The sequence below is a fragment of the Triturus cristatus genome, chromosome 4_1 (assembly GCF_964204655.1).
Source record: "Triturus cristatus chromosome 4_1, aTriCri1.1, whole genome shotgun sequence".
In the NCBI taxonomy this organism is placed as follows: Eukaryota; Metazoa; Chordata; class Amphibia; order Caudata; family Salamandridae; genus Triturus; species Triturus cristatus.
In genome coordinates this window covers 178471362-178615540 of record NC_140585.1, presented here as the reverse complement: position 1 = coordinate 178615540, position 144179 = coordinate 178471362, and the positions used below count along the sequence as shown (strand labels likewise).

Genomic DNA, 144179 nt, shown 5'->3' with positions numbered 1-144179 from the left:
TTATTTGCTGCAAATTTGCGCTGTTTTTTTTGTTGACATGTTATGAATGTGATGGTCTTTCGTGCACAACTATGGGGCAAAAGTATGCGTAGTGCATGACATCTGAGCATACATATGTAATTGATCTCAGCATACATCAACCTTTAATCTTTTAAAGTGTGGGTAATCACAGGAATCTGTTGGATGCAAATCTGCGCTGTGTTTCTATTAATATTTCTTTCTTTGATCAACTTTTAAAATGCATGTGATGGTCTTCATTGATTCTGCATATCTAACATATTGCCTCTGACCTCAAGATGGGATTACAGATTCCCCTCTTTCTTTAATTGTCTATTGGGTAAACTGAGTGATTGGCCAGATCCCATGGTAAGGAGTGGGGATTTCAACCTTGTCATGGATCCAGGGGTGGACTCAACAGCTCCTCCTTTTGCTACACGGGGAGGGTGACAAAGTCTCGGGGAGCTGGTCAGCAGATTAGAACAACACATGCTTTGTCAGAAGTTTGGTGCCCTCCTCAGGTCCATGAGTCACAATTTACATTGCATTCTACTTCTCATGGCACATCTTCTCGTTCCTTGTCAGTCATAGTCTTCTGCCTGAAGTGACCATTAAGCTGAACCCACGCATTGTGTCAGATCATAGCCCTCTATTAAGCTGTAAGTTGTATTGCACCCATTCTCACAATTACTTAACTCACCATCTTGTCTTTGAAAGCAGAGCTCATGTTGCAAAAAAGAAACCTCAAACACTTCAAGCATATGTTGGTCTTTCTGATGCATTGGAGTTGCCACGAGAGTGGCTTGACACATCTGGCTGGCATCATTACAGGTTCAGAGAGGATATCTTTATCAATGGCAGTTTTTGGTTACAGCGATCATACCTTATGGTTTTGTCATAAATCACAAGAAAAGGCTTGTTGTCTTGGAGATCCTTTTCTATGATTTGCAAATTGTAAGCCTGATTAATAGTAGGGCGGCCATCTCAGCACCTCCTGTGGAGGCACTGAAGGGTTTGTGCACAGCTGCTGTGTTTAGGTTGCTGAATATCAAAGCTTTTTGTTTATCACAAACAAAATTCCAAACCATACATTTATTTATTAAAAATACAAAAAACTAATGGCCCCACACCCTAAGATGTGCTGGGGTCTTCATTTATTTATGTATGTTCTGTTCTTGGGCACCGATCCTTGCCTGGCAGTGCCAGATAGAATAAATAGGACATCAGGCCATCCACTCTAAATAGGGCGCCTGGCCTGAGGCCCTTACTCCACTGGATCCTACTCCATTGAGATATCAAAATACTTTTTCCAATGATAGATGCAGCACAGTCGTACAACTGACATTTTTCCTGACTCATAATTGAGTAGGCAGGCTGAGTATTTGCCCAACATTGTACTCTGTCATGTTTGTGATGAAGTACCCTGTCCACCAAAATCCTAATTGGGGCTATAAATCTTTTTTTCACTCAAATGTCTCTTTCAAAATGACAGATTCCAAAGAATGGGCTAGATTTGTCACATTCTCTTTTGTCTACCTAACCCTGCAGCTCCTCCTCTGGCCACCCCACCACACTGCTGCACCAAGGCCTACCGTAGGAGGCTGTGCTATACTCCAAAAGGTCGAAGACTCAAGGCAGTCAACTCCTTCTACCCTGACATATTCTGCAGATTTTGTTCACCTCTCCTGACAGGATTTCTCATTTCTGGCACCGGTCTCCTGCTTCCCACTTCATGGGATGTTGTTTGGCTGCATACAGGCATGCCTCTACCTCTTTCACTGTGAACCTTATCTTCAATGGTGATTGTTTAATATCTAAAGCAAATAAACACAAGGGACAGAACAAAACGAAACTGAATAGAAAACAAAAAGGACGTTTCTTACAAACTGGAGCATGAAACAATCAACAGAATGCATTTTATGCTACTTCAATACTTGGTCATAATTATAAGCTAGGAAATGTATGCAGATGTGCTCCTTTTCAAATGTCAGGATGCCAGCTCTGGCCAGAATTAGACTAAGAGGGTGACCTTGTTCTCTGCAATTCAGGAAATTCAGGAAGAGGGGTTTGGCACAGACATGAAGTAGTCGAAAACGTCGAAGGAGAAGGAAAGAAGAGAAGCTGAAGACCGGAGTGTTTAAAATTGTCTGGTATCAAAACATGAACTGAGGAATGTCGGCAAAAGATAAGACCAGGCAGACACCACAAATACAATGATCAAGAGAAATGCAATAAAAAAATACAAGAAAAAAAAACAGTAGACAAACTACAATAAGTGATACTTGTATGCTCTGGGGAAAATTACGGAAAATGGCCTAACAATAATTCAAGGAGCACTTAATCTCACAGTGTCTTGAGAGCCACTGTTGAACCTGTCAGCCTTAGGGTGGCCTGCCCCCAAACTTGTTTGCTGAAATTATTTTGTTGACGATAGTACTCCGCACACTTTACCTCTGCTAACCAGTGCTAAGGTGCTTGTGCTCTCTCCTTCAAATGTGGTGAAATTAACTTTGAATCCAATTGGAGCAATTAATATACTTGCCATTCCCTAGTAAATTGGCACTCCATATATCCACAGCTTCTAAATTAAATGCTACCAGTGGCCCTGCAGCCCTTATTGTGCCACCCACTTAAGTGCCATTGTAGCCTGTATGCCGTTTTAAAATGCCATTTTGACATGACAAAATAAACCTTTTGCCAAGACTAAACCTTCCTTTTCAATACATATATATTACCCACAGGGTAGGCCCTAAACAGCCCATAAGGCTGGATGCATTATATTTAAAAAGTTGAACATGTACTTTAAAATTTACATGATTTGGTAGTGAAGAAATACTAAATTCATTTTTCCCTACTGTGAGGCCTATCTCTCCCATAACACTGGGTTACCTTATTACAATTAATAACTGATAACATTTGATTGGGAGTAGGTAGGAAAGTTATTTTTGGTGTCTGAGGAATTGTAATTTAAACCCCTCTTTAATGGTAAAGTCGGATTTTGAAACACAACTCTCAAAATTCCACTTTTAGAAAGTTTGAATTTTCTTGTCCCAACAATTTGGTGCCTGCATCCTGGGTCGCTTGACATGGGGTAGCTGACAGTTAGTCTTTGTGTATTGCTTCCAGTTAGTGAGACAAAGAGAGGATACGTTTTGGCCAGGATTGGCCATTTCTAACTTCATAGGGAGCAGAGCTGTCACCTACCACACTTGCACATCACAAAGCCCATGCCTTAGCGCACTCCCAAATGGTTTGACATTAGTCTTTTGTGCCCCCAGACACCTTGGGGCCAGGGCAGGGTGTCAGGAGATTACAAACACCTCTGGGGATGGAAACCTCCATGTTAGACCTCGTACCATTGGTGTGGGTTCCCCTAACTTTGTGCCTTTAGACCTCCTGTTTTTTCTGACTCTGGGCACTATACCAGTGCTAAAATACATGTGCTCTCTGCTTAAAACATGATAACATTGGCTTATCCAAAGTTGCATAATTAGGTACCTAGTAAAGAGCACTACATGTCCTCAGGGTCTGTAAAATATTTGCTACTAGTGGGCCTGTAGCACTGATTGTGCGACCCACTGCAGTAGCCCTTTAAACATGTCTCAGGCCTGCCATTGCAGATTCTGTGTGTGTAGTTTTAAATTGGTATGTGGGCATAGCAATTTAACCCACTTGACGGGCCCAAACCTTCCACTTTAATACATATGAGTGACCTCTAAGGTATTCCTGGACAGCCCAAGGACAGGGTGCAGTGTATTAAAAAAGTAGGATATGTACTTTTTAAGTTTGACATGTCCTATTAGTGAAAAACTCTTACATTTGTTTTTTACTCCTGCAAGGCCTATCTATCCAATGGGTTAACTTTGGGATTACCTTACTACATGTTATACGCATTATTTCCAATTGGAAAGAGATGGGTATCTCTGGAATCATAATTTAAAATGCTAACTTATGTTGACATTAGATTTTAAATTGCAATTATGAAAATGTCCCTTTTAGAAAGTTGTATAAATAACAGTGAAAAATGGCTGTGAATATTCAAAAACACTTATTCTAGTCAAAAACGAGTCTAATAAATATATTACCTTGGTCTATGTGTTAATTTTACATTCAATTCTGCACATTTTAACACATTCACTTGAAGCTTCTTTTCAATATGTCATACAAAACGACTATTCTCTTATTAAAAAGAGAACTTTAAAAAACAGGTGTGTTAACAAGATCTGGCGTGCACAACAAAAATACAAAACAGTAATGAGTAAAACATGAATCAACATAAAAGAAATCAATTATGACAATAGAGTATGTTTAATAGGTGGTTGCTTACATTCATAGCAATGTGGACATGATTTGAATCAACATTGTTCAGTGCATAAACAACCTTGTGAAGGTCATTTCTGACCTACCTAACATTACCAGCCTTGTAAGATTAAAAAACCAGAGGTGAGTATCATAGTTGATAAAAATGTTGTGTCCCTCTTGGAACAATCTTGAGGGAGGTTACAAATATAATTAGAAGTGGGATAAATGTTTAGATATATTTTCCACTAGCTGTTATAATTTATTGTAAACAAATCCCCTAGCATTTGTCGTCGAAGAGATTCGAACCTGTAAATATTTTGGGTTCTCATCAGATTCTAGACTGGACTTTTCCTCAACACTTCATTGGTGGAGATAACAGAGATGTATTTCTTCTATTCTTCTTTTTCTTTGTAGACAGCTATTAGCTTTATTTTGGGCAGGCATGCAATCTCTGTTCTTCATGATTCTCAATGTCTGCTGTTATCCTAATTACCTCTCTTCATATCAACCATTGTTGGGGTAGGTTTGTTTCTTTTTAGTTTTGACTTTCTCGTGTACTCAGGGCCTGTTTCTCAGCTGCAATTCCATCTTGAGTCAGCTTTGACTGACTCTGGTTGATTCCACCAATGAAGATTTGAGAAACTGTCCAGTCTAGGTCCTGATGAGAACCCAAAATCTTTTGTGATTCGAAATGTATCGGTGATAAATAAACACATAGACCAAGGTAATACATTGATCTTACTTGGTTTTGCTAGAATAAGTGTTTTTGAATAATCACGGCCATTTATCACGTTTATGTATACATTATGCAGAGGTGCAATTTGTCTTTTAGTAATAGGGTCCAACCCCTTTAGTATTTACTTTTTTACTTTTAGAAAGTTGGAATTTTTTTTTACTTTAACTATTTGGTGCCTGTTGCCTGTCTCGGAATACACGACTGGGGAGGGTGACAGAAGGGCTTTGTGCATTCCCTCTAGACAGCCCCACACAAAGGGAGCTTAGGTGTGACTGAAGACCCATCCACATCCTGATGGGCTATCCTGGGCAGGATTGGAGGGAAGAGCTGACACTTACACCTAAACAGGCTGTGCCTTGTCTACGCTCAAAGGTCTGCATACACCTCTGTAGTGAGCCTCGAGCCAGGGAAGGAGGGGCATGTATCTTGTCCAGAACTATGCATTGTCCATAGAAACAGTGCATCCCATAAATGGGCACAGGGAAACATTGATATACAAAATACATGATACTGTCTTATTATGCATAATGCACACAGGCTAGAGGGCAATGGCCCCAGCTACTTGTCAGGGTACTATGACCCCCTCATGTTAGACACCACCCTCATAACGCTGTAGCACTCATTAGTAGAATCAAGCTCCAGTTGGCGATCCAACTCCCAACTATTGAGTAATACATCCCTTGTACAGGTTCACCATAGGACATGTACACTGGACATCAAAGAAAAGATACAATACCATACTCATTGTGTGCGGAAAACATCTGCACCCTGTAATCTCATTAGATATATCTGGCCGTTTTCATTTCACACCCAGGTTCAGATGATATTACAGGAGAGCCTAGACACTGCAAAGTAAAGTAAAACAGCAAAAACATAATTAAAGACACTTAAAATTCAGCTGGCAAGCCTATTCATGCTAGGGAGCTAGGGACTGAGAAACATGTCTAAATATTTACATTACACAACCTAAGTTACAAACAAACTAAAATACAGAGGGACAAACCCTGGGACAAAAAAACAACAGGGGGGGGGTTCAACCTAAGTGAACCAGCAGCTCCTCATCAAGGTTCAGCCCACCCGCTTGATGGGAACCATAACCAGTAATGAGTTTTGATTCAAATCTCCTAAATTATTGAACTTTATTGACCCTGCACTCCCACACTGGTATTCTATATAATACACAGTACTGCAGAAGACAAACCTTTTTGTCATGTTCTAATTTGAAGTACCGGGCAATAGGATACTGTTAATCTTCATTCACAATTGCCTGTACATGTTCCTGTTCCCTCTTTTTTGCCTTGTGTATCCTGCTCCCAGTGTAAAACGTTTTGCATCTGAAGCACAGAGCATGGATAGTTCGAATTGCAAGGGAGGTGTTTGGTTATTCTGTAGGTTTAAAGGACTGATTGGATTTGAATCTGCTTCTAGTTTCCACTAAATTTACAGGCTTTGCACCTGCCACAGGTGAAAAAAACTTGTTTATCTGTCTAGGGTTTTGTGACTTAGTGTGTCTTGCAGGGAATACTTCTCCTAAAGGTAACCTAAGGGTGGTCGCCAATATATTTTGCTAGGTACTCTTCAGTCTCGAGAACCTGCCAGAACTTTAGCAAACTGCGTTTTACCTCCCAGGCAGTAGTGGGAATTGGGTAGTAAAAACCCTGAGAAGTTGAGGATCCGACGTGCTGATATTTTTAGGTGTCAACGGCTCATCTCCATTTACTTGGAAAGTCTTGGTCGAGGCCACTAAATTGTTGTCATGGACTAACCTCTTTCCAAAAATCTACTCGTCATGACTACCAATTTCCATTGAAAAGCCTGCTTGGAGCTGCATGTCCATTTGGTTCTTAGCAATTCTCCATACGGTATCCTCTGTATCAGATTTTTGTGATGGCAGCTAATGGCATTAAGCAAGCTATTTTCTGCTGTCCTCTTCTGGAATAGGCTACTCTCAAGCTTCTTATCCTGCACCACTAATTGCAGATCCTAAAACTTTATTTTACGATGATGATGATGTCACCAGCGAATTTCCAATTCAGAGAGTTATCATATAGGGCCTGATTACGAGTTTGGCGGTGCGGCGCCAGGTCAGCCCAGCCGCTGCACCGCCAAACCTGTAGTGAGGCCACCCACCACATTATGAGTTAAACTTGTGTCTGACAGGCCTTTTTTTGGTGCTCCCATGGTGGTACCTTTAAAAACAGGCACCGCATGGGAATGTCAAAAACAGTTCCTGCATGGAATGAACTCGAAAGTACATGCAGTGCAGGAACTGATGTGCATGTACCCAGGGGGGCACATGTTGTGGCTTCCGGTGTACATTCACATGGTGTGAGGCACAAGGGGGCCACTTTGTTTCCTCACCGCCAGGGTTTTCATGGAGGAGGAACAATCCATGTAAACCCTGGCAGAGAGGAGACGTGTACTATGCTTGGCGGGACCACAGCAGTCCTGCCAAGCATTTTGCGGCCCAGGACCGCTGCACCACCTCCAGGGAATAGAGGTTCCCTGGGGATGTTGGTGGCCCACTGCCTAAATCATGATCGAGCGGTCGAGAGCCTGCCACTGCCATGCCCATGCGAGTCTGGCAGTCCTCAGACCGCCAGACTCACAATCGGGCCCTAAGAGTGTTGACAAACTCATAGGTAGGCCTGGGCGGTAAATTCCGTTCCGCTCGCGAAATTTGCGGAATTTTGGTAATTTCGCATTCCGCGGAGAACGCGAAATTGCCCAAAATTCTGCTTTCCGCGACTTCGCAAAATTTTTTCTTGTTCGCGTTCTCAAAATGCGTGTTCGCGAGATATTTCTCCCCGAGCATGCAAACAGCAACTGTGAACAGGAAAAAAGCATCGCGAACAAGCAATTCCGCGTGTTCGCGGAATTTCTGCATGTTCCCGGAGATTTTTTACCGTTTCGCGGAGATTTGCGTAACGCGATTGCGCAAATTCCGCCCACCCCTACTCATAAGCCAGGTCCACACTGCCATTCCAGTTACAGAAGATGTCATAAATGTATATCCCCCAGATGACATCTTCATCAAACAGACGGATGTTCCTGACCACTTGGTCCTCCCACCAGCCCAGGTATAGACCTGCCTTGGTGGTGGCGAAGCTGGTGCCCATCACCGTTCCCCGGGTTTGTCTATAGATCTCCCTGTCAAAAAAGATTTTTTTTTTGATGAGGCACACCCACATCATGTTGTAATCTGCTTTTTAAGTAATGCATCTTCCCTGCCCTTGTTCTCTTCCTTGATGCTCAGACAATACGATGTCATTTGGAATGTTATGAATGGGACAGCAGGATACTGGTGGGATAGCAGTTGGAGACAATGGGCTGAGCAGCCAGGAGGCTGTTCCTGGTGGGGCTTACATTTAGACATATAATGGAAATTACTAAGATGTAACTTGGAGAATAAACCACTAAGTTCAAGAGCTGTCTACAAGACCTCTTTGATTGCTACATTGGCGACAATTAAAAAGCGAGAACCTGCGTGTGTTACTTAAAGAAAGCTGAATTTACCACTGATAATTCATTCAAAGAAAAGATAATGGAAATCATAGGAAATTCAAAGGTAAAAGACTTTTTATATAAATTAAAAGCATGCGTTTAAAGTTATCTGGCACTCCACCCCACCAGTGACCCCAATAACGGTCGCTCTAAATCTAAGAGTGCCAGATCCACCTGTGTTGATCAGGGCATTGTGCGAGCCCTATATAAACTGCTTAGGTGTGAGACTGTAGGGGCTATCTGCAGTCACGGGCACTCATCCTGCCCCGCTGTGAATGCAGCGTAAGCAGAAGAGGTCAGTGGCATACACCGAGCCCTGGTTTGGGACAGTCAACCCGATGTTGAAGGCTCTGACCCTTAAGATGTAACAGAGACTAACATCGAGCCTCGGAGTGAAGTGATTCATCTGCTGAGAAAATGTCGAGTGGGGACACAAGAGTAAATCTGTAACAACCTTCAGAGAATGTGCCAGCAAAAATCTATTGAGAACTGATTATGTTGTGTTTACCTACGTTAAATATGTAACAGATATTTTCAACCCCTGCACTGCTGTAGGCGATGTTCACTTAAGTAGGAAAAAGAACATATGTGGCAATTACTTGACCCGATGTGAAGTTGTTGAAAGTTTCAGCCAAAATGGATATTGGTTCGTGGCAACGATCGAGCCCCGGTGTTAACACGTTATTTGTGATGAGCGAAGGCAAACCCCTGAGGTGAAGTGCTTGTGCATAGTACTCTGGGCGAGAGAATGAGCCCTGAAGTGTTTTTGAGGCATGTAAAATTACAGAAGGTGAAGTGTCATTGAGGTGTATAAGATTACACAAGCCTACCCTTCAAGTGCCTTTCGAGCCCACATCACATGCAGACTCTCGTCGCGTACAGCTTACCCAACTTGAGATGCCTGCCTCCATGCTGTCCAGGCTTCAGGGTTTTGGTGCACGCTGTTGCTGCAAGCCACCCGGCGCGCCGTCACGGTGCATCCCGCCATCTTGTGAGTGTATGCAGTTTATGATGTTTGTCCTCGATACGTGAAGTACATGGAGTTTTGATAATCGACACACTGAAGTTTGTGGAGTACCTCAGAGTTGGATAAAGGCTAATGTCAATGAACATTTAGTGTGGTCCAGAACGGCGCGATAGAGCTCGTAGAGCTTAAATCTATGAGCTCACATCTTCATCGGTATTTTGATGATACAGTGACTGTAAAAGAGTAAAGGTACATTTTTCTAATTTTGAACGTTTACAGTTTTCACGAAGACTAACTTCACTACTTCTGGCACATATGTCCCCTCTCAGCGACATGTACGTTTCGCTTGCACGTCAAATTCCACGCATCTTCTGGGACAGCGATTATTGTGTTGAACTTAGTGATATGTCTGGCTCTACGACTTTTTAGTTATAGTAAAACCATAAAGGTCAATAGATCAATTGTTGCCTGTTTCGATGTTTGGGGCAGTGCTATGTACATCACCTGCTTTTAATTGGCAAGGTACTATTCGGGTGAGAATTCGCTCACCGGTGTCAAGGTCTAATTTGATATTTAATGTGTATCTTCATTATACAGTGCTTCAAGGAGAGGTGGTTTCCTCCATTACTATTCAGTATTATTGGGAGGAGGTTTCCCCCATAGAGAAGTGTTTTCTTCATTTATTGTTCAGTATTAGTGGCAGGAGGATTCCCCCATAAAGAAGTGCATTTTTCTATTATTATTATTCAGTATTATTGGGAGGAGGATTCCCCATAGAAAAGTGTTTTTCTTCTTTTACTGTTCAGTATTATTGGGAGGAGGATTCCCCCATAGAGAAGTGCATTCTTCTATTATTATTCAGTTTTATTGGGAGGAGGATTCCCCCATAGAGAAGTGCATTTTCCTATTTTTCTTCAGTATTATTGGGAGGAGGGTTGCACCATAGAGAAGTGTTTTCTTCTACTACTATTCAGTATTATTGGGAGGAGGATTCCCCCATAGAGAAGTGCCTTTTTCTATTACTTTTCAGTATTATTGGGAGAAGGGTTCCCCCATAGAGAAGTGTTTTCCTCCATTACGGATCAGTGTTATTGGGAAGAGGATCAGTGTTATTGGGAGGAGGATTTCTCCATAGAGAAGTGTTTCCGTTTTAGGTCCCTGGTAAGTGGACATATTATCACAATGTGTGCAGTAGAGGGCATGGATATTCCCTGGTACTGCCATTTTACTTTTACACTTTCTATCTTACTGTTTATTACTTACATCATTATTGTTACTTAATATTATTATTATTACTATATAAGGAAGGACATTTATTTCTTGCCTACTTTATTATTATTACACTATTATTATCATTATTACATAGGGAGGATTTTTCCCATATCGGTACTGTGTTCACTTATGTTTATTTTTGGAATGTTTATATCTTCTCTTCTTATGTTTATACATGTTGTATGCTGCTTGATTTTGTTTAATCATTATAAAGGGGAAGGTGTGTTGTAATCTGCTTGTTAAGTAATGCATCTTCCGTGCCCTTGTTCTCTGCCTTGATGCTCAGACAATATGATCAATCAATCAATCATTTGTAGAGCGCACTACAGACCCGCAAGGGTCTTAGGGTGCTGGGAGGGGGTGGGGCCCGCTACTGGTCAAACAGCATGGTCTTGAGTAGCCACCTGAAGGTCAGCAGGTCTTGGGTCTGTTGTAGGCTCAGTGGGAGGGTGTTCCAGGTCTTGGCGGTGAGGTGAGAGAAGGATCTTCCACCGGTGGTTGTTCTCCGGATGCGAGGGACGGTGGCGAGGTCGAGGTCGGCAGATCAGAGCTGGTGGTTGGAGATGTAGAAGGAAAGTCATCTGTTGAGGTAGGCTGGGCCGGTCTAGTGGAGTGCCTTGTGTGCGTGGATGAGGAGCTTGAAGTATATCCTCTTGTTGATGGGGAGCCAGTGCAGGTTTCTCAGGTAGGGAGTGATGTGGCTCTGGTGTGGTGTCATTTGGAATGTTATGAATGTTTGTACTGGTGGGATAGCAGATGGAGAAGATGGGCTGAACAGCCAGGAGGTTGCTCCTGGTGGGGCTTACATTCAGACATTTAATGGAAATTACTGAGATGTAACTTGGAGAATAAACCACTAATGTCAAGAGCTGTTTACAAGACTTCTTTGATTGCTACAATCTCCCAGTTCAAAATGAAGAAATTGTTGGTGAGGCACACCCACATCAAATTGGTGTGGAGAAGGTACAATAAGGATATATATATATTAATGTTTAGATTGTTGGATGAACGCTTATAGTTTCTGTAAATATTTTTAACTCATGTTGTTATGCATTAAGTTATAATTTTATTAGGGGTGATTTTTTAATATTGTGGTGATCTAATTTTTTTGGGGTTAAAAAATAAGTATATGTGTTAATGTTTATTTTAATGTTTAGTGTAGTTGTCTATATATTATTATTGGTAGTGTAATATTTTTTGCAATATCATTGTAGTCTGTATTGTGTGAGGTAATATTTTCAATTATTCCTATGTTTATTTAAAGGTAACAATATGTTTGTTTTCGATATTAAGTATTGAACAATATTTTAACAGCAATATTTGTGTTCTCAAAAATTGTGTCTTTATTAGTTAAGTATTGGAAGGATATAAGACCAAAGTCAAAGTATGGTGATCAGTAGTTCTCTCAAAAGGACAAGCAATTGAGACTAATTGTACAATGTTTGATTCATGGACCTGTCTTTTACAGTCTTGGTTGATCAATTATTTGTAAAGCTGTTAAACAAATAGATGTTCCATTAAGTTAATGCATCCCAGCTCTTGAAGATACTGTCAGGGGCCTTCATCAGGATGGATATGACATTCCCCATCACGGTGTTGAGTTTCAATGGAGTGGCCCACTAAAACTACACGACCTGGATCAATATTACAGTACAATAAAGTGATGGTCATGGTAGCAATTTCTTACGAACAAACAAAATAGAAAAGCGCAATCAACACTTTTTAGTTGCTTGATGCCTTAATCAAATTTAATATTATTTCCAAAGGCGTTCAAATGCGATTCAAATTCAAAGCATTTCAGTCATAGCAACACAGTTGATCCAGTAAGTTATGATGCAGAATATTTACAGTGCTCTTGATGATTTAGGAGAGAGGGAAGAGAAGTCGGTAGATGGTGGTGAATATGTGAGTGAAGGACAAGGAAAAGGTATTGAGACATATATACATCATTTGTACATAGTATAGGACCTTTCCGGCCTTACACAGGTCAATTGTTCCTGAATGGATACATAACTCTAATGAACATGTTTATTTTACAAATTTGTCTTTAGAGTTTGTGTTGAAGTTTGGGCTGTCTACGTTTCAACCCCTGTGGTAGAGGGTAGATTATTCCTCATGGTGGGGTCTTCATCAGGACAAGGTCGTGAAGAGCACCTGTGAATAATCGAAAAGTGTGAGTGAGAGAAAGAACTGTAAATATAAGGGTATTGGCGCTAAAAAAGTGTGGTAAATATTACCTACTTAAGGCAACAGCAGTGTGACTATGCTGCACGTTCAGGGACGCAGGTGGCTCATACGTAGCTGTTAAAAGTCAGAGGGAAAACACATGAGAGTACCATCAGTGATCCTAATCTCAAGCTTCAATAAGTCTGGAAGTGACACTCAATGTAACACTTACTCAGGAAGAATACTGCTGGGGACAACTCAATCGCAGTTATGGACTTAATCCACTTTTAATCTAGTGCACGAAGGAAATCCATAGAAAAGTGGGTCGTCAAACAAAGACTCAGCAAGGAACTTAATCCAATTTCAATCTAATACACGGAGGAAATACACAACAAAGGGGCTCTTCAAATAAAAGCTCAGCGAGGAAAGTGAAACAAATTGAGAAAGAGAGTGCTTCACTAGTGAGCCCTGACCTGCAGGAGATGTCATGAGTGCCCCTCCTGTTCAGGTAAAACCATACAATGGGGCCGGAGAGGGAACCTGGTGTCTAACTAAAGGTAATCCAAGTTTGTTGCCTACACACCCGTGTAACTATCTAATGTACAATAAAGAATTAGTCGCAGACTTAACAAAATACATCTGAGCGGCACGATCTATGCGTTAACGAAATAGGAAAAGAAATGGTGGCGATGATCATTTAGAGCGTTCACCCTGGCAAATCAAAAAATATACCAGTCACCACACACGAGGCCTCCGGGACAACCTACCATTTGGCCAATTCCTTCGGATATGGAGAAATTGAACATTGAAGGAAGATTTCTTACGAGAATCTGAGGATTTAATCTTACGCCTCATTGAATCTATCCCAAAAGACTTGTAAAAAGAGCACGAAAAAGAGCATGGTATAACAACAGAGAAACATTATTGATACCAAAGCAACGTTCCAGTGACAATAGTAGAATGATTTGTGTGACCACGTACTATACGAGGAGCAATGAAATAAAGAGAATAGTGAATGGATATTGGGACTTGATCTCAGACGTCCTGGAAGTTCAAGATCCGCTGATGCATGCTTTTAAGAAAGCCAAGAACGTCAGAGACCATGTCGTTCACTCACTTCTGGACATGCCACCTAAGCAAACCATCCAAAGGATGTGGAATCTACCTGAAGTGGTGGGCCACTATAAGTGCACCAAATGCAAGGCATGTAAAACAACCATGGAAACCAAAACCTTTAACTACAAACATCATACCATTGAACTCAAAGCACAAACCAATTGCAATTCCAGTGATGTAATCTATGCAATCCAGTGCCCATGCAATCAACTATATATTGGCCAAACAAAACAGAAAGTTAAAACTCGGATCTTACAGCACTGTAGCAGAATCCGATGCAACACAACAGGGGCACCCCTTGTGGAACATTTCAGGAACCAGACACACAGAGCTGACTCTATTAAGTGGGTTGTACTTCAGAGATTACCACTAGGCCAATGGGGTGGTGATCTGGGGCCCATCCTGAACCTAAGGGAATGTAAATGGATGCACCACTCGGACACTGTAAACAACGGACTGAATGAACTAGATGGCACCAATTCACAACAAGCTGGTCTGTCCATTGAATAACTCTTAGAGATGTGAGCTGTTGTATTTTTAGAACACACGGCTAGGAATTCTATCAGACGTTGTGTATTTTGACAACCCCTTGCGCCAGGGCTACAAATTTGGTACCACAGATATGACTCTTTAGCCAATCAGCCATAAGGAACTGATGCCCAACCTGTCCATTTGATTCTGCTATGTATTTCAAATCAATATGTATGTAATATGTTTCTCAAAGATCATTCCCTATTGTGATTGTAGACTTAATATACAACAACAATGTCACATGTAAGTGTCCCGACTGACATTTAAAACAGTCATGCCATGTGAAAAATTTCTCTTTTTGTACGGTATACCTCTCAAAAGGATTCCTTTTCATCTACAAACACTGTGACTCATTTTCATGTGAAAAATGTCTCTTTTTGTACTGTATACCTCTCAAAATGATTGCTTTTCAACTATAAACACTGTGACTAGTTTTGTTTCTGTATTTGGAACTACCAGTGCAGAGTCCCTCATGGACAAATGTATTATAGTGATATACTCGATTCAGCATCTTCTCAACAGCCAGGAACACGTAACAGCAACCTCCTTCATTTTTATACCCGATTTTACATGTTCCCATAAACAACCTCTTTTCCAATTACCCCTAAACAGTATACTTCCCGGATCTTTCGCATTACCCCTTGACGTTTGCCGACACCTCTATGATTGGACAGCCGCATGCAAGCCCCCGAGCAGCATCAAGCTGCTGTACACCACAATGCACGCGCGCCATGCTGTCATCACCTTTTAAGCGTGAGCTTTGGCAGCCACATTCATCTCTTTGTCCACTGGCCGTGTAGGAGGTAAGCTCTTCATATGCGATACATAACAACTGTCTTTGAAATGCTTGATGCTAGGTGACCTGTGTGGTATGCGCCGCTGTGAACGCACTAGATAAAGGAATGAATTGGATGCCCACAGCGACCGTGATGATTGCCAAGACACTTATAGTGCCCCTTGATGTTTCTTCAGGCCAGCGCTAATGAATTTATGACTCCCATTACGTAATCCTTGGCAGCCACCACCCGGAGCCTATTAGCGGCACGCGAGTTAAAATCTCTTACAGCGGCACGCAACAACTGCCGATTAATTGTATCATTAAGGGCCGTCTTTCACTAGACACCACTGTGATCTTATCCACAACGGGATTTTCTTTTTTGATTTGCCGGGGTGAACGCTCTTAAATGATCATCGCCACCATTACTTTCCCTATTTCGTTAACGCATAGATCGTGCCGCTCAGATGTATTTTGTTAAGTCTGCGACTAATTCTTTATTGTACATTAGATGGTTACAGGGGTCTGTAGGCAACAAACTTGGATTACCTTTAGTTAGGCACCAGGTTCCCCCTCTTACCCCATTGTGTGTTTTTACTTGAACACAATGGGGCACTCATGACATCTCCTGCAGGTCCGGGCTCACTAGTGAGGCACCCCCTTTCTCAATTTGTTTCACTTTCATCGCTGAGCTTTTATTTGACAAGCCCCTTTGTTGTGTATTCCCTCCGTGTATTAGATTGAAAGTGGATTAAGTTCCTTGCTGAGTCTTTGTTTGACGACCCCCTTTTCTGTATATTTCCTCTGTGCACTAAATTAAAAGTGGATTAAGTCCCTAATTGCGATTGAGTCGTCCTCAGCAGTATTCTTCCTGAGTAAATGTTACATTGAGTGTCACTTCCGGACTTAATGAAGCTTGAGATTAGGATTACTAATTGTACTCTCATGTGTTTTCCCTCTAACTTTTAATAGCTACGTATGAGCCACCTGCGTCCCTGAACGTGCAGCATAGTCACACTGCTGTTGCCTTAAGTAGGTAATATTTACCACACTTTTTTAGCGCCAGTACCCTTATTTACAGTTCTTTCTCTCACACACACTTTTCGATTATTCACAGGTGCTCTTCATGACCCTGTCTTGATGAAGACCCCACCGTGAGGACTAATCTACCCTCTACCACAGGGGTCGAAACGTAGACCGCCCAAACTTCAACACAAACTCTAAAGATAAATTTGTAAAATAAACATGTTCATTAGAGTTATGTATCTATTCAGGAACAATTGACCAGTGTTATGCTGGAAAGGTCCTATACTATGTACAAATGATGTATATATGTCACAATACCTTTTCCTTGTCCTTCACTCACATACTCACCACCATCTACCCACTTCTTTTCCCTCTCTCCTAAATAACCAAGAGCACTGTAAATATTCTGCATCATAACTTACTGGAGCAACTGTGTTGCCACGACTGAAATGCTTTGAATTTGAATCACATTTGAACACCTTTGGAAATAATATTAAATTTGATTAAGGCATCAAGCAACTAAAAAGTGTTGATTGTGCATTTCTATTTTGTTTGTTCGTAAGAAATTGCTACCACGACCATCGCTTATTGTACTATTCCCCATCAAGGGGCAGATTAGGTCAAAATGGAATAGCTAATTGGGACTAAATCAGGTGCAGTGGTTCCATGGATGTCCTTTGGGCAAAGATAGGAAGAGCACCAGATAGCTCTTGCTCGCAGTTTGCTACCCCCGGCCAGGCTCACCCTTAATTTCCTGGTCTCAGGGACCATGAAGTGAATTGTTAGGAATAAGGTGGAACAAGGTGCATAATGTGATTTCCTCATTGGTCATAGGCAGTGTAGCATAGTGTCACTTGCACAACCCCTGCCATTTTGGAGAATCAACATCCATAGTGGTCTTCCTGTGCAATATCTTTCATCCTGACAAGCTATGCCACCACCTTTGTGTTGGAGCAGAATGTATGCCTCAAACTCCCTCTATCAGCACAGCAGATTTTAATTCTTGGGAAGAAAGTAATTATGGGCCGAGTCATGCAGTGTAGAGTAGCAAGTTGGCCTGCTGCACAGCACTGCGTGATAGGGAAAGGGGAGGAATAAACCGTATTTAAGTCAATATGGTGCATTCCTTCCTTTTCCCCTTGATTGGTGCCCTTTTGGCTGCCTAGCTCCAATGCAGGCACCCTTGCACCATGGTGAAAGGGTGACTGCATTGTAAGGAAAATTGTTTTTGTGCAGGAAGGGGCACCCTCCTGATCAAAATGAATACACTGAGGCTTTCCCCTATTTCAATGTGTGCTGCAAAAAAGCTAGGAGAACATATTTCTCCTCATTATGCCTCACCTGTGGAGGTGTAGGTTTTTGGCATGTTCACTGGTAAATCTGGGATGGTGTCAAAATCCATGAATGTTGCATGGGAACACCCATGGAAACACCTCCCTGGCACAGGGTAATGCAATGTAGAGATTTGCACTGCGTTGCATTACTCAAGATTTATGAAGCCACTCACAGCCACAAAAGGTGGCCTTGTGTGGCTTCATAAATCTCATTTTTAATTTGTGTCACTTTTGCACCATGTTGTGTGGTGCAAGAATGATGCAAAGGGGCTCGTAAATATGCCCCTGTATGTTCAAAGCATCATCCTCTAGTGATCTGGCTGACCATTGGATTAGAGCCAAGCTCCCAAGATTCAGTAAATCTATAAAGGCATATTTCCCATCAAGTATTAACTTAGAAAGGTCTCCACCTACTTGACACTCATATATCTTACCCATATATCAAGTATGCATTAGCCAAATAGAGATCTAAGTCTGGCCCTTGCTGTTATGAAACAATTAAGATAAAGTCACTGGGCCTGATTCACAGAACTAACTTAAGAAAAAATTCTACACTTACTACTTTTGGTATTCACAGAAGGCATGTAGTAGTAGTTAAGTTAGGAATTTGTCTTAAGTCTGTCTTAAGTCTGTCCTAAGTTTGTCTTAAGTTTGTCCTAAGTCTGTCTTAAGTCTGTCTTAAATTTGTCTTAAGTCTGTATTAAGCCTGTCTTAAGTCTGTCTTAAGTCTGTCCTACTACTTTTGGTATTCACAGAAGGCATTTAGTAGTAGTAAAGTTAGGATTTTGTCTTAAGTTTGACTTAAGACAGACTTAGGACAGACTTAAGACAGACTTAAGACAGACTTAAGATAAACTTAGGACAGACTTAAGACAGACTTAAGACAGACTTAAGACAAAATCCTAACTTTACTACTACTAAATGCCTTCTGTGAATACCAAAAGTAGTACGTTTAGGATTTTGTCTTAAGTTAGTTCTGTGAATCGGGCCCATAGGCATTAGTAATTTTATTCTTCCACCATCTGAAGGCTTTGCCAACAAAAATATCTATACTGCTGAGGTCTCCGGAAAGACTCAGGATCCAGAACACACCATGATAATGATTGATTCCTGATCTGCATTCATATCTTCTGACAGCTTCCTCCTCATTCACTGAGCCTACAAACACATGGAAGTTTCCAAAGAATTACACTTTAAATGGTAATATAAATAGGAAGAGGTTTATTTTTCTCTAATATAACAGTTTGACTTAACCTAGAAACACAGCTTCATCTGTTGCATTTTGCCATCCTTGTATAAAGTGGTAAGTTCATGATTACCTTAAATTGACTAGAATAATTATTTAGTAAAGCAATTAGGCAACAGACCGTATACTATTTCCAACCTTTTGCCTTCCTGAGTAATACTGCTAGCTCTGGTTTTTTACTACAGCCTGTCTTTTTTCCAGATCTACTGTGTGTTAATCCTTTCGTTTTACTCAGCACAGGTGTCATAATCTGAATTTTGCTTGCATAGACTATTGCTTGAACCCACAGGATCTTGCCAGACCACTGCTTCTCTTTCATTAGGGTGCCTGTAGAAACACTTACGCTTCAGACCACTGGTGCACGTCACCCCTTTCCAGATATCACATCTCCTTTATTGTGAGTCTCTGTATACACATCGGTGCTATGGCTTTCACTTTTTTAGACTCACCCATTCCTTTCTGAAGACACAATTATGGAGTCATTCCTTACCAGAGTATTATTCACCTGCTCAATTATTTTACCTCGTTCTAGACTCTTAGAACATGTTTGAGCCACTCTCTAAGCCAAGGTGATACTTCTAACATTATGCACACACAAGGAGTTGATGGAGGGAGCACTGAAACTTTTCAGACAATCAGCTCCAGTCACAGATCTGTGTTGAATTCATCATTGTTCTTTAGCTCACTTCACCACCTCAGTTGAGACCCAGCTATACTCAAATCAGTCTTGACACTGTGCCTCATGCGAACAGTCCAGCCTTAACTGCCAAGCCAGGTCTTCCCTGAACCAGAAACAAGCATCCTGGGACCGGTTTCGAGGTAACACCCCTCATCAGCCAAGCTAGCTTGAATCCAGTTGCAAAGTGAGCAAGGGACCTACGTCTGGGCATACCCTACCAACTTGGGTTGAACGATGCAAACACAAGGAGATGATGGACAGAGCACTGAATCATTTCAGGCACTCACCCCGAGTCATAGATCTGTGTTGAATCCATCCTCATTCTTTGGACCACTTTGCCACCTCAGTTCAGACCCAGCTATATGCAAATGTGTCTCACCCTGTGCCTCATGGGAACAGTCCAGCCTGAGCTGCCAAACCAGCTCTTCCCTAAACCGGAAACAAGCATCCTGGGACCGGTTTAGGGGTAACACCCTCATCAGCTAGACTAGCTTGAATCCAGTTGCAAAGTGAGCAAGGGACCCACATCTGGGCATACCCTGCCAACTTAGGGAAAACAAAGCAAACACAAGGAGATGATGGACGGAGCGCTGAATCTTTTCAGACAATTAATTAAAACATGAATGTATTTATTTTATTTCCTACCCAATAACACCACACCAAGGCACTTCAATTTTTTTTATTACAATTATTTACTTAATTAACATAATTAATAATCAATGGAAATATGTTATTAATAAAAAAACTAATACACATTAATTGACTACACACACTTTAACACTATAATTTCCACAACACACACCTAAATTAAACTATAAAATAATAAAATACAATTAAAACGTATTTTAAAATTAATAAATATTACTATTAACAACTGATAATTAAATAATCAAGATTGATTTAATACCCATCCTTTACCCCTTTAAAAGTAAAACCAACACACAAAAAATAAACAATTACTTAAAATAAATATCAAATAGTTAACATTGATAAACAACTATATATTAATTATACATACATTTCTTCCCCCTTTATTCCTATAAACACCACAACACACACTCAAAATAAATTACACAATTACCATAATTAATTACCAATTAATTGATTGAATTTAATCAACAACCAATTATTAATTCATCAATTAAGAATAAAGTACTTCCCACCCTACAACTATAAACACCACAACACACACCTAAAATTACTTACACAATACCATTATTAATTACCAATTAATTAATTAAATTTAATTAACAATGATTAATTAATTATTAATACATTTCTTTACACATTTAACACTATAGCATCTCAATTAAACAAACATTTATAAATAAAAAGTAATCAATAGATGTAATATATTTGAAATACGTCCCACCCTTTTCCCCTATAAACCCCCAAACCGCTACAGAACTAAAAGCGCAAAATTAAAATTAAAAAATAATTAAATTAATATAATTAAATTACTTTCTACCCTATTCCCCTATAAACCCACAACCCGCTACAGAGCTAAAAGCGCAAAATTCAAATCATTTTCTTTTATAACTTCTAAAAATTTCACACATATATCAAAAATACAAACATACATCACATACATATAAAATATATACTAAAATACATAACAATAATAAAATATGATACTTTTAACAACTATATTTTTGCAAACGATAATAAACACTTAGATATTTTTAAAATTGATATTACTTACCATAAGTCAATATTCTTGACAACGATATTCTTGCTGTCGATTTTTCTGACACACAATATTAAAGAGTCAATATTTTCCAAACTCGATTTTATGTACTCAATATTCTGTCTCTGCACCCCCTATGCCAAAATGCCATAAATGAGGCCCTGAGTACTAGTCATACACTGTGATAGTACTGTAGGGGACCATTCTACTGTTGTACTGTGTTCCAACTCTAGGTCACCTGCCAGGTACTAACAATTGCTTCATCTCTAGGTGAACCTTCTAGAATTATAATGAATTGCAACTCTAGTTGATCTTCAGGTGCTATAACATGCTCTAAATCTAGGTATTCTCAGTGTCATACTGTGCTCCAACTCATGTATCCTCAATGCTACTTTGCCTCACTCTTTGACTGGTAATTAGCATTTTCCTTGACATAAATTAAGCATTGCTAGATAAAATACACCACCGGCCATACAAATTATACACATGTGTTGTACATAGTATGTTTATATTGTTAGACCAGGCATTAACAGATTTCATCTGAATAGTTAGTGGACACAAGCTCCAATGACTAATAAGGTGTAGTGTGCTTTATGATGTCATATTTATGGAATGCAGTTTTGATATTTATATGATGCCATAGAATGTTGACATCAGATAAACCTGCACTTTTGTGAGGAGCTGTACGTCTGCCCATAACCTGCTCGTGGGCCTCAATTATTCTAATATGTTAAATAAACATATTATCAACAGTTAAACCGTCTTCTGTCTTAACAATGTGGTATCAAATGTGTGCAAATTCTGACAAAACTATAAAATGAGTACCCCATAGAGAAACTAAACAGCTAGAGAAAATAGAGCAGCAATTGTGGCGATAAAGAGTGTAACAAATGATCCTGATTTACGGGATTCCCCGGGCAATTAAATGTTAATTTCCCCGAGAGGAAGAATGTGTTATCATTTGTGTCCCCAGTGCGATGACAAGTGATATATGCAGCATGACACAAACACCAGCACAGAACCAGCATCTTGCCTGAGATATATATATCTTTGTCACCTGAAAGAGGTTAGGATGCTTCTGAGGTCTGTAAGTGTTGACCTTAAGATGTGTCTGTGCTCCTCACTGACTGATTGACTTCCGGCTGCAGTGGTGTAAGTGTGAGACATCAGGATAACAAATATCATATGTGTTTATTGCATGTGAAATAACAGGTTTTCCATAGTCCTAATTGTGTTTTCTTAATGTGAGTACAGTGCATTCTCCATTTATTAACTTCTCTTTCCCTGCTGGGAGATTATTTTATGCACTTTAATCACTATGCATAATTTTACCTCAATGTAATCATGAGTACCAGCTCCCAACACAGCCAGTCTCATCTAAATTGTAGCCGCCAGGGAGAAATGCGGTTGAAATATGATTATTGCTTGCTCTGTGCTTATTCACAATATGGCTTTACATTTCTCTACCTTAGTCACTTCTTTTCTCTCTTTGTCAAACATGATGTTCCTTTACTTTACTTTAGAATATTTTGTTCAACCAGTAATATTGAATGCCACCAGCCCATTTTTAAATTGCCTCCTATCAGTATTTTCTCTGAAACTGACATGACCCAAAGGCAATCAGAATACCGGGTATGAGTGCTTACCAGCAACTTGTGTAGACGACACATAGCATTCAGTTTTCCTTGCTTTCCCCTCGGACTAAGAGCACCCGGAATACATGTTAATACCATATCTTTAAATATGATCCAGCTGGTGGTTGATGATGGTTCATCATTTCCTCCCATCCATCATTCCTCTTCAAGATGTGCTGTTTGTGATCCAAATGCATGGCCTTGTCTTTGATTGCATTGAACCCATGATACCAAATCATCGACCATTGTTCGATCTTACCTGATTCACATTTCCTTTTTTACAGCCCACACCTGTTGTGACTCACCTCATGAGAGCTAATCTGACTGTCCCTCAGTATGCATACTGGGGCAGATTTATATCGGACTTGCGCCACTTTTACGCCGCCGTTGCGCACTTTTGTGATGCAGCGGCGGCGTAAACCCTGCGCCATGTTGCGCCCCATTTACAACGTGACGCATCTAGGGAGATGCGTCACGTTGTAAAGCTTGCGCCACATGTGGGCGTACCTGCACAGGGGGGGGGCGTTCCGGCGCAGGAACGCCTCCTAAGAGTGGCTGAGTGAAATCTACAAGATTTCACTCAGTCACTTTTGAGCCCATGCTGCGTCAAAACCCTGCGCCTGCTTGAAGCGGGCGTAAGGATTGACGCAGCATTGTAACCATAGGGCCCCCCAGAGCATTGCTGGAGCTGCGTCGCGCTTGTGACGCAACTCCAGCAATGCGCCACTTTTACGGCACAGATGCGTCACGTTTTTGCCCCATGGTGCGCCGCATTGTAAATGCGGTGCATCCATGGTGGCGGAGCTGTGGCGCACAATAACTGGCGCATCCCTGCTGATATGCAGGGATGCGCCAGTCGTCATAAATCTGCCCCACTGTGTCTACCCGCCCGTCCGATATGCACATATCCATAGATTGCATTAGAGCAGGTACTTATGATTTTCATCTGCTTCGCCTCTTAATTAGTTCTATGTATCAGAATTCTTGTCCATTTGTAAAACAGATTGTCACTACATTTTCTGACCCATATGCCATCACAGGGCTGGTTTACAAGTCTTTCTGAAAGTTAAAATATCAAAAGGCTTATACACCTCTTTGACCTTTTGCCTGGTCATTCTATTTTTACTGATCAATGAACTGTCACTAATTGTATATGATTAGCATATTATTTGTCTATCCTCTTGCTTAACATGTGCTTCTGCAGAGAACCTTGTAGATGAGAAGGTTCAGTTGCTTAGCATGGCGGCCACCAATTGTGAGTGTCAACATATTCATTTTTATTTGTGCATGTTTCTCTATAAATACACCAAGTTTACAGAACTAGCATACAGGGACGTCTTAAGGATTTTGGGGGCCCGGGGCCAAACGTATTTTGGGGGCCATTGTTCGTAGCAGCTTTGAATTTATGATCTAATTACAGATCTGTTATGCCTTTTTTGGCCAGGTCACTGACACTGCACAAGCAGACTGGTCCACATTCTAAAAGTCTTTCCATCTAATGTTCAGGGATAGTGATGGGTGTTTTCAATCTTCTATGCAGCTGCTGATCACGAATGCTATTTCAAATAATCTCTGTTTTCTCTCTCAAATATGTGATTTCCTGGTTCGATCTAAAAGAAACTTATTTGTATGGATGTTGCATAGTGTTGAAAATATAAACATGACAATTCTCTTCAAAATGTTTGCGATAGACTCACCTTACCCGTATTAAAAATACATGAAAAGAAAACAGTATTTAAAAGCATCAATGTTTAGGAATCCTTCAAGTTTATCAGGGCAGGACAGCCGGCTGTGTCAGGGGCCCCTTGAAAGACTGGGGCCCAGGGCCAGCGCCCACTTGGCCCATGGCTCAAAACGTATCTGAGTGTATATGAACACTAAATTACAATTACATTATATCATAATGTAGTTAGAAAATGTAGCGATACAAACATTGAAATTACCTTCAGGTACATTGAAACATAAGGAAATCTATTTTGAAAGGTAAGTGGCTCTACACTGAACAATGCACACTGGACTGAAGCAAAAAAGATGAAAGTATGAAAAGGTTCCAGGGGGCCAGCTACGGATGGCTTCACTCTCAGGTGTAGTACCTGAAGAGAAAAGACAGGATATTGCGAAGGAGAGGCAGTGTTCGTTCAATAGGAATTGTTCGGGCTGTTTCTTCAAGAGTAGAAAGAGTGGAGAATGTGGAAGGGTGTAGGCAACGGATCCCAGATTAGGGGCCATCAACCAGGGAATTATTGATTCAGAGTCTGTCTCGGAAAAATAGGGGCCTCCGTCTCCTGGAGTACAGGCACCGGGCGGCGGGGAGAGTGCGGGCTTCCTGAAATGATCCTTTTCTTTTTTAGATGATGCGGGGATAAAGGGTGAGCAAATTGGTGATCAGAGCCTTCCGTGTGGGCATCAGATAGAAAGCCCCCACTAGAGAAATGAGTGTGTGGTGGTATGATCAAGTTGTTGGCTTGAAGATACTCATTTAGCTCTTACAGGCAAGTCCTCTTTCGGAGGAGGAAGGTGAGTCTTAAGAATCCCAGTTAGGATGAAGATGCCATTGCAGAGCAGAGAGGGTGACAACGCCTGGGCTCCTTTGAATCCAGTTCACTCCTAGATGATGTAGACTAGTTGCTGTAATATGTTTTATTTGTTTATGGATATTTATTCACCACAAATGAAACAGGATTATTCAGTGCATTACATAATGGTACGTCTGAAGTTAAGAATGCTGTTGGTGTGTAGATCAACTCGTATAGTAGAGTGAGGATGAGAGATTGGTAGAAACTCCCTTTTCAGAGAGATACACTTAAGGTACTGGAGCATCATCAGGACCGGAATTGGTTGTAAAAGATGCCAGAAAATCCGATAAGATTTTCAGTGGGCTTAAGCTGTATGTTAAAGAGACTTTGTGCCACAATAAATGCTTGGAAAACCATTTGGCAATGTGGAACTGGATTTGAGAAAGTGTGTTAAATCTGTTGCTAGTGGTTCAGTATGGGGCACATCTATCGAGGACATTGCCCTCAAAGGCGGTCCACTCTTTCATGATTAACCGGGTGGAATGCCACCAGCAGCATATGCAAGCATGATCTCATGTGTACTAGGCCTCAGCAGTCATAGAGTGCATGGCTCTCTCACTCTGCAACCCCTTCTAAATGGGGATGATAATTTCATGTATTATTTGAACCGATGAATTGCCTGAATACATATAAACACACCTCGTCAGCACCTCAGCAAGGTAAGGCAGCCCTGAGATGCAGCAGACATTGGTATGATGGCCTCAGTATGCTGAATGAACAGATAACATTGACCCAAGTGGAGATACGTGGGCGATGTTAACCCAACATGATGTCTAATAAATATGCAGGACATTGGCCATGATTATAATATTACTTAGCACATTTTATTTCGAGTTTTCTACTTTTCATCTAGTTTATTCTGACGGCTCCAAAGTGATTACTGCATTATATTGAGTAAAGACTCACAGCCTTATTATGACTTTGACGGTCCTCCTGTTGGCCCGCCACCGCCGTGCTGACAGATGGACCGCCAAGGCTATAATGCACCTGCCCGCCAGATTCAGACTTCAATCCAGGTCAGGCCGGGGTGCGGCGGCGGTCTCACAGAGGTGTTATATTAGGCTCATAGGAAAGCATAACATGCAGATTGCCGCCATGAGAGTGCCAACTGCACGTTCCGGCACAGTGCGGCATGCACCATGTCATGCATGCCACACAGTGCAGGAATGGGATTGCGATTCCAGGGGGGCACAACATGTGCACTCTTGTATGCCCCCCAGGACAGGAGCCACAGGGGTCACTTTTAGGGCCTCCTTAGTTGCCTCTCCGCCTCCCTTTTCATATCAGACTCACCACCATGAAATTGGCTGTAGACAGGCAACTTCAGATATGCTCGCCGGTGCCGCAGCAGCACCACCAGTGCTCCTGACTGCTGTGCCACTGCCACAAGATCCTGGAACCCAGCAGACATGGCGGTCATGTGACGGTCCAAACGGTAATGGTGGTCAGACCACCACTGCGAGTACGGCGGTCCCATGGACTGCCATACTCGTAATCTGACCCTCAATTGAATGCCATGGATATTCTATAATTATACTGAAACATTTGCTTAGAACTCAAATCCTTCACTGGTTTGTATTGAAAGAGCTTTTCTACCCTGTTTCTGTCATTTGAGCGTCATTAACCTCCAGTTCGCTACTTCGATCTTTGACCAGACCCTTTCTTCTCAGGATTACAAAATGCATACGTCCTTCTGCTCCATTGCATAACAGTAACTTAAATTCAACACCAATATTTAAGGAGATTCGTGTCAATCAGTGTCAGCTCACTGTACTCTTGTTCGCTCAGATCTTAAATGTCCTTTATCTGGCACACTGGCTGAAGGTGACCTCAGTCACCCGTTTTGATTGAAGCGTAAGCCAGGATCTGTTGACAACTTAGCTCAGAAGAGGGACACACATTATAGCTTAAAAGGTAAGAAAACTAGGGGCCATATTTATCAAAAATTCAATCAGTACAAAGCAGCATGCTATCTTGATGTGCTGCACTGCGTGGGAGGCCAGAAATGTGTGGTATTTTATGGTATACAGCGCATTCCTACACTTTTGGCTGCCTAGCACTAGCACAGGCACCCTTGCTTCATGTTGTGTTGCAGGCAGTATTGTTATTGTTTTTGTGCAGAAAAGAAAACCTTTCGGGACAAAAACTATGCTCAGAGGCACTTATCTTCTTCCTATGTGTTCTGCAGAACACACACGCATCCCCACCGTTGGCATGCCTCCCTGCTGCAGAGAAACGCACGGTAGCAAACATGCACTGTCTTGTGTCACGCTAGCATTATTAAGCCATCCAGAGTAATCAAGGTGTCCTTCGTGGCTTGGTAAATCTGACTTAGGTATTGACTTGATCTTGACTTTAGGGATTGATTTGCCCTCGTGACACTATGCATGATGCACGGCAGCCCAATACCTTGATACATCTGGCCCTAGATGTTAGCGATGATGAGACTAGCTTGCAAGTAAAACACAATTAAGCATTAGCATGAATTCAGTGATCGCTAACAATGCTCTAAGTGATCTCACTAGCTGTTTTAAAAAGGTGGGTTTTCAACTCCTGGAAGAATCTCATATGATTCCCCTCCAGTTTTAAGATGAGTGCAAGATTGTTTCAGGCATTGGCACCCAGCGCAGACAAAAACGTGGACCGTATCGAACTCTTGCCACTGTATCAATGCTGCATTCCTTCATCTCAAAACTGCTATTATATTTCATACTTGTAGGGGCTATCAGTGAATCCAGCGGTCTGTTTCTGTATCATTCACATTTTTCTTACGTCTGGGACTAAAACACGAAGAAGTTGGTCAGCCACTGGCTAATATCAATTTGAGTGAAAGCGCTCTGCTCTTTCACAATGACATCCACACAAAAGCATTTCCCTTCAATACAAGGGACTGATATGGAACTGTGTGCTTTCTGTATGCAAACACTTTTTCTCTATTGACAATGGTTTTGCAGCTTCCACAACAATAATGTTTTGCAAAATCAATGACAAAATAAAAAGAAATATTGACAAAACCAAAACTCTGGCAGCCAAAGACAGACCTAATGGCTTTGCCGTTGCTTGTTTAACTTGGATACAATGTGGTTATGCTAGTTTTGGTATGGTGCCACATTTTCAGGTTCATCACTCTCGATGCTACTGCATGCTCAAATGTTTGAATCTCTGTCTGCAGATAATGCCAGATGTACACGGACCTAGTAAGCCATACTAGACAGTTATCTATTTGTGAACACTAAAATCTGCAATGGAACTCTTTCTGATGGAGCAAGATACTCAGAGTATCATGATTTACAGGACTTCTGAGCCAGTGACCCTGCACCTGTAAATGTCCATGCCACAAGATATGGTCATTTTCAGGTGAGGTGCAATATTACTTTACTATCAAGAAGTTGCCACTTACAATCTGAGCATGAACATGGAAATCAATGTTTCTGCACCATTTACTAAATGTTTTTGTCTCAATTCTAATCTGTAGTCCCCATGTAGTTTTTCTAGTGAGTTGTTAATGAGGACAACATCAAGTGTGTGGTGCTCTTAAATGTTGCTGGTAATCCCTGTTTACACCTGATGTGGGATGTTTCTACTTCTCATAATGTTGGCCTTATAGATCTTGTCCAGAAAATATCTGGGGGATATTTCTCCCAGTTATGCCTCTGTCTGGTAAGCATGCCAATGCTCATTTCACCTGAAAAAATATAACACAAGGCAGCACTACATACTGTGTAGTCTGTTTACTAAACCATGAAACGCCATGCAAAGTTGCTTACCATGGCTAACTAAAGGGCAAACATTATTTTGCATAAGGGCTGTACAACAAAACTGATGCAAACCTGAGGCAACATCATAGTAAATCTTTACTCAGAGGTTTTACTATTTGCTCATATGAATAGCTAACATTGGTTGGAAAGAGATGCGATGATTGGGGATTGCATATAAAGCTTTTTCTAGGGCAGACATAGTGGTCAGCTCAGCAGAGTTTATGCTTCTTCCACTAAGACAAATATCTTCCCATTAAGTTCCATTAAGTTGGCCCTCCAATACTAGGCTGAGGTAATTTTGTCATGATTTCTCAGGTTTCTGAGGAGCTGTAGAATTTGTAAAGCTATTTGCAGAATCAACCTTTCTGTCTGTCCACCACATACATATACCTATATATGTTCACTGGGAAAAACAAAAACAAAGGTTAAAGTAATGGTATAGTTAGGTGAACATCTCTGTGACAACATTAATGTTTTGAACTGAAGAAAACACAGAAATTCACCAGTTATGGTTAGCCGAGCTAACTATAACTTGCTCCCCTGCCATGCACTGCTTAGACTTTACATATGACATCACGCATGACATTTCCTATGACATCATTTAGGACATCATTGAAGACATGTCAAATGACATAATTGATGACATCTGACTGTATGCGGTGGGGGTTGGCCATCAGTCCTAGCCTGCGACCAGGCTCTGTGCTTAAATCTCCAAAGGCAACCAACCCCACACTGCAAACGGCCCTTGGCTGTGCGTGGCAGGGGTTGGCCACAGGGTAGAGCCTTGGGGACCTAACCACCAGGGCCTTTCATTCAAAGGGGAGTGCAACATGTGACCCTCCCTACCTGAGACTCATAATGCCCTGGGGACCCCATCCACCAGGGCCTTATTTATTTTGAAGGGGAGGGGACCTTGCGGTCCCCCTGCCTGAGCCCCATTAGATCCTGGGGAACCCGTTCCCCAGGGCCTTTTTTTCTTTTAAGGGTTGGCAGCGTGGCCTCCCTCCCCGAACATTATTAGGCCCTGGGACCCTATCCCGTAGGGCTTTTGTTTTTTTAAGGGAGAAGAATGCATGCCCCTCCTCCCTGAGCCATGTTAGGACCTGGGGACCCCATCCCCAAATGGCATTTCTAAATATTAAGGGGAGGACGGCCATGTGGCCCCATCTCGGATCCTTTCAGGGCCATCACTAAAAATAAAGGGGAGGGGACATGTGGCTCACCCCCTGAGCCTCTTCAGGCTTTGCGAATCCCAACCCTCAGGGCTGGAGACATATATGAAAAAGGGGAGAGAGACATGCCGTCCTTCTCTCCATGCCTCTTTAGGCCCTGGGGACCACATACCCCAGAGCCTATTTAAAAAAGGGAGGGCTCCATACGCTCCCCCCATCTCCAACTGTTTTTGACTCTGGGACCACATCCCTGGTGCCCACATTTGTAAAAGGTGAGTGCCCTGGTGTCCGCCCAGGGCACCCACCAATCTCTGGGGGCCACATGGAAGGCCCCAAAGCCCCAGCTGCCCCAGCCGGCTCCCCGGATGCAGCGGGAGCTGGTATTGCTCCCACCAGCCAGGAGGAGCTAATAATGCTGCTCCTTGCGGGAAGGAGTAATATTTGATCAGTTTTTATGCCGGCTTTAGTGAGGGAAGGAACACAGATCAAAAGTCAGCTCCCAACGGACATAGATCCCACCTGCTGGATTCGGGCTTGGTGGTTGCTCCTGCTTGGCAGGAAATTCAAAAATACTTACGCCAATTGAGAGCAATCACAGGTTTCCCTGCCTTCACCTCAGTGGGCAGGGAAATCGCTATGTCCTGAGCTGGCCCCAGGGCAGATGGAGTACTTTGAGCCATTACTGGCTCAAGGTGGGGGGTTGTTCAGCCCTCCTCCCTTAAAATAATCAGCCCAGATGGGCTCTCCGAGGCCTTTAATGGCTCAGGGAGGGGGCCACACGGCCATCCTCCCCATTGTGTAAACATTTGGTCCCAGGGGTGGGTTCTCCAGAACCTTAAGAGGCTCACAGACCGGGGTAGTTCAACCCCTACCCCATTTTGTTAACTTTTTGCCCCAGAGGTGGGCTTCTTGGGGCATTGGGAGGGTCTGGAGTGGGGCTGCAAACCCCTCTCACCATATAAACACATTTTGTCCTTGGGCGCCCTGGGGCCTCTGGAGGCTTGGGGTGGGGGCCACACATACCCCCTCCCCTTTATGAATACAACCCTGGGGTAGGCTTATCGGGGCATGAGCTTTATAAATATGGCCCAGCTGCAATTTTTTCCCTACCCTTTGGGAGTCTCACAAGATCAACACATTTTCTACCAATGTTTTCCTTTATCCACCATGGAAGGGGCATAGGGGGTCAATGTATCCATACCCTGCCCATATATATATATATACATATATATATTATATTCACCAAATTTCCCCTCGGAAAGAAAACGCACTCCATGGACTTCATATTCTTCAGTCCTTTATTAAAAAGCGCTGGCAGACCGGTTTCGGCAACAAGCCTTCATCAAAGCCTCAAGCGTGTGTAGTCACAATGCCCCCATTTAAATATCTTGGCGCGCTTCCTCATTGTTATTAAAGTCAGTGTGAGTGATGACGGACCATGAAAGCGACAGTTCGCGTATCCAAAAAAGTCCGCCATGTCAGTATGGACAAAGTCAATTTGCCTCTCAATGAGTACCTTGTTTTTTAATAAAGGACTGAAGAATATGAAGTCCGTGGAGTGCGTTTTCTTTCCGAGGGGAAATTTGGTGAATTAAATATTCGTGATTAGCCACTATCACGAATCACGAAAGACGACACCCGCTCACAAGTTGTTCGGAAAAGCAAGTGGAAATTGGTGACAGAAATATATATATATATATATATATATATATATATATATATATATCTCGTACTCGAATCTCCAATAACACGCACACTCGAAGGATAATGCTTATGAAGAAGCTAATTTATTGCTCGTTACGAGCAATAAATTAGCTTCTTCATAAGCGTGTTATTGGAGATTCGAGTACGAGTAATATTACCGGTGAGGGCATACCGGCTAACGCACCACCTTACATCGGGCTCAATCCCGGAATGACCCGCTTTGAGAAGGAAATATATATATATATATATATATATATATATATTTAGACTCTGGCACCTTATGCCATGTTTCCCCTGTCTTTATGCTTTCTGATCTCCTGGTTTTGACTCTGGTTTTGTTGGTTTATTGTCTCTGAGCACTTTCTCACTGCTGTTCAGTGTTAAAGGTGCAGTGCTCCTATTGTAAAATATATTATGGATTGCTGTCTCCATGACTAGCATATTTGAATTTCTGGTAAGTCCTTAGTAATAGGCATTAGGACTGCCAGGGCCTGTAGATAAAATGCTACTAGGGGGCCTGAAGCACTGATTGTGCCACCCACAGAAGTAGCCCTGTAAATATTATCTCAGACCTGCCACTGCAGTGTCTGCACACAGGTTGTACTGTCATGTCGACTTGGCAAGTGCGCCCACTTATCAAGCTCTCACCTTCCCTTTGATTACATATGAGTCAACCCTAAGGTAGGCCTAGGTACCCCTTTGGTCACGGGACAATATATGTGAAAGGTAGGACATGTCCTAATGTGTGTGACATGTCCCGATGGTGAACTACAGTGGAATTCGTTTTTGAAAGGCTATCTGTCCCATAGGATAGAATGGGGAATACTTTGTAACATCTTACAAGTATATCTTCCCATCGGGACACGATAGAGAAATGGAGTTTAGTATGCCTGAACTCAGAATGTACAAATGCATCTTTTAGTAAACATGATTTGTTATATTCTGTGATTGAAAATACCACTTTTGGAAAGTAAGTATTTTCTTGCTTAGCCATCCTGTGCACCTCTGCTGGGTGGTGGATTGACTGTCTAGCTTTTGAGTGACAGGAGCTGGGGATGTGCATTCTCTTCAGACAGCCATTGGGGGGGTCAAGGTGTGTCCTGGCTTTCCTGGATGAGTCAGGGCCAGCCGCGTAGCTAGGGGGGTGCGGGGGGGGCGGTCCGCCCCAGGCGGCACTATTTTAGGGGTGGCCGGTATCGAAATCAACACGACACAAAATAATCATTGGCAGCCAAAGTGCATTGCGTAGCATAACTAAGCCTTGATTAGCCAGTGTGTGTAAATGCTACTGCCTTGCACGCACCACATTAGCTTATTTTAAAAGTGTACCTAAATGTTTGGGTCCGGGGCCGTCAATCTGGTAGCGCGCGAAAGCGCTACCAATGACGGCCCTGCAAACATTTATCATGCAGAGCCCACTCATGGCAGACTTGTAAACTGTCCTGTTGTTTAGCGCGCTGCACGCACCAACGCACGTGGTGACGTGCATGCATGCATCCAGTGACTGACACCTCACAAGCTGTTGACCCGAACCGACTCTCTCCCAGTCTCAGCCCACTGCCCAGAAGCCAGTGGTTCTCAATCTGTGCGCCGGGACGCTCCTCTGCGCCGTTAGGGGCGCCGCAAACAGATGCATATCAATTTGGGAACCACTGGACTAATCCCTTCCTTTTACATCGCTGCTACTTTGCTCTACGACCTAAGTTGAAACTCGTGCTTTCTGTTCTGCAGTTCAGTTCCAGCTGAAGTTTTCCTTTCGGTGTACCGATCTCTTTAGTAGGTCACAGCAAGACAATGCAGGGCGTGGAAGTAGGCAGTGCTCACGCTCCGATGTAGAAGTTGCGCCAACAGGAGAGCCACTGCCAGCATCAGCCAGAGGTAGCCCACAAAGGTCAGCTTAATGGCCATGCCAAGCGCGGATAGCATGGCCCAGGCAGCTGACTTGCAAAGGTAAGAAAGAGTGCGTGTGCTCAAAGGTGCCTCACTGTTTTATTAGAAAGGAGCAACATGGACGCGTGTTTGCTGTTACTAAGTGTGCGGAGCCTGCAGGCGGTGATTTTGTAAACACAGTGGCATCGTCTCATCCTGTGTTGTTAGCGATCAAATTGAATTAGAATATCAGTGACTTTCTGAACAGTTGTTCACACTTGCTCTGCAGTGTTAAAGCGAGGATATTCCATGTACAAGTTCTGAGGGATAGAATACAAAAACCACATTTCCCCAAGAGCAAGAATTAAGAGTTTCTTGCGTCAGTGGACTGCTTCAACTCAGCATATAACCAGTTTGTAAACTGTCCGTAATTTGTAGCCACACCTTGAAACCAACTACTTGTAGGAATCGAAATTTTTGATTTTCGTATGTAAAATGATTTTTCCCCCGTGGCTATTAGGTGTAGAATTTTAGCATTGTACAAGTGCACGCGCAGTTGGGGTCTTTCAGATTATCCTAGAGAAACACTGTGCTCCGAGATGTTAGACTTGCTCCCAGTTAGTGACACTCAACGTATCTTCATACGCTGTTCCCTTTAGGCTTTCTTTTTTATTGCACACAAACGCATTGCCCTGCTCAGAGCTAAGAGCATGCTTTGGATCTGCAATTATGAACGAACATATTCTAAGAAGCAAATAGGTCAGACTTTTTTTGTAATGCATGTTATGTAACACAGGTGGACATAATGATGATTATGGTTTGTGATTTATTTTTGTATGTCTGTGTTTGTATGGATTTTTGAGTGCATAACAGGTACATTGCTTTATCCATGTAATATATACATAGTTGAAATTTGGACTGATAGTGATACAGTTAAGATGGGTCAGTTAAATTAAAACATGATCACTTTATCAACATAAAAAAAGCTAGAATCGTAAAATCTGTTAAAAGAAAATTTGGATGGAATAATAGTAGAGGGGAGAGTGACAGCGGGACCAAGGTAAGTCCCCTCCTGCTGCGGCATTGACTAAGTGCTACTGGTACTTGAGGGGGATAGAGGTTCTATGGGTCAGCAAGTCCAAGATGACCAACTCCTTCCCTGGACAAACTGATGGGGCTTGAGGGGAGACGGTCAATCCCTCCACCCCGGGATGTAGAATGAGACTGCTGGCATAATGAGTGAGCTTCAGTGGAGAAGCAAGAGCAGGCCCAGGATGACCACTACTCCACGTGCACACTGTGTGCACACTGCGGACAGACAGAGGAGACAAAAAGTAAACACGTCATCTCTGAGACGCTGTAAGAGCACATCTGGCACACAGTGTCCAGCAAAGGCTGGATGGAAGACCCTCTAGCACCTGCATCCATGAATGTGCACACAGCTGCCACTGTGGGGTCTGCAGGCAAGAGAGAGGCTGTATGATATTTTACCTTCATCGGCTTCATCCCAATTATTTTCAGGGAGAAAAATGGAAGTACTTCCAAGGCCAGGGTTCCATCACCCCACCCGCAAAAAAAGAGTAACAAATGGGGAGCCACGGCCAACAGCCAATACGTCAAGGGAGCCGTGATTTGAAAAAGTTTAGGAACCACTGCCATTAGCGAGTGACTTGCTTCACGTGTCACTCTGACTGAGTGAGTCAGTTGAACCTCGGGCGCCTGGCTGGGGCAGGTCGTGTGAGAGTAATACTTTTACTTTCAACTCTCCTTGTGCTGTGTGCGGGTCGTTGGGAGATTCAAGCAACAGCAGGTTCGTTTCCCCCTAGTTTATACACTGTTTTTTGAGGTGGCACTTCTGAAAAGATAAAATACGCGTCACTCTGGGGGTGACGTTAGGGAAAGGAGGACAGCGCACCGAATAGAAGTGCTTTCTGTGTCATGTGTAGAGAGAGAGAGTGTGTTGCAGGCTCTGGCCTTGCCCTTGGACCCAGGGACAAACCTTCACAGTAACGGGAAAGTGTTTTAAATGGGCCTGCACATGTAATTATTTTTCTCTTCGGTAATGGAACATTATTTTGCAGCTTTGTAGCAGTGTAGCTGTGTTTAAAGCAGAAGAAAGTTCCTTGTATATTGAGCAGTTTTGGGCAACAAACAAAATGGCAAGTTAACTCTGGTGATTGATTTACCTGCTGGGGAGAGATGGGAGGTTCGTCTAGTGGCAGTTTTCACTTGTGTAAGGTAGCCCAGAGGGTTAATATCGTAGCGACCACGTATTTGCATTGCTGATGTGACATTCCATGTTTGCAGTGACTTCTGAATGACATTTCACAGCAAAACGTAACACTTCAAAAACACTTTAAACTGTGTTAAAATAATGAATTGTGCTTTAAGTCATAAGCTTGGACATCGTAGCACTATAAATACAGAAGTCGTTAACCACCACTCCTTACCTCCCTGCCAGCCAAAAATCTGTTCCTTTACTGTCTGGTTACATTAATCTGCAGTGACGGAATTAATCTATAAGATTTCATAATGCAAACAAATGCATTTCCTACTGACTACTTTAACTTGGATTTATCTTTAAACATACAGTGTGCCTTTATTTTGAATGCTGTTACCTGAAGGTGAAGACAATCAAAACTAGTGACTGAATAAACCTATTTAGTCCTCCAACCCTCATCCCCCTCGTCCGGCCTGGTACTGCCCCAGCTGCAGCTCTCAAGTTAGTCTAGTGATCAGGTGCGCTGGACTCACCTGTAGTATTCTGAAGGTGCTGCCGGGCAAAGCCTGCAGAGTGCGTGGTGGACCGGTCTGCAGACATTGCTGAGGTTACCTACAGGCCCAAGGCCTGCCAGGCAAGGCTACTCTTTGACCTTCTTAGTCACTGTCTCTTGCTGTTACACAAGGTGCTCCTAAGTACTAGTTAGCAGTGCCCCCTTTAAACTGCGCCCGCCACTGCCCACTGGACAGTCTACAGGGAACCCTTCGTGATTGAAGGCCAGGCGCTGGTGATGGCTAAGTTGCTTGCTATCTTTAGGCAAACTGTCCATAGGGCAGAATCTGGGATGTTCACAGCAGAAAAATTCCCCCACACTGTTCCAGTGCCAGCTGCCTGCCAGCAGCACAATCATAGAGAGCACGCTGTGAGTCTCACAAAGCTATTTGCGTGGTGAGCATGGTAACAGGAAAACAAACCAAAATTCAGCCACTGGCTGGGATTTTCGTTGCAGGCTTTCTGTTGATGGTACAGAAGTGCCGGATCCTGGCTGTGTTTATGTTCTGCAGTGACACCAGATCACCAGGTGGAGGGCCGGGCCTGGTACAAATGTATTTAAGCTGCAGGGCAGAAGTATATGTGTGTTTTTAGAGAAGTTTTGACACTATAGGTCACAACGCTACTCCCTAACAACCAAAGTGTAGTCGGTTATAAGCTCCTAATTGCGGCGCTGGACAACCAGTAGCGCAACAGGTGCTGGTAGTAGCTGCGTTTGTCATAATATGAAGCAACGTGTTGTGATTCTTCCAGGAGCTATAGTATGCGTGACTAACAAATTTTAGTGCGGTGATGTGGACATCAGTACTAAAATGCCTTAGTCCAACTCCTAATGTGTGGTACTTGGCAAGACTGTAATACGCCTGCTGCAAAGGACCTGTGCCATGCATATCAAAGAATAATATTTTATGGGCACAGCTCAGTGGGTTACTGCTTTTGTCACAGAGATTCTGTTGTTACTGTGTAGTTCATAAGCTACATTCGTAATCTAGAACAGTGAGCTATGAACTGCTATCTAAGAGCTGCATGGTACATGTTAGAAAATGATGTGTTTTTTCCCAGTCTTTCTATTTTGATGTTACTAAGAAAGGTTTGTTTGGGTAGAAATACATTTTTATTAAAGTCGATCCTAAATACTTGTGTTATGTTCTGAGTCTGTCCTTCTCCGGACCAAGCACTCTTAAAAAGTGCCTACCAGCATGGGTGGTATATGAATCTTACACCTTTTGGTGGTCTTTGCCTTGTATAACATTTTCTATGCACTAATTCACAAACGTATGATTCATTGTGTCTGGATGTGTAATTTTGAAAATGTGGAAAGGTTTTGCTTTAGGAGCAGGGATTAATGAAGTCCTTTTTAAATGCGGACTGTAACATCTGCAGTTGTAAAGCAAGCATCCAAGCCTTTGGGCATTCTTGCTGTTAGATAAGATGTTTGTTACTGATGAGGTATGTTTCACACAGGATTCCCTATTAGGCACACTATGTCATACCACCTTCAATTCTGACCTGCTCTGGAGGCACCATGTTTGTTGAGACTAAGTGTGGTGGGGCAGCACATGCAAAGAAGGTGGGGACTGTGTCTGACAAAGGGTAGGGTGTTGAAAATGCACTGGAGAAAGTTAATTATCATGAATTTCCAATGAATGCATGATGATGCATAAAGCACAATAATGCATGAGATTCCATACATACTAAATGGTACCTCTGCTGTGAGAGAACTCATGTAGAGGCGTGCACCATATGCTGTACACACACACACACACACATGACTCCCCTATGATGTCCCATTCTTTTTCCATCTTCTTTGTCTAAGGGTAGTAATAGTTAGGGACGTCTCTCAGCCTTGCCATTATCATTATCCCATACATACTTGATGGTACCTCTACCATGACACTCTTATTTAGAGGCATACTCCCATTCTGTGTGAACCGTCTTTCTCCAAGGGCAGCAGCAGGCAGGAGTGTCTCAGAGCTTAGCTAGTAGCATTTTTCCATACACACTAAATGGTACCCTTGTTTTGAGAGATCTCATGTAGAACATGCTCCATAAGTAGCATGCACACACAGTACTCCCTAGTGCTGACCCCAGTCTGTTTGCCCTATCTTTCACCCAGTACAGTAGTAGGCAGGGGTGTCTCTGAGCTTATCCAGTAGTATTCTTCCACATATACACAATGATAGAGATCTCATGTAAAACATGCACCATAAACAGTATGTAACTTTATACTCCCCAGAGCTGCCCCTATTCTGTTTACGTGTGAACAGGACATGGAGAACCCTATGCCAACGAGAAGTAGGGTAATTGTATTATATTCCATCAATAGTCCTGTGGGATTTATTTATGTTCTACTTCAATCTTATTTTTAAAAAATGTTTGTAGACTCAATTCTATTAGTCAGAAGAAAGGTTCAGGATGCCTTCTTATTTGAATAGAAGTTAATTTGTTGTCTAGGAACGATATAGCTCATAACTAGAAAAATAGAAAATACTCATGTAATGAAAGATGTAATGAAGATGAACTGTAAACATCTGCGTCGTGACACGGTGTACTGTGCTGTAAACAGGACCTGCATTGCTGACATGGATTATCTTTAGGGTTTTTTTATGGCCATTATTGAGAAAGGTGTATATATTTTCGTTCACACTTTGAGCATTTCTGAGATATTGATCCATGCTTTTGCCTTGAAATTTAAGGAGCTGATTATAGTGCCCATTAGTGATCCATTGCAAAGTCAGTTTTAGGAGCTGCTCTGCTTAAATCCACGAGTGGCTGATAGGTTTAAAGGAGCTGCACAGCCTGGGATGTCACTGATCAATGGTGATATGAGAACCCGACTGCGCGTATGATGAACTATTAGCGGCGATACTACGTTTCTCTCGGACCTCTTTCAAGTGCTCGCCGTCCTTTTTCCCCAGCACCCCTCCCCCCCCCCCCCCAGGGGCGGCAATCTGAGGTATAGCCCCGGGCGCCACAAGCTCTAGCTACGCCTCTGGTCAGGGCTTAGCTGAATAGACCTGGGCTGGATTTAACATAGTGGGAAGACAATTCATTGCACCCCAATGTACCTGGTCTGCCTTGGACAATGCTGTATCCACCTCCTGCTGGGAAACTGGTCCAGAGAGGACCAAACTGGTTTGGACTAAGCATAGATACTCTCTGTCCAAGAGAACAAAGAGAAATGCCATATAAATATTGGGGCCTAGACCCCTGATCTTTGGAACTCTCTTGGATCAAGGAACCTACAAAGAAGAAGAGCTGGAAGAGCTGCCAGGAGGAGTACTGCCCCTTTGCTGTGTTGTTGCTTTGCTGGGTTGGCCTGCAGTTGCGGCTTCTACCTTAGGCAGTAAACGGACTGGGCAGAACTTTCTTTACTTGTTGCTGAGCATCTCCAAGGACTTGAAATACAGCTTGCCTTCTGTTCACAAAGTCTCATGGACAGCAAAGATTTCACTTACCTCTGGGTACTGCCTCTGGAACCATGGGTTTCAGTTGCCAAAGAGGGAGAAAAAAGCTGACACCGTCACTGACACAGCTGAGGACTCCATGTCCTGAAGGCTGCACAGAGGGCACGCCACACTTCACCCTGGTCTCACCGATAACGATGACCAGTGTCGCCACAGAGCAGCGGCTTGCACTGCGACCTGTGGGTAGCGCACTCTGCACCACCTCGCTTCACTCTGCCACTCTGGCTTCACCAAAGATGTCGCTGCCCGCTGACCATAACATCAGTGACTGCACCGTGGTTTGGGGGCACCGCTCATAAATTACACAACGTACCGCAGTACGGCCGACCGATGGCAGCCCCCATCAACCGGCACTGTCACTTGCACCGTGACCTGTCAGGACCACCATGAGCACAGTCCCACTCTGCACCGCAGCCCCGGTCTCACTGACGCTGCTGGGCGAACGTCACCAAGCCGCTGCCTGCACTGTGACTTGAAGGCACCGCACGCTGTACCACTACGATTCACTTTGCAATGGCAACGGATGTCATGACCAGCCCGCACCAATCCAGTTGGCCGGAAGCAAAGGTACTGGTTATGAGTCTGCTGACACTAACACCGGTCCTCACCAATGCAGTAGGCCGGAAATGTTGGATTTTGTTGTTTTCAGTACTGCAGCAGCACGGGGCAGAGTTACCGACTCCAATGAACTTCATTTCTAAGTCATAATTTCAAAGTGCCTATTTTTGATTAGTGCATGTTGGTCTTTTTTCATTTTGGTATTGTTTGCACAGATACATATTGGCTATTTTTCTAAAACTAGTATGGTGTCCTTTTGTATTGTTTTCATTGTATTATTGCTGGTTATGTGCAAATGCTTTACACACTGCCTCTAAAATAAGCCTGACTGCTGTGTCGAGCTACCAAGGGGGTGAGAAGGGGTTGTTTTAGGTGTATATCCACCTTATCCCGACTAGAACGATGGGACCCTTTTTGGACAAAGGTACAAACCATTGCCAACTAGATACCCCCATTAAGTAGTTATAGTTAGGACCTTGTTTCTATTCAAAAAGAGTTTTTTTCTTTTGTCAATATCTTTGGCACTGTTTGACAAATCTTTGCGAAATTTTTCAAAACTAACGTCCCACTCACTACAGCTATTGTGTTGAAGGTTTCGGGTTGATTCGTGAAGCAGGGGCTGAGAAAAAGGTGAGGTCCCAAAACATCTTTCCTCCATGAACTCATAGAAAAATGTTTTGGAGTGGCAGTCGGAAGATTTACTAAAACTCGGATGAAAATTGGTACATCATCAGTTTAAGGTGTGCTTTTGCCTACAGAAAGCAAAGTATTCTTGTTAAAACACCAGCATATCATGTGTTGTTTTTATGTCTTTTTCTATTTCAGCAGTCCAAATATTAATGTTAAAATGCAGGTGGGAAATAAGACTTCAGTGAGAGAATTTATTCTTCTAGGATTGAGTGATGATCCATCTTTGCAGATCCAACTTTTCTTGGTCTTCCTCTTTATCTATATCCTCACCATTCTGGGAAATATCTTCATTATGGCATTAATCATAGTGGCTCCTCAACTTCACACGCCAATGTACTTTTTCCTTTGCAACCTCTCCTTTGTGGATCTCTGTTACTCTTCAACCATCGTGCCCAACATGCTGGTCAACTTCCTATCAACTACGAAGGAAATCTCCTATCATGGATGTGCAGTGCAATTGTTCTTCTTTGCAGGGTTTGCTGGATCAGATGCTCTTCTCCTGTCCGTGATGGCCTATGATAGATACAGTGCAATTTGTCCTCCTTTGCATTATCAAGTTCTTATGACCAAGAGAGTCTGCATCTACTTTGTATCTGGGACATATGCGGCTTGCTTCGTTGCTGCCATGGTGCACACTAGTGTCACATTTAGGCTGTTCTTCTGTGGTCCAAATAGGATCTCTCATTTTTACTGTGATCTGCCTCCATTGTTGAAACTCGCCTGCTCTGACACATCGCTTAATGAGTGGGTGATATTTGCAGTCGCTGGCAGTATGCAAGTGGGATCTCTGTTGATTGTCCTCATCTCTTATGTTTACATAGTCTCAGCCATCCTACGGATCCGCTCCTCACAAGGGAGGTTGAGGGCATTCTCCACTTGCACCTCCCACTTGGCATGTGTTATCTTGCTGTACACTCCCATGCTCTTCATGTATCTCCGGCCCAGATCCAGTTACTCGATGGACCAGGACAGGGTGGCCTCTGTGTTCTACACAGTGGTCATTCCAATGTTAAATCCACTGATATACAGCCTCAGGAACAAAGATGTCAAAGAGGCTCTGGGAAGGGTCATTGAGCGCTCATGTATAAAATAATTTGGTTAATCACGTGTTGTAATTAAAAGACATATTTATTGCCAAGACTAACTTTATTTTATGGTAGTGCAATGGTTTGGAGGTTCCATGTCAGGCATGTTTTAAATATAAGTGATGTATCACATACTTGTGTTCTCACCACGACCGGGGTGAGCAAGTGTCAGCTATGTACCTGTGCACAGATGCACTTAAGTGTGTGTCTTAGTCTGTGAGAGTGAGGGATGAAAAAGATGTAAGTAGAGGTCATTTTGAAGCCTCATTTAGAAATTGGGCTAACATTGTGTCTGCTGCAATGTATGCTTTACCATGCTTATTTTTCACATTGTGCTAAAAAACATCCTACAAATAGTTTAAAGTCCGCATCAGAAATTCTTCAACCCTGCAATATAAAGAGTATTGAAAAATCAGCAATGGGCAAAGCGTGACCTCCTAGTGTGTGACCTTCTCTTTGGATGTGTTTTTTTCTGTGATGTGTCCACACTTGTTTGAATGACGGAGACTTTTACAGCACAGAGGTTCCCACTGAGTAAATGTACTACTTTCGGCTATTTACAAAACCTGAGTATAAAGTTACTCAAAAGTGTAGACTTACATGTCTCCAACCTGTGAGAAAAACGGAGTAGACAAACTTGGAAGTGTAGGTTACTACTGCCAAAATGAAACAGTATGAAGTCCAGCACCACAATCGGCCAACTACTGCAACACCCACATATAGAAAATAACAGAGACACTGAGATGCAACATTCTTCGGTCTTTTTGGCAGCAGAGAGTGATGGATATTTCAAGACTCAGTCAGTGATGGTGGAGAACAAAAATGACAGAGGTGCATGATGAAGAGAGAAAGAGATGGAAGAGCGAAAGTGCAACTGGGTGACATAGAGAGAAAGGAGTAGGCCATGTACTCCCATTGAGAGTTAAATCTAAAATGGCAGAGAAGAAGAATAAAAAGAAAGATAGTTACCTGGTGTCATTGGTGGAAAGATACATTCAATCAGTCAAAAACAGTGTGAAATCTATATGCTGTAGGGCAAGACAAACAAAAGACTAGTTAGGAAAGCATTAAAGCAGGGGCAGGAAATTGAGAACATAGAAGAAACACATTTAATTGTGAGCAAGGAGCACAAACAAAACCCACCCTAAGTGTACATGTTATGATTAGTAACAGGCAGCCGCAGTAAGGCCACAAAAAAAGAATACACTAATTTCTGTTCATATTTAAGTGGGGGAGAAGTCTAGAATACATGGCTGTCATTTAAATGGGCAGATTTCTTGATTTAAAATAGATCACTCTAATTTGATGCTTGCAGTCAAAACAGAGTACTGAAAAAAGAGCTTGTTGTTACGTTTCTATCAAAGGTCTGGTTTTTTTTATGGGTTGAGTTACAAGCAAAATGTATTTCACAACTTGGCAGACACCAAATACGTTATAAGGATGCTAAAAGGGGAAATTCGCATTGCTGCTGCAGAGTATGGGACAGGAGCCGAGAATATGAGGACAATTTGCAAAGAAGAAGTTTACTGTGTGGCAGTCACTGGGGAGGCAGACCAAACACATTTGTCTTGGGTGGTGGAGTGTGGAGCAAGGACGAAATGAGCTGCCCACCGTCCTTTCTGCCCCTGGAGTTGAGTATTAGATAACCCTAGGCACAGCAGAAAGTTCCCTATCTGTCTCAAGCAGCAGTTATTGTCTTAGAGCAGCACAGAACAGATGATAAGGCAGACATCTTATATGAGGGGATTTCCATTACAATCCAAAAGAATAACATCACAATTTGGTGGGACCCTCATCATGCAACATGGCCATACATAAACATCATGGTGGTACTATCCTGACACACATGGATGTTTTTCAAAGAAGGAGAGTGGTCATGGCATGACATACTGGTAAAAGCCAGCAGAAAAATGCTACACGCAAGACAGCTAGCCAATGATGCTTGTAAGGGTGAAACACAAGCAGACCCCAAATTAGCTTGTGCTTAACTGTTGGAAATTGGACTACTGGTTGAGCGGGGTGAAACCCTACTCAAGCAATAACCAAAATGCATGCCATGGTGAAGTCAGAAGCAAACACCAAATGTACCTGTGTTTTACCCTCTAATAGCTTGGCACAAGCAGTAAGGCTTAACTTAGAGGCAATGTGTAAAGGATTTATGCAGCACTTCAAACAGAACAGTAATAAAGTGAAAACACCACACAAGAACAATCGCACACCAATTCAGAAAAATAGAGTACATTTTATTCAATTATTTGACATTAAAACACAAAAGTCAAACCAGTAGAGTTAATGATAAGCAATTTTAAAGGTTTACATAAAAATAATGCCTAAAACCACCAAGCATCAACTGTGTTTATCTGGTCAGACCGGAACGGGACAAAGTCACAAGTTCAGGCTAACCACAAAGGAGTGCAGGCCAGATATAAGGACCAAGTTAGGCCTGCTGAACAAGAGTACCTTAAATCCTGGTTTGCGTAGCATTACAAGATCGAACATCAAAGATGTGGTTCCGAGGAGCTGATCAGCTGCAATGCATAGTCCTGCAATGTCGTTGAGTATGCCGTCAATCAGAGGAATGCGCTGCAAAAGCCTGCATCAAGACTGCATTGTAGAGCGAGGGTTCCGAGGAAGCTGCAGGGCAGTGATTCGAAGTCCTGTGTTATCATTGAGAATACCGTTAATGAGGGAGTCGCGAAGCAAAGCGCTATCTTGAGGATGCGTTGCGCAGTGCAGTTTTGAGTAAGCTGCGGGCTGTGGTGTGTGGTCATGCATTAGAGATGCATAGTGCTGCAGTGGTTCTAAAGCAGAGCTGCAAAGAGACATCATACTGCATCGGTTCTGCTCACAGGACTACAGCTGAGCTGGCAGAGCACCTTCAGGCCCACTTTCAAGGGTCTAGGACAGGGGTAGCAATACTTGGAGTGCTCCCTGCAATCAAGAGTCTAGGTGCTGGTTTTCCAGATGATTAGAGCATTTTCTGTCCCTGAGACTCTTATCAAGAGGCCAGCCAACTAGACCTGGGAGTCCTAGGAGCAAGATGCAGATCTAGTCCTTTTCAGATGGGAAGCAGGGCAACAGAGTAGGAGAGTCTTTCACAGGTTCAGAAGTGTGCTTAGGAGTTGGGTCTGTGGATCCAATATTTATACCTGGTACCAACTTTCAAGTAGGAGAAGGTTCTGGAGGCATCCACACCAAGAGGCACTTGGAATGCCCTTCCTCCCTAACCTAGCCCCAGTTTGCCTAAGGACATATAATAATACTATCAAAACCCTTCATAAGTGTGATGGGCAGTGCCTCTGTGATGTGCAGAGGTGGCAGGTGAAAGCCCCTCCGCCTCATCAAGTTAGAGATGGCCCATCCTGGTAAAACCTATTCCCCCTTTGTCTCTCTGTTTGGTAGTAATACACAAAGACCAACTGCCAGCTACACCTAGTAATGTGACTCAGGAACAGGTTTCAGGCATGCAACTGGTTAGAACAAGATAATGACACATTTCTAAAAGAGGCAATTGCAACTTTAAATTCAACATTATCCTTAAAGAGAGTTTTAAAATACAATTATGTAGAAACCTAGCTCGACCTTCCAACTTGCTCCCAATTGAAAGTTGTCACTTAATAAATGTAAGAAGGAAACCCAATGTTATCCTCTTGGAAAGGTAGGCTTTGCATTAGTGAAAAACACATTGAAGAGCTTTTTGCTAACAGGACTTTTTAAACTATAATGTAAAAATACCCTGTACTCTGCCATCTGGGCTGTTTATGGTCTAAACTAGAGATGACCCATATATATTAAAAGGTAGGTTTCAACCTGGCAAAAGGTTTTGTTTGCCAAGTTGAAATAGTGGTTTAAAGCTGCTCAGACAGGCTGCAGTGGCAGGCCTGAGACATGTTTAATGAACTACGTATGTGATTAGCCGAATGAGTGCAGCAGGTTCACTTGTAGCGTTTAACCTGCTAGCCCTGGGTACATAAAGTACCTCTTTACTAGGGACTTGCAAGTAAATTTAATGTGGCATTTGAGTGTAAGCCAATTCTACCATGTTTAAAGGAGAGAACACAAGTACTTTAGTACCGGTTAGCAGTCTTAAAAGCCAACAAAATACATGTATAGAACTCAGGAGGGAGAAGGCAAACATTTGGGGGATGACCCAGCTGAAATGGTGAAGTCCAAATGCTGCCAATGTTTGCCTACACACAAAAATACAGCCATCTTGAAATTATTAAAAAAAAAAATCCAAAATAGATGGGCCCCACTAATTGCTTCACCAAAACTGGTGCAGTTCAAAAGGGGGTAAGATTCCACCACTTCAGGACAACTAATAGAATATCTTGACCTGTTAGGCTCCCAAAACCCAAACAGAAGTGAGGATTTACCTGGGTCTCACTGGGTACTATAAGAAGTTTGTTAAGGGGGATGACAACCTTGTTCTCACTTTATCTGAAATGATTTCCAAGAAACAGCCCAAGAAGGAAATCTGGACTGTCAGAAAGCTTTTGACACCCTCAAACAGGCTATGTGTACGGCTCCTGTATTCAAGCCCCCTGACTATTCCCAGGAAGTCACTTCTCAAACTGATGTCTCAGAACATGGCATTGGGCAGTCATATAAAAGCTAAATGAGGAGGGCCTATCCCAATCTGTAGCTTTCATCACTAGGATGCCATTTTCTAATTATTAGAAATATTTATAGAGTGCATAGCTACCCTAAGGCATCCCAGCGCTAGTACTAGCAATGGACTTGTCGCAGCAAATTAATGGTTGGGAGAAGCTTCCGAAAGGCCAGCCAATTAAGCTCTAAGTGTAAATGAGGAGGAAGGGCGTTCCACAGTTTGGCAACATTATAAGAAAACGAGCGCCCACCACTTCCCACCTTTTTAACTCTAGGGACTGAGGCTAGACAGAGGTTGTTCGAGTGAAGGCATCTAATAGGACGATAGAGAGAGATGATAGTTTGGTTTATTGATGGTCCTTTACCCCAGAAGGACTTGTGGGTGATGCATAGGGACTTAAATTTAATTCTCTCCATAACAGGCAGCCAATGTAGAGCGTTCAGCGCAGGCTTAGTGGATTGACTGTTGGGGATCTTAAGCAGTATATGTGCTGCACAGTTTTGAACAATGTGCAACTTTGTTGTGTTTGCCCGAGGGGGCCCCCAAGTAAAGGGCATTTCCATAGTCCAGGCGGGTGGGAATCAAAGCCTGGACCATGACTCTCCTGGCCAAAAAAGGAAGGAGAGGAAGAACTTTATGGAGCATTCGAAGGATGCCATTAAAGGTGGCAGCCAGTTTCACCAACTGATGCTGAAAATTAAGGATTCGGTGAAGCCACATGCCCAAGCTTTTCATCTGATTTTTAGTGGCAAGACCAAGACAGTTTGGTCATACTAATCCCAGGTTGAAGATGGGTGGAATTACCCAGAAGCATAAGCTCCGACATTTCTCCGTTAAGTTTCAGGCAGGAGAACTCCATCCACTTAGCAACTTCTCCAAGCATGGTCAGAAACAAGATGAAGAATTCTCCGGATGATTTAAGGCCACAACTAGTTGTGTGTCATCAGCGTAGGTGACTATCTGAATACCATATGGAATAACAATCTGAGCCAAAGGGCTCATGTATACATTAAACAATGAAGGACTCAGGGACGAATCCTGAGGAAAACCACAGCCGAGTGACATACACTTGGACATATCATCTCCTTCAAAGACCTGAAAAGTCCTGTCTTCCAGGAAGGACTGCAGCCAGGTGATAACACCACCAGACACTTCAAAATTCCTGAATCTGTTAATCAAGATGTCACAATGAATTGAGTCGAATGCAAAGCTGAGGTCAGGGAGGATGATAGCCTCTGTGTCTCCTTGGTCAAGAAGTTTCTTGGACTCTTCGACCACCGCAAGAAGAGCAGTTTCTGTGTCCTGCTGGAGCCAAAATCCAGTTCGAGAAGAGTGCAATAAGTAGCAGACGCGGCAGAACCCTGTGTATAGGTGACGCTGCTAGCTGTGTATGTTTCTAATCTACCCTCGGATTTTAACTTTTAGTTTTTAACCTTGATTTTAGAGTTGCACTGATTAGCTGTTCATGCTTATTTATGCTCATGTTCATGCTTTAATTGCACTTTGCACAGTTTACATTTTACTCGTACCTTGACACCACTTCCACGCCCCGGCCGGTCTGACTCGGTAAGTGCCGTTGAGCGGAGGGCATTCTTGGGAGTTGACAGCAAGGGCGGGAAAATTCCGGAGCGGTTAGCGGACTAGCTTCCCTGCTACATTGCTAATTAAACCGATGCCCAAGCGCACGCGCAGCCGGCACGCCAAGGGCAAGCCCTTCTGCGCCCGTCCGTGCATGGTCCGGGCCCAGAGCAACCCCCCCGACCATATTTCATCAGCCCTGGCCATTAAAAGGATATTCTACTCAAGCACTCAACTTAAAAACTACTGTCTGGCATTTAATACACACGCATGCCCTCATACTGAGATAGATTTACTAATGAAGCGTCCCCCCCATCTGTGCATTTAAACTGGATGCCCACTCAAATTTTTCCCTCCTCAGACTCCCCCCAGGCATTTCAATTGGGAAAATATTCATGCAGCGCTCATAAACGCACGATCACTAGCTAAGCATAAATATGAGATATCAGATCTCCTAAAAGACCACAATCTCAATATACTCTTCATCATGGAAACCTGGACTGACCCCTCATCTGGACCTGACCTTAGCTCTGCTACCCCCAATGGTTACCTAGCCCTCAGACAAGATAGACCCATCAAAAGAGGAGGTGGATTAACGATTATCTATCACAATAAATACGCAACCAGGATGGAGACCGTCCCCTATCTGGCCTGTGAAGCTCTTAACTTCTCCATCATGCTTACCCCTTCCCAACCCTTTAAGCGCATTCTACTTTATCGCCAAGCCGGGCCCCAGAGCAGACTTTCTCTCTACCTCGGGCAACATACTGGAGCCCTTAGCAGGCGAACCCTCTTTCACTATTTTAGGTGATTTTAATTTCCACCTTGTAAGCCGCTCAGATAATGACACCAACTCACTACTCTCAGAATTAGAGGCAGTAGGTCTCACGCAAAAGGTGACCAGCCCCATGCACTCTGCTGGTCACACATTAGATGGCCTTTTCTCCAATAATCACTCCATCTCTTTAAAGAATATCTTATCATTGGTTTGGACACACCATTGTGCTGTCCTATTTAATATTCAACCGAATAAAAAAGTTATTGTAAATTCCACCTCACACACACCCACTTTCTTTAAGGGGAATAGCATGGACTTGCAGCTCCTTAAATCGAACCTGCTCGCTACGCAACCAGTCCCTACATCAGATCCTGATCTTGCCTCATCAAACTACTCTGAACGGCTTCACCATGCATTGAATACCTTCGTCCCTTTAAAAAAGGCCTCCAAAAAGTGACACACCCCTTCTGCTCCTTGGTTTTCAGAGGCCCTCAGATTACAGAAACAACTATGTAGAATCTTTGAGAGACACTGGCGGAAAGACTGCAGTAATAATGACAAAACCCGCTACAAAGAGGCACTCACTAAATATAAATTGCTCATTGTGCGGGAGAAAAGTAAACACTACACTGAATAGATAGAATCAGCACAAGATTCTAATTAACAATTACATCAGGTAGTAGCCAAATTATCTGGGCAAGCATCGAATCCTACCACAACCCCTTCATAAGCCCTATGTGACTCCCTTGCCAGCTACTTCTTTGAAAAGGTCAATGACATCTATACCAACTTCGCCTCTCAACCCAAGATAGATGGTCAACTCTTGAATCATGGCACTCTTGAACCCTCGCATTCCCTCTCAGAATTTGATAGCATCTTACCGGACCAGATCATAAACTAATTCCCGTCGTCAAATCAGGATCTGCTACTGACCCCTGCCCACCTGCCATTTTAAAATCCATTTATGATCTCATAGCTCCCAGCCTTCCTAACATCTGTAACGCGATGTTTACGACCGGTATTTATCAGCAGATCTGGAAAAACAGCCATCATCAAACCTTTGTTAAAAAAACATAATCTTGACCTCGCCGACACTAAGAATTATAGACCTATAGCTAGCCTTCTATTCCCAGCTAAAATCTTCGAAAAGGTCATGAACTCCCAACTTTCCAAATACATCGAAGACCACAATCTCCTGAATGACACACAATTTGGTTTCCGCAAGGGCCATGGAACTGAGACTGTGCTTATCAAGGCATCAGAGGAGATTAGAATGATTCTGGATCAGGGAGGTGCTGCTGTTCTTATATTATTGGACCTCTCAGCAGCATTTGACACGGTCGACCATGCTACCTTGATCGACCATGTCACAAACATAGGTATAACACATACAGCCAGAGTCTTCCTCCTTCCTCACTAATTGCACCCAATCAGTGAGTCTCGGCACTTTCAATTCTCCACAATTCACCCTCCCGTGCGGCGTACCACAAGGATCCTCACTAAGCCCGACACTATTTAATATCTATGTGTCGGACTTGGCTAGAGTCATCAAAGCGCACGGGATGGGTCTTAGGTCCTTTGCTGAGGACACACAATTAGTGCTTGCAGTGTGCAATGATGGAGGGGCAGTAGCAACCAATTTCCAGGAAGGCATGTTGGCAATCAGTACTTGGATGGCCAACAATTGCCTAAAACGAAACTCTGAGAAAACAGAGGTAATGATTTTTGGCAAACTGCTGCCAAGCTGGTCCTCCTCCTGGTGGCCATTTTCATTGGGACCCCCTCCGCTCCCGGTATCTAAGGTAAGAAACTTAGGCGTCATATTTGATGACAAGCTGTCCTTCTTACCTCATGTTAACACTGTGGTCTCATCCTCATTCTATAAACTTAGAATGATAAAGAAGCTCTTACCTTTCTTACCACTCAATGCCGGAAAGACCCTAGTAAGCACCTTAGTCATGTCAACCGTTGACTACTGCAATGGTCTCTTCATAAACACACAGAGCAAAATCTTTAAAAATTATATTTGGTCCAGAATTCATCGGCTAGAATCTTATCAGGAATCCCCAAATACAAATCTATCTCTCACATATTGCGACAGTATCACTGGCTCCCGATAAAACATCGCATGAAGTTCAAGGCCCTTTGCATTGCATAAAAAGCATCGTGTGACTCCGGACCTTTGTTCTTGAAGGAGGCCCTGGGTGCCTACATTCCTAATAGGGCTGTACAGTCATCCACAGCCAATTTGCTAAGGGTCCCCCGCACAAAGACAGCCTCTTGGGGTTACAATAGATTTACTGTCGCCACGGCTAAGCTGTGGAATTCTCTTCCAATCCTCATCAAAGCTAGCCCGACCGTACTCACCTTCAGAAAAATGACAAAAACATGGCTATTCAGCCAATAGCCTATAGTCTCTGTTCCTGTTTGCAGTCCTTAGCGCCGAGACACCCACGGGTATTTGCACGCTTTATAAATTGTATAAATAAATTCAATAGTGGGACTCTGAAAACTTAGAAAGAACTGTATTAACATACTTTTCAAGGATCTTGCTAGTCCCCGGAAGGAGGGAAATAGGGCAATAGTTTCCCAAGAGATCGGGGTTTAGATTAGGCTTCTTGAGCAATGCTTTCACCATAGCACATTTCCAGGGTGGTGGTACTAGGCCAGCAGTGATAGATGAGTTAATCAGCTCGAGTATCGCTGGAAGACCTACTCCTGCAGCTTGACTCAGAAAATGGGAGGATGCTGGGTCACTGGGAGAGACAGATTTTACTAGGGCAGAAATGTTTACTAAAGTCCTCATATACATCTCATGAGAAATGAGAAAAGGTGATAGATATATCCTGAATTATTTTGTAAAAGAAGAACTCTGCCAGTTTGTTATGGCATGAGCACCATTACAAGGACCTTCTGGGGAGGATAGCTTGAGAAGATTCTTCACAATACGGAAGGTTTCCCGAGGGGAGCTAGCAGCTAGGTTGATTTTTTCCTCATAGTAAGCTGCTTGTGCCGATTTAACTTTGTATTGGGAAAGTTTAATAGCATCCCTATATTTCTGTTTGGTTAATAAATTGTAATCCCTTCCCCATTTCCTTTCTAGTCTTTTATAGACTTGTTTATACTCACGGAGCTTAGGAGAGTACCACGGAGAAGTGTTATCTCTACATTTTTTGTGAATGCATTTATTAGGGAAAACTAAGTCCAAAGAGGACTCAATCCAATGGTAAAATTTTTTGTTAGCAAAATTTAGGGTTATAATCTAATGTAGGCCTGGTGTCCTCAAGAACTGAGATCCACTGTTCTAGAGGGAGTTTGGACCACATACGTTCTCAACTACTGACCGTGCCAATAGAGGTAGGTAGTCTCAGAGCATCCCAGGACAAAGGAATCAGGAAGTGGTCTGACCAGGGCAAGGGAATGGGATCCCCCACTAGTAACTTGTCATTATTAGTGAAGATTGGGTCAAGTAAGTGAACTTTTTGCTTAATCTGATACCCTAACAGATTTTGTACTAGATCAGAAGCAACTGAGTTAGAGGACTCATCTATCTGTAAATTAAGATCCTCTAACAGCATAAAATTGGAGGGGGAACTGGCCAAAATGACAGAAATTTTAGGTAGAATTTTGAAAAGCAGGAGCAGTGTGCGCTCTCATCTGCGTTCTTTGCATTGGCTTCCGGTGGAAGCTCGATTAAAATTCAAAATTTTGACTATCGCCCACAGTGCTCTCTATGGCCGAGGGCCCACCTATCTACAGAGGAGGTTTTCCTTTTATGTCCCGGTGAGACAGTTGCGCTCCTCCTCACAACTGCTTGCTCAGACCCCCCGGTTCAATCGTCAAAGGCTTGGCGGGAGCTCCATTGTTCGGAAAGCTGCTTTGGCATGGAACACCCTCCCGCTGGCCCTACGTAGCATTCAAGATCTTGTGACTTTTAAGAAAAAGCTCAAAACCTTTCTCTTTTAGTTATGTCTTTTGAAGTTCGACCTCCCCTCAGGCTCGCACCGGAACACTCCTTGGAGTAGCTGTGCGCGCTACAAGTTCAATAATAATAATAATAAAAGTTGTCCATGACCTCCAGGGGGACGATAGATTAAGATACCTGAAAAGGTATGAATAGGTGAAAACATGATTGCAAAAGAAATATTTTCACAATCAGGTAGGGGGTCGGATACAATACAGCATATAAATCGATCTTTAAGTACAATGCAATATCTCCACCTTTCCCTTTTTCGCATTCTTTCCGCTGAATGTAGTACCCAGGGGGGAGGGATTGCACAAGATCAGGATCAGAATCATTGGTAAGCCAAGTTTTGGTTAAAAACAAAGCATCAGGATGTTCTTCTTGTAATAAAATGAAGATTCCTGAGGAGTGTTTAGATAAGGATCTGCAGTGTAATAAAAACATTTTGTACGGTAAAGGGATCTGCGAGTTGTCCTGGTATTTAGGGACGGAACGGAGCTTAAAAGAACAGTAGGAACAAATAGAGTCATCCTTAACTAGGGACATGGAGTATAAACATTTTCCATTGAAAGCATCCCACAGTCGTAAAGGTTGATCTGAGGAGTAAATGGGTTTACCTGCAGAAAAATGGGCAGGGGATATGGCCACTGGCCTCGATCAGGTGGGGACGGGTGCAGACCGGCTTGCCTTTGGCACACCTTCGGCATGCCACTGGCACGCCTGCTGCACGTCTGCACAGCTGATCCCATAAGTAGGGAATGAGCCTGAGAACACTAGAGTGCTAAAAAATGGCATATGTGTGTGTCATGACGGGCTGAAAGTGCGAGTGCAAGAACCCAATGAATAAAAACTGAATCCTGCAGTTTCCCAGGTATAAAGCATAAAAACATACAAATTCAAATGGCAGTATCAATAAGCCCCGACTTCAGAGAACAATACGAAGGTCTTGTTCACCCCCCAAACACAAGTCTATAGTGAGTCTTTCCAGGGAACAGAGGTAGGGAGCTGTTGAAAAGGAATCATTTGCTGTGGTCTTGGCACTGAAGAAACTGAGACCAATACTATTGATTTTGGTGCGGGGAGACATACCCGGCTTGCTCTTATTTCCTGTTTAGCTACCAACTGGCAGCCGAACAAGCTCAGCCATCTTAGCATCCCAAGGAGTCCTTAGTGTGGCAGTTTTTTCAAATGTGGCCAGGTGACAAGAAAGGTTCTGCAAAGGAATTCAGCTGGATGAGCAGAAATAAACAGTATGTTATGAGTACCACAGGCATACGGCGGTGCCACCGATCTATGCATCTGCAAAGGCTTGCTCGGGCAGAGTTGGCTCGTGCTGTAGAGCTAGACAACTCTTTGGGGGCCTCAACATCATTTGCTTCTCGGGATACTATGCCTATGCAGGTTTTTACTGCTTACCTAAATGAAGCACTATCTTACTGCTTATATAAGAAGATCATGTTTTCATCAGAGACAAGCAGGCCTGGCCAGGAAAAGCTTGTTCAAGATCATAAATGTCACCCTAGGCAGTAGCTTTTTTTGTTTTTAGCAGTTTTTTCCTAATGTTCCTCCTTTTTGTTTGAAGGAGAAGTTGTTGGTGTTTGTTTCACACTTCAAGTTGTATGTTTTTGTCCTACCCTATGAAAAAAGCTTTAAAATACAAAGAAATATAAAAAAATAAAAGCACAAACTTTTCTCATAGTTGCTGAAACAAAAACAGCTCTTTTCAGAGCTACCCTATAGTTTAATGATCCATGTTGTTTGTACTATTTCCCTTTTTTTCCCTTTCTAGAATCTCTTGTGAGCCTCTCATCAGCAGCTCTTCCAAGCCTGAAGAAGCTTCCTAATGACAGTCGTGATACTCTTGTGGGAATTTAGCACAGTTTAAAATCCCCAATAGAAAGCCTCCTCCTGTCTAACAAGTAATTGTGTACCACACAAGCAGCAGTTAGTCACAACGTAACCTAGTTTTCTAACTACCAAAAATCCACCCATTACATTTATATTTTTGCCTTTGTCCCTTTTTTCTCTCCACTTGTAGATCCATATTCCTTTTAAAGCTTACTCATTCTACTTAGCACTCCTCATGTGACTGACATCGCCATACTGTACCATGTATTGCCTCCGGATTTTGGGATACAGCTTCACACACTGGGTTAGAATATGCCAATAACTGTTGTATTGACTAGAATCTTGGATGTAAAAACTTGGACATCACTTGGATTGCCCATAGAGGTATGACATAGTATCAATTGTTACCAATGGATGAGAACATTTTGGATTGTGAGCACCCAGAACTGATGATAGCACACTGTGGTGGCAATGACCGAGGCACAATCACAGGGGTTGCACTTGGAATCCAAATGAAGGAGACTTTTTCAACATTGATGTCTCTCTTTCCTCACACTGCCTTTTTATATTCTAATATACGTCAAATGCAAACATGGCAGTGGTCCAAAGACGTTTCCCGTAAGATTAACAAGTCCCAGAAGAATGTTAGTAAAACGATTTCTGCATTTCTTCATTACCATGGCACTTCGCTGCAGAAGGAAACATGATCTTACTTAATAACATCAAGGAATGCATCCAGTTCTATGTGTAATTGAAATTTGCACACTATTAGTACAAATGCTCTTGTCAGAGCCTTTGTGATAACAACAACATTATGTGATTCTTTCATGTTATAAACTTCCTTTTTTTGACTTTGGCGAGATGCTCGCAAGCCAAAACATTTAACCTATATTTCATGAATAATAGCTATTTATTGTAGGCTGTGTGTATTAGAATGTACTAACACACATGTCTCTGCACTGAAACCTCTTTCTTGAGAAAGATTTTCTGTAAGCCCTACTTCATTTTTTTTATTATTTACAATACAGCAAGAGTCTTGCAAGATCGTAAAAGTTTGTGAGGGTGCATTTTATACTTTTCTTCATTGCAGTACATTCACCTTATAGTCCCCACTAGTAGGGTTTGGAGAGAAAGTAGCCTCTCCACTGACACCTTTTCACTCTATGACATGAGTTCATAGTAGGGTGTGAGGAGATAATGAGCTGTACACTGACACCTCTATCAGCACACCAACTCTGTATAGTAGGGTGTGGAGAGTGAATGGACTCTCTGCTGAAACCACTTCCCAAGGTGACCAATTTACTGAGTAAGGTGTGAGGAGAGACTGGCCTCCATTCTGAAACCTTTTCTCAGGGTGACCAGTGTGCATAGTAGGATGTTAGAAGGCTGGCCTATGTTTTGAGATTTCTTTCTCAGATGATCAGTGACCATAGCAGGGTATATGCAAAGACTGTCTTCTCTACCATGAATAGTGTGGGGAGGGACTGATCTCTCCTTTGAGACCTCTATGTTGCATGACAGCTGTGCAAAGTGTGTGTGTAAAGGGACTGATTCTCTCTTAAGACCTCTTTCTGTAATGATGGGTGTGCATAGGGTGAGGAGAGAGACTGCCCTCTCCTTCTAAACCTTTCTCTGGGCTACCAGTAATATATAGTGGGTTGTGGAAAGGAACTAGACAGGTGTGTGTCTTAGAATTGTGAATGGACTGGCCTTTCCTTTCAGACCTCTGTATCAGATGATGCATGTGCATAGTATGATGCGTGGATGGACTGGTCTCTTCTTCACACCTCTCTCTCAGATGACAGGTGTGCGTAGTAGGATGTTTGGATGGACTGGCATCTTCTTTAAGATTTCTCTCTAAAATGGCAGGTGTACATAGTAGAGTCTATGCAAAGTGATAGACCTCTCCTCTCAGACCTCTCTCGCAGATGATGGGTGTACGTAGTAAGGTGTTTGTGGAGCGATAGACCTCTCCTATCAAATCTCTCTTCCAGATGATGGGTGTGTGTGTAGCTGTTGGAATTGGCCCTTTTTGAAGGGTCATGCCTGAACTTTTTGCCTTCCCGATAGTCTTTTTTCTGACCTGGTGTTGGTGGTTTTAGGACTCTGAGCACTATAGCACTGATGTCCAGTATAAAGTGTGTGTGATCTCTCTGGTAAACATGGTAAGATTGGTCCACACCTGTTTAGTGTATTTAATTTACCTCTCAGTCCCGAGTAAATTGGTATCTAACATACCCAGGGCCAGTAAATTAAATGCTACTGGTGGGCGTGCAGCGCTGCTTGCGCCACCCATCAAACTAGCCTTTCAAACCTGTCTTAGGCCTCTGCCATTTCAGGGCCTGTGCACGCAGTTTACTGCCACTGTGACGTGGCACGCAAAGTGGTTGCCACATCTGTGATGCCTCTTTTACTACGTGTCAGTCACCTCTAAGGTAGGCCCTAACTAGCCCTATGGGCAGGGTGCATGGTATAAAAGGTGGGACATGTACCTTGATTGCTTGACATGTCCTGGTAGCGCCAAACAGTCATTTTGGTTTCCCACAGCTGCACTCTCATAGGAATGCATTGGGGATTCCCTGATAAGTGCTTCAGTGGTCATTTCTGATATGAGAGGAGCAGCAAGATCAAGTTTGGTATGTTTGGAATAGTAATAACAAATGCTGTGTAATGGTGTGAGCAGATTTATTATCACTATTTTAAGAAATACCAGTTTTACAAGATGGCATTTTTGTGTACTATGTGTATTTGTGCCTGCCTGATGTGTATTGCATGTCTGGCTCTGGAGTGACAGGGACTGGTGAGGTGTGGGGCTCCGGAGTCAGCGCTAAGCTGAATAGGCAGAAATGCATTTGGAGTAGTGGGATGAGTAGTCCCTGACCCTGAATAGGTCTGTGCCTGCCTTGCACAAAGCTGGCTCCGCCCCCTTTGGTATGTCTGGTGCAAGGACCTACTCTGAAAATGAGGGTGTGTGAGCACTGCATAGAAATGTTGGAGTGCCCCCAGAACTGGTTTAGGCCTGTGCCAGGGTAAGAGAACAAAGACACATGTTGTATAACTACTGGGGCTGTGACCCCATGTCGGTGTGCTTACTTTGAACCTGTTTGCAGCTGTGTTGCTGCTGGGTGCCGGGAGGAACTGCTCTGGCCTGCCGGGGCCCAGCTCTGCCCTACGTGATTTTAGGGCTGAGAGTTCCAGCCGGATTGCCCTGAACATGGGCCTAACACGCTCTCTTTGGAGTAGTTGGGAGCACTCGTGAGTGCAGTCCCATTCTCTTGCAGCAAAGTAGAGCCGGCGTGGAGAGCGCCCTCTAATTCCTGGACCCTGGGAATTTTGAAGCCTGACGGGGACTCGGGGGCAGGATTGCCCGACAGCTGCAGAGCAAGAGGACAGAGACCTCGCTCCGTACTTCCCCACAAACCAGAAGTCAGGCGGAGACTCGGCCTAACTGTGGGCAGTACGGCAAGGGCCTGACGTGTTCTTGTGACAAAGTCAGGCAAGTCTTCTGGCTGACTTTAGGCGGGGCTCCTCGGGCAGAGGAGAAGAGCCCTGCGTGCCTGCACCGGTAGACAGAGCCTCGCAGGCTCACCAGACACCTGGGAAAGGAGAAGCAGAGTCTTGCGGGCTCCCCCTGTGACCGTTTCCTTCCTAGTTGCAGGCAGGGCCTGGAGTCCGCGACAATGCCGAACCTCCTGAGGGCCCATAGCAGCTCTGGTTGGACGGGTACAACCAGTGAAGGAGGGCCCCATGTGCTCAGCAGAGGTTAGGAGCCTCGTGGGCTCCTTGTGGCTGCACCCTTCCTGATTTCCCCCCCCACAGGAGAAGCCCTGGTGAGTGGGGCCTGGAGGGGAGCATTGTTGGTGCCTGGTAGTGGCACCAGTGAGTGGGGCTCACAAGGCACTGTGGTGCTGGTGCTGAATATTGACAGCTGCACCGCCGGAGTACGGGCAGCTGCAACGATGGGGGCATTCCTTTTAGGCCCACAAGAGAAGCCCCAGTAAGGAAGCTGAGGAGGCAATGTTGGTGCTTATTTTGGCACACAACAGTACCGCCAGTTCACGGCAGCTGCAACGTTGGGGGAGCGTTTTGGGTCTCAGGAGAGACAAGGGTGAGTTACACCCCTTGCACCCCTAATTCTGGTACCAGCCTGTTGGGCCTGTACCCTGCTGCAGTGGCAGCTTAGAGCCCTTACTGTTTGGACATAGGGCATGGCAGGGAAGTCCCAGATGGGCCCCCGAGGAAGGCTTGTTGGCCTGTGAGCACCTTAGGTGCTGGTAGGGTACAAGACCCTATAGTGACGCCTAATGTGTTTTATGCCTAATATGTTATGTTTATGCTAGGTGTACCTTTACCAGTGATTACTGGTTGTTTCCTCCAAATGTGATATGTGATGGTTATGCCTAAAATGTTCTGCATATGCTAAGTGTATGTACCAGTAGTTACTGTTGGTTGTATTACTTACATGTTCTAATGGTGATGACAGTCCCCTGTAAAGTATAACCTAGTGCCAGGTGGCACAGTGTACATCTGTGAATATGTTCTAATGTGTTTATGGATATTTTTTATATAACCTTGTGTGGAGTTTCTTTTGAGGTGTTTCTAGTGTGTCGCTGCTGTGTGTGTGCTGCGCAAACGCTTTACACATTACCTCTGGGATAAGCTTGACTGCTCACGCCAAGCTACCAAGGGGGTGAGCATGGGTTATCTTCAGTGTGTAACTCCCTTGCCCTGGCTAGAATTGGTGTAAATAGTAGACTGTGATAAACAACACCTCTAGTAAGACTCCTTCCTACATTACAACGTGTGCATAACAGTGTTTATTATAAGATCAACTACTACTTCCTACTTTTCTCAATCCTGTGAGATTCTCGTGAGATCACAACATCTATTAAAATAAACATTAACCTTCTACTCTTCACAGTACGTTTGTCTTACACACATCCTCCCAATAACAAGGCCCACTCTATGCATGTCTACTGGTAGAATAGATTGAGAACTCACCTATCCCTTTTTACTATTCACGATCTGGCGAGAGTCTGACAAGATCATACAAATTTTTTAAAAACAATAGACATTTATTTTCTTCACAGTAGTTATCCCATAGACACCTCCTCTCTAAATCTTGGAGGAAAGCATACCTTTCTGCTGCCCCCTTATATAGTTTTTTACTTCATTTCCACAGCAACTCCAAGTTTTTTACAGTAAAACCGTAATGGCAGATATTTAATTTCTAAAAGTCCAACAGCCAGCCAATCAGAGTGCTCACATGTCTCTTAGGAGCCTCTCAGTCCAGAAGTAGCGTAAAAACTCAAGTGAAAAATGGGCCTCTCTACCAACCACAGCGCTCCATTTTTGTTTTCATGCTCAACTGCCAAAAACTACATTATTGTTGACCCTTAATTTTTCAAAACATACTGAAAGGATTTACATCAAGTTACTTAAAGCTCAATATGTGGACCAAGATCTAGCTTATTGATAAATTATGTGCAATTCCATTCATCAGTTTTTGCTATAACCTGTCTTAAAGAAGTTCATGGAAAATGTTTCTGGACCTCTTGTTTTTTTCGTCTCCCGTAAACCTTTCCAGGAAAGGAGCTGAGGTGGATGAACTTTTTTTTGGGACAGTTGTGTGAAGATTCATCAAGAACCAAGGCGGTCGCCAATTGATAGTTATAACTAGGACCACGTTTCCATAGGAAAAGCATTTTTTCATGTGCTTATAACTTTGGCGTCGTTTGATGAATCTTTATGAAATTTCCCAAAAAGTTTCTCTGTTGTGATCAGCTCCTATCCTAAAAGTTTGAGGGTGATTGGTCAAGGGGGGGGTCCCAAAATGTGTTTTTTCAATGCATTTTCCATAGGAAACTTTAGACAAGGCTACAGGTCAAACTGCTTAACGGAATTACGCCAAATTTGGCGGGGAGAAAGGTCTTGGTCCAGAAAGCACACTTTTGTTTATTGGTGTAAATCCGTTAAGTAGTTTTTGAGAAATATCAATTTTTACAGATATCGATATTTGGGAATTCTGACATTTGATTGGCTGAGGGGTTACGAGCACAAGCTTGCGGCTGATTGGCTGTGAACGAATGAAACTAGGAAGTGTTGGCAGCCATTTTAGAATTCAGTCCGTCAGCTCGCATCTCTCCTTCTACAAGCCATTGGGTCCGTAGTTCTACCTCTGCGAGGTAACACTGAAAATATACCGCAGCTCTGTCTCCGCGAGATACCCCTTTCACAGTCCCTCTCCCCATATTACCAGCTCGCGGTTATGCTTTTAAAAGTCAGTCCGTCAGCACACTGCTCTGGGTCTGCGAGCTGTCAGACATTTTGTGCCTCAGTGCGCCAGCTCACATCTCTCCCTCTACAAGCCATCGGGTCCATAGGCAACACTGAAAATATACCACAGCTCTTTCTGTGCGAGATACCCCTTTCACGGTCCCTCTCCCCACATCACAGGCTCGCGGCTCGCTCCCCACATCACCGGCTATGCCTTTTGAAGCCAGTGCGTCAGCTCGCAGCTCTGCGTCTGCAAGCCGTCGGGTCTGCATCTCTACCTCTGCGAGCCACCCCGTTAGCTTTTAGGTGTGTCTGTGCTAGCAGGCCCGTCAGCCAGTTACTCTCCCTCTGCGAGTCAGCCTGTCGGGTCGCAGCTCGGGCTCGAAGCAGTACGTCTGCGATCCAGCCCGTTAGCTCATAGCTGTGTCTCTGCTATCAGGCCTGTTGGCATGTTGGTCTCCCTCTGCGAGTGAGACCACAGGTTTCCCTCTGAGAGCCAGTACGCTGCTGTGCTTTTGCGAGACAACGGCCCGTAGCTCTCCCAGTGCGAGCCGAGCCCACAGGCCGCAGCTCTTCCTCTGCGAGCCTGCCTGACGGGCCGTAGGTCTCCCTCTGCTAGCCGGACCGCAGCTGTCACTCTGCGAGCCGATATTGGGAATATAAGGTGACTCTAAAAAGAGGCTGTGTGTTTATAAGTTGGAGCTACATGTAAGTGCGGTTGCACAGCTTCAGGTTATTCAGAAAAACTCGGTTTCCCTTATCTGTGAAGTGTACTCCATCACTTCTGTAGATATCAGCCATATCAAAACGTATGTTGTTGTTGTAGATCAACTCCTTTCTATGGTCTCTGAGGTATGCAGACACAGCTTTGTAGACATTCTTCCTAGATTTTTCAATCTTATGACAAAATTAGTTTGACCATTTCCACTTCTGTTTTTGGCATATATTGGAATATAGAAAGACAGTTTGAGGCAAAAGTAACTTCATTTGTCCAAAGGTGTCCTTCATAAGCATTTCCAAACCTACCCCAGTCAATGTGCCAAGGTCGTTACCACCACAGTGCGCAATCATGAGGTCAGGGTGTTGGAGATGCAAACAGGTTTTTACCAAAGGCAGCAATTGATGCCACTTCAATCCTCTCTGTGCAAACCATTTTATGTGCACATATTGTAAACCTAGGTCTAAGTCAATCCGTCTCTGTTCTGCATACCTCTTGAACCAGAAAACATAGCTATGTCCTACAATCCACACTAGCATTTTGAAGGTATGGCTGGAAGATATAGATAGATGTCTGTAGCTCATGCAGTTCGTTCGTAGAATAAGAGATATGTTTGAAGATGGGGAACTACTTTTTTTTTAACATAAAATCTTAACCAATAGGGATTAGATTTAGATTTAGTTTTGAGGAAAAGCATTTTTGTAATTGGTTAATAAAAAAGCAGTTTATACTTGGAGTACATATTATAGGATAAAATTTGCTCAGCTCAACCATACCTGCTAATTGTATTTGGAAGGTGCATTTCGAATTTGAAAGAATGGTGAACTTTTGACCTGCATGTGCCGTTAAATGTTGGAGAAAATGTTGCAAAAAAATATCGTTAGGTTTAAAAAAAAATGATGAACTTTTAACCTGCACGCGTCGTGGAATGTTCTACAAAGTGTTGATACAATACGTTGAAGTTTTCACCTATATGTGTCCTTAAAAAAATCAGTTTATATGGAAAGTTCAAAAATAACCAATAGAGAGAAGATTAGAAATGCAAAAAAATCGAGGAACCATTTTGATTTGTTCTTTACATTTATTTATGTGTGGAGCAACAGGGAAATTGTGCCATTACTGGTTCCATCCTTGATGAAAGCGATGCAGTACATGTACTGTGTGACAAAGAAAGAATTGCATCTGTTTGTGACATTTGAAATCTGCGTACCAACTACGAAGGTAAGTTAGAAACTAAGAAGGTGTGTTATGTCATCTGTAGTAGTAGTTAAGTATTTAAGGCGATATTTTTAACTTTTAAAATATTTTTTATTTCTAAATAACAGTGTTAGTAAAGTCTGGTGTTTTATTGGTTCTAAAATATGTAAAAGGTGTGACTAGTTGTTAAACAAGTACTTTATATATGTTTAGGAGTTTTTCTCTAAGGAAAGATGTAAATTGTCATCTGTAAAAGACTGTATGGTTTTGAAAATTTGCTGTAGCGTTAATTTGGATTTGTATATCTATTCCGGCAAGATAAACAGAATGTTGTATGTTTTCAAATTCTGCTTAGTCTGAAAATAGTGGGGAAGGGGTGAGAGTAGAAAATTATGTTATTAACTTAACAGAGATGGAACAAATTCCAGACATGTTATGTGCACAGTTTGTGGTCTCATTTTTTACACTGAGAGGTAGATTTCAATATTAGTCAAGGCTTTGGATTTGGGTGTTCTTAAGAAATCTTAGTTGTTGGGAGCGTTTCTTCAGAAGACATTTTTTTTAAATATGTGAGAGATAAAAAGGAATGAAAATGTCCTTTGTATATTTTCTGTACGATTTTGTTCACAGTACTAAAGTAAATGAGATTATTAGTGATAGTAATTGTCAGGGTGTGTTGCTTGTTGAATATACACAGGCCTTTAAGTGGTGCTGGTCTTCTCGGTACTGAGCTCCACCTCCCCTTTAAGAAAAATAAAAATAGAATTTATAGATTTATTGGCATATTTGTAGGATTTGTACTATATAGAGAATGTTGCAATCAGTTTAATGGTATAAAACTTCACTGTATAATGTTGTAAATATTAAATATGCATAGGTTGGGATGTCATTTTTTTCACTGTGAGGGACATTTGAGTATAAGTGAAGACAGGCGATATACTGCAAACCCATTCAGAATGTGCACAGATTATATGGACAGTAAATGGACAAAGTAAACGTGCACGTTGCTTTGTGTATGTCTATATGGTTTGAATCATTTGATGATACTTTAAGATATAATCTAAACACTGTTTCTGCTTTACAATTGGGTACAGTGCACAGTGTTAGTAGTTAGTGACTAAATGCTGGTAAAGGGGTTATTTGTTGCTCATTCTTACGAAATAAAGGAGAGGGGCGTTTCTTTATGTCAAAATCTGTTTTATTGAATTTTGTTTATCATCACAGATAGGGCAATAAGTGCAGTACATGAGCAACAAACGCCATAAATACATTTCACCCCGTTATACAGATATCAATTGACGGATACAGCTTTCACAATAGGTCCATGGCGAATTAACGGTGGCAAATGACACGGCTTCATCGTGGCCAGTTGCTTTCAAATTCTTGCAAAACTTTACAGTTTACCCTCCCGTGAGAGGAACAGAAAAAGGAAACTTAATTGTTCCTAAGAAAAAAAATAATAACAAAACCTTAACTGAGATGTCATGGTGCTATCTTGAAAAGAAAAGACATAAAAGGAGAAGGGAGAAGGTGAACGCGGGGGGGAGGCTCCAGGCCCCCACTTGGGTGATAGCCGCACCAATAGGAGGACCTGTCCGAATGGAGTTATTAAATTAAGAACAGGTTGAGGGCCCTGAGCCGCGGGTTACATGCCGTCAAAGGAATCCCCTCCGATAAATAGGAGACCAGCGGGGACCAAATGTAATCAAAACCTTTCCTGGTGTCTTCAATTATATCAGTAATGCGTCACAGATCTAAAACCCTCCAGAGCCTTACATGCCATTGGGTTAAAGATGGGGCCTCGGGCTTCTTCTACGCTGTAGCGACTGCCATTTTGGCTGCCCCCAAACACAGCCACATCACTGATTTGTCCCCCTGTGTCTGTCGTCTCAACTTAAGATAAGATAAGTTTAATTTGGGACAAGATTTTCTTCCAAAAATGTTTAATAACAGGACAGTTCCACCAAATATGCCTAAAATCGCCCAACAGCCCACACCCCTTCCAGCACCGATCCGACAAGCCGGAGAAAATCTTATGGAGTTTCTGAGGGTACAGGTACCAATCGTACATGAGTTTATAGTATGCTTCCCGGAGATACATGGAGCAGTTGAATTTCACAATGTCTTTCCCTAAGCGTTCCCAGTGCTTATCCTCCAGAGGAGTCCCTATAATAACGACCCAGAAGCGTTTGTAACGCGGCACCATTCCAGGACTTATCAATTGGATTTACGCATAGAGATAGGAGATACATCCTTTGGAGGAGGAGCCAGATTGAGCGAATTTCTCAATAGGGAGCAAATCCCTGATGGTGGCCAGCCGCACCGAGGGCTGCAGCACCCAGTGTTTCAGCTGCAAGTAGTGGTATTCTTCTTTAGCGGATAGTGCAAATTGCTTCTTGCATTCTTGAAATGTGAGGAATTCCCCTCTGTCAAATAGATGAGAGATCATGTGGCAACCGCCCTCCCTCCAAGCCTCAAAGGCACCTTCTGATAGTACGGGGGGAATGCAGCATTAAAATGTATAGGCGTGTGAGGTGAAGGGAAGGTCATGAGATGTAGTTTGTTGGTGAGGATATCCCAAACCTTAAGCATAGTAGATGTGGGAGTGCTAATATAGGTGTTGAGAGGTCTGTCTAGCTTCGGCTTCCAGAGAAGGTCCCAAATGGTGCGTCCCGTGATCTGTCTGTCCATATGAAGCCAATGCTTCTCCGAGGCCCGCAGCGACCATTCCGTGATTACCCTCATTTGTGCCTCTCGATAGTAGGACTGAAAGTCCGGTAAGGCCAAGCCTCCGTCTTTGCAAGGTCTAATAAGCAAATTATAGGGAAGCCGTGCTCGATTTCCCTGCCAAATACATTTGGTAAGCATATACCGCAACTCTTCAAATAGCCCTCCCTCCACCGGAATAGGCAGCCTCTGGAAAAGGTACAGTAAGCGAGGAAGAACATTCATCTTAATGGCATTGATCCTGCCCAATGAGGTGATATAGGTCACACTCCACTTTCCCAGGTCCGACTTTAGTTGTCGCACAAAAGGGGGGAAATTGGCTTTGTATAGGTCCCATATTCAAGGAGTAAGCTTCACCCCTAAGTAAGTGATCTCCCGGCTAGTACAGCGAAACGGTGAACCCTCCTCAATCACGCGCCACTCCTCCATTGGAATTGTGAGATCCATAAGGAAAGATTTGGTCAGATTGAACTTGAATTGCGCCACCTGTTCAAATGCCTCCAACTCCCCTTGGACAGCCGGTAGAGAGACATTAGGGTTTGTCACTGGCAGAAGCACGTCGTCGGCAAATAATGAAATCTTATGGTCATCAGAATCGAAACGAATGCCTTGGATCTCATGATTCTTTCTGATCCTAAGGGCCAGAGGTTCTATGCTTAAGACAAAAAGGAGCGGGGATAAGGGGCAGCCCTGTCTTGTCCTGCGAGCCAGTCAGAAGGAAGAAGAGGCCACCCCATTAACAAGGACCCTGGAGCTGGGAGAATGATAGTTAGCGTGCACCATCCCTATAAAAGCGTCATTGAAGCCAAAGTGCTGGAGTATCTTCAATTAAAAAGGACCATTCTACGCGGTCAAAAGCTTTCCCCGCGTCTCGTGAGAGAAGTGCTGCTGGGATATTTTTCTTGTGAGCTTTTTCAATAATATGGATGATACGCCGCAAATTATCGTGGGTTTGACGTCCCTTTATAAAGCCAGACTGATTCCGATCTATGAGACCCGGGAGATTGGTTTCGAGATGAGTGGCCAGGAGTACATTTTTGCATCGAGGTTGAGGAGAGCAATTGGGCAGTAAAATATACAGGCCGACGGACCTTTCCCCGGTTTGGGGATCACTGCCACAATGGCTTCCCCATGGAAGGAGTGACCTGTTGCGTGGTGGCAATAATGATAAATAAGATAGTTAAGAAGGGAACGAGCTCCGGTGCAAAAGTACGATAGAAGTGGGCTGAGAAGCCATCCGGCCCTGGCGCTTTCTGGAGTTTTAGAGAATCAATTGCCTTCTGTACTTCCTCAGCTGTTATAGGCTTTGCCAATTCTTCATTGGAGCTCGTCCCTACCTGAGGAAGGTCTAGAGAATCCAAGTACACTGACGGGTCAGGTGTCCCTGGAAGCTCAGAGGTGTAAAGGGTTCTATAGAAATTCTCGAATGCCCCTGCCTTCCCCTCTTCTGACCTATGAGAGATACCCTGCTCGTCGACTATGAGTTTAACATACACTTTCTCCTCTTTGGCCCTTAATTGGCGAGCCAACAGGGATCCCACTTAATTTCCGCCCTCATAACCCCAAGATTGTAGACGTAAGATGGTTTTCTCTGCTCTATTGGTATAAATGGCCTGTAGCTTTCCCTTTAGGGCTGTAACCCGCCGTCCGGTGCCGAAGATTTGGCCTTATGGGTCTGTTCTGCTGTTGTGAGGTCTCGCTCCAGTTGGAGGCGCTCTGCACATTGCTGAGCTCGTAAAGTAGTGGCCAGCTCAATGCACTTACCTCGAACCACTGCCTTGAGAGTGTCCCAGGTAGTTGCATGGGAAGTAGCCTCAGGGACGTTCAGTGCATAAAAGTCTCTAATGGTCGTTCTTAGATCATCGTGGAGGAGTCTATCCCTGCAGAGGAATTTAGGGAAATACCATTGAGCTTGTTTCGGAGGCGGATTGGGCCAAGTGATCAACAGCTCCAGGGGGGCATGGTCCGACAGGCAGATTGGGTGAAATTGGGCTTGCAGTATAAAGTAAGCAAGGATTGGCTCATAAAAACATGGTCGATACGGGAATATGTCCTGTGTGAATGAGAGAAGAATGAGTAATCTCGCGTACTGGGATTGGTGTCCCTCCATATATCCATCAACCCCATTAGTTGGAGCTGTGAACGCAGCGCCTTTCCAAACGCCCCTCCCGGAGCCCTGTGTGAGTGTGTCGTGTCCATGTCAAGATCCCAGACTAAATTGAAGTCCCCCATGAGAATTATGTCCCCCCGAGCAAAGGTCTCCAGATTGCAGGGGTCTCCACCCTTTTCTGTAGTGAGAGCTACTTCTGCTCAAGGAAAGTCATCCCGAGCTACTAGCAAATTTTATACCTGTAAAATAGTGACTACACTATGACCACCCAAAGCAAGATTTTCAGCAGTTACCACCCAAGTATACCAAGTGCGGTACCAGTAGAAATGCTGGGAAAAAGTTCTTCAATATTAAATGCCTCCCCTTGACTTATAAGTAACATTCAAATCTTGACATGCTCAGTGGCACAAAGGACATAAGTAGCGCTGAACGTCAAATTCCCCCTTAGGCACAGACCAACTACCTCGACATTCAATTTGCTCACATGCATTCATTGGTGGGGCCCATAACACCAATATAATTACACTCGGTTGACCTGTTTTCTGAGGAAAAATACGTTTCTCAACGCTGACATGAGAGGAATACCTTTACCTCACCTTAAACACATTGACACTAAACCTAAGAAATCCCTCCCATACGGAGATAGATCATTTAGTTGAGTTGGTACTTGATGATTTACTCGTCTACCTTTGCTCTATTACTTTTCTCTTAATCTTCTTCAAATAATCGACACAGGGGGCGTGGCCAAGATGGCGGGGTGAGCGGACGCTTCCTCCCGTAGCTCCTCCGGCCCGGCCAAGCTAGAGCCCTTTTCTTATGCTTTTCTCCCCCCGCTGAGGCTCAGCGCGGGAGAGGAGCGTTGCGGAGCATCAGGGGTGCACATTGGTGCTGTTTTGGTTCGGATCGCCTCGGGGGAACCCCCCCCAAAAAAAAGTTCGATCGAGACCAAGGAACGACGACGGCGAGCCCGAGGGGCGGAGCGCATTGGAGAGCTGTCCGGGCGCCTCGGCTGGGCCTGGTGCTGAAAGTTGCGATCTGGAGGGGATCTGGCCCGCCGTTCGACGGTGACTGAAGGAGCCTTGCGGGAAGGGACCCGACGGTGTGGAAGGCTTGGGACAGGTGCCCTGGCACTCAGACTGGTGACGGCGACACCTCGCACTGCGGAGGCCCTAACCCCTAGCCGAGGTACAGCGGACTCCTTGATGGGGCTGGACCATCTGGGCCCCTGTGCGTGACAGACGGGGGCCGGTGGTGGAACTTATTTTACTGTGGGGTGCCTCGGGGGCCCCGGTGGTTTCGTCGGGCCTGGTTGTTTTGGCCTGCTCCGCCCGGCCGCCATTTTGTCCCCGAAGGAGCAGTGGTGGCACCCTTCGCCGGAGTCCTGGCTGCTGGTTGCAAGCGATCCCCGCTACTGCTGGGCTGACTACCGGAGGGATGTGCTGATGGGACCCCTCTGCTGCGGCCCCCTTGGTTGTCTCACACAAGCTCTTGCGGCTGACGGTGACCGGACTGGGCCGCCATTTTGTCACCTGTGACGCAGCGACTTCACTCGTGGGGGATACCCAGGTCGAGTGCTAGCCGGCGGCTGAGCATCCCTGGAGCGCCTGGGTCGGTGCCAGACTGCGGAGCTAGCGATGTCTGGAAGAGGAGGCCCGAAGAAAGGGGACCGTACCCTGCCGGACATGCTTGGCAGGGCCCAGCACTTGCGGGACAGGACGCAGCCCTCACCGGGGCCCTCCCGGGCTCCGGCGGATGCGACTGGAGGGGAGCCACCCGTCACGAGGGCCTTTATGGAGGAACTGTTCAGCTCCCTCAGGGAGGACTTCCAGACACTGAAGCGGGAGGTGGCCAGCGAGGTCCGAGAAGTGCGCAGGGAGGTGGAAGGCCTTGGCGAGTGTGTGGAAGCGGTGGAGACGGAGGGCCAACAGCGAGCGGAGGAGATAGTCCACCTCCAGCAGGACGTTCTTCGCCTCCGGGAACAGTGTGTGGAGCTCCAGGCCCACTCCGAGGACCTTGAGAACAGATCTCGGAGGAACAACATCCGAGTGCGTGGCGTGCCGACTGCGGACGGTGGCGCTTTACCAGGACCTCTCCGCCATCACTCTGCAGAAACGCAGGTCCTTTAGGATTGCCACTGACTTTTTGCGCGAGCATGAGACGCCGTACTCTTGGGGTCACCCCTTCCGCCTGATTTTTCGGTGGAACGGAGTGCTACACCAGCTACGCTCCTTGCAAGACATTTGTGGTGTCCTGGGGCTCACGGCGGCGGAGGAGGAGGGAGCTACGCCGTCGTGGAGGTCCTCGGAGAGACGGAACCGGCGGAGGTCAACGAGGCGGCCCTCAGCGACCAGTGTGGGGCGCCCGGACTCCCCTACCATCAGAGCGGACATGGCCGACGCCCTGAGGGCGGCGGCCGGGGACTCGACCGGCTCCTCTAGCGTGGCCTTGACGGCCTAACACACACTCCGGGGGGAGATGTCTTTAGCTTCTTTACATGCTTGGTACGGGGCGGGGGGGTTGGGGGGGAGCGGTTGGAGGTGAGTGGCTGGACGTCCACTTCGCTCTTTTCTGCGGACTTGCCCGTTTTGGGGCTTGACTGAGACTATGGGGTGTTTGAGTTTGTGGGTGGCTAGTTGCCAGGGTTGTGTTTTGGGTGGGGGAGGGGGTTGTTTTGGGGTTGGGAAGGTCCCGTCCGATGTTGTCTATGCCCGCTTCGTTTTGGCTTGTCCAGCGCTGCGGCCCCGCGCGCCCCTCCCGCTGATTCCCTGCCCATCGCATGGCGCTCCCGACCCCCGCGAGGAATGCCGGGCCTAAAGGTAGTGACCCTTAATGTTCAGGGTCTGAACAACCCGGTGAAGCGCAGAGCGATCCTGTCGTTGCTGGAGGGGACGCAGGCGGACATTTGCCTTTTGCAGGAGACACACTTATTGCCCCGAGATTGCCATAGGATGCGCTCTGCCAAGTTCCCCTCCCAGTTCTTTTCCTCGGCAGCGAACAAGACGGCGGGGGTAGCCATTCTCCTAGCGAGCTCCTTTCGGGGGGAGGTGTTGCATAAGTGTGCTGAACAGAAGGGGAGGCTCCTTGCGTATCGCATGTGCCTGGGAGGCATAGCATTTACGGTCGGCTCCGTTTACAGCCCAAACGATCACCAAGAGCGCTTCCTAGATTCCGCGCTGGTGGATGTCACTGCTTCCCCCGACCGCCACATTATCTTGGGGGGAGACCTCAACATTGTCTTTGACTCTGCGATGGACAGATCGGCGCAGCGCTTCCCGCAGACGGGGGAACTGTCCCAGGCTGGGAGGGCCCGGATTGCGGAAGTGGATCTGCACGACCTCTGGCGCTCCATGCACCCCACGGATAGGGACTACTCTTACTTCTTGCACGCACACCGCACCTACTCACGGCTGGACTACCTCCTGGTGAGTGGACCGATGCGTGCCGCTGCCACGGCGGCGGACATCGGGGTCTTGACCCTGTCTGACCACTCCCCAGTCACCGGCGTTTTCCAGTGGCCGGCGGCCTCCCCCTCTCGGGGGGTGTGGCGCCTCCGGGATACACTTCTACACAAAAAGTCGGTGGTGCAACGCATCGGGGAGGTCATACAGGACTATCTCACCCACAATAGCAACACTGACACCTCGCAGGCGACACAGTGGGCGGCATTGAAGGCCGTCCTCCGGGGGGAATTCATCTCTATCTCTGCAGCTGAGAATAAGGAGCGGCAACTGAAGAGGGATGAGCTGACAGCTCAAGTCCGGGAGCTTGAGCAGGTCCACCGCCGTACGGGGCGCCGAGGGTGTGGAGGCAGTTGAAGGCAGCGAGGAAGCTCCTGTCGGCTCTGGATCTTGACAGGGCGGAGTACGCCGCCCTACGCTTGAAACATGCCTACTACACTGGGGGGGACAGATGTGGCAAGCTCCTAGCACACCGGCTCCGGGTCGCGCAACAGCGCAGCGTTGTGAAAGAATTGGTGGGCGCGGACGGGGGGGTTGTCTCCGGGGACGCGGAGGTAGCGGAGTCTTTCCGCGGCTTCTACGAGGCGCTGTATGCTGAGGAGCCCTCCTCGCCACGGGATACCGACGGCTATTTGGAGTCGGTGACCCTCCCGGTACTGGATCCGGCTCAGGCTGACCACCTGGAGCGGGACATCCATGTTGAGGAAGTGATTTCAGCTATCGCGCGGCTGAAACATGGCAAGGCCCCGGGCCCGGACGGGTACACGTCGCTATTTTACAAAACCTTTTGCACGGCCGTGGCCCCTGTCCTTACTCGGCTATTTAACTCTTTCTCCGAACCGGGAGCCATCCCTCCGGATCTCCTGAGGGCGACGGTCGCGGTAATCCCGAAACCTGGGAAGGACCGGGCCCTCTGCGGCGCGTACCGACCCATCTCGCTTTTAAATGTCGACCTCAAGTTGTACACGGGGATTCTCGCGTCCAGGCTGAGTCCTCACCTCCCCGACCTGGTGGAGGCGGACCAGGCTGGTTTTGTGCCCGGCAGACAGACGGTTGACAACACCAAGAGGGTGACGCATGTTCTGGAGAAGGCTTCAAGGATCCCGGGGGAGCGGATGTTGCTGTCCATTGATGCGGAGAAGGCCTTCGACAGAGTTCACTGGCCGTATCTTGAGCTGGTCCTCAAGAAACTGGGAATCGGCGATAAGTTCCGCACCATGGTCTTTAACTGTTATAAGCATCCTTCAGCGTCGGTGCGGGTCAACGGGTGTAGCTCCGGTGGCTTTGCCATCGAGCGCGGCACGCGGCAGGGCTGCCCCCTTTCGCCGCTCTTGTTTGCCCTCTACATGGAGCCGTTTGCTCAGAGGATTCGTAACAATCCGGATGCTGTCGGGGTCCGGATGGGCCAGTACGTCCACACCGTCAGTCTCTACGCGGATGATGTCCTGCTGACTTTGGACGACCCTAGGAGGTCGCTGCCTGCTTGCCTCCGAGAGCTGGACGCCTTTGCGGGGTGGCCGGCTTCAAAATGAATATGAGCAAGTCGATGGCATTAGACGTGTCCCTGGCTGCGGAAACCAGGAGGGATCTTCAGCGGCTCTTCCCCATGCAGTGGTCCTCGTCCACGGTGCCGTATCTGGGGATTCTGCTGGCGCCTACATTACCAGAGATGGTTACGGCCAATTATGCCTCCCTCAGCAGGAAGATCAAGGACGAGCTTGGCCGCTGGAACAAAAGCCTGCTGTCCTGGCTGGGACGAATCGCGGCGGTCAAGATGACGGTGTTGCCCCAGATACTATATCTTTTCCGGGCCCTTCCGCTCCAACCCCCGGTGGGCTGGATACGACAAATGCAGGCTGACATCTCCCGCTTTGTCTGGCAGGGCCGCAGGCCACGCATGAAGAGGGTCCTCTCCACGCTTGCTCCGGAAGCGGGGGGTCTCGGCATTCCGGACCTCCGTAAGTACTTTCAGGCGGCACAGCTCCGCTATCTGGTGGAGTGGAGCAGGTGGGAGTCCGACAAACATTGGCTCTTCCAAGACCAGGCAGTGGCGGGCCGCACCTTACAAGAGGTTCCATTCCTGCGCCGCGCGCATCGCCCCCCTAATCTTTACGCTTCCTTTGTTACGCGGGTCCCCCTGCGTGTGTGGGACGCGGTCTGTGAGGCCCGGGGCCTTACCACCTTCCCTTCGCCGCTCACGCCCATTGCGGGCAACCCGGACTTCTCCCCAGGGATGGAGCCGGGGGTTTTCTCCCACTGGGTGCAGGCGGGCTGCAGGGCACTCTTCCAGATCTATGGGCCGGAAGGAGTGATTCCTTTTCAGCAACTCCGCCAGGAGTTCGGCCTGACGGAGCTGGACAGATTGCGCTACATGCAAGTTCGGCATTGGGCCCTCCAGCCCCAGGTGCGTGCCACTGCCGCCCGTCCAATTACACCGTATGAGAGGTGGTTGGCTACTCGGACCTCCGACGCTAAACTGATCACCGATCTGTACAAATACCTACAACCCCCGCCGTTTCACTATTACAACCCGGGGAGGGAGCGTTGGCACAGGGAATTGGGTAGGACACTCAGCCACAAGGAATGGGACAAAATTGCGTATCGGGCGCGGCACTCTGCATATCACACGGGCCTTACGGAGACCTTTACTAAGGTGTCCACATACTGGTACTACACCCCGGAGAGACTGTATGAAATGCATAAACACACTGACAGGGGGTGCTGGCGGAGCTGCGGGCAGGAAGGTACCCTTACACACATTCTTTGGGATTGCCCAGTGCTGACCGCCTACTGGAAGGAAGTCTTGGACGAGGTGGATAAGCACTTTGGGATAGAGCTGCCGCGACTCCCGGCGTATGTCCTGTTGGGCCTCCCCAATGACCTAATGTACCCATTGAAGTCCCGTAAGGGTAGGCAGATCGCAATCGCGCTGGGGTCTGCGGTTCAGAACATTCTAATCCACTGGCGCACAACCACCGTCCCCTCCATTACCGGTTGGTTGCATAGGCTCTGGCATGTGCTGGGGATGGAGAAGCTGTCGCTTACGGTTGCGGGGGAGATAGACCAATTTGAAGAGCTATGGCAACCCTTTCTAGCGCTGCTGTCCACTGAATTCCGGGAGCTCACCTGCCCGAGGTATCTTAGGCTTCTCAGGCTGACGCCGCCGGTGACCCCGGCGGACTAGCTTACATGTGAGACGGGGACCCCCCGGGGAAGGGGGGTGGGGTGCGGGGCCTCCTGGTTAGGATTACTCTGATGCGGGACCATAGGACGGGGGGGGGGAGTGTGGGGAGTGTTGTTGTTTCGTTACTGGGAGGATGGGGGATGGGAGGGGGGGGATTGTGTTCTATTGAGGTGTTGATGGGGGGGGGGTTTATTGCTTAGATTTGGGGTGTCGGATACGCGTGCGGGGATTCCACAGCTTGTATTTCTAGCTTTCATTTACTGTGTTTTTCCCCTGACCCACCGCGCTACCTATTGCCAACCCTCTGGAGTCGCACCCTTTTTCTTTGACTGTATTCCATGTATCCTGCCCTCCTATCCCCCTCCCCCATGGTTTGTTTTGTCTCAATAAAAACGTTTTAAACACAAATAATCGACACAACACATTTGTCAATTAATCAATTATTCTTTATCTAAGAAAATTGAAGGACATGTTAAAATCATCATCAGCATTTCAGAGCATCATATGTACCTATTCTTGCTAAAGTCAGTCAGTCAAAGAGAAATTTTCTGCAAAGTTTAGGCCGCAATTCAGTCTCTCATAGATTCAGGATAACAGCTGTCCAGCAGTGTCACCGTCCTCTCCGTCAGCCTAATGTCAGGAAATCGAGTTCATCAAAGAAGAGCGAGGGCGTCCAGAGGTGGGGAGTAGAGCGTGCCATCCTACCCTAATTCCCTACCTACTTCTATAATGAAAATACTAACAAAATTGTATCAAGATTGGGTTTAGAGAGTTCTTATTGGTCAATTTCGACTGGCAATGAGCAGTTCTCAGGGTTTTGAAAGATGAAGTCATCAAACTTGCTTGTTCCGGCTTTTAAATTGAGCATTGTCTCTTAGTCTTGGACGGGTTCCCGGAATGACCTTGGAGGGTACATGTTCTCCCGGGGTCAGGTCCAGGCCACTGTTGCTGGCGGTGACGCATGCGCACTTCACCCAGAACCTCGTGTTGTCAAAGCAGTCACGTTTAACGTCTCGTTCAGCCATCTTGTACAGGCCGAAATGGTCAACTTAAGCAAAAGAAACACAAAAACGTAATTAAAAGATGGAAATGACTAATAAAATGTTATCCCCTTACTAATACCCATATGTGTGTGTATTTATCTAGCAGAAGCAACACTCAGAGCGGTTCATACTTACTAAATAAAGCACAAATCACAAATACATCACTTAAAGCAACTTATAACATATAATATTCAAATTTTCTACTATTAATATGCGTACACTAGTTAATTCACAATTAACCCCTTCAGTGCCCATGACGAGCTGGACTCGTCATGGGCCGCGGTGGCGCTGTGCCCATGACGAGTCCAGCTCGTCATAGACCCCGCCCGCTAATACAACGGCCGGCACAGGGCGGGGAAAGGGGCGGGCACTGAAGGGGTTAATATAGCCATGCAAAGTGCAATTCCCACGTGTAGTTCTCTTGTTAATGTTATTGGTGAGTTATCACTTCAAACATATTAATAATATTACAATTAATTGATTATTTGGATTAATATAAACATGCAGAATGGGGGGGGTATACAACATTTTTGTATTGCTCGCTCCAGCACAGCAGTACGTCTCCCCAGCTCAGCTTGAATTATCATTCACCAATTTCTGAAAATGCACATTTTTCTATCTAATACTACTTTCCACTGTGGGCAAACAAACTCAATTTTCCAGAAGAACCCAATTTTTGAAAACTAAAACTACCTTTAAAATATCAGTGTTCAGTTCTTGAAAAATGCACAGTCTCAAAACATCAGCTTGTTGTTATCATCATGTATTCCCATGTACACATGCCTCATATGGACAGACTACTTTGAATTCCCAGGTATTACAGTCATATGCCATGGATGCTCACCATTTCTATGGAGAACAATGGTCCTAGACTTCTTTAAAGCTACAATTCAGTTATGAAAAACATTCATTAGTCAAAGGGCATTCGGTACATGTAGAATTAGCATTGTATCATTAATGTACCACCATTTTCTTTACAATGCAAACAAGTATATCCTCAAAAGACACAAAGGCACAAAATATTGCTCCAATAGTGACTGTTATTATTTAGATACTTTTATAACAGATCACCATATTCAATGCTCTAAATAGAGAAAGTTTTACTAAGGATACCAGAATGTGTAATTGATTGGTTATATAATTTGCCTTTTGGATTCTCCTCCTTCATATCTGCACGAGCACTTTGCTTTTTCACACTCCCCTTGGAGCAACCTCTTTCTCTATTTGGAGCACTAAATGAATATTTTTCATAACTGAATTGTAGCTTTAAAGAAGTCTAGGACTGTTGTTTCCTATACCAATCGTTACCCAGGTCCCTGGACAATTGTGGGTTACCCCATTATATCATAATGGATGGATGGATAGCACCACGGATGCCTGGATTATGCCAGTAATGCCCACCATTATACTAAGCCCACAGTTGTGCCAAGGTAGGAAACCAGAAGGATCAGGGATAAGACCACTTATCAGTCATGACCATTAATATGCTAGGAATAGGTACATATAGGCCAGTCATGCTCAGATTAGGTCTATGATGGCTGCCAGCATACCACAACTAGACCAAAAATACTAAAATAGTCAAGGATGACCATAATTATGCCATTGGCACTATTATGTCAAGAATGGACACAATTATGGCAAATATAACACTCTTATAATGGGACTGGCATATATATTTGGCAATCTTGGCACCAGGCATAGTTTCAGGAAGCAATAGTGTTTATTATGGGCACATACATAAATGTTGATGAATCTCTTAATTTTCTCTGGTCTGGATCATACCCTGTTCTCCTCAGGTCTTGAGCTGATCATGCATCTAACTGACACATTTTCACTCTGACTCCTGCAGTCCTGCACTTTGGTGGGTGAGCACTGATTACATCTCAGGCTACTGCTGCCATACTTTTTTGATGGTGCACTGTTCACACACGTTGTGCCTGATAAAGGAGGGACTGCAACATGGTCAATCTCCTTGTGGCTTAATTATATTGGGAATGGATATACAGACTGTCATATAGCAGGTCCTATAAGCTGACACAGTGTGTGTTTGAGTGTTAGTATGAGTTACTGTGATAAGTTTGGCTGGCTGTCACTCTTAGGGTGTTGAGATGATCAGTGCTGCCTTCTTTAATAGGCACCTACTCTGAAATTGATACTGGGCTTGACTTCACCTCAGAGAGCTACTTTGAAGGTACTGGTGAGCTACCAGTAGCTCCCGAGCTACTCGTTGGAGACCCCTGCTCCAGAGCCATTAGGAAAGAAAGAACAAAATGCTGTTGATCCATGTTAGGGGCATAGAGAACAGCGAACGTACATTGGCGGCCTCGTAGTTCTCCCTTGACCATAAGGAACCTCCCATTTTTGTCTGTTTTGGTGTCGGAAGCCTGAAAGGGACCCCTGAGTGAAACAACAATGCCACCCCGTTATGTTTCGGAGAGTGTGAAGATCGGAATATGAGGGGATAAGCTTTGTGACGGAGCCTGTGATCATCAGATCTTTTGAGATGCATCTCCTGTAGAGCTGCTATTTGGACATTGTGATCTATCATTTATTTCCAGAATCGCTGGCGCTTGTTAGGAGAATTTAGACTCCGGGCGTTCCAAGAAACCATTCTAACCGCCATGTGTATTGAAAAAAGGATGTTTCCCTAGAGGCAGAGGCCCCCGCCGACAAGACCCAGTTGAATCTCTCCCTCCCCGTCCCTGCCCACAACCAATAAAAATAAAGGCACCGTGACATCTAACTAAAGTAAAAAACCTCAACAAACATTTAAAATGAGTGTGTGGGGTCCCCCTCCTAGCGGGGAATCCCAAAACCAAGATACACTCTAGGAGCATCAGGATTTCCCATCCCCCAGCCCTTGTCATAGCAAAAATCAAGGCATCCGTAGCTCAGAGAAACATTCCCCCCCAAACTGAGTATTTGCTAACAAAAACCCTGAGAACTATGAAATGAGTAAACTTGACGATGTCCAATGTGAACAACTTCAACTTGCAGTATTGAATGAACCCCGTGCACCACCACCCAACCTCCCCAGACCACCCCCAGACCACCCTTCGCTGTTGGGATGTGAAACACCCCTTAACCTAACACTCCAATTACAGTTAGCTCACAGTTGTCCATGTTGGGCGCTAGGAGTAGAGGCGCAAGTGACGTCCGGGCACCCATGTCCCCTCCAAATGCGGAAGATACACGTCCTCCACTCCATCCAGATCTCCAAAAACTTCCCACCTGTCCTACACTTGGGTGTAGAAGAGAGGTGAGTAAGAACAGACCCACAGGGCAGCTGTACCGTCTGTCAGAGAGACGCCCAGGCGGCCAACACTCCGAAAGTACCAGGCAATGGGGCTCTCGCTGCTCTCTCGAACACTGGCCTCATTCTGGAGCTTGAGCATTTTTCCTGCCCATCCTGCACCATTGTCCACTGCTGCGTCGATCCGGTCGGCCTTCCCCCACGGGATCCGGTGAAGCTTTGGGAAGTTTCAGACCCAGCAAATCCGCCGCCTCCGAGAGTTCCATGCAATACTGCAGCTTGTTTTGCCACAGGAAGGAAATCCCGAAGGGGTTTGTCCATTGATACCTGATGTTCTTCTCTCTGAGGTGTTCAGTAACAGGTCTGAACTGCTGGCTACGCATAAGAGTGTCCTGGGCTACATCCTCTTAGAGGGTACACGTGGTGTTTTGAAAGGTAAGTGTGCCGGAGGCCCTATCTTGAACTAATTAAACTTAGCCAGGACATCCCGCGGACGACGGTTCTCCCCTAGGAGGCATGGGCCAACTCTGTGTACTCTCTCCAACTGGACCTCTGGGCCATCCTCCTCAAGGGCAGAAGAAAAGAGGCCCACCATGAACGCCTCCAAGTCCGGCCCCTTGCAGCGCTCCTCCTGGCCCCGGACTCTGATATTGTCGCGGCGAGAGCTATTTTCCAAATCGGGTAGTTGCCTGTGGAGGTTGGCTGCGTTTTCTTCCAGAGACGTAAGCCTACCCACCACCTCCTGTTGTTACGCTTCCAGATCGAGTGTACGTGTTCCCACGGAGTCCACATCTGCTTGGACAGTCACTAGTTTCCGTGCGGAAGGTTTCGAAGGAGGCTTCCATGTCTTCCCTTGATGTCTGCCCGTAGCTCAGTGTGCAACTCTTGCTTGAAGTCACGCAAGGAGGAAAATAAATCTTCTCAGGTCAACACCATGGTTTCACAGGCCTCCGTTGTCTCCCTACCAGCCGGCGTGAAATAGTTTGAAACCCTGTTATTGGGGTTCTTCTTGGGTGGCATAGGGTGTCCTCCACTCGGTCAGCACTCAGCCGCCCCCTGGTACATGGAATCTGCACCTTCCCAGCAACCGCTAGCAGGGATCCCCTTGTTCACTCCTCTGCTCTAGGCACCACACTACCCCATTCCAGGTGCCAGGCCAAATCTGCTTCCTGTCTATCACCTCTCATCTCACGCAAATCAACAGGCTTGGGAAATGATGGCACCGAGCGACCACCTCAGCGCACTCCTTGAACTCATCCAGTGGGGTACTTATCCTCACTTCCAAGTGCGTAGCCGGGGTCACAAACTAAGTAGGAAAGATGCCCCGGCAGCCATTTTGGGGTCGGATGACTCCCCTCTGTGCAATTCCAGTGGAGATCATCTGTCCCCCTCGTATGGCTGTCTTGTCTCAGCTTAGTGTCAGATTATATGCAGCCTTGTGGGGAGAGAGGCAAGCAACTTCTCCAAAACCACCCCTGGGGCACCGCCAAAAACCCAAGGGGATTGCAAATTCACTGTGGTGGGGTCTGGACCTGCTGAATCGAGCTCCCCGGGCAGTCCATTGAGAACAAACCTAAGGGGGTAGTTCATCAGTGTGCAAGGTGGCTATTACAAGCGAAGCCGCCAAAGCCGGCAGGGCGCGAACCTCTCGCTGCAGCCATCTGCCATCTTGTAGAGCTCCGCTGCAAGCCCAGGGCGATTCCGCGCACCCCCGCAGGCCGACCCCGGAGGTCCCCGGGGAGCCCGGACACACAGGCACGTTCCTCTGCTAGCGTCGGTGGCAAGGTAGTCTGGAACTTAGCCTCAAGAAGCTGCCGCAGGAGCTCGGCAATCCCACGCTCTCGCTCTCATGGCCCAGGTGTCTGCCATTTCCTTCAGTGCCTCTGCACCTCCGCTTTCTCTCCAGGCCTCAACTGAGTGCGCACAAGTAATCTAACTAAGATTATAACTGATGAAATGTGTTACGGTGTGTCTCTGTGCTGAATGTACACAGAATTTTAAGTGGGCCGGTTCTTACCAGTGCTGAACACTGGTATCCCTTTTAGACAACCACAATTTTTTTCATCCCACTTAAAACCCCGTAATATACGTATATGTAAGGAACGGCAGAATAAAAGTTTAGAAATTACACCTCCGTTTACTCTCCTCATGTGTCACCCCCATTTTGGTTTGAAAAAATTGATCATAGTGTTAAACATAATATGGATTGCCCGGTGATGGGGGACAAGAGAGGGTGAAGGAGGTATTTCGGAGAGAGACAGCTGTGGTATATATTCTCACTATTAGTTTGCAGAGAGATAGCTGTGGGCTGTTGATGTGGGCCAATGGAGGGTGAAGGGGGTATCTGGTAGAGGGAGAGCTGCAGTATATTCGCAGTGTTGGCTAGTAGAGGTAGAGTTACAGACCCCATGGATTCTACAAATAAACTTGCGGGCCCGTTGGCTCACAGATGAAAAGCTGCAAGCCGACCGGTGGTTTGCAGAGGAAGAGCTGTGAGCTGACTGGCTGGCTCATAGAGGGAGGGCTGCCTCTGTAAGCTAGCACTGGAAATATACCGCAGTTCTCCCTCTACAAGCCAGCCGGTCGGCTCACAGCTTTCCATCTGCGAGGCAGCCCGTCGGCTCGAAACTCTCCCTCTGCGAGTTGTCGGGCCCGCAGCTGTAACTCTCCAAGCCAACACTGAAAATATACCACAGGTTTCCGTCTACCAGATACTCCCTTCACTCTTCCTCGCCCCACATCAGCGGTCACCGGTATCCTTTTACAAGCCGACGGCTCTCATCTCTTCGTATGCGAGTCAGCCCGCAGCTGTCCCTATGCGAGCCGGCCCGCAGCTTTCTGTCTGCGAGCAGCCCGTCGGCTTTGAGCTCTTCCTCTGTAAGTCCTCGGGCCAGCAGCTCTATCTCTGTGAGCCAACACTGATAATATACCATAGCTGTCCCTCTGCAAGCCACCCCGTTGGCTCGGAGTTCTTTCCATGTGAGTCCTCGGACCCAGAGCTCTACCTCTGTAAGGCAACACTGAAAATATACCATAGCTGTGCGTCTGCCAGCCAGCCCGTCAGCTCGCTGGTGTTCGTCTGCGAGCGGTCTGGCCCGCAGCTCTCCCTCTGCGAGCCAGGCTGTCGGCTCACAGCTCTGCCTCTGCGAGGCAGCCTGTTGGCTCTCAGCTCTTACTCTGCGAGCCGTCGAATCCGCAGCTGTAAATCTGCAAGTCAACACAGAAAATATACCGCAGCTTTCCATCTGCCGGATACTCCCTTCACCCTCCCTCACTCCCCATTAGCGGTCGCAGATATTCTTTTGCAAGGCCGATGTCCCGCACCTCTCTCTATGCAACTCGGTCATAGCTGTCCCTCAGCTCTCCGTCTGCGACCTGGAAGGCAGCTGTCCCTCTAAGAGCCGGTGGCCCGCACCTCTCCCTCTACGAGCCAGGTCGTGTGGCGGGGACAGCTCACTCTACTTTGTGCTATTTTTATACTAGATAAAGCTCTGTTTGTTTATTTTTCAAGACAGTAGTCTCAGGAGTACAAAGTGTTGGTTGCAGTGGTAAAGCACACGTAAATGTAAATTAACATACTTACAAGGTTTTCTGCTGGTGTTCCAGCTCTGTACACGACTGGGCTGGCACATTACCAAAATGGGAATAACACCTTACTTAATGTTGCCCCCCTCTCCATCTCCATGTCAGTCATTTTTGATGCTCTCTAACAGTTGATCTGTATTTGTTTATGTACATCCACAACGAAATGTAAATCTGTACGATATCTTTGCTTATATGGTGCAGTGTTATGCTTGCTAAGTTGCCGATGGAAGTCTTAAACTAATAAGGGTAACATTAACATGTTTAAACTATCACGTGCACTTAATTTTAACAATTTGGTCCTGACGAAGCGCCATCGACCTCTTATAGGCGGAAGAAGCGCGAAACATGTTGACCTATGACTGACCTATGACCTATGACCCCTGGGCATAGCGTGCCTCTAGGGTCATAACTTTTCAGCAGTCCAAAGCCTGCTAAGGGTACATCTAATAAAATTTGCTGCATGATGACCCTTTTTTACATATTTTTCACACCAACTAGCACGCACTTCATTTACCCTCCATCAACAACCCACTCCCCACACACCCACATGCACCATCCGGCGGTCCTCAAAAGATCTCCGACAAAGAGACCCTTCGCGGGGCCCGTAGGGAATTGCAGCGCCGGCCCTACGAGGAGCAACCGCCCGATGATGAAGCATGACACCCTTCGGGGTGTGTGAGGGCAATAGAGGACAAAGAGTGGTCTTCCAGTTTCATGAGTGGGTTTCCAATCTAGGAAATTTTCACACTCTGCTTTCCTTTTTTTCTTTTTTAGGGCTTGGTGACTTTTTGCGCCCGCCCATAGGAACTGTGTCCTCTTGGTTTAGATATTGAATTTAGGGAGCATGGACACTGGACCTTTCTGGCTCCTAGATCCCCCCTTTGTTTGTGTGATATATATTTAGAACGGCAGCTTAGCCGTGGGATCATTGACTTTCTATTTTTTCTACTTTGGGTACACAAATCCTTAGTACTAATAACATGGGCACTGCATGAGGGCTCCACCTTTGTAATCTACCCCCCACTTTGCACTATATGGTTAGCAAACCGACATGGGCTGGAGCTTCAGAACTTTATTAGTTCTTATATTTATATTTATATATATGGGCTGCAACTTCTGTTGAGCGTGGGCGAAATGGCGATAATTTTCATCAAGGTTTTACGTTTTAGTGATGTGATTCTAGCTAGAAACGGGCTGCCCTGATTGGGGCATAGTAGTGTAGTAACTTCGACACACGCACACGTACAACCAGAGGTGCCTCACGCATGCGCAGTCAAGCTGTGAGCCCAGATAAGGAAACCATCTATACACGAGTTCTAGCCACTTAGTTAAGAGGCGTATTTTGCCGTGGGCAGTCCTTTACTGGCAGTTGCATGGATAGGGCAGGTATACTGGCGTGACCATCTGGGCTTAAACGTGAGTGTCTGTGAGTAGAGGGGATTGACGACCCTAACAGCTCGAGACTAATGATATGCATCTTACTCCGTTTGTATACATTTATTGTTTCAGCCCATTAACGTACGGGTGGATCATGCGCCTAGCCGAAGGAGTATCTGTGTCCGACCAGTTAGGTAAGACTCCTGGGTAGCTAAGGTTTCCCCGTGCGGAGTAGGAATTTTTACTGGTGAGGTTCTCTGCCGATATTAGTGTTCTACACTCTAAGTGAGATTCCCTCGCACTAGCCCATCAGATAGGAACTCAGATACCACTTACAATATGGGTGCTGTGAGGTGAAGAATTGTGTAAAATGCCATGTACGGTTGTGGTGCCCACATGTATATTATGTATTTGAGTGCCTGCTTTAACGTGGGTAAGATGTGCACACGACTGTGGCACACATATGTTGTATCAAGTTTTACTGATAGACATCCCTACTGCTGTTTCTTTTTCTTTTTCCTAGATACTGACCTGGAGCCCACTTTTCATCATCAACCTGTGACCACACTGAGGAACACAGTTTGTGGCCCAGAGCGGTATTGAGGGTATTTTATTATGTCTCACCAACCTTCACGTGCACTTAATTTTAACAATTTGGTCCTGACGAAGCGCCATCGACCTCTTATAGGCGGAAGAAGCGCGAAACATGTTGACCTATGACTGACCTATGACCTATGACCCCTGGGCATAGCGTGCCTCTAGGGTCATAACTTTTCAGCAGTCCAAAGCCTGCTAAGGGTACATCTAATAAAATTTGCTGCATGATGACCCTTTTTTACATATTTTTCACACCAACTAGCACGCACTTCATTTACCCTCCATCAACAACCCACTCCCCACACACCCACATGCACCATCCGGCGGTCCTCAAAAGATCTCCGACAAAGAGACCCTTCGCGGGGCCGTAGGGAATTGCAGCGCCGGCCCTACGAGGAGCAACCGCCCGATGATGAAGCATGACACCCTTCGGGGTGTGTGAGGGCAATAGAGGACAAAGAGTGGTCTTCCAGTTTCATGAGTGGGTTTCCAATCTAGGAAATTTTCACACTCTGCTTTCCTTTTTTTCTTTTTTAGGGCTTTGTGACTTTTTGCGCCCGCCCATAGGAACTGTGTCCTCTTGGTTTAGATATTGAATTTAGGGAGCATGGACACTGGACCTTTCTGGCTCCTAGATCCCCCCTTTGTTTGTGTGATATATATTTAGAACGGCAGCTTAGCCGTGGGATCATTGACTTTCTATTTTTTCTACTTTGGGTACACAAATCCTTAGTACTAACAACATGGGCACTGCATGAGGGCTCCACCTTTGTAATCTACCCCCCACTTTGCACTATATGGTTAGCGAACCGACATGGGCTGGGGCTTCAGAACTTTATTAGTTCTTATATTTATATGTATATATATGGGCTGCAACTTCTGTTGAGCGTGGGCGAAATGGCGATAATTTTCGTCAAGGTTTTACGTTTTAGTGACGTGATTCTAGCTAGAAACGGGCTGCCCTGATTGGGGCATAGTAGTGTAGTAACTTCGACACAAGCACGCGTACAACCAGAGGTACCTCACGCATGCGTAGTCAAGCTGTGAGCCGAGATAAGGAAACCATCTATACACGAGTTCTAGCCACTTAGTTAAGAGGCGTATTTTGCCGTGGGCAGTCCTTTACTGGCAGTCGCATGGATAGGGCAGGTACACTGGCGTGACCATCTGGGCTTAAACGTGAGTGTCTGTGAGTAGAGCAGATTGACGACCCTAACAGCTAGAGACTAATGATATGCATCTTACTCCGTTTGTATACATTTATTGTTTCAGCCCATTAACGTACGGGTGGATCATGCGCCTAGCCAAAGGAGTATCTGTGTCCGACCAGTTAGGTAAGACTCCTGGGTAGCTAAGGTTTCCCCGTGCGGAGTAGGAATTTTTACGGGTGAGGTTCTCTGCCGATATTAGTGTTCTACACTCTAAGTGAGATTCCCTCGCACTAGCCCATCAGATAGGAACTCAGATACCACTTACAATATGGGTGCTGTGAGGTGAAGAATTGTGTAAAATGCCATGTACGGTTGTGGTGCCCACATGTATATTATGGATTTGAGTGCCTGCTTTAACGTGGGTAAGATGTGCACACGACTGTGGCACACATATGTTGTATCAAGTTTTACTGATAGACATCCCTACTGCTGTTTCTTTTTCTTTTTCCTAGATACTGACCTGGAGCCCACTTTTCATCATCAACCTGTGACCACACTGAGGAACACAGTTTGTGGCCCAGAGCGGTATTGAGGGTATTTTATTATGTCTCACCAACCTTCACGTGCACTTAATTTTAACAATTTGGTCCTGACGAAGCGCCATCGACCTCTTATAGGCGGAAGAAGCGCGAAACATGTTGACCTATGACTGACCTATGACCTATGACCCCTGGGCATAGCGTGCCTCTAGGGTCATAACTTTTCAGCAGTCCAAAGCCTGCTAAGGGTACATCTAATAAAATTTGCTGCATGATGACCCTTTTTTACATATTTTTCACACCAACTAGCACGCATTTCATTTACCCTCTATCAACAACCCACTCCCCACACACCCACATGCACCATCCGGCGGTCCTCAAAAGATCTCCGACAAAGAGACCCTTTGCGGGGCCCGTAGGGAATTGCAGCGCCGGCCCTACGAGGAGCAACCGCCCGATGATGAAGCATGACACCCTTCGGGGTGTGTGAGGGCAATAGAGGACAAAGAGTGGTCTTCCAGTTTCATGAGTGGGTTTCCAATCTAGGAAATTTTCACACTCTGCTTTCCTTTTTTTCTTTTTTAGGGCTTGGTGACTTTTTGCACCCGCGCATAGGAACTGTGTCCTCTTGGTTTAGATATTGAATTTAGGGAGCATGGACACTGGACCTTTCTGGCTCCTAGATCCCCCCTCTGTTTGTGTGATATATAACATTAACATGTGCCATTTAGTTGATCTACAGATCACAATTTTACAAAAATACTATCTACAAAGTCATCTGTAGTGGGTTGCAGAGGAAGTGCTGTGGGACGGTTGGGTGGGGCGGGGGTTGATGGGAAAAGTAGGAGGTAGTGGAGTCACATAGAAAATGGGAAGGTGAATCTAAATAATTCAATAACTATGTGCTGTATGTCCAGTGACACTACCTGCCAACCTACTGTTCCCTTATTCTGCTCTAGTACCATGCAGCATTTCCTCTGCAAGCCGCCAGTGGAACTTATGTAATTGTATGTGATTATTTTGCGATTCCTCGGTAAAAATAATGAGCAGGGTGCTTTTGATTAGGCTAGAAGAGTGATCCGACTCTAACAATATCTTGGCCAATTGTCAGTATGGTTTTAGGAAGGGCCGAGGGACCATTGAGCAGTGTCTCAACCTCGACCTCCTAATAGGGAAGTATACGAGGGCAAAAAAAGGTCATCTTTTTCTCTGCTTTGCAGATTTGAGCAGCGCCTTCGATATGGTGGACCATAGTATTTTATGGGCCAAGTTATTGGAAATGGGGGCCCCAGAGGGTATCATTTACTTCTTGGCACGATTATATTCTAACCTCAGCACCAGTGTTCGATATGGCCCGGGGGGGGGGAATGCACACCCAAGTTTAAGATAGGGCGGGGCATCCGACAAGGGTGTGTGCTTGCACCCCTCCTCTTTACCCTCTTTATAAATGAAGTCGATTCGGTTTTAAAAACAGTGGAGGCAGATGCTCCGATCATTAATGATTTTAAAGTCCCGGTTTTACTCTATGCAGATGATGCTGTTATTTAATCTAGGACGCCCATAGGCCTACAACGTTTGATGGACAAGTTCTCTAGGTTCATCCGGGAAAGGAAATTACTGATTAACAAATCTAAAACCCACATCTTGGAATGTGGTTTGGGTTCTAAAAAACCCAATTCCTATTTCATTGATGGACTTAAAGTACAAACGGTTAACTCCTTTAACTATCTTGGTATTAATTTTACTAAGAATGGCTGTTGGTCTACCGAGATTGTTTATGTCCGGGCTAAGATGGCCAAATGTGCCAATGGGGTGTTTAAATTTGCTAGTAAAATTGGGGATAAGCGGGTTAAAGATATGTTAACAATTTACCAAATGAGATGTCTCTCGATTGATTTATATGGAGCCAGAGTCTGGGGTCATTACTCCGCCCTAAGTCTCCAAGTAGAAGAAAATCTTTTCTTAAAGAGGCTTTTGTGCCTGCCTGTATCCGCCTCTAATGAATTGACGCATAGAGAGCTTGGGATACAATTCCTTTCAGACAATCTTACTTTAAAACCTCTAATGTTATGGCGTGCGGTTTGGTCCAAGGAAGAGACTTCTTTAAATAGAGCAATCATTAGAGATTGTCTCCAATTGGATGATCATTTGAAGATTCCCTGGATCAAATTTGTAGTTAACAGCTTTTCAAAGATTTATGGATTCGACATTAGAAAGGATATGCACATTGCTTCTAGTCTGTCCAAGGGAGAGATGAAACTCATTTTTATGAGCCATATATCTGATGGGCGGGCGAGGTTGGGCGGACATTCTTCTACAAGTATGGTTTATGAAAGGTACTGTGAGACCGTAGGATACCAACCGTATTTGACCTACGTTAATAGAGTTCCTCACCGCTTTGTACTAACCAGATTGCGGCTAGGGATTATGCACCATTTGGTGGCTTTCCCCATTATTAAAAAACACCCAATTGACCCTTGCCCTTGTGACCATGAATCTGCACAGAGTACCATGCACCTCTTACTGTTCTGCAAATTTTATGGTAGTCTTCGTTCAGTCTTCCTAAAACCTGTTTTCTTAAAATATGGTACACGTAATGTTCATGATTCCATGAAGTTGTTTTTTAATCCTAACCCTGATGTCTGCTTATTTACAGCAACCTTTCTCCTTCAAGTGATCAAAGCAAGGAATAGAATGATTTTTAGATGGTCTTTTAAAATTTATATTGATTTGTATTTATGTAAATTGGTGTATATGATTTGTTTTATGATGTATGTATGCATGTGCTTTTATCGACTTTGTGCTAAGCTCCGAATAAAGCTTTATGAATTGAATTGACATATTGAACAGATATAACAAACAATTGAAACATTTTTTTTTCTTTATCAGAAAATTATTTAATTGGATTCAAAATTCAAAATGCCTAGAAGAACAGAGAAGAAAAGAATTTTTTAAAAAACGCAATCTACTTAAAGAAAAGTGAAAAATGTGGATTACAAGTAAATGAGAGTACTACAAAAAGAGTTTCTTCTTGTCACTAGACAATATTTTAAAAAGGTATCACGAACATTTAATGAAAATAACATCACAAAAAGAAAAAAGAAGCATTTTTCAAGTAAGGAGAAGCAAACTTCGACTTTGAGTATTTGTTACCCGTAGACAAAAACAATTTCAAGAAATTCGTCAAAGACTTTTTCGAAATAGAGTAGTTCAGAATTTAATAAAAGGATGCCGCAAATATAAAAAGAAAGTGCTGCAATTGAAACAGAAACATCCTGTTGAAAGCGTAGTGGAGTAGTGGATACTGCTTTTAAGTTAAAACAAAAAATACCAATTTTGATTTTTGAAGAGGATGAAAGTGTTGGATAAAACAATGAATATTCTAAAAGACAAAAGTAATAAAAAAAAGACGTGAAAACAGAAGCAACTTTTTGTAAAATCTTCAGTGGCCAATGGAAACATACATCTAATAGTGAACCTTTATTTAATGAAGAGAGTTACTTCCAAGAAAATAGTTTACCATTTGCTGTTGATAATGGAGGTCGTTGCTACGAAGTTCAGTATGTTTGTCCTGTTCCAAAAGAGGAAATGGTTACTATTAGTGCAGAACAGTTAATAGTGCAAGGGAAACCCAGACAACCTCCTGTGTATAATTGGGGTTGTAGCAGTATTTGTAGTATTCGTCAGGAATCTTTTGATATAATGCGAAATTTGTTATGAGAATGTACACAGAAAAGCGTAAAACAAAAGATTAGGTTGTTACAAGGACTAGATCTATGTAAAGTAAGAAAATATACTGAGAAACATGGACATTCTCTGGCTTGTCTTTCAAGAAAAGTGTGTAAAAGTGTTTTTCATCACTTGAGGATGTTAGCAGTTCACCATTCAGAAATGCGGTAGTTTGTAAGGAAAGTGTACTATGTAAAAAGTCCTGCATTATGTTTAAGTGACCTAAATACAGCTCTTTTATACGGTTCTTTATCAGATGTACAAAAAAAGTGTGATGATATTAAGTTCCGATATTTTGGTTCAGAAGAGCAGTGCATAGAAATTGAAAGATTGACAATTACAGATGTTGAAGAAGATGGGAAAGTGATTCGCGTTGATCAGTTTGAAGAAGAAATTGGAAAGTTTAGCATAGTGTGCTTTGAAATTCCAAACTATGTTTATGTTTGTTGTTGACGTACTAATTATAAAATTCAAATTAGGAATGTAGATTTGTATTTCAAATCTGAAAAGAAGAATAATGGTAAATGGAAGGAATTTGCATCTTACTTGTTAGTGGAAGGTCAATTTGAATTGAATAATATTTTTTATAAAAATGTAAAGGTGGAAGAACAGGTAATAAGTTTGGAAGATGAATCTGAAATTTCAAGTGGTCAAATAGAGAAAGTGGACAAGTCAAGGAGTGAAGAGATTTATGAACATTACACAATATGTCCTCTACATTCAAAAGAAGTAATAGGAAACAGCATTGAGTTATTTCAAATGAAAGAAGCAAAGGGAAATCCAATGAGTGTATGGGAGAAAAGCTTATAAGCTCATTGTTTTCCACAGCTGTTTCCTACTAGAGAAGGTGGACGATATGATGACCGAGCTGTACCGATTCCAGCTTCAGAATATTGCTCAACAAGACTATACTCTGAAGATCCTAGATTCCAGCAGTGTATTCCTTATATATTTCACCTTTTGTTTGAAAGTGATCTGTCTTCTCTGTCCTATGCAGTAAACCACATACTGAAAACTTGAGTCCATCAATCACTTCTTTCAGCGAAAGAATTTGTGGAGAAAGTTCAAGAAATAGATGAAAATTTAGAAGCACAGTTAATTAATTTGATGGCATGTCAACGAGGAACAAATGAGTATTGGTATCGTCATCATGGAGAACTGAAGTGCATGTTACGGAACTTAGGTACACCAACATGGTTTGTGACACTTAGCTGTGCAGAGTATACATGAGAAGATTTGCTTGAATTTCTACAAGAAGCAAATTCCAATATAAAGAATGTTGAAATGAAGACACCTGGAGAACTATGTTCTTTGGATCCTGTAAATGTGTACAGATATTTTAATCATAGGTTTCAAGCTATGATGTCTCATCTGCAATAAAAAGAATCCACCTCTTGGAGAAGTTACTGATTTGTTTTGGAGAAAGGAGTACCAAGCAAGAGGTGCTCCTCATATACATATGTTATTGTGGATCAAGGATTCACCTAAATTTGGAAGTGATTCAGATGAAATAGTATTGTCTTTCATTGAACAGTATGTGACATGTGAGGTTCCAAGAGATCCAAGAGAAGGAGGAGATAGAAGCTTAAGACAGCAAGTTTTACGATTCCAAAGTCACCGCTGTGGAAAGTACTGCAGACGAAACTACAAGTCTAAAGGAAAATTTAATTCCAAGTGTCGGTTTGGATTTCCAAGTCCAGTAAATTCTAAAAGAAGAGTACATTCTTTTTTTTCTTCTGTAAGGCACACAATAACTCGCAAATCTCAAAAGAATACCGACAACTTAAAAAGAACAGAACTGTCAAAGTATATTAATGACTACAATCCGGGTATTTTAAAAATGTGGAATGCAAACATGGACATCAAGTATGTTGCAGACAACTCAATTGCTGTTGTACGCAATGTAACATCATACATAACAAAATCAGAAAAAAACTAGATGAAACAAATGTGGGAGGAAATTGCACAAGAGAAGAGCCTTATCAAAAAAGTGTACAGCTTTTCTTTAAAAATGCTTTCCCACAGAGAAATTGGATCCTATGAATGTTCAGACCGCTTGTTCTCTTCAAGTTTATATTCAAAATCACGAGGGGTCATTTGGGGTAGTTTAGATCTTGCCTGCTCACGCAATAGAGTGTTGAAATCATTAGAAGAAATTGAATAATTAGAAGCAAATGAACCAGACCGTACAGACATTCTTAAAACTAATATGTTGGATACATACTATCCGAAAAGGAGTCGACATCTGGAACAGAATTTAAAAGAAGGAAAATATGCAGTTGTTGGATGTCATGGATGTTTATTAAAACACACAAAAGGGAACCTTATCAACCACAAGGAACTTAGCTGTGAAACTCCCGATATGCGAGAAATTTACTTTTTAGCACTTCTCCAACTGTTCAAACTATGGCGTTGTGAAAGTGAATTACTTGGAGATTTTGACTGCTACGAAGATTCTTTTAATGCATGTAAAGATAGCATTGCATGTTCCATTTTCCCTACATATTTAAAAATGTTGAATGATAAAGTTGAACAGGAAAAGACTATTACAGCTGAAGTTGCTAATGAAAGTTCTCAAGATAGTCAAAGTTCTGGTCCATGTAGTCAAGATCCACTTGGGCAACCAATAGTGGAAAAATAGGCAGCGATTGCTATGTATGAAGTCGAAATTGCAATGCAACAAGCACAAGATGAGAATATTACATTGGAAAAGATAGAAGAACAAGTAAATATTGAACAGAAAGAAAAATATGTGCAAGTGAGGAAATAGACAGAACATGGTTTGTTACATGAAAAAAAAGAATGTGTACGTTCATCATTTTAACCGATTCTGATGTACATCAGCGGTCAAGCTGGAATGGGTAAAGGTTTTTTAATTAACGTTTTGACCAGTTATCTTCAAAAAACTACTGGTTCACATTTATCTTGGTGGGAACAGCTCCAACTGGATTAGCTGCTCACAATGTTAAAGGAATAACTTTGCATAGATCACTGATGTTACCAGTTGAGCATGATACCAAATTTGAATATCAGAAATTGTCTGGAGAAGCTTCTTATAAAGAGTCAAGAGTGCTGAAGAAGATGAAACTTTTCATTATTGATGACGTTCATGTTGGAGGAAAACATTTCATTGTATTTGGAGATCTGCTACAACTAACTCCTGTAAAAGGAGAACCAGTCTTTAAAACTCTTCTACATGAAGACATTAAGAAATCTTTGGAAAGTATTGGAAATGAGAATCTCTGGTTAAATATTGAATATAAAGAACTCACTGAGAATATGCGACAAGAAAGTGATGAAGAGTATGGAAATATTCTGAAAGATGTAAGAATTGGTGTTCTTAGCAAACATGGTAAATACGCTTTACAAAGTCGTCTACTAAAGAACTTGTTTACAACTGAAAACATACCAGCAGCAGTACTGTACAAGAACATTGCAGAAAAAAGTCTATAGTTTGGTTAATGCCTACAGTGGAAGAGTGTTATACATTTAATCAAGAGCTTCTGAAATTGGAAAATCAAGAAATAGTTCACATTGAAGCTATTGTTAAATTGAGCATCAAGGAATAACAATTCTTCTTTCAAATAAACTACAGACTAAATTGGATTCTTTGGAAAAGTCTGGATCAAAAACTGCTGGCTTAGATTTTTTTTAGATATATGTATAAACTGTCGGGTCATTTTGAGGTGTTATTTGAACATAGAAGTAGGTTTAGTGAATGGAGCAATGGGGAAAGTTGTTGAATTTGTAAAATATCAGAACAGAAATGCAATTGAATTCTTAAAAATTAAATTTGATTGAATTACAGAGGTAAGACAGATTGGGCGTTGTGCTGTGCGTTTTTTGCTGGCAAAAGACTTGTATGTTCGTAGGAAACAGTTTCCTTTCTGTTCAGCATATGCAATAACCATTCATAAATCTCAAGGTTTCAGTGTAGATACTGCTTTAGTAAATGTTGGAAGAACTGTGTTTAAAGAAGGAATGGCGAATGTTGCATTATCTCGAGTTAGAACATTGTCTGGTTTGTATCTAATTGATTTTGATGAAAACAAGGTTAGTGCTGATGTAAATTGTGTAAGAGAATATAATCGTTTAAGAAGACTTTATGCACCAACTTTAGGTGAATATCCTACTTATGAAAAATGTGTTGTGTGTTCAAAGCGGAAATATGTTGATGAATCAAATGTGGTTGAAAAGCAGAAAAAAATTCAAGAGAAAAGGAAAGATGCAAATAAACAGAATATACAAACAAGTGATGATGTTATGGGATAACAATTAGAAAATGCTTCTGGTGTCAACTGCTATGGTAATGTTATTTTAAACATTATATTTTATCTAGAAGATCTTTATGGTGAAATTATGGAAAGTCAGGAAAAAAGATTATGTTTTGCACTTTATACTTTATTTGAACAATTGAGAACTGACAGAAGTAAGATCCATACTGCTTCTGGTATTCGCCAACTCTTGGATACATGTACTGGATCTTTAACATTCAACCCTAATATTCAACAAGACGCACAAGTGTTTCTGATGGTTAGGCTTGGAGTTTTAGAAGATGAATGAATCCAGATTGAGAGTTTATTTGGACTCAGTTACAAATGGGATCACAAATGTGAACAGTGTTCATTAACTTCCAGCACTATAGTTGACAGAGAACGATCTCTATATTTAACAATAACTGACTGCAGAGCTGTACCTTTTCCAAAATTAGTAAAAGAAGCAAATTATGATATGAAATGTTCTCATTGTCAATCAGAAATGATATCTACATTATGCCTACAAAGATATGGGAAATATCTCATTTTAATGCTACAATGCTGTAGACCAAATGGAAGAAAAGTGACAAACGAAAATAAAAAATGTTGTTGCTATCCAAGTATCTGTTTCTGGAAGAGCTTTCGCAACACTGGCTAATGTTTTCCATGCTGGAGCTACTGCCACATGTGGACATTATGCTGCATATTTAAAATGCAATAATGATTGTCACTATAACGATACACACTTGGAAATAAAACTGAGATTGCCTAATGAATTACCCAACTCTTATGTAATATTTCTCAAACAAAAATTTTAGATACATTTTTCGGCCTAGAGGGAAAATGGGAAGATGCTTTAAGGAATTTGTACTGGATAATTTAAAAAATAAAGATTTTGATACATTATTTGGCCTTGAGGAAAAGTGTGAACGGAAAGTACAGAGTAAAGGTAAGTTTAAATATTGAAAATAGTATTGGATGTGTTAATTGGGTTGATTTCGTATTGTGCTTGCTAGAATTAGTCTTTTTTTTTTTGCACAATCTAGTTGATTTTTTTTTTCTCAGCAGCTTATGATGATACTACACAGACATCACTGTGAATAGTGAAGTTAAGCAGAATCTGATAACAACAGAAAAAGGGAGAGAAAATGTTTTCAAAATGTTAAATTATGTTGTATTATTTAATAAGTGAAACTGTAAATTCTGACATATATTTCATTACACAACAGTTTAATAGTTTATTTTCTTTTATTTTGTGAAAAGGTTAGAAAAAAGAGTACTAAAGACAAATAGCAGAATAGTAGTTTCATATTTAAAAAACCTTTGAAATTCACTGAAAAAACCATAGGTTTCTGGAACGTTATAGTTAGAAATTAGCATTTAAAAAACCTGGGTGTATTGGATAAGTACATGATGCTGGATGGGTGATTGGAGGAGTGCATGGGTAGTGACAGAGGGATTTCTGGAGTGCATGGGTGTAACCTGGGTAATTGGAGGAGTGAATCAGTACTGTGTAGGTGTAGAGGTCTGCATGGGTAGTGCACAGGGGATTGTAGAAGTGCATGTGTTAGTGCCTGGGCCACTCCATGAATACATGGGTACTGATTGGAAGATTAGAGTACTGCAAGGAGAGTGAATAGTGAATTTATAAGTGCCTGGGTTTTGGCGGAGTGATTGGATAAGTACATGATGTTGCTGGGTGATTGGAGGAGTGCATTGGTAGTGACAGGGCAATGGCTGGACTGCATGGGTATTGCTCATGGTATTGTAGCAGTGCATGCGTTAGTGCATGGGCCATTCCATGAGTGCATGGGTAGTGACTGGATGATAAGAGTGCTGCAAGGAGAGTGCATGGTGAATTTATAAGTGCTTGGGTTTTTCAGAGAGATGGTCCGATGCACTTTTTACACCTCTCTGCAGCGCAACTCTGTGGCACTTACTGGACGTAGTGGTGGGCTAGTTGGCCCCCAGGGACCCTCAGGATTCAAGGGGACTTAATTCCCAAACTTAAAACACGCAACAGGAACTACAGAACGGATTTACACCATTTAACAAAAAGAGTTCTTTCTGAAACAAGGGCTACTTTTTCGCCAAATTTGGTGTAATTCCATTCAGCAATTTGGGCTGTAGCCGTGTCTAAAGTTTCGTATGGAAAATAACATGGAGAAAACACGTTTTGAGACCCCCCTTTTTTCTCAGCCCCCGCTTGGCGAATCACCCCGAAACTCTCAGGATAGGAGCTGACCGGAGCGGGCCACACGTTTTAAAAATTTCGCGAAGATTCCTCAACCGGCGCCAAACTTATTGGGAAAAGAAAAAACACTTTTCTTATGGAAACTAGGTCCTAACTATAACTATCTACTGGCGACCACCAGTAGATTATATATATATATAATTTTAATGCTTGATGAATCATTGAAGAGGAAGTTACCAGCGACTCCAAAAATCACATACAGGAAGACAACCTCACTGGGTGATCTTCTTACACATAGTCACCTGGAAACAACCAATAAAGAAAAAGGAACATGGCTAACAACACCCGGCTTCTGGAAATGTTCCAAATGTAAGGCCTGCAAACATGGATGCAACACACAATCATATCAACTGCAAAATGGAAAGAGGGAAAGGATTATTGAACATATCACGTGCGAATCCAAGTGCGTGGTATATGTTTTAGAATGTCCATGCAAAAAACTCTACGTTGGGAGCACGATCAACAAACTACAATTGCGCATATTATAGCATCTGAGAGCAATAAAAAACAAAGATCTTACATACCCAATGGCAAAGACTTTTCTCAGAGAAACACTCAGGAAATAATCAAGAACTAAAATATTTCGGAACTAAAATGGTAAAACAAAACAAAAGAGGAGGAGATAGAATCCTTGAACTAAGAAGAGCTGAATCAAGGTTCATTCTAGCACTCGGAACAGAAAATCCATTTGGGCACAACTTGGATGCTGAATTGCATGTTCATCTATAAAAATAAAAGATCAATCTACAGCGCAAATTACATATTAGGGAAAAATGAAGGAAGAACGTTTTGTTGAAGGTCCCTCGCAGACTTATTAGACGACTCATCAATCAGTTTAAAAAAATTAAAAAATAAAAAGACCAAAGAATAAATAGAGGAATAAGAATTTGGAGGCTGGTGGAAACAAGAGATTCAAGAAAAGATGCAATAATAGAGAAGGCTAAAGGGAAATGAAACACCGATAGTAGCAAAGGGAATGGGGAATAGGCATGGACTTAATGAACATAATCGAAGCACCTTTTCAGACCCCCAGTGGGATTCGAAATTAGCAGTTATCTAATGAAATCTACTTCAGAAATATCAAGAACTTTGGAGAGAGAAGCTCTGGAACTTTATCTTTGCACAATATATATTTGCACAATGCATCTGTCACTTTTTCTCCTTAACCTGAAATATACCTCAGAAGAATTAAGACTCATGGAGAAAGATCCTTGGAACGCTACTTTGCACAATATATTTTGCACATGCCACTTTTTTCCTCCATATAAGTACTGTGATTCTTAGAAACTATTGAGGACTGCTAGATCAACTTGGAACTTCTGTTTTTACTTACATATTGTCTTAACCTGTTTCCCTTGCAGTATTGATTTTAACCTAGATTTTTATGATCATGTATAAAATGTACTTTACAGAGATTAAATGATCGTGCCTTTCTAGATGTGTATCGAAGGCTTCCCTGCCCTTCTCTATCTCTGCCTCTGGGAAAAACCTCCCTCCACTATGGCGGTCCCTCCCGCACCCTCCCTCGGCATTGGAGCAGTAATAATGATGCAGTTGTTTTTAATCAGGCTTTCTTTGTAACAAACTTCTATTTGGCCAGGGTACTTTACCAGTAAGTGTAAAATTGCAAGAGAAGAAATGGCAACTGCCAAAAGCCAATGCAAAGACTAACAAATGTGGGTTAACAGTCTAGTCTATTTTTTAACAGAAACAAACAAGGAATTCATGCACTGTGTCACTTTAAATAGACAGTTTAGACGTCAGGACTCTATGGTCCAGTTGAAGGCATCTGCCGAAATGCGTTGACCGTCCTTTCACGTCCTTTCACGTTCGCACTAATGGTGTCTAGGAAATAAAAAGTACCTCGAAGAAAAGAATTGTGGAGTCTCTCTGTGCCATGGAGACTCTGGTTCGTTGGTGTGGACCGTAGAGGATTTTTGCTGAAGAATATATATATATATATATATATATCTATATATATATTTTTTTATATATATATATATATATATATTCACAGAACAAACCATAGGTTTCAGGCACGTTATAGTTAGGAATTAGCATTTAAAAAACCTCAGAAATTCACTGAAAAAACCATAGGTTTCAGGGGTATTATAGTTAGCTGGACTTTTCACTTGTACAAAACCATTGAAATTCCCCCGTTATAGTTAGTTCAGCTAACTATAACTTGCGCGCCCGCAATGCACTGCTGATGACGTCACATATTACATCACTCATGACATGGTCAGTGACATCACTCATGACATCACTGATGACAACTCAAATGACATCACTGATGACATCACTGATGACATCATCCAGTGAATGTGTGTTTTTCTGAAAATTAAATATGTTTTATATATGTATATCTCAAGGTCGATGGAAGAATAAATGGGTATATAAGTGTCTAAATGGATGATTTGTTTTTGAAAAACTGATTGTGTAACTGACTGATTAAGTGTATCATAGTGAATACATGGCTTAGTGAGTAATGTTTAAATATGTAAATATCTGTATCAGTCTCTCACTTTGTGTATAAGTGGCTGCATGGGTTGGTGAGTAGCTACATGGGTGTCTATATAGGTTATTAGTTGGTTTTTTGAGTATCAGTCTGAGTGTCTGCATGGTTCGGTGGGGGGTATTACGTAGTGCATAGGTGCATATGAATGAGTGACTCACTGTTTGTATGTGTTGAAGACAGCATGTGTGCAGGGATGTATGGGTGGATGAGTGTGTGTATGGGTGTGTTAGTGAGTGAATGACTGTCTCAATAGTGTCTTTATGAGTAACTACATATGTTTTAAACTAGTATATGTGACTATTGGTGTATATAAGTGAGTATATGTGAGAGTGAGAGATTGAAAGAGTTCCTGTATGAATAAGTATGTGTTTCTATAAGTGATTGTTTAAAATACTAAGTATGTGTAAGTTTCCATAGAAGTAAGTATGGTGGTGTGTACTGTGTATAACTGTATATGCAAGTAAATGTATGTTTGATTCTTTATTAGCATGAGTGACTATGTGTGTGAGTACCTCTATGGATGAGTGGCATTGTGTAACAGGATGTATAGGTGTATGAGTACATATGATGAGTGAGTACATGTATGAGTGACTGTATAGGACTGTTGGTGAATGAGTGGATGTGTATGTGGATCTTAGAATTAATGAAGAGGTTGTTGTAACTGGTATTGGTATGTCCATTGTTTTGAAAATTTTAGTCTCTATTTTTGAATGTGTGTATCAAAGGTTATATTAGGGTGAGAGGAGGTCTGCCACTCTATCACAAGGATGATGTCATCAGTGATGTCATCAGTGATGTCATTTGAGATGTCATCAGTGATGTCATGAGTGATGTCACTGACCATGTCATGAGTGATCTAATATGTGAAGTCATCAGCAGTGCATTGCGGGCGCGTGAGTTATAGTTAGCTGAGCTAACTATAACGGGGGAATTTTAATGGTTTTGTACAAGTGAAAAGTCCAGCTAACTATAACACCCCTGAAACCTATTGTTTTTTCAGTGAATTTCTGAGGTATTTTAAATGCTAATTCCTAACTATAACGTGCCTGAAACCTATGGTTTTTTCTGTGAATTTCAAAGGTTTTTTAAATGCTAATTTCTAACTATGCCTACAGAGATAGGACATGTGAAGAAAGAAGAAAAAATGCACAGAAAGAAAAAAAGAAGTGCAGAAAGAAGCAACAGAAGTCATCAAAGACGAAGAAAAGTGCAGGAAAAAGGATAACGTGCAGAAAGAACAAAAAGAAGAGCAGAAAGAAGCCTTGTTGCAAAATCATCCTGTACCCTCAACTTTTTCAGACGGATACTGGTGGTAACTGAGTCTGACTAACCAGTCCTAGAGCCAGTGCTATGTCAAAAGACACTTAGAATACAGTGAAAACACCTACATACACTAGGGAACATTATGCGTTGGGGTCCCCCTGTGATTAGCATGACCTCCTCTGTAAGCCCCTAGTATATAATAGGGCAGGGGGATTAAAACTACCTCTTAAAACAGGCCACAGGGCATTTTGCACACGTTAACTCAGGCCCTGTCCCCTCCCTTCACCACTGTGTAAACACGCCCTATGTCCATTTTTAGTTGGAAGATTAAGTTCATTTGAATCCTGAGGGTCCCTAGGGTCCAACTAGCCCAATAGGTACCTCCAGTAAGTGCCACAGAGCTGCGTTGCAGAGAGGTGTAAAAAGTGGCACGGCCTGGACCACCTCTCTGCAATGCAGCTCAGTGGCGCTTACTGGAAGCACTTGGTAGGCTAGTTAGCCCCCAGGGGCCCTCAGTATTGAAGGGAAATTATATCCCCAATTTAAAACGTGCCATAGTGCGTGTTTGAGCATAAACAGGGTTTAGGCTATTGATCAGTAAGGCCACGCCTCATATCATAAGTAACAACAAGAATACCAGTACTGATATTAAGCTTTCGCTTCACTTTTCTTGTGTGGGAACATTTTGAAAGGAAACAAAATGAACAGCGACCACTTTTTCAGTCGATTTAATCAATACATTTTTTGGGGATATTTTTTCTTTAACTCATGGTGTATTTGCACTGCTTAATTTCAACAAATAACACGAATTAATAACTGTACATATATAGACACACTTATTTACATACTACATACATTTCAAAACATTCGTATCTACATTCACTCCCATACTAAACTGGACAGTCCAGAAACAAACATACACTCTACTAACAGATTCAATGATTTCTTCAAAAGACAAAAATTTAAATCAGGCCACAGAACAATATTAAACTCCGTGAAAAATATATAATGTTTTTTAGGTGATTTTCGGAGTCATTTAGGCCAAAGGTCTAGGGTCGACGCGTTTCAAGCCCCTTGTATAACCGGGGCTCTCATCAGGACCTGGGAGCTGAAAACAGAACACAAGGGGGGGTCTTACTAGGCTGTCTCCTCCTTTGTAATTGCAAAAGCGTAATTCATATTAAAAATACCTGTAGTTGGTGCTCAATGGGTCATCCACAAGACCTCTTGATGTCTATGATCTAAACAACGATATAAACCAAAACCAATTTCAACTACACCATAATCAAATCTTAAAAATGGAAGACACCCATTCATACTGGTGACATTCTTATTGTATGCTTACGTGCAGAAATGGCGGGGTGAAATGAATCTGAAAAGTGAATGGAAGAGTGTAAGCCACGGAGTTTCTGATTTCTGAGCGATGCAAAGAAAATTACATTGTTTTTGTATGAGCACTCGCCGATTAATTAGTCTAATAGAAATAAAGAGTAATTAGCTGAGTTCAGGAGGAGGCGCGCATTGTCGAGTTGGATTAAGCCAGCACGCGTGCTGATCAGTTTAAATTCCGTTACTTATGAGTACCTTGGGCGGGTGTAAGCTTGCCTACCTTTGATCGTGTTGTTATTCTCTTCTTATATTGCAACTTCAAGGTATCAGCTGATCCGACGTGAATAAATCACTGTGGGGTGAAAGGAGAAACGTCAAAAGCGTTTTCTCACCGCGAAGGCGGATGTATTTTGGTTTTGGGCTGCGTGTCTTCTTCGTACCTGTGTTTGCTGGTTTCCTCTCATCAAACTCGGAGCGAGTGGACTTCCGCGTTGTTCTCTCACTTCACGTGAGATTATAGCCATCTCAGGAACCCTTCATGCCTTCTGGGTAGTGTAGTTCATAGCGTTTTTTTTAACGAAAAAAAACGAAAAAAACCAAAGTAAATGTATTACGGTGTGGGATACCCAGTCCTTTTCTCGTAATTCAAAGGTCTCTAGATGTACTTTTCTAAGACTTAAAAAGTGCATCCCTGTTCAACATTCTTTAAATTTTTCGCGGATGGTGGATTCAAATATAAAATCATAGTGTATCATTGTTTTGAATTTGGAAACTTTATTGTTCGCCTTTAATTTGGCCAGTCTATCTGCCATAGTACAATTAGGATACTGCACAAAGAAGGAGCGGTTCGGTGTTGCGCTGTATCATTCAAATTGGGTTTCAGACTGTGTCTCCACATGTAATTGTGTACAGGAGATTTGAATTCAGCCTGTTTGCGCATTGGAGAGGATCTAATTGTAATGTGTATCTAATGCTAGGAGAGATTGGCGGTGTAAATGCAGTAGAGTGTCTTATCCAAGGTTGTAAATCTCTGATAATTCATTCAAGCCATCCATAGCTGTGTTGAATTTTACTATAAGCATGGCCTCGTGCCTTGAGAGTTGTCGTTCCAAATCACCTCCTCTTGAGTCAGATTCAATTTTGGAGATAACCGTCCATTTTAAATCTGTTGTTTGGTGGTTGTGTGTTTTCCAATGTTGGACTAATGGAGCGTTTTGTACATTTTTATTGATCCGTGATTTATGTTGGGAGATTCGGACTCTGATTTCCTGGCTGGTTTTACCTATGTACAACTGTCCACAAGGACAGCGGATTGCATAAATCACATTTTTGCTTTTGCAGTTTGTGAAGCACTCATGTTTCCAATAGATTGAATTGTGTACAAACAGAGCCCCTTCTTCAGTAGACGGACAACAGGCACATGTGCCACATTTATGGTGGCCAGTGATTGGTGGCAGGCCAACGTAATCTCTTAGTGATTTTTTGATTGTTGATGGCATGGAGGCACGCACTATTTGATTAGCAATACTGCGATCTTTCTTGAAAGCAAAAAGTGGATTGTCGCTTAAAGTGGGATCTAAGTTCTTAACTAAATGCCAATTCTGGCAAATAATCTTCTTTAATGAATTGGAGTTTGGACAAAATGTTGAGACACACACGATCTTCTTCAGAGGGGAATTGACTTTTTGTACTAGGAGTGCTTCACGTGGTGTCCACCACGCTCTTTTCATAGCTTTTTTTAGTAATTTTTTCGGATAGCCTCTCTTTTTTAAGTTTTCCAGCAGATTTGTTGCATGTAGAAAATATTCGTCCTTATAAAAGCAATTTCTTCTGATCCTGAGAAATTGCCCGAAGGGCAAGTTCTCTCTTAGATTTCTAGGATGACTGCTTGTGAAGTGTAATGCTTTATTGCGATCTGTTGGTTTTTTAAATAGTGTGGTCACTAGTCCATTGTTTGCTGGATATACCTCCACATCCAAAAAAGGTATCTTGGTCATTGAGTGGTTCAAACTGAATTTGATATCTTCCGTTCGGTTGTTAAGCCAGTCATGGAACAGGTCTAGATTATGTTCAGTATCGGTCCAAATCATAAAAACATCATCTATGGTCATTTTGTTTCCTTTCAAAATGTTCCCACACAAGAAAAGTGGAGCGAAAGCTTAATATCAGTACTGGTATTCTTGTTGTTACTTATAGTGCGTGTTTGCACACGTCACCTCAGGCCCCGTCCCCTCCCTTCACCACTGTGTAAACGCGCCCTGTGGCTGTTCTAAGTTGAGAGATTAAGTCCCCTTGAATCCTAAGGGTCCCTAGGGTCAAACTTGACCACTAGGTACCTCCAGTAAGCGCCACAGAGCTGCGTTGCAGAGAGGTGTAAAAAGGGGCTTGGCCTCAGAACACCTGTCTGCAGCGCAGCTCTCTGGCGCATACTGGAGATGCCTGTTGGGCCAGTTGGCCCCGAGGGACCCTCAGTATTGAAGAGGAATTAATTCCCCAACTTACAACTCGCCAGGGGGCGCGTTTGCAGAGTGCTGCAAGGAGGGGGCGTGGCCTCCAGCACAATGCCAGTCTTTTATTTATTTTAATTTTTTAGGAAGGGGGGCTGTGTGGTTCCCCTTCTTATTCTAATTTATTGGCCCTGATGACCCCATCTCCCGTGGCCTGTCTCCTAATTATATTTTTTTGACCCCAATCCCCAGGGCCGGCCACTGTTTTTTATTATTTTTAAAAAATATATATTTATAGACACACCTAGGACATGCTGGACAAACCGTACGTACCTATCACCATGACGATTTGCGCGATATTCATTAAAAGGCGACTATGCATACAATGAATCCACGTGGAATGTATTTAAACCACTAGTGAAGCTCTGACATGTCTGATGCCCTACCGTGCCTAATCCAGGTAGACACCCTTGTCGTTTATTTATACAAACATGGGTAGGTATTGACGGGCACATTTAATACACATGCACACCAAGTTATTCAAAGGGGATTCGACAAAAATTCGACCAACACTATGCAAGAAACCCCCCTCATGGTTAACAAAACACACATCCACTGCCGGATGTGTAATACTTTTTATTTTACTCTCTGGAAAGGGGACGAACATCACTTGAGTCACAGCGTGCTCCTGGCAGAGCCCAATGCTGTGTTACACCCACCATTGCCTGCTGAGTGCCACACACCTCTGTGTTGTATTTCACTAGCTAGTGCATATGCTATGACACTCTCTAGCCCATGTGCACTGTAACACCACCCCGTGAATATGTCATGCCACACTTGTCTTCACACGGGTTATATTGCCCCATCTAACGTGCCTTCCTCGATGCCTATGTTATAACGCACAGTGCTATGCCATACATATTACAATCTGGGATCCATATCTTTGTCACAGTGCATATGCAACGTTACACTCCCCAGCACATATTTTATATTACAACTTTAGAGACTAGTTAGGTTACACAACACTGCCCTGTGCATATTACACTTCAAGGCGCATATCGCATAGCACGCGCTAGTGCCTGTGCTATCTCGCGCTCTCCAATGAATCTGTCATTGCGCACAATGTATTGCATATTATATTTCACGCTCGGTTCATCTTATATCACACTTTTTGGTGCATAGTTTATACCATACACTATGTCTAGTTTTCATTTTCAATCGTGCTCTCAGGACTATGTTCTATATAACACTGTGTTCACCTACCCTTTTCACGGGCATTACATTTTGTGATAGGGGTGGAGGGTCAGGGGGTGTTTCTGCCAAGTGAGCCCGGAGTCACAGTCACAAACGTCCTCTTCTTCCTGAATAAAAGTGAGATTATGCTGCATACTTGTTCATATTTTAAGTAGTTCGCACAGACACACGTTTTAAAAACAATAAAGTTCCTAATACCCGCCTTCTCTGAACAGTTAGCTTGCTGCCCCATCCCCCTCCTCCCTATCCTCTATTGTGTGAATCCATGGACTAGCCTCCTCCCTCCTGCCATGCATGGTCTGATGTGCTGCCACTGCCCTCAATTTAGTATGATGTACCAGTCCACTCCTCCTGCCCTCCATTGCCCAATTATATGCCCCCTCATTGACCTCCTGCTTAAACTCTGTGCTTAGCTTACTGCCCCTATTCTCCTTCCCCCTGCCCTCCGATGTCTTTGTGCATGCCCCTGCTCCATCCTTTTTGCCCACCATGTTCCATGGACCTGCCACTCCTATCTACTCTGAGTGTTCTGTTGAGCTGTCACTCCCCTCCCACCTGCCTAGCATTGTCAGATGACTGTAACCTGTCCCTGCCACCTCCACCCAGCCTGTCCACATGCCATGCCCCTATCCTCTTCCTCCTGTCCTACATGGTCCATTGTACTGCCACACCCTTCTGCCCTCCCTGGTCTGTTGTGCTGCAACTGCTCCTCCTGCCTGCCCCGTGCGGTCTGTTGTGAGGCCCCCTTCCCCTGAACTTTCTTGTCTGTGCACAGGTCCTGACCCTCCCTTCTATCCTCCATCATCCTTTGTGCATGCCCCTGCACCCTCCTTCTTGCCCATCATAGCCATTGTGCTGCCACTAATCCTCCCACTTGCCATGCATGGTCTTCTGTGCTACCATGGCCCCTCCCACCTTCCCTGTGTGGTCAGTTAGCTGCCCCAGACCCCCTACCACCTTCCCTCCATGGTCTGTGTGTATGCCATCACAGTCTCACTGTTGCTCTTCATGGTGTATCTTGCTTCTAGTGCCCATCCTGCCTGACCTCCATGGCTATCTTACTGCTCCTGCCCTGCCCCCTTGCCCCCAGCCCTCTGTTTACATGTGCAGACCCCTACTCCATCCCTCCTGGCTTGTCTGTTCCATTGTAATGCCCCTGATCCGCCCCTCCTGCCCTTTATGGTCTGTTATGCTGCAGCTTTCTCTCCTGTCTGTCCATTATGGTCAGCTAGCTACCATTGCCTCTTGCCCCTCTGTTCTCTGTTGTCCATGTGCATGGTCCTGTCCCCTCCCTCTTGCTTTCTATGGATTGTTGTGCTGCACTCCCGTCCCGCATGCCCTGTGTAGTGTATTGTGCTGCTGCAAACCCTGATGCCTGCCCTGCAGGGTCAGTTTGGTGCACCTCTCCATGTCCCTCCTGCCCTCTGTTATCCAAGTCCATGTCCCTACCCCATTTCCTTCCATGATCCAATGTACCATACTTGCGAACATTTTGAACTTGGTAAGAGGGAGATTTTGAAAAAAAACTGGGGTATTGATTTTCCCCTTTGAGTTACATTGAAAAAGAGGAGATTGTAGACAGGAGACAGATCAAATAAAGCCCATTTAAGCTTAAAAACATTGGACGTTTCCTGGCTGAATCGGTTCTGTTGGCATGTATGGTTGTACTACCATTGCCTCTTCCTTCTGCCCTCAATGGTCTATTACATTGCCACAGCCTCTCTTGCAAGTCCTGTATTGTTGGTTTGTTGCCCCTGCCCCCCTTTCCACTGCCCTCCATAGTCTGTTGTGCTGCCACGGCCCTTCCTGCCTGCTCAGTGTGGTTAAATTGTTGCCTTTGCACCCTCCTACCTGCCTTCAATTTTCAGAGTCCGTGCCCCTGGCCTCTGCCTCTCAACAGTATCCTAATGAACAACTAGATTGCTAACATTCTATATTTATTACAAAAGTGTGGAACGCCTGACGTCATCTTGATGTAATCAAAACTGTAATACCTAGAGCATTTCCTTTAGAAAATACATATATGAGAGGGTCTTATTGGCATCAAAATTATGGTTAGTGATCTAAAAGACTAAAATAAGGACATATTTTCTGAGTTTTCAAATAGCGACAAAGCACTTTTAAATTATTTGTTATCTTTATGTTTGTTTATCCAGTTGACCACTTGATTAAATGTTACACTTAGGGGAGAGGATGTGGTGTTACTTCCAGAACTGCAGACTTTGCAACTGGGGAACCAGGTTGGAGTTTCTGCTTCAGCTCGACATTCTGTGATTCTGGTCAAATCACTTAGTCTCCCCATGTCTACAACCAAAATGAATTTGTTCTTGTGTGATGTAACCAATGCTCATGTAAAGCGCTCCAATACCTGACAAGTCTGCACTATATAACACTGCAAAAACACAAAATAATAACTGTTTTGCACACTTCTGTCATGGTTCTATAATTGGGGTACATCTGGGTGATATTTGGGCTACATTTGGGCTCTTTTGTCTCCGGTGGCCATCTTGGGAGATTTATTTGTCATGAAGTTTCCTAATTTCCTCATGTACTGCAGTCTCCTCAGTAGGAAATGCTTTCAGTTTTTTACTTTGATTCCATCATGAAGGTATTCAGATATGTCACACATTTGCCATAAATTCTGAAAGTTAGCACTCTAGTTGCTCATTAGATCACTGTAGTAAAACTACTGTTCACCATGGAAGTCTGCTCCTGGTATTAAAAGTGCATGTTTCAGTCTGCATGTCAGAAGTTTTTTAATGAAATAGAAGAGGATTTGAGAAGTCACTCAAAATGTCCCCTCATTTTCTTTCTTCAGCATTAATCATAATTTCTATGGCAAAATGAACCCCCTCATTGTGTTCCTTTTTAAATTAAATGTTTTAAGTGTTACCAGTTTATTCCAATCAAGATGGCTTCAGGTGTGCCATACTTTTGTCATAATGAAGACAGTAAGCGCTCTAGTTGTTTTTAAGAACACTCTGGGACATTCTGTCATTGGGCTATACTTGGGCTACATCTGGGTGATATTTGGGCTACATTTGGGCTCTTTTGTCTCTGGTGGCCATCTTGGGAGACTTATTTGTTATGAAGTTTCCTAATTTCCTCATTTACTGCAGTCTCCTCAGTAGGAAATACTTTCAGTTTTTTACTTTGATTCCATCTAGAAGGCATTCAGATGTGTCATAACAACCAACGGTAACCAGGGTAAAAATACAGGAGCCAATTATTACAAAGAACAACGCCTGAATTGAGAAGGAAAAAGCACAGATGTGAGCAATGTCATTGATATTGAATCCCATCAGCCACTACAGGTAGCGCATATCATCATTTAGGATTCGACCATACACACAACTCTAGTGCCAGAGAAACGTGTGGTGTATGAGACCAAGGGAAAGTAATGAAATTCACAACCCCAGGTCTATTATGATGTCGCTAAAGTATAGTTAGGAGAGGTAGATGGTATTAAAGCAGTGCAGAAAAAACAAAATTGGTGAGTGCAGATGTTAAAAACAACTACTGGGTCAGTACAACCAGTTTATTCATAACTGACCGAGTGGTGTGACTAAAAACAGTGCAAGAAGCAGTTTGAAATAATAACTGCTATTGTCCTAAAGTTGGTCTACATGTTTCAGCCTTACGATTGGGTGCCAATCAGGCTTTCGTCAGGACCAGATCTAAACATGCTACTGCTAATTGGTGTAATTATCCAGAAAGAAAAAGAAAAACACGACCTACTTGAGTGGAGGTACTGGTACACTCTCGAATATTCGTGGAGTGTTATTCAAATCCTAAAATAAAGAAAATTATTAATAAAGAAACTTTTAATGAAAAATATCAATGTAGTTCACAAGCTTTTTGTCAACATTAATGTGAAACAATATTGGCGTTTAAACGGCTCTCTTTGATTAGTAAGCTGTCTAAGATTTAGCTAGATCAAGCACAAACTGTAGCAAATTATGTTGAATTCAAAAATTATCTCACCAACATGAAAACTAAATTGGTAAAATGCTTACCCCTCAATGTAGGGGGTCTCACCTCACCTCACCTGGCATCCGCTCAGATGAAAGAGGCCCCGCTCTGTATCAGAATAAACGGGTATGACAATGTGTATGCCAAGCAAGGTTTGCTATTAATATTAAAATCACTACGCGCTTGTCCTAACGATTGGAACATGGAGAACAGGACAGAAAACAACCATGGGACTTGCTTTTCAAAGTTTGTCTCAAGTATGGACATAACGAGACAAGTATGGCAGAGCTAATGTTTGTCTGAATTACTAGCAGTGAGGCTGTAATAGTTGCGTCTTACTCGATTGAGAGTGCAGATAAATGCAGAGACAGAGACACCGCATTATGTACACACGCTTACCTATCCGTCGGTACCTCCGGCTGTATTGAGCTGGACGGGGAGGCACCGACGCGTACATCTGACGCGTGTAAATAGACGCGCGTCTAGATGACGGGTGCGTCAGCGGCAGCAAAGACTTCTGGTAATTGAAGTCTATCACAAAGAATGTGTGAACGTTCAAAAGTAACGGAGCTCATATCGCATGCACTGGTGCCTTCCTAGAAGCGATGGGGCTCGATGTCATAACATGATTAAATGATTAATCGGTGTAAGATCCGGCCTGGGGATAGATTTTAATGAGCTAAATGTCACTTGTTCCAAAAGTAGTGTGGCAAACGGCTCATAGATGTAAGGCAGTCTAGTGATGACCCGAAGGGAAGGTCAAACCATGGTGTGGCTAAATCTATTCCACTAGCAGCAGGATAAAAAGACTGCAAGATAGTTTGGATCAAGTAACCAAGGTGGAGATGTACACACCATGAATTTAATGGCTAGTCCACGGTATATCGTCATTTAACCCTTGTGTGTCGCTATGGAGTAAATACATCCATTTCTGTTCTTTTTTAAAAAGGAAGCGGGCAATGTCACTGACATGTGGCGGAATGAACGGCTGTTCTAACACCGTCCATTGGAGTTCCTCTGCTTTATGCTGAAAGGTGAGGAAGTGTTGAGTCAATTTGGTCGCCTGTTTCTTTCACCGAATAGTATTTTTGTGTTCATTGATGCGAAGCTTTATTTTGCGTGTCGTCATCCCGACATACCTCAATGAACAGGGGCAAGTGATGAGGTATATGACTCGTTCAGAATTACAATTGGTATGTTTCGTTATAGCCCAGGGTTTCTGTGTCCCAATATCAATCTCTTTAGTTGGTGCGGTCTGTGGACAAGCAGTGCATGTAGCACAGGGAAAATGTCCTTGTACCCTCGGTAGATCCCATAATGTGTTGGTTCTGACAGATGGGATGATTTTAGGTCTGGTATGCACAAGGGTATCTCGTAAATTGGTACCCCTTTTGTAGGAATGGAAAAATGCATGGGGAGAACGCGGTTTGGGACCCCCCTTTTTTCTCGGCCCCGCTTGACGAATCACCCCGAGACTTTCAGGGTAGCAGCGCCCCACCTATTTTGAAAATTTTGCGAGGATTCGTCAACCGGCGCCAAAGTTATTCCAAATAGAATGTTGCGGATTTCCTATGGAAACACGGTCCTAACTATAACTATCTACTGGCGACCGCCAGTAGATAATATATCGCGGAGGCGATCGAAACGCGTCTGAGGCGGACACTTGTCTGACTAAATGGAATAAAGTCGGAAATGAAACTCTAAACCGCTTGGTATATTTTCTTTGGACAACAGCAACGTGTATGGTTCGAGGTCCGTACCTGTTTTCTAGACTCCCCAGCTTGGATTGGGAGTTCAGGACTTGTTCGATATATATATATATATATATATATATATATATATATATATATATATATATATATATATATATATATATATATATATATTATTTTTTTTTTGGGGGGGGGGCTCAGGATGCCCATAACCCAATCCACCCTCAGGGATATTATGGACATGGGGGGTGGTCATGTCTGCTGCCAAGGTGGTTGCACTCTTGTAAGGGTCTGGCACCAGTGGCCTACACTTGACTGTAATCACCGTCATCATGATGGCGGCAGGGGCAGCAGGTGAGCCTGAGGTCAGGATCACCTGATACCACTGGTGCCACTTGTGAGCTACATCTCCTCCACCACTGCATACACCAATGAGATGCTGCTGGGTGTGCATCCAGCGCTGGGCCCACACTCGAGGGGTCGGCAGCCTGGGCACTCCCCTGGTGTGGGTGGCTGCTGGCCGACAGCATCCTATGAGGCCTGGATAGCAGACCTTATAGGAGCCTGCCCTGTACCTGCCAGCTGGCCGTTATCTGCCCCCTGGCTGTGTGGTGGCCATATCATGGATCTTTCGAGAGTGCCGGGGTCCGTGGCTACTGGAGATGTACCTGCCGGCACGAGCTGGTGGTGGTAAAAAACACAGTGGTCCCAGCGAAAAACTTTCAATCAGTTATTACTTAGTATCCATTATTGTAAATACACCTGAACAATTTGGCTGCAAAATTCTTTATAAAGAGTGTCAAAAGACCATTACAATTCATAATATTTCATATTATACAGTTGCTCCACAACCAGTGGAAAGAGTGAGAATAGAAGTGCTCCTGAGTAGGTGAGAAGGAGTTTGAGAATGTACAATTGCCTCAAGGATGTACTCAATGTGACCTGGCTGGAGGTATTGAATGTCATTAGTTAATTTCACAATTGCGTAGATATATAATTGAATTCCTATGTTATCTAGATGTGGAAAAGAAATCCAGTCAAGGTAAATGGATTTTGGAAAGTCGATGTTTCGACCTCTAAAGGTCGGGAGGGCAACTTGGACCTTGCAGGGGGTTCTTCCTCACGACAGAATGGGAGCAATCTTTTTCCCAACAGTGGAATTTACATCAGGAAATCAGGCTACTCGTATAGGGCAGGTGGCTGCAAACAAGAAGGATGGAATGGGCCCCTCTTGGTGTGCAGAAAAGCAGAGTGCCACCAATTGTCATCAATTCATGTATGGGCAGCACTGCATGTAGCAAGGCAAATGATTGCCTGGTAGTTTTGGTTACCGAGTTAATTGAATGCAAGTCTTAATAAGGCGAAAAAAGCTACCCGATTGACAGCCGCAGCGTCTCGTGTCTGATGTGGCACAGGACCTGTGACCCCCTGTGGCTGGTGCCGTGCGGCCAACCTGAGTGGGAGCGGGAAGTGATGGCCTACATGTGAGATACCGCTCTTAGTCACATTGCTATGCCATATGCTTTTGGGAGTGCCCATCCTCCCACTGGCTGGTTTGTCTCACTAACACGACACAACCCACATCGACAAGCTAGATCTGCCGCTAATTGAGGGGCATCTACTGTATTTTTCTTCACCTGCCAGAGTATCTCACAGCCCAGCAGGTTGTCTGTTGGGTCACCGTTTCATTGTACAGTCCGCGGTGGGACCACCTGCTGCTGGCCTGCTTTATCCACACTTTGTCCAGTCCTGCTCTGCCTGTTTTGAGACCACCTTCCTAACTTCTCTCCAAGAGCTGTGGTTCATTGTGTGTCAAACACCTGATCTGCCCCACTTTCATCCCTACTCAACAATGCAGCCACGCTTCTGACCTACTGAGGATCGTTTAGACTAGAGCCACCTACACAGGCCGGCAGCTTGCCCAGTTACAGTTGCTGCACGATGCGCTATTGTTATCATTGCTGTTATCATGGCTATTTATCATTGCCGCACTATGGGCCACACAGACCCCAAACAACATCAGTTCACTTTGGGCCGCAATAACCAGTCAGGCTGCAGCTCCCACTCTTACACTGATGAGCCTAAGTATGGAGGCCTAGGTTTTGCTGCAACTAGCAATATGTCACCTATCATTGCCGAACACAAGGCAGGATTCCACGCAATGGATGCATACTTTGATACCCTAGTGGGAGATATAGACAGACTGGGGGAGAGGCTGGCTTTGACAGGGGGGCAAGGATAGATGGTGCAGAGAAAAGGCGATCCAGCCTGTAGGATACCACGACCACAATGCATAAGCAGTTGGACAAGCTGGAATGTATCCTACATCAAGTGGCCACTAAAAACAAGTACTTCGAAGCCCGGTCCTACAGGAATAATATACATATATCCGGTAAAGCAGAAACCGCCAACATTGGGCGCCCGAGGTTTTTGTGGACCAACTTGCTTCTCATCTCCTTGCATTGTTTAACAAATCCTTAGAAACTAGCAACCTCCTCCTACACTTCGCAAAATGGTTTTGAAGCTGTTATTGAAACTCGGCAAAGACCCCTGCCCATGCACCTCTTATTGACCTCTTTCATTGCTGAAGTTAGATAATAATATTCTGGCTAAAGTACTTGCCACTAGGCTAGCGCAATTGATGGAGCAAATTAACTCTCCGGACCAATTCAGCTTGGTCATTAAGCCACAACCCCAACCACAAGAGCGGAAGCATTTTCATTATTATATACAACTTGATGCAAAAAACAACCATTGACAAAGACAATAGTCTTGGCTTCTTGTAGGTGTATTATATATCTGGATTCAATGATAGAAGCAACAAAATATCAGTAGGGTGGATTTTTAGCGTAATTGCTTTAAAGCCACACCTTTAATTGCATTGGTTACGCCCCTTTGAAAGATCCCCGAGTATTTTCATCCCACTCAAAGCCTTGGTCTACACGCGTGGTCAGGTTCTTGGCGCACATAGCCTTGGCTGCAGCGTACAGAGACCTTACTCTGCCGCACACAGAGGAAAATAATTAGAGGGAACATTGGACAGGACGCCACCTTGTCCATGGAGCATTCCTGCCTTATGTGCTACTGTGTCGCCGCTACTGCCACTAAGTCTGTGCATGTTACGGGGGCCTGGGTGGATGGATATATATATACGTGTTGCATAGTCTATTGTGACACAAGGAGATACAGGGGGAGAAGGCTAAAGGTGTGCACTATAGAAGCTCATTATACCTCACGGTGAAGAAACATTTTTATTGTGTGAAGGATTTTCTTTAGTAACCATAGAATTCTTGTGAATATTGAAAACTGAGTATCCCTTACAGTGGAGAAAAAAGATAACAGATTTTATCATGTTGCCTAAAATGCTGTCTCATAGGGGATGCATGATTGTTAGCAACCCAATTCCAAGTTCATGCCAAAATCATCTAACACAAGTAATTCCTGTTTTTGTGCTAAAGAATACTGATTGCAAACTAGACTTGAAATAGAGACAATACAATAAAAAATAAAAGCATGGCAACATATCCCATGTTTGAATACAATGCGACAAAAGTAAAAGCATAGAGCCATTTCCCAGCCCAGTGGCATTAGACTTAAGTAACACAATGCACATATTCACTGTCACATTTTTAGGTATCAAGGTTACAGACAGTAAGTCAAGTCTAGACACTGACAATATATTGTGAGTACGATCAATGCGATAAAAAGTAAAAGCATGGGAACTTGTTCTAGCCTGGTGGCTTGAGACATAGTGACACAATGCGAATACAAAAGGTACACTAAATTCAAGCATTAACAATGCATGGTGAGCAAGTCCACGGACCAAGTGGCCACTACCACCAGAGTAATCTCACACCTACGCTACCCATCTAAGCCTCATGTTGGAATCCAAAGAAAAATCTCATTGTGTCATGTCAAAAACTCCCTTGAGGCACAGAAGGATGCTACAAGTGCACATGAATAAATATACTACCCCTGAGAAAAATGGAGGCGCGATTGATAGCCTAAGTGTGTTGTTAAAATGTTGAATCATGGTGGGAGACAAAATGAGCTAGCACCAACAGTCACCAGCCAATCAAAACACCTCTGAGAACATCAAGTTACTTCATGAAACCCCAGGTAATTGAATAAAAAATGGTATATACAAAAGAAAGTAATGTTGTATATAAGTATACAAATAAATCTAATATAACTGCACCCAAAAGAAATAAACAAAGAAACTTCCCACAACCAACCATTCTAAAAAGGGTAAGGGGAAAGATAATATAATATTCTATTAACTTTATTTCGGTTTACAGTATAATAAAAGTGGATAATACAAGATAATAAATATACCTAAACACATTATATTACAAATCTCAACTCATTGCAGTATAAATATGTAAACCAATCATACTACATCAATTGTCAGAAGGCTACCACAATACTCAGACAAAAGACCATGGAACAAAAACCTCAAAACAAGTTCTTAAAAGTGGGCTCATTAGATGTCCACTATGTCGCCAGAATTATCTGAGTTATTACCTAGTACGGGGAGCTCAGATATACTCAAAGAGATAGATAAAATAAAACTGTGCACTATGATACTGGATAACGGATAATTTGTAAAACTTAAACCATGGTCCTCATTTCAGCTTTTAGAGAGAATAAGATTTCATCTGAACATTAAGAAAGCATAAACCAATTATATGCAAGTTGAGATTCTTATACATACATATCTCATACATATTTGGGACTTAAAATATGGGGTCATAAAACAGAATGTATTTCTTTCTTGTCCGTCAAAACCTAATATCAAAATCGAGAGTCACAGCTACATAAAGCCTGGCTTTCCATTCCCACTTCCAAAGTTCAGATAAGATCTCCATTTCTTATACTTGGAGCCTTTTCCTAAAGCAACATATAGAGAAAAGAAATCTGGATACTGCAAATACTATCACATGATGGGAACCATATTTCAGTATTCTAAGCACCTCAAGATGGTTATGAATCCCTATGTTGCTACAGACCTGTACCATCTATGTTTGCCTTTCTCTTTTACAAATTGGACTAAAGAAAAAGGTGTGTGCCTAAGTTTCTTCTGCTGCTCCAAATGTGGGACATTTCTTGACCAGGCACTACTAAAGGTGCGCAAGGGGAGTGAATCATGCCTGAAACGCAAATATAGCTTCCTGGCTAGTGCTAGCTGAATCTTGTCCAGAAAATGATTGCATCTATAAACATCTTTAATCTGTATAAAATTCCTAGTTAGGCTGAACTCAGTGTAAGGGAGGAAAGTCTTGAGGCCCTGTGACAATCCAACAGTTTCTTCCTAGAGATCACAGAAGAGATTGTTAAAGGGCTTACCCATACAAATATGCCAATCCTATGCTAGTGAGAGTGACCCTGAGATGGGATGAACAGGGAAATAAAATATATTTAACCAGACAAAACATCACTGTCAAGTGGCCGCATCAACTGATGTGCACATGAAACTGCTCATCCTCATTGAGGCCTCCTGGGGACTTGCTGCAAGCAAAATAATATACTCTGACTCCTGAAGTCTGAGCTTCTTCTTATCTTTGTCACCTCCTCACAGACTCTTTGTGATTCTGTCAATCCCAAAAATGACAAAGAGGGAGTTTTCTGATTATGCACCTTAGGCAAATGTTTAGCAACAGGATAATTTGCATCAAGCTTTTTTTATTATTGCACTTTAGTGCTCTGGTATCCTCTTGTTGATAGGAATGATAGTACAGCCCACATACCTTAAGCCACATGGACATTCCAATAGGTAAATGCAGTATTCACTGCTACATGTGATAAGCGTGTTAATGTAGAGTGTTTTGCCCATCGGTAGCTCATATGATCTCTGATTGCTACTCCCTTTGCAGGCTTTCATACCTACATTATTTGTAAAAACCCTGATGCTCTTGTAAGTAGCTCTCCTTTCTGCCTTGTGCACCAGTGAAACTGTGCACTAGATTTTCCTTTATGGATTTTATTTCCGTTATGCGATCAAAAGGTGGAAGGGCACCTTACTCCCTATCACAGGGTCAGACTTGACCAAATGCCAGTGTATTGGAAGCATGTTCTTGTTGGTGGTAGACTCACTATGAAAAGTGGTGATAAGCCTAACCAGGTTGGGGTCCTGTTTTTCCTTAATCCTTTTTGTGAGTAGGCTGTCTCTAGTCAGATGACCAGATTTCCCACTTGCTGCCTTGAGAACCTTCAGGGGGTAAGCTCTGGCCCTGAACCTGAACCTGTAGTTTATTCTCTTTTCTTCTTCCTGGAAAGTGCATGAAGCACGCTGTTGCCTCAAGTGCTCTTTCGAAGAAGGCTAGTTTGTACAACTCCATCCACGATCTTGACAAATACTTCAAGAAGGTCAATTTCTCTTTCAAGTTTTGTGTGTAAAGGATAAATTGAGATTGTTACATGAAATGTGTATAAAACTTCTCCTAGATCACACGTTGGACCTTCCCAGATGATAAAGAGATCGTCAATACAAATTAGTCCAAAATACGATGGGGTAGATTTACAAGCCCCTTGCGCCTCTTTTGCATCACCTTTCCCATGTTAAAAGTGATGCAAAAGTGGCGCAAGGGGCTTGTAAATCTGCCCCTATATTTTTATTCCATCTCTTATTTACCTCCACCTACACATGTTGTGCCTCCCACCACCCCATGAAAATACCGGCAAAGCTTGGAACAAAATAACTGCTCATCTCAGTTCCAATCAATTGGCGATACCACATATTGTTAAACAGAAAGAAATTGTTTTCCACGCAGAATATCAACATGTCAAGCATAATGGAATGATCGTATGTGTATGGATTTGTCACAAAAATATGCCTTCAAGCCTGGCTCTCCGGATTGTGATCTATGCACGTTTAAAGCAACACCATATAAATGGTTACCAGTTTGTCATTAGATTGCCATGGGATACCACCTACCTTACTGATAAAATCGGCTCTGTCCCTACAATAAGAGGGTACAGCAAGTATGTATGGTAACAAGAACAAATCAAGATAGATTGATGTATGTTCCAACAGACTATTGTATGCTGAGATAATGGGTCCCGCTGGGGGCTCTTCTCTGTTCTTGTGATTCTTTGAAAGGATGTAAAAGTATGGTGCTATTGTTTTTTCAAATAAAGGAATTGACATTCATCAGTGCTCAGTTAGCCCCTCTCTCTACAATTCCCTAGAAGGGTATGGTGTATGTTGATGGTCAAGCCATAAGCATTGAAAGTGGTTGTCATAGCTCTCTTTCGCATCAAGCTGTCTGTGTGCTTCCTTCAGGTATTTGTTAATTTCCCAGATGGCCACATTACCCCCCCTTGTCTAAGGGCTTGATAATAGTGTTACTATCACTTGATAAAGTGTCTAAGGTCTCTATGACCTCTAGTCAGATTCAAAGCATAACTATTCTTTGAGTCATGCCAGATTTTCATAAAGTCACAGATGACCACTTCCTGAAAGGTGTCTACACTGCCATTTGGTTTTGGGTTTAAATTGGTTGGCGCTGGTCCTGTAAGAAATCTCTTTCTGATGGCCATTCGGTCCCCCTCCCTCCAGATTGATCAGGGTGGCTAAGCCTTCAATATCACCCAAACACATATCGTCATAGGTGGTGTTGCAATCCGGGACTGTTGCAGAAACTGTCAAAGTATTGCGCTCATATGCATAAAAGCATTTTTGAGTTTAAAACTTTTGCACAAATAAAAACAGTCCTACTCGTGTTCTGCAATTGTCAAAGTTCACTATAGAGAAAAAGGATAGACCATGTTCTAGTGGTGATTGTTCCTCCCAAGTCAAAGTGTGTGATTTGAGGTTTATGACTGTCAATTGTTCCTCGCCCATCATTTCCTCCTTGTCTGCCTTGTTGATTTCCCATGTGGCACAATGTCCTTGGATGCATTCCACACCTCTTCTGGTTTTCTTTCTTTTGCGTTGTTTCTTCCACTTTCTCTTGGTGACCTTCTGCATGGTGTCTGATTTATTTGTAAAAAAATATATTCATCCAGTGAAGTGATGGGGGGAGCATCCTTGTTAGATGTTTAGGGGTTTTCCTCAAAGTCTGAGGAATAATTATCAGAGCCTGTTTCTGAAGAGACCAACTCTTGTTGTCTCAGAGCATCAACTTGTTTGAACTGCCTGATTGCTCCATCAAATATTTTACCAAAGGTTAGTATGCGCCCATTGATGAGATCTTGTTTATCTAGTAAAAACTTGCATCTTTTCATTGGTTTCATTTCCTCTTTTTTATTTCTCCAATCTAGCCTCCATCTATGAAAGTAAGCTACACATCTCATCTTGTTCTGTATGTTTATCCAGTAAATCTTTCAGCTTGGCAATGGCCTTCACTATTTTTCCAGTTCATATTTGCATACTTAGATGCCCATTAGGATGGTGGTCGGAAAACCACCCCAACCGCCATGGAAGTGGAAAACAACCGCCCGTCGGCACCGTGGAAAAACCGGCAGCCAAATTAGGATCATCCGCCAAAAAACTCTGACTGTGGCGGAACGGGGCCTCGAAAAACCTGCCGTAGCGGGCAGTGATTGCCAAAATCCGTCCACGCCGGTTGGATACACAGTGGAAAAACACCAACCCGCCGCATGGATAGCGGAGACACCGCATGGGAAATTAGGATATCCCCGACGGTCCAGCGGTATGTTCTGCTGTTTCCGACTGCCGAAGTCGCACACTGTGATGAATGAGAGAGCCAGTGGAAGAGCTGCAGCACAGCCACCGCTGCAGACAATCCGTGAAAAATATGGCGGACGAAGCAAAAAAAAGGCTAAAAAGTGCACACAGCAAACTAGCCATGCCCCCCAAATACACAAAACACACCCCAATGACACAACCACATGGCAAAAAGAAAAATAAATTTCCCAGGACAACACACACACCACATCTGACAGCAATACCTCACTTGGACACACCCACATAGCTGAGTATAAAACCAGCCCCTTCCCTGACCACAATCCTTTGCAATACTCCAGGAGAGAAGGTACATACACCCCAGCTTAAAGGAGAGGTAAAGAACACAACATCACTAGCCACACCACACACCGCACCACCACCACTTTTACACCTGCACCACTTACACCCCTGCACATCACACACCATACACATCACAACCACACCCAGCACTCATACCCCTGCACCCACAACCACTTTGCACACCACTCACCATGGCAACACAGAAAATGCCCAAATTCACAGAGAGTGAGTTTACTGTCATGGTAAATGAGATAGTCAGAGTGGAACCACAACTGTTTGGTAGCCTAGTCCAACAGACACCATTAGCCACAAGGACACAAATGTGGGCAAGGATAGTCCAAAGGGTCAATGCAGTAGGGACCACCACAAGATCCAAAAAGGAGATCATGAAGCAGTGGCATGATCTGAAGAGTGTTGTCAAAGAGAGGAGAAGCAAGAACCGTGAGCTGGCTCAGAGGACTGGTGGCGGCCCTCCCATTCCACCAAAACAATTCACATCATGGGAGGAGAAGGTGCTTTCCATACTGCATCCAGAGAGTCTCACAGGAGTAGCCGGGGGAGTGGAGGCTGGTAAGTACAAACAAATAACTACCACCACACTGATATGTACTGTCTTGCACAACTACAAAGCTACGCCACCTAGGACAAATTCCATTAATCTGCACCACATACTCACAAAAACATGTCTCATAGATCCAACATTCACTCACTCCCATCCACCCCAAACGTAGCTAGCAACATTACCATGGGGGCATGTGTACAGGCAGCCAGCACTACAACTCCCACCAGGCCCCCTTGTCCCACAGCATCAGCAAGATGGAGCCCTCCTCCCTCCCCCACCCAGAAGCAGTTGGAAGCCATTGCAGCACACCAAACAAACGTACCGGTAGGTAGCCATCTTCCCTGGGAGGGTGTTTGTGGGTGGGAGGCCTGTACCACTACTTCCACCATGCCCCCTGTCCCACACCTCAGCAGGATGGAGCCCTCCACCCACCGACCCAGAAGCAGTTGGAAGCCATTGCAGTACACCAAACAAACGTACAGGTAGGTAGCAATCTTCCCTGGAAGGGTGTTTGGGGGTCAGAGGCCTGTACCACTACTCCCACCATGCCCCCTGGCCCACACCTGAGCTGGATGGAGCATTCCCCCACCCAGAAGCAGTTGGAGGCCATTGCAGTACACAAAACAAACTTACAAGTAGGTAGCCATCTTCCCAGGGAGGGTGTATGTGGGTGGGAGGCCTGTACCACTACTCCCACCATGCCCCCTGGCCCACACCTGAGCTGGATGGAGTCCTCCCCCACCCCACCCAGAAGCATATGTCAGCCATTGCATTACCCTCATCAAACCAACAGGTAGGTAGCCATCTTCCCTGGAAGGTTGTTTGGGGGTGGGAGGCCTGTAGCACCACTTCCACCATGCCCCCTGTCCCACACTTGAGCAGGATGGAGGACTCCCCCAACCAGAAGCAGTTGGAAGCCATTGCAGTACACCAAACAACCTTACAGGTAGGTAGCCATCTTCCCTGGGAGGGTGTTTGTGGGTGGGAGGCCTGCACTACCACTCCCACCATGCCCCCTGTCCCACACCTCAGCAGGATGGAGCCCTCCCCCACCCAGAAGCAGTTGGAAGCCATTGCAGTATACCTAACAAACATACAGGTAGGTAGCCATCTTCCCTGGGGGTGTTTGTGGGTGGGAGGCCTGTACCACTACTCCCACCATGCCCCCTGTCCTACACCTCAGCAGGATGGAGCTCACCCCCCACCCCACCCAGAAGCCGTTGGAAGCCATTGTAGTACACCAAACAAACTTACAGGTAGGTAGCCATCTTCCCTGGGAGGGTGTTTGTGGGTGGGAGGCCTGCACTACCACTCCCACCATGCCCCCTGTCCCACAACCCAGCAGGATGGAGACCTCCCCCCACCCCACCCAGAAGCAGTTAGACCCCATTGCAGTACACCAAACAAACTTACAGGTAGGAAGACATATCATTCGGTCTCATAACACTACTGAGCAGGATGTAAGCCTCCACCACGCACACGCAGATGTGTCACATCACAAAGCCAAATGCGAGCACGTAACAGGCAAGTAGCCAGTATGTGCACCCACGCATTTGTCACAAAAGAAATGGTGCCATATCCAGTCCTCCCATTGCACAAATATACCACCGACCCCATTGTCATGCACAATGTGCACACAGGTAAGCTAAGGAAACTGCCATAGCTACCAAAGTGTGACACACCAATGCACATATAGAAGAAAGTCTGGGCACAATCATGCACAGCACCTATTGACATGTGCATCGCCATGGGGCAAGTGCAACAAGGACCATTCGAATAATAAGAAAGCATGTGTGGTGGGACGAATCAAGACATGCACATGACAGGACAAGGGTATGCAGGAGATGCCAATGGCCAGTCCATGTCCAGATGTGACGCCTGCCAGGTCAGACAAATCAACAAAGAATCCTCAATGAAAAACATGTTGTGCCAGTCCCTAGATGGCAACAGGTCCCTGTAATCATAAATTATGCATGGGTTACATCATATGCCTTGACACCTCACGCCATGGACCAGTAATGCATGTACCACTGCATCATGTCAGGAAGCACAGTAGTGCACATAGGAAACAATGTGATGATCAGTCAATTGTGCAGTGTACAAACAGTGAATGACACAGAGCTAACACAGCTAACACAAAACTTGTGGGGTGAACTACAATGACCGTTTCCTATCTGATCCACAGGTGACCAAGAACTAACTGCAGAGGACAACACCAGCAACCTGCAACACCCTCTCTGTCCCAGAGGATGACCATCCCACACCACCGGTTGAGGATGGCAGGGAGAGGATGCGGGTGCCCACAGTGGTGAGGCAACAGGTCTGTGGCAGCAGGGTAGGTGGAAGGGGCAGGGTCACCCATGGACTCCAGAAGGCTGGGACCCAATCCCTGGAACACATCACCAGAGTCCTTGGTGCATATGAACAGTCCCAGGGACGAACGGGCCAGTCGGATGAACTGTTACACGAGCTCATCCTGCTGATGATGTCCATCGACACCCGCATGAGACAAATTGTGGACCTCCTGGGCCAGAAAGTGGCGATACTGAGAGAGAGGCCTGCGCCCCAACCAACACCTCCACCTCCCTCTGGTGGGCCGCAGGATGACAGTTCACCATCCTCCCCTGCGCCCACAGAGAGGGGTGAGTCCTCAGACCCCACTGCCCTGCAGCAGGGCCCCCCGCCAAACGACAAAGGGGCCGTCCTAAGAAGACCCTGGGAGTATCTGGAGGCAACGCACCTGCCAAACGCCAGTCATGGAGCCAGCCCTTATGGCAACCCTCATCACTGCATTGACTTTTTGGACTGTCCTTCCCCACATTGCCTTGTGAATGCCATCTGTCTGTTAGACTGGGTTACCATGTAAATGTGGTGACTACTCGATTATCTCATTTACCAAAACTGTCAACTCACTGCTCCACCACCACCTCAATGGAAATGTACACCCCCTTCACATGTCACCATTGCAAATAAAAAATCCTTACACACATGTTGTTGTGTCAGCTCCTTCTTTATTGCAGGATGTACAGTCTTCAACATGATCACAATGTACCAGGAGTATCAGCTGTATGTTGGCAAGGAGAAGTTGAAGGCACCTAGTGAAACACAACAGAACAACAGTCACTGGTCTGTGTGTGGCATCACAGACATCACACAACACCTACCTTCAAGATAACCCAACATGCACACGTCACAATGGGCAACAAGTGTCAACATACACGTCCTGTAGATGTTCCCAAATGACCTGTCCCAGAAACATTGCCAACCACTGCTGAGTCTACAACTGGCTGCTGTTACAATTCTCACATGCCCCTTCATGACAACAGAAATATCAGCAGACAATGGGTATGTTGTACATTGTCACCCACCTTCATGTGAAGTAGCGGGTGATTAGCTGTTCACGTAGGTCAACACCTTCCTCCTCTCCACTGTCCTCATCACTGGACATGGGTTGGTTTGCAGGCTGGGGCATTGGGTCCTCCCCATCATCCAGGAACAGGGGAGTATCCCTGCGAATGGCTAGGTTGTGGAGCATGCAGCATGCCACTACAATCTGACACACCTTCCCGGGCGAGTATGACAGGGCACCTCCAGTCTTGTCCAGGCAGCGGAAATGTGACTTGAGCAGACCAAAAGTACGCTCCACCACACGATGTGTCCTCCCATGTGCCTCATTGTAGCGGACATCAGCCGGGGTCCTGGGATTCCTCAGTGGGCTCAGCAACCAGGGACGGTTGGGATATGCAGAGTCACCTAGGTATGACAAACACAAATAGACATTGCAATGTCACTGAGGCAGAGGGCAGCAGGTCACACACCCAGCAGGCCATCCAACTTGGCATACTCACCCACAATCCATGCACACTCGGGAAGCAGATTAGCCATCAGCTGGGGCGCAATGCTGTTCCGCAGGATGTAGGAGTCTTGGGCCGAGCCTGGGAATTTGGCACACATGTGGGAGATGAACATATCTGCCAGGCACACCACTTGCACATTTATGGAGTGGTAATGTTTGCGATTCCTGTAAATGTGCTCACTTGCCTGTAGTGGCACAAGCCCAACATGGGTGCAATCAATGGCACTAACAACATTAGGGATGTGTCCAAGGGGATAGAAGTCTCCCTTCACAGCTGGGAATTCAGCACCCCTGGGGAAATGGATGTATCTGTCCTTGTATATCATCATGGCGGACAGTACATCACACAGCACCATGCTGAACATTGGTTGTGACATCCCACCAGTGCTGGCCACTGTCTCTTGGAACGATACAGTTGCAAAAAAATGCAGGCCACCATCACCTTATAAGTAAGGGTGAAAGCTGTTGGATATGTCCGGTGACACTACAGGTGGGGCTCCAACAGATCACAAAGGGTTGATAGGGTGGCTCTATCCAGACGGCATTTCCGGATGATTGCCACATCATCCATGTCCTCCAGCACCGTCAAGTGACAAATCAGATTTGGCCTCCTCCTATTTAAGATGAAAGTGGACACATGTCAATGCAATACATCATGAGATGGCACAGCATCTCATGTTCTGGATGACACAACGACAACAATGACTGCCATCAATATTGAGTTACAGACCAGCTTAGATTTAGGGACACCTTCAGCTACACAAAGGGCACACCTGTCAACTTACACAAAACAAGTAGCTCAAACACCACCTTGATCAATCTGAATGCCCATAGGGATATGGCCACACTTCACATGGGCACGCCTGGGAGTATAGCATCCAGCAAATGTGTAACAAATCAACCCAACTGTCTCCTACCTAGCTGCTGTACTTGTCACACCTTCATGCGTCGTTTCAACCTGGCACACATCAACAACACAATGACCAGAGTCGACGCAGAAATGACGATTGTGTGCATGAGCAGACATAAGAGGCCATGCAAATAGATCATCATTCATTGAGACGTGCATTGCTGTGATTGTCACTGCACCTCAACACATTGACATTTGTACACATTGTAGAGTCCAGGACAACACTGTCCTGCCTACCCAACCATCAAATCCATAAGTGACATGTGAGGGAGTAAAGGCCAATCTACAAAATCACATACACAAACATGGCATGTGTAGTCACCAGTGGTGTAAATGGAACATTGGCATTGTCTGCACAATGATGTGCCATTGACCATGTGGACACTGTGCACTGTTGATGCTTGCCAGATGGCCATTGCCATTATATGGAACCCATATCGCAGTAGCTACCACCTGGCCCCAGCGGTGTGTCAAAAGCACCCCCCATTCACACAAGTGCGGTAGTGATAGGCATGGAGACATGGGGGGATGGTGGTTGGCATGCTCTGCCGCCAAAACTGCGGGGGCGCACACCGGGCCCCTGCAGTGTGTCACCACCATGGAGCTTGCCCTAGAGCCAATGGGAACCTTGATTGCAGTGGCATGATGCAATTTTGAAGATCGCAGTAGGAGTGCTATGCTACCGCGGAGGCGGTCATTGGATGCATTTAAAAGATGCACCATCGCGCTAGCGCACACCGGGCCTCTGCGGTGTGTCACCACCATGGAGCTTGCCCTAGAGCCAATGGGAACCTTGATTGCAGTGGCATGATGCAATTTTGAAGATCGCAGTAGGCGGTCATTGGATGCATTTGAAAGAGGTAGACCTGGACCACCAATTGCTGCAGCTTGGAACCTTTGAAACGACCCCAGGGGGTTATATATGTGTGGGAGTGAGCCTCACATTTCCACTGCTCCCAGAGCCTGCTGCCAGAGACCCCTCACCTGCTGCTGCCTCCAGGGACTGCTGCCAGAGACCCCTCACCTGCTGCTGCCTCAAGGGACAGCTGCCTGAGACCCCTCACCTGCTGCTGGCTCCAGGGACTGCTGCCTGAGACCACTCACCTGTTGCTGCCTCCAGGGACTGCTGTCTGAGACCCCTCACCTGCTGCTGCCTCCAGGGACTGCTGCCAGAGAGCCCTCACCTGCTGCTGCCTCAAGGGACTGCTGCCAGAGACCCCTCACCACCCAATTCTGCCGCTGTTGTCTCATGTCCACAGTGATGGCAAGGACAGAGAAGATCTGTGCCAGTCCCTTGACGAGCGAGGAGCTGGAGGTTGTTGGACAGGCCACACGAAGGGCTTGCTCCCTCCCCGCATGACAGGGCCCAAGCCCCGGCCCCCCAGGCGCGACCCACGAGAATCACCCGCACCCCGTCTCCCGACGGAACTCCTGCCCTCGGACCTCCATGTATCACGGGCCCAAGCCACCACCGGCTCCCTCGGCCGGGTCAAGCCGCCATCTTGGGCCCTGCGCCACGAGGCCGCGTGGCCTCCCCCCGACCCTAACCCTGGGCCTGGCCGGCCCCGACATCCCGGCACCACCATCCACCCAGGAGGTGAGCGGACCACTTGGCAGGTCAATGGGAGAACGAAGCGCCAAGGACTCTCCCCCGCCAGGTGACGATCGCCTCCAGCTCCCCCAGGCACCGGCTCCACCCCCCGCTGGGTGTCTGGACACCTTCATCCCGGACCCTCTGACCTCCAAGTGCGAGGGTCCGGACATCAAAGGGCACCTGCCCTATAACTGGAGCAGCTCCGGAGCAGGAAGGCAGTTGTATCCTGGAGTCGAGAGACACCGAGAGAACTCAGCCTTGACGGACTACTGGCACTGCCGTAGCCCTATCTTGTGAACTATCGACCTGCATGCTGGCGCTGCCGCGGCCTTCTGCAACATCCATCCTCGTCGGGACCTGCTGGCGCTGCCGCGGCCCGTTGTAACGACCATCTTCACCGGGACCTGCTGGCGCTGCCGCGGACCGTACATCGACCATCTTCACTGGGACCTGCTGGCGCTGCCGCGGACCGTGTATCGACCATCTTCACTGGGACCTGCTGGCGCTGCCGCGGCCCGTACCAGCTAGACCACCAAGCTCGAGGATTGTGAGCTACCCACCATACCACCTCAACTACCAGACTGGTAACCAGACTATCCAGCTACCCCCTTTTCCCATCTTGAGAGACTTGAATCGAGGGGACCCCTGAGTCCAGACCTCCTTGTACCTTTTCATCGTACCTTAAGAAGTGCTTATAAAGAACGCTAACTCATCTCCTTGTGTGGTATCTGTCTGTGGGGGGGAAGTTATTTGTCTGTACGATCGCTGGAGACGGCTCTCCCCGGAGACCTCTCCCCTTGTCCTCGGCCGACCCTCCCGGTCCGTCTAACATTGGTGGCCAGCGGCGCGATCCGAATCAACGCGTAATCGTACAGAGAGTAGCTCACCCCACGACAAAACCACGATGTCAGCCAAAGATAGCGGTTCCAATGAAAAGTTCCAAATGGATAAGTTGGAAGAATATAGCCACCGCGAACTTAAACAATTCTGCATGGAACTAGGCATTGCTACCACCGGCCTGAGTACCAAAGATGATTTGAAGCGCGCCCTTGAGTCGTGGGCAGAAACTGGGATCACCGGATCCTCCGACCAAAACAGTGTCGCACCAGAGGGGAACGCCACGGCTCCCGAGGAGCGGGGAACGGGCCTCTCGCAGGAGGAGATCCAGGAAAGAGAAAGGACCAGATTACACGAGTTGGAAATGGCACGACTCAAGATGGACGGTGAACTAAAGTTAGCCGAGCAGAAACTAAATCTAGAGCATCTGCGGCTCCGAGAGGAGCGTGAAGAAAAACAGAGACAGAGAGAGCTTGAGGAAAAAAGAATAACACTCGAACACGAGCGCAAACTGGCGGAAATAGAACTTCGGAAACAGAATAAAGAACCGGGGGTGCCTGAGCGACCGCACACCCCAGGGGCAACCGAGAAAAAAGTCCACATCCCCAAGGATGTTGTCCGAGAGTATGTCCGAGAAGACGACATACAGCAGTGGTTCAAAGCCTACGAGATCGCCATGACCTCCCACCGGATCGACCGGAGTGATTGGGGAGCTGGACTATGGGGGAGGTTCGTCAACGAAGGTCGCGATGCCCTGTTGCAGCTCCCAGATCACCAAATGTCGTCCTACGACCACATGAAGGCTGTCCTCCTCACCCGCTACGGCCTCACACCCGAGATGTACCGCCAGAGGTTCAGAGATTGCACCCGGATCCCGGGTACAACTTGGGTGGAGTACGTAAACTATTTCAGCCGAGCCTTCGAGGGTTGGATCAAGGGGAGCCATGTAACGACCTACGAACAACTCTTTAACCTTATGGTATGGGAACACCTGTCGAACAACTGCTTCGTCGAGCTCAGGCAGCACCTCCTCGACAGTAAATTGACCGACCCCCGGCAGCTCACCGCTGAAGCTGACCAATGGGAGAGCACCCGAGTGGGCCGGAGAGGACCGCACGAGCAGAACCGAAGCAACCAAGGCCAGCACCGTCCTCGGGGAGGAGGAGGAGGCCAGGGGCGAGGGAGAGACACCCTCCCGGCAACACCCGTGGCCAGCACCCCGCCCCCGGCCGGCCGGGGAAACCCCCCGATGCGTCCAGGGTTCCGAGCCAATGTCACGTGCCACCGATGCCAGCGAGTCGGCCATTACGCCAATGACCCGAGCTGCCCGCAGAACCAAACACCCAAGCCCCGCCAGGTAGCTGCCGCCGCCCTGGGGGAAGAACGACTATCAGAGGAACAGGAAGAGTATGAGCCGGCCCAGCAAGAGTGGGAACCGGCCGCCATGGTTCTAGCGTGCCTAGGGGGAAAAGACATAGTCCCGCGGGCTCCCCTACCCGCCAACACCAGGAAATACGGTCAGTGGGTGACCATTAATGGGCATCGGGCCGAGGCCTTACGTGACACAGGCGCCCGTGTGACGGCCGTCCGCTGTCACCTGGTGAAACCCGAGCAGATTCTGCCGAACATTCTCTGCCCCGTCTGCTCAGCCGACAATTCCGAAAGTCTGTGTCAAATGGCCTGCGTCCCCTTCGAATGGGGAGGGGTCTCCGGCCTGTTGAAAGTGACGGTCCGGGATGATGCCCCCGTGGACTGCCTCCTGGGGAATGACCTTGAGAGTTCCCCGTGGGCCACCGTCGAGAGAAGAGAGCACCTGGGGATGCTGGGCCTCCCGGACTGGGCCTGCGTAACCACCCGGTCCATGGCCGCCCGTGCCGTTCCCCGACCAGAAGAACCGGAATGGCCAGCACCTCTGCCCCCGGTCGCCCCAGTAGAAGACAACGACGAGGCCAACCCCCCGGAGCCAACGACCGAAGGGGACGCGCAACCCCAGGACGTCCCCGGCCTGGCTCAGTGGCGTCAAGAAGGGGGGCCCACCCAAGAACAGTTCCGCCAGGAGCAAAAGACCTGCCCCTCCCTCGAGGGACTCCGCCAACAAGCCAGCGCCCAGAGCGCAGGGGACTCCACCGGAACTCACTGGGTCTACTGGGAGAACGACCTGCTATACAGCGAACAGAGAATCGCAGAGCTAGGGGCCGGTCGAGTACTGGTGGTACCTCTCCGCTTCAGAGACTTCCTGCTCAACCTGGCCCACGATGTCCCCCTGGCTGGACACCTGGGCCAAGACAAAACTTACAGTCGCCTAGTGACCCACTTTTTCTGGCCGAAGATGCGGAACGACGTCCTGAACCACTGCCGGTCCTGCCCCACGTGCCAGGCCAGCGGGAAGAGTGGCCGTAAGCTGAAGGCCCCTCTACAACCCTTCCCGGTGGTCACCACCCCGTTCGAGAGGGTAGGAATAGACATTGTGGGGCCCCTGGACCCCCGCACGGCACAAGGACATAGGTTCATCCTGGTACTGGTGGATCACGCCACCCGCTACCCCGAGGCGGTGCCTCTACGAACTGTAACAGCTCCGGTGGTTGGCCGGGCCCTAATGGGGATCTTCTCCCGGGTGGGCTTCCCCCGAGAAGTCGTCAGCGACCGAGGCACGAACTTCATCTCCAAATACATGAAGTCCCTCTGGCAACAGTGCGGGGTCACCTACCGATTCACGACCCCCTATCACCCCCAAGGGAATGGACTAGTGGAGCGATTCAACCGCACTCTCAAGGGGATGATTGGGGGATTGGAAGAGCCCCTCCGTCGCCAGTGGGATGTACTACTCCCGTGCCTCCTCTTCGCCTACCGAGAAGTTCCCCAGAAGTCCCTCGGTTTTAGCCCTTTCGAACTCCTGTACGGGCACCCTGTGCGAGGGCCCCTCAGCCTAGTCAAAGAAGGTTGGGAGATGGCCCCCCTAAAGACCCCTCCAGACGTCTTCAAGTACCTCCTGGCCCTACGTAATCAGACCCGGCGCTTCAGGGAGATGGCCAAGGTGAACCTCGAGGCCAGCCAGGAAGACATGAAGAGATGGTATGATCACAATGCCTCCTCCGTCGAGTTCGAACCTGGACAACAAGTGTGGGTGATGTCCCCCACCGAACCATGTGCCTTGCAAGATAAGTGGACGGGGCCCTTCAAGGTGGTCGAGCGCAAAAGCCCCGTCACTTACCTCATCGACATGGGGACCCCCCGGAACCCCCTTCGGGTCCTCCACACCAACAGACTCAAACCACACTTTGTGCGCTCAGAACTCAGCCTCCTGATGGCTACAGACAGTGGAGCAGAGGAGGACTCCGAACCCCTCCCGGATCTCCTGAAGACTCAGGAGAACGACGATTCCGTGGAAGGGGTCCGGCTCTCCGATGCCCTCACCCCAGAGCAACGCCAGGGCTGCAGGGACCTCCTTCTGCGGTTCGCTTCACTGTTCTCCCTCACTCCCGGGGTCACCCCTTGGTGCTTGCACGACGTGGACACCAGGGACAGTCCCCCTATCCGACACCGGGCCTACCGCGTACCAGATCGGGTACGGGCCTGCATACAAGAGGAAGTGGCCAAAATGCTCATGATCGGGGTCATCGAGCCCTCGGACAGTCCCTGGGCCAGCCCGGTTGTATTGGTCCCCAAAGCCGCTGCCCCCGGCACCACACCTGAACTGAGATTCTGCGTCGACTACCGGGGCTTGAACGCTGTCACCCGAACCGACGCTCATCCTATCCCCAGAGCGGATGAATTGATCGACCGGCTGGGGGCCGCCCGCTACCTCAGTATCTTCGACCTAACAGCGGGCTACTGGCAGATCGGTCTCACACCCCGGGCTCAAGAACGATCCGCCTTCTCTACCCCCGATGGCCACTACCACTTCAAGGTCATGCCCTTTGGCATGAAGAACGCCCCCGCTACATTTCAACGTCTTGTGAACCAGGTCTTGGCGGGGCTCGAAGAGTTCAGCGCTGCCTACCTGGACGATATCGCTGTATACAGCCGCCACTGGTCCGACCACCTCCTCCACCTCCAGGAGGTCCTACAGGCCCTCCAGCGGGCCGGCCTCACGATTAAGGCCGGCAAATGCCAAATTGGTCAAGGGTCCGTGACCTACCTGGGGCACCAGGTAGGGAGCGGGCTGGTGGCCCCGCTGCAACTTAAGATTGCTGCCATCCAGTCCTGGCAGCCCCCCGTCACCCAGACCGAAGTCCGAGCCTTCTTGGGGCTCACCGGCTACTACCGGCGGTTCGTGAGGGACTACGGCAGCATTGTGGGGCCCCTCACGGGTCTCACGTCCAAGAACCAACCGAAGCGGATTAACTGGACCCCCGATTGTCAAGCGGCCTTCGAAAAGCTGAAGGCCGCCCTGTGCACCGCCCCTGTGCTCCAGGCCCCCGATTACAGTCGGGAATTCGTAGTACAGACAGACGCCTCCGACCACGGCATCGGAGCGGTTCTTTCCCAAGTGAACCCCGAGGGTCATGACCAGCCGGTGGCCTTCATCAGCCGACGTCTCCTGGCCCGAGAACAGCGCTGGAGCACCATCGAGAGGGAGGCCTTCGCAGTGGTGTGGGCCCTCAAAAAGCTCCGGCCCTATCTCTTCGGTACCCACTTCCGGGTACAAACCGACCATAGACCCCTGCAGTGGCTGATGCAGATGCGGGGGGAAAACCCAAAACTATTGCGCTGGTCCATCTCCCTGCAGGGAATGGACTTCACCGTGGAGCACCGACCGGGCCAAGACCACGCCAACGCAGATGGCCTGTCCCGCTTCTTCCGCCTCGACGAGGAGAGTCCCCAAGGAGATGGGTGACTCTCCCCGCCTTCAGCTGGGGGGGACGCATGTTGGACAGGCCACACGAAGGGCTTGCTCCCTCCCCGCATGACAGGGCCCAAGCCCCGGCCCCCCAGGCGCGACCCACGAGAATCACCCGCACCCCGTCTCCCGACGGAACTCCTGCCCTCGGACCTCCATGTATCACGGGCCCAAGCCACCACCGGCTCCCTCGGCCGGATCAAGCCGCCATCTTGGGCCCTGCGCCACGAGGCCGCGTGGCCTCCCCCCGACCCTAACCCTGGGCCTGGCCGGCCCCGACATCCCGGCACCACCATCCACCCAGGAGGTGAGCGGACCACTTGGCAGGTCAATGGGAGAATGAAGCGCCAAGGACTCTCCCCCGTCAGGTGACGATCGCCTCCAGCTCCCCCAGGCACCGGCTCCACCCCCCGCTGGGTGTCTGGACACCTTCATCCCGGACCCTCCGACCTCCAAGTGCGAGGGTCCGGACATCAAAGGGCACCTGCCCTATAACTGGAGCAGCTCCGGAGCAGGAAGGCAGTTGTATCCTGGAGTCGAGAGACACCGAGAGAACTCAGCCTTGACGGACTACTGGCGCTGCCGTAGCCCTATCTTGTGAACTATCGACCTGCCTGCTGGCGCTGCCGCGGCCTTCTGCAACATCCATCCTCGTCGGGACCTGCTGGCGCTGCCGCGGCCCGTTGTAACGACCATCTTCACCGGGACCTGCTGGCGCTGCCGCGGACCGTACATCGACCATCTTCACTGGGACCTGCTGGCGCTGCCGCGGACCGTGTATCGACCATCTTCACTGGGACCTGCTGGCGCTGCCGCGGCCCGTACCAGCTAGACCACCAAGCTCGAGGATTGTGAGCTACCCACCATACCACCTCAACTACCAGACTGGTAACCAGACTATCCCGCTACCCCCTTTTCCCATCTTGAGAGACTTGAATCGAGGGGACCCCTGAGTCCAGACCTCCTTGTACCTTTTCATCGTACCTTAAGAAGTGCTTATAAAGAACGCTAACTCATCTCCTTGTGTGGTATCTGTCTGTGGGGGGGAAGTTATTTGTCTGTACGATCGCTGGAGACGGCTCTCCCCGGAGACCTCTCCCCTTGTCCTCGGCCGACCCTCCCGGTCCGTCTAACAGAGGTCCTGGTGGACGAGGTGCTCAATCAGTACCCAAGGATATATGGTGCCCCAAATGTAGTGTTAAGTCCTCAACAGTGGGCAGTTAGGGCAGGGGGGCACACATGTTATTGGACTGATGCAGTATGTGCCTGGGAGTGTGGCGTTGTGCCATACAGTGCATGATATGCTGTCTCCAGGGGGAAGGTGTGTGTACCCAATGCCACAGGTTTCCCTGCCTGCACATGTATGTATGTGTGACCAGTGTTGTGTTGTCAGCCATACAGTGACGCAGAAGGTTGTTCATGCAGGTGTCAGGACAGTGATTGCTTGGCTGAATGGCTGTGTGTGGCCCTATAGTCCAGCTCAGTGTGAGCCCAGCTGGCCTGCACAGTACCCGCCCACAAAGACAAGGACCCCTCACTCAACTTACAGAGTATGACATCAGTCTTTTCACATTGCACTCCAGCTATGGGCCATCTCAGCACTGTAGATTGCACACGACTGGCCTTGTGAAGAGGATTTTGGAATTGTAAGATCAAGTCCCTCAATGTGACATCCATGACACAGTTATCTATTCATAGGGCAGGGACATTAAGGGCTGTGCAGTCTTGGACACAGTGAGTCTACCCCCAAACACAGGTTGATATGTGATGTATGTGTTGCTCAAACCGACAATGGACTGGATATGTGGCCAGGCTACACAGGTGTTTCAGTGCTGGCATCCTGCATGTGTGTGAGATGTGCAGGGACTGTGTTCCCCCTCACACATGCATGCATTTACATCAGCTTTTCCCATGCAGATGTACCATGTGAGATGTACTCTAGTCTCTGATAGAAATATCATTGGATATGTGATGAGTTTGTATCTTGCTGCTATACTGAGAGATGTCGGTACATAACACTATGTCACTGATCATTTCCCCCTCTTGTCTCCCATGCCTGCAGCTCAAGGTACACCAGCATAAGGCCGTGTGGAGGGCCATTGCAGTGAAGGTGCGAGCTCTGGGGGTCTCAAACCAATGGCGCACCCACTGCCACAAGAGGTGGGAAAACATCAGCCGGCTGGCTAAGAACATGGCGGAGATGACCTTGGGGCTGCTTGCTCGCACTGGGCGTTTGGCACCACTAATGGGGTGCATCTTGGCGGTGACACAGCCTGAGCTGGAGGCACGTTTGAAGGAGCATTAGCAGCAAGCCAGGGGTGAGCATTTGTGGAGGATAACTTTGGCTGGGAGTGGCTGCATGTGTACAGAGCCTGTGCCAGCGCTGGGCTATGTGATGTTGGTAGTGTGATGCAGTGGCATGTAAATGGCTGCTGGGCTAGGTGCCGGTGTCATGCATTTGCACTAACTGTACTTACAAAGGTGATTTGGATGCTGTGCATGCCAATTGCATTCTGAGTTGTGCTCTTCAGTTTTCTTCTGCATTGGGGTAGTCTTGGGAATCCCATGGGAGGGAACGGCAGTGTGCCTAATCTGACTGTGCCTTCATCAATGCGTCCATTGCATGCACCCGGAATGGGGAGGCCTAGACATCTAACAACAATGTGCATCAGTCTTTGAGCCCCAAAGTACGACATTGTGGGTGGCATGGGCTATTGGCCATTGTGAACTGTCATGTTGTAGTCTGTGTTGTCCCATCCTGTTCCAAGTAGTGTGCCTCCATCATGTCCCTAGGTGTGCTCAGAGCCAGTTGTGTTTCTGGTAGAACAGAGCCACAAGCAGGGTGTTGTGCTGTGTGGTCATCACATGGCTCACTCATGCCTGAGTTTCCAGTTTCCACACACTGTTTGAGTCTATATAGTGAGTTGGCATGATGTGATTGCACAGGGTGGTGTGCAATATGTAGATTTGGTCATCTTTTGTTATGCATTGCTTGCATATGTTTGTTCTGTTACTGCCACTGACTTGACCCTACATCTCTCTCTCTCATGAAACATCTCCTGTGGTCACAGAGGGGCAGGGGACGGGCACCAGTGGGGGTGAAACTAGCACAACAGCTGCACAGGAGCCCAGTGACACAGATGTCACCAGCGCCTCAGCAGGGGACAGGAGTCTGCTGGAGGAATCACAGCCTGAGACACAAAGCACCACATCATCTCTTGCCAGCGGAGATGCATCCATGTTGGCGGGCACAGGGAACGGGGACTCTGCATCGTCTTCCACCACACAGCGGTCAGTGCCCACCCTCCCAGCCACTTCCTCTGGTGCTGCCTGTGTCCGCCTCAGTAAGAGGGGAAGAGTGTCCTTCACCCCTGGCACCGCTGCCCCTGCCCCTGTCCCCCCTGCTGCCATCAGTGCTGACTCTGTGGACCTTTTGCACCAGCTGTGTTTAGGCCAGACAGCACTCCTCAATGCCTTCATTGACCACGTCAAAAAATTGACCCAGGTGGTTGCTTTCATGGAGGGCATACATTCAGACGTGGGTGGGCTGCACCGGACTGTCCAGGCTTTGTCCTCAACAGTGACGTCTGCCCTTCAACAGGCACATACTCATAGTCCAGCTCCGGTCCCTTTGTCCAGCCCGCTGGCAGTGACCACGTCTGACGATTGTGACCACGGTCCACTTACATCAAAGTCACGCTATGGCACACAGCAGCAGCAACCCAATCGGTCCCGGGTGCAGACACCATCCCCACAGAGGACCAAAGCCACCCCAGAGCACAGAGAGAAAAGCCCGTCAGGCGACACCAGGGGACAAAAAGCAAAGCAGCAGACCTCAGGCACACATGTCTCAGAGGCATCCCCATCCAAGGACTCTTCTGCCCCTAAAGCATCTCGCAAAGAGAGGCATACAGTTTCTGTGCCCACCAAGGAGGTGGTGCCTGCTAAGGGTATACCGAGGAAGGGCTCCAAGGCAGATTCACCCACCACCTCGACTCCCATTCCAAGCCCAGTGAAGCAGAGGATGGAGGGCACTGTAGGGGTGACACCTAGTAAACAGGGGAGGGGGCAGAGGCGAAGCAAGGCACAGCGTTCCGATGGGTCCAGCACAGAGGGGGTGCCAGTGTCTGCACCTGATGCAGCTTTGGTGGTGAGTGTTCCTGTTGTGTCCACACCACTTCCCATTGATCCAGAGTCAGTCAAGCCATTTAGGATGCCCAAGAAGTGGAAATGCACCCCTCCGCAATCTCCCAACCACACCGTGTCTCCCGTCTGCATGACTCCGCCTCCACGTGCCACTACACCACCTGGTCCAAGGAGCCCTCCAGCTTGCCAAGGCACTGACAGCTCTACCTCAGCTGGTCCACTCTCTCCCTGGTCAAGTGCCCCGATAAACCCAGAGACACAGCCAGCTCCCAGTATGCCTGACAGCCAAGTTTGAGTGTTAGTCACCCTCACACACCTGTCTCTCACACACATAGGCTTGTACTGCACATTGTTACCCACTGACTGTGTTGCTGACCATGGAAAGGTACAGTCACACACATTCCCTGTGCAGCTTTTCATGGACACGCTCTGCACTTAGACCTGGCCACTGGCCTTGTTGTTCACTGCTGTTTTGCCCTTGCCTGTGCAGCTTCTCATGGACATGCTCTGCACTTAGCCCTGGCCACAGGCCTTGTTGTTCACTGCTGTTTTGCCCTTGCCTGTGAAGCTTATCATGGACATGCTCTGCACTTAGACCTGGCCACTGGCCTTGTTGTTCACTGCTGTTTTGCCCTTGCCTGTGCAGCATCTCATGGACATACTCTGGACCCTGGACTGGCCACAGGCCTTGTTGTTCACTGCTGTTTTGCCCTTGCCTGTGCAGCTTCCCATGGACATACTCTGCACTTAGCCCTGGCCACTGGCCTTGTTGTTCACTTCTGTTTTGCCCTTGCCTGTGCAGCTTCCCATGGACATGCTCTGCATTTTGTGCCTTGCTCTTCTCTTCTCATGGTGTCTATCTGTGCAATATGTGAATAAAGACAGTTGCTCATGTTGTCTATTTTGTCAGTGTCCTTACTGAATAAAGTTATTTTGCTGTGTGTATATGGTTTACTGTGCCACATGGTCTGTGTGCCACTTCAACTTAGTCAGTGTTTGGGCTCACTTACTCTATTTTTTTCAGGGGTGACAGGGTCTTCAGTTCTTCCTGACCCCGATACTTGAGGGGGCAATGGTGTCAACTTTTCAATGGAAAGCAGTTGTCATTTACTTAATTTGTTTATGTTGGATATATTGTACACATGTCAGGTTGGGGGCACTGCCAGGACAGAGTGGGTTTCTGCACACAGTATTGCAGGCAGACTGGCCAGGGTCATCATGTATGTGTATTCTTCCTTTATGTGTGCCCAGTGGTGTACGTGTGTGGTCATCTTGTGATGGCCAGTCATCCTAGTCCCATGGCTTACTTTCCATGTGTGCTTTTGGATGGTCAGGTAGTGTGCAGTGTGGAGGGGGTGAGTTTGTCGGGAGTGTTGATGTGTGCATGCCCCTGCATTGCCAAATACACACATGTGTCACCCAGGAGTTGTATGCCTGTTGTTTTGATTGTTCAGCCCTGTGGATGTGGTTGTATGCACATGTGTGAGTTGTATGTTGTGCACTGTGCAATGTGTTGGTGTGTCCTTGCAGTTCTGTCTGACTCCTACTTGTTGTTTTTGACACTTGTAAGTATGCAGAGTGTGTGACTGGCAATTCAGTGTTGTATTTTGTTGCACATTCATGTGTCTTGTTGCTGTTTGTGGGGACTGTGCAGACCTGCTGTTCCACACTGCCATTGTGGTTGTGTTTTCTCACGCATTGCTTCAACAATCACCCTCAAGGTGTGTGGTTGTTTGTGTATGTATTGACTGGCAAGTATTGCCAGCCTTCAGTGAGTTTGACACTGGTGTTGTGTGCTGCTGGTGTGAGGGGTGTATGTGTGTAGATTCCTACTGGTGTTTGTCAGTCATGGAGTGTGTCAATGGGCCCTGTGTGTAGTGCTGCTGGTGTACTCCTGTGAAGTAGTTGTATGGATGTGTGGCTGTTCACAGTTGTCCTGAAATTGTCATGGGATCATTCCAAAGTAATCAACTTCGATCCTGAAGGGGTTAAAGGATCATCCAGGAATAATCGACAGTCATCCTAAAATTGTTGTAGAATCATCCTAAAGTAATCCACAGTCATCCTTAAATTGTCTAGAACCCATCCTGGAGTAATTCTCACTCATCCTGAAGTTTCAATTAGTATTCGTGGAGTTGTAAAAGGTAATCACTCCCTGCCAGTGGAAGACATGAGAACACCAACCTAAAGTAGTTTTTGTGATGACTCTATAGAGTCATCTCATTTGTATATTTATTCCTATAGGCATACTTCAATTGAACAAAAAGCACCACCATAACTGGTGTTTAGCCCCTGGGCCCTAATGACCATTATAGTAGCAGTCTGTTTTCTCTGCCTCTTTCACCGTTTTGAAATGCTGGGGTACTTGGAAGAAAGACTGTACCGATGTAGAGGAATTGAAACAAACATGTGCCATAGTCATGTTCACTAGACGCTGTCATGCTTCCTCTTCGAACAGAAAGTAATCAGTGCCAGATATTTTTACAAAACCATCATGGAGACAGCACAGTGAGTCAGAACTATACTTGCAATGTTCATATTTGGAAAACAGTCTAAGAAACTAGCATAGTGACCAGAAATCAAAATTGGAACTTACAACCAAGTGCTAGGAACAGGGCCAACTGATCTAATTATTAAGAGAGTTGATCAGGTCTAAATAAAAGCTGCAAGTACGATATTTTAATAGTTCAGTTTGCTATCACCCATTTTTCCAGTTTGAGCCCCTCACCTGGACCTACAGATTTAGAAATAAAATCCCAACTCAAGGCTTTGTGCCAGAATTGCATGCCATTTGTGGCACAAACTCAGCACAAATTGTTAATAAATTACAAGCCACCTCCATTGCTATTCACACTCCTTTGCAGACAGCTGTTAAGTAATGATGGAGTCATTGTACAATTATATGATACAAGACCACATATGCACACCTTCTTCAACACATTCTATAATAATGAATTTTCACAATCCAAGATCGACTGAATGCTAATTTGAACATTTGTAATATCTTACCCAATAATGCATCAACCTTCTCCTCATGAAGGACAGCTGTTCCAGCACGAGCTTTCGTTACACCTTTTACAGATGCAACTTCTTTTGCAGAAAAAAGTATTTCGCTGATACCATTGAGAAGAAAACCTGCACTGTCCTGAGCTGCCTTGACTTCCTCCAAGAGTTTGTGCAATTTCTTTCTTTGGAACAAGAACATCTCTGAACTGTGAAGGATGATTTGAGTCCTTCTCCAACTGCTGCATATCAGTCTGCGAAATAACACAGCTATTAAATATTTGCCATCATGTTAGGTTACATACTACAAAATATACATAGGAAGAGAGTGTTTTTTTTACTTTGATTTAGCATCTATACATGGCTAACAATGTAATATTTACTAGGTTAGCTCCAGGATTATAAAGCAGCCATATTTCAAAACACTGCATACAGAAAAATTTCAAAGTCCTCATGCAGAATATCTACAAGGTTTGTCCTATATAAACCTTAACTGGGCTAAAGAGTGGCAAAGAAAACAAGTACCTTTTGTACAGCGAATGATCAACTGCATATTTTTGATGCTGCTGTATCTGTTAAGTTCCTTGAATTGGTCAAAGCAGACAGCACAGCTTGCAAATGCTGTATAGCCAGCTCCCTATTGCAAGTGCCTTGCAACACTGCTATAATCAAATAAATACAGTTGTTAAAGGAAGGAGATAATAAATACAATATAAACATAACAAGTATATTTTTTGGCAATGCATGTGTTTGGGTGGAAAAAAAGGACTATTAATGGGAATTTGTTGCAGTTTACGTGAAAATGTAGAATATCAAGCACGCACCTATTAAGTGTTTATTTTCGGCTTGTAACTGTACACACTCCTCATTCAGAAAGGAACCAGGGACAAGAGAATAGCTTTCATTTTGATTAATTATGGACACGGAGTTATATACCATTTTCTTAGAGAGAAGGCAAATCATTATTAGGCCATACAAGTGGAAATGCAATTTCATTATGTACCGTAAAAAAAAAACACATTACCCAGCGTTGAATGATGGACTTTCCTCCGTCATCAAATAAAATTATTCTTCATTGTCCTGAGGGGGAAAAACAAAAAGCAACCATTAGGCCATCATTTATACTTATCATATCAAACAGTTTTCCATTTGTTTATTCATATTTCAACAGGTAGGTTTATGTGCCTTACTGTTGAGGAAATGAATGCACCTTCTTAATTCTATGTTTTAATAAGTATCAAGGCTTTTCGCAGAGATAACAGTGGTTTTGACACCAAAAGGCATGTTACGTTAACCAAGGAAAAAAGGCTGGCATACAGGTTTAACAATATGCAAATGTGTATAATGGCAGCACACATTTAGCTCTCCTTACATTATGGTCAAAGCTTTTGTTGCTTGCAAACGGGTCATCATGGCAAGGGGTATGGTTCACATCCACAGCTGTTGCTGCAGATGTAAAGTCACTGTACGCCAAGCTGTGTGACTATGAGCCATGAGCCACAAAACCTTGTGTTGTCAAAATATGTGGTGCCAAGGGTACCATCATTTTGGGTTCTTTTTTGCAGGGTCTAGTAGGTGTTACTCCATTGCTCGAAACAGCCAGGTCTTGTGTAAGAAATAGTTTTTTGGGTATTAACTGGTGACATGGTTAAAGGGAGGCATGTTTTTTTCCTTGATATTTGGATTTAAGTGGGGACTCCAAGACAAGTTCATGTTCACGTTTTACTGCGTCATATTTACTTGTGGATTTTGGATGAAGGACATTAGCCATCCCTGCTAAAATGGCCAGGTTTTCAAGTTTCTGCAAATTCATCCGTGAAGTCGCATCACCATGCTGAGAAGATGTGCTTTTGACATGAGCTTGATTAGCAACTCTTATATAATCCTGCCCACTCTGCTAGGCTTTTATTGTCCTTGCATCTTTTTTCTGCAATTTCTTCCTCTTTGAGTTCACGTAACACCCTCTTAAGTCTTCCAGCGCTTCCCCGATTGCCGCAGTCCATTATCAACTGCTTTTCCTCCTGTGCCCTTTGAAGTAACACCTGTTTTAGACCCTCTGTTGTACTAGAATAGCTTGCAATTAAGTCTTATATATTTTGAATCTTAAGACACTGTTTCTTCACTAAAAAAAGAGAAAAATATATAATTATATATAAACTTCAAAACAGAGATAAGAACACATTGATCACTTGCAATATATCGTAAATATATAAATAAACAGGTATTGATAATAAAGGACAAATGTACAATCTATCCATAACAAAGTAAGTCATTTTTCTTAATAGACAGTACACATTGTAAGCCTGAACTTAAACCTCCTGAAAAAGTTGCCTAAATAATATAGTTTATTCACAAATGGCTGCCTTGTAGTGCCACGAGCTAAACATTTCGGCCCTTTTCATAAATGGTACATTTGTCTCTGGAGAGCAATGCAAGGCAGTTTCATCTATATTTTCGACCAGCCATTTACAAAGAACTTCATTGGCATGGTCCAAAAGCAGAAAGTCTCCATCTTTTCTAACACACACAGAACGATCAAAAGTGAAAAATTGGATGTTGAATGAAACCATCATGATGTCCTGCTAGATATATAAATCAGGAATTAGTTTGTGTCTGGTTTAAGTTTCAGAGGTATATTACAAAGCATAACAAACAGATTATTTAATTGGAGAAAAGTATCACAAAAAGTACACTGACCTGGTGCAATTTATATCTAATATGCATAGATTTTGGACTACTAAGAAGGGTTTAGGCATCCACTGAAGGCCATTGAGGAAACTGCATAATAATACAGTATCTGCTAAAGAGATTACAGTTCATATGATATAATGGTACGCAAATCCCTATGGAGCTGAAATAATCTGACTCATTGCCATCATGCAGAAAGCAATGAAATTGGTCGTGCTTGGTATTTCAAAACAGCTGTGCACACCATAAACCATGCCTAATCTCATCCATTCTATCACATGCTTCTAAGAGTAGAAACTGACCACTGTGAGCCATATAGGAATATGGGAAAAGACTTCTGATGCTGTTTGCTGGGGAAAAAATCTAAGAAAGCAGGTTCAAGCCTGCACCTCCTGTGATTTACAAAATGTTGTGTAATTTAACAGGAGCTCGATTTTTAAGCGCTCCCCGTTTGCGCTATTTTAAAGTAAAAAAAAATAGCTAGCCCCTAAAGATTACCGGTCAGCACCGGCAGGACCCGACCCACTTAAAGCCCTGGGGCCGAGAGTCGAGGACTGCCTGCTCTTTTTTACGAAAGGCCCTGTGCTAAGAATCAGGGTTGACCCTGGCCTGTAGGGCTCCACAGTGGCCCGGGCGGTTGACTGTGTGGGTGCTGTTGAAAGTACGGCATTGATATGCAGCTCGGTCCTGCCCCGATTGACTGTTTAACATTGACCCCTTGGTGGCAGCTGCAGCATGCCTTACCTGAGATATGCAGGGATCCCAGAAGTTTTCCTGCTTTCAAAATGTAAAGTTGGAAAATAAAGAGACCGAGGCCGATCCATTGTGCCCCTTTTATGGCCATCGCATCACGGTATTTGTTCTTGCAGCAGAACAATGACATCACTTCCGGCGCTCCCAGATGTGCGTAGGCTTTTGCGAGTCCACCTGCTTAATTCAGGTATATGCCTAAAGGTGAGTGCAAGAAGGACAGGTTGTACATTTTAACATTTTGGCATTTTAATAGTTATGTATGTATATGGATGCTATGGCTGAAGGAGTGGTGAGCTGCTCTCCCTTGAAGACCTGGGTTCGAGTCCCAGCTCCAGCAGGCTGAAATGGCTTTCAGTGGGTAAGAATGGGGTGGTAAAGTTATTGCAGTTTGTTTGATATGGGGAATGTTGTGTGATATAATGTGTGATAAATATGGTGTGCAAGGCCTTGAAGTAAAATGTCAAGAATAATTTCAGGAATGTTATTTCAGTTTTCCAGACTATCATTGGAAAAAGCTGGTTGGTTGTGAATTGTGACATATAATGCTACAAACCATTAGGATAATACTATGGCATGTATATGCTAAGGTCTTTTGGGTGTATTGACCTTCCACTTGGTTTGATGATAAAAAAGATAGCAGGTTGTCAA

General features: G+C 45.1%; 1 protein-coding gene and 1 pseudogene across 1 annotated transcript; one reads left to right on the top strand and one right to left on the bottom strand.

The window, feature by feature from the left end:
• The first annotated feature begins 41696 nt into the window (after positions 1–41696).
• On the top strand, positions 41697–42632 carry LOC146853859 (olfactory receptor 5AR1-like). The gene has a single exon (XM_085650418.1). It carries the CDS (start codon positions 41697–41699, stop codon positions 42630–42632), a length of 936 nt encoding a protein of 311 aa, XP_085506544.1.
• A 5489-nt stretch (positions 42633–48121) lies between these two features.
• LOC146853858 (uncharacterized) lies at positions 48122–142093 on the bottom strand (annotated as a pseudogene).
• Positions 142094–144179: the final 2086 nt, after the last annotated feature.

Bases quoted from the DNA above. Each gene is read 5' to 3' on its own strand.
- LOC146853859 (XM_085650418.1), top strand. From the start codon at position 41,697: ATGCAGGTGGGAAATAAGACTTCAGTGAGAGAATTTATTCTTCTAGGA.